The sequence below is a fragment of the Camellia sinensis genome, chromosome 4, assembly GCF_055761805.1.
Source record: "Camellia sinensis isolate YWXY chromosome 4, ASM5576180v1, whole genome shotgun sequence".
NCBI classification, from domain to species: domain Eukaryota; kingdom Viridiplantae; phylum Streptophyta; class Magnoliopsida; order Ericales; family Theaceae; genus Camellia; species Camellia sinensis.
The window spans coordinates 217,411,660-217,555,838 of NC_138964.1; the positions used below are offsets into that span (position 1 = coordinate 217,411,660).

The 144,179-nt window shown below is 37.2% G+C and overlaps 5 protein-coding genes and 2 pseudogenes across 9 annotated transcripts; 2 read left to right on the forward strand and 5 right to left on the reverse strand.

Annotated features, from left to right (window-relative positions):
- Window positions 1–38,196: 38,196 nt before the first annotated feature.
- LOC114293216 (uncharacterized) lies at window positions 38,197–39,946 on the reverse strand (annotated as a pseudogene). Its single transcript, XR_014365968.1, has one exon. The product of XR_014365968.1 is annotated as an uncharacterized LOC114293216 (transcript).
- Window positions 39,947–41,320: 1,374 nt separating this feature from the next.
- On the forward strand, window positions 41,321–53,247 carry CFM2 (CRM family member 2). 4 transcript variants are annotated; one of them, XR_014328430.1, is made up of 14 exons: window positions 41,331–42,192; window positions 43,290–43,818; window positions 43,896–44,026; window positions 44,261–44,548; window positions 44,633–44,789; window positions 44,914–45,206; window positions 45,669–45,728; window positions 45,825–45,881; window positions 45,974–46,093; window positions 46,672–46,917; window positions 47,014–47,248; window positions 48,180–48,310; window positions 51,635–52,341; window positions 52,426–53,247. XR_014328430.1 is itself a non-coding variant. In XM_028237244.2 (13 exons), the coding sequence occupies exons 1-13, from the start codon at window positions 41,482–41,484 to the stop codon at window positions 48,916–48,918; spliced, it is 3,189 nt and encodes a 1,062-aa protein (XP_028093045.2). In that variant the 5' UTR covers window positions 41,321–41,481; the 3' UTR covers window positions 48,919–49,094. The 4 variants fall into 4 exon arrangements, 3 of the variants coding, with proteins under 3 accessions (XP_028093045.2, XP_082723715.1, XP_082723714.1); XM_028237244.2 differs by lacking the exons at window positions 51,635–52,341; window positions 52,426–53,247 and adding an exon at window positions 48,688–49,094 and having other exon boundaries at window positions 41,321–42,192; XM_082867589.1 differs by having other exon boundaries at window positions 51,635–53,247.
- Window positions 53,248–56,199: 2,952 nt separating this feature from the next.
- LOC114309534 (uncharacterized) lies at window positions 56,200–57,030 on the reverse strand. The gene has a single exon (XM_082924113.1). It carries the CDS (start codon window positions 57,028–57,030, stop codon window positions 56,200–56,202), a length of 831 nt encoding a protein of 276 aa, XP_082780239.1.
- Window positions 57,031–57,846: 816 nt separating this feature from the next.
- Window positions 57,847–59,140, reverse strand: LOC145824450 (uncharacterized). The gene is made up of 3 exons (XM_082924114.1): window positions 58,656–59,140; window positions 58,153–58,571; window positions 57,847–57,938 (listed from the first exon to the last, which is right to left on the reverse strand). The coding sequence occupies exons 1-3, from the start codon at window positions 59,138–59,140 to the stop codon at window positions 57,847–57,849; spliced, it is 996 nt and encodes a 331-aa protein (XP_082780240.1).
- An 8,907-nt stretch (window positions 59,141–68,047) lies between these two features.
- LOC114293219 (ferredoxin-thioredoxin reductase catalytic chain, chloroplastic) lies at window positions 68,048–85,639 on the forward strand. The gene is made up of 6 exons (XM_028237250.2): window positions 68,048–70,579; window positions 70,880–70,992; window positions 81,438–81,487; window positions 81,600–81,671; window positions 82,319–82,379; window positions 82,753–85,639. The coding sequence occupies exons 1-6, from the start codon at window positions 70,477–70,479 to the stop codon at window positions 82,795–82,797; spliced, it is 444 nt and encodes a 147-aa protein (XP_028093051.1). The 5' UTR covers window positions 68,048–70,476; the 3' UTR covers window positions 82,798–85,639.
- PMZ (zinc finger (AN1-like) family protein) lies at window positions 85,054–87,164 on the reverse strand. Its single transcript, XM_028237248.2, has 2 exons — window positions 86,867–87,164; window positions 85,054–85,650 (listed from the first exon to the last, which is right to left on the reverse strand). Exons 1-2 carry the CDS (start codon window positions 86,969–86,971, stop codon window positions 85,183–85,185), a joined length of 573 nt encoding a protein of 190 aa, XP_028093049.2. The 5' UTR covers window positions 86,972–87,164; the 3' UTR covers window positions 85,054–85,182.
- A 4,964-nt stretch (window positions 87,165–92,128) lies between these two features.
- On the reverse strand, window positions 92,129–105,604 carry LOC114293215 (tyrosine decarboxylase-like; annotated as a pseudogene).
- Between the last annotated feature and the right edge of the window lie 38,575 nt (window positions 105,605–144,179).

The window sequence follows — 144,179 nt, forward strand, 5'->3', positions numbered from 1 at the left end:
AGGCGGGTTCTGTAGATACTCTTTGATCTGCTCAAAAGCTGCTTGACATCGGCCGTCCCATTGGAATTTCTTTCCTTTCTTCAGGAGGCCAAAAAGTGGTTCACAAGTCAAGGTTAGTTTAGAGATAAACCGCCTTATGAATTGCACTTTACCTAGAAAGCCTCGCACCTCCTTTTCAGTCCTTGGTGGTGGCATTTCTAAGATGGCCTTGATTTTGGAAGGGTCGACCTCGATGCCCCTTTGCGTTATCAGAAACCCTAGCATCTTTCCTGCTGTAACACCAAAAGTACACTTCTGGGGATTCAACCGCAGCCGAAATTCTCTGATCCTTTGAAAAAATTTTTGTAAGGCGGTGTAGTGGCCCTCTCTTTCCTTGGACTTGACAATCATGTCGTCCACATACACCTCGACCTCTTTATGGATCATGTCATGCAATATTGTAGTTGCTGCCCGCTGATAGGTAGCTCCCGCGTTTTTCAACCCAAATGGCATCACTCGATAACAATATGTACCCCACGGGGTAGTGAATGCAGTCTTCTCCCGGTCTTCGGGTGCCATTACTATCTGATTATAGCCTGAGAAACCATCCATGAACGAAAGCAAGGCATGCCCTGCCGTGAAATCTACCAATTCATCAATGTGCGGCAAGGGAAAGTCGTCCTTCGGACTGGCCTTGTTCAAATCCCTGAAGTCTACACAGACCCGAATTCTGCCGTCTTTCTTCGGCACCGGAACAATGTTGGCCAACCAAGTCGGATACTCAGACACCAACAGGAAGCCTGCATCAATCTGCTTGGTGACCTCTTCCTTGATCTTAATGGCCCAATCGGGGCGGATCCTCCTGAGCTTCTGTTTGACAGGTCTGGCCTCGGGATCAAGAGGGATCCGGTGCTGTACAATCTCAGGATCGATTCCAGGCATGTCTTCGTAGGACCACGCGAAAACATCTTTGAAATCTTTTAACAAAGCGACTAAGCGCTCGCGTTCCTTAGAAGACAACGTGGACCCGATCTGGACCAGCCGCGGGTCCTTCCCAGTACCAACATTCACAGTAGTGATTTCATCCATTAAAGGTTTAACAAATCTTTCCTGCTCTTGATCAATTAACCGTTGCAAAACCGGAGGAATTTCTTCCTCGTCGTTTTCATCAAAATTTTGAAAATCCTGATTTAAGCAATAAATCAAAGGCACAGAAAAATACTCCGAAACCACACCCACGTCGTTCTCATTAAATATTTCCGAGCCGTCGGATTCTTCCGTTACAACAGACTCAAAAGAAAATGAAAAAGACGACCTAGACAGGACTGTGGTATCCGGGTTATCACCCCCGGGAATACCGGACTCAGACTCAGTTGAGCTGGAATCTGATTCCGACGTACAAGATTCGGTAGAATCAGATTCCGGCTCACTACCTGACCCGGTGCTGCTTGATAGAAAGCCTTCTTCATATTGCCAAATGAGAGAAGGTGCGATGGATGCATCCAAAATAGCTGATGGTAGGCCCGCAGCCGCTTCATTCCCAATCACACATACCGAGGAGCTATCCCCCAAGCACCTCTGTTCGATCGGAGGATCTGACAGCAGACATGCCAGCGCTGCCCCCATTTCATTTTCAACGTCCTCGGACTGTACCTCCTTACTTTGTTCGGCCTCAGCCGATAGATCTGCCTGCCCTTCGGCGATGTCATCCTCAGGTAACTGTAAATCAAAGAAGATCTCAAATCCCGGCACGCGCTTCTTCTCCGCGTTGAGCCACGGCTCTGGGAAGCCACAGAACGGGAAGTCCTCCCCCTCCCGGACGAAACGTCCGTTCAGGGTCCCCCGAATGGGCTGGTGCATCAAGTCAAAGGGCTTCCCCATCTGTTTCGCCCTGGCCCTTCTGGCCATTTCCTTTCCTTTCCTTATCCAATCCTCTTTGGTGGGCAAGTAGCCCAAACCAAAAGTATGGGGGTTATGTGGCACCTCTGTCGATGCTGCGGCACCTTTCCTACCGCTCTTGCCTAATCCCATCCCGGGGATGTGCTGGAGTTTGTTCATGAGATAAACTGCTTGGGCGCTGACATACACCCCTTCGTTAGCTGCCATGATGTTCTGTACAACCCGAGCCTCGGCCAAGGTAAAACCTGATATGAACACATCTTCTATGCCATGCTCAATTTCTAGAACAGGCGTAGATACCTCTGGTGGTGGATGAATTGATGAATTTCCAAAAACAATGGCTACTCCCTTCCCATAGGGGTATTTCACCACTTGATGTAAGGTAGAGGAGACCGCCTTTACCTGATGCAGCCACGGCCGTCCCAAAAGCAAGTTGAACGTTGCAGGAACCTCCAAAACATGGAAATCTATCTCATGCTGTCCGGGCCCAACCTTTGTTTGAATCTTAACTGTCCCCATTACCTCCCGGCTTGTGTTATCATATGCCCGAATTACCTGGGCCGTTGGTATAAAATCCGCGACTTTCAAACCAATCGCATAAGCTGTCCTTGCCGGGCAGACATTGATAGCGGATCCCGTGTCGACAAGTACTACAGGTATCCATTTATCCCTGCATTCGACAGAGATGTAGAGCGGCTTGTTATGGTTTGCACCCTCGGGTGGCAGCTCTTTGTCAGAAAAATTCAATGCTGGGGAATTCCCTCCTGAAAAGACTAATCCCACCAGCTGCTCGGGCGTGGTGTCTATGGACAGCTTGGCCTTGTCCATGGCTGACAGGACAGCCTGCCTATGTACTCGAGAAGCCATAAGCAGTCCCCAAATGGAGATGTCTGCTTGCATCCTTTTCAGTTGTCTCAACACAGCCTCGTCTTCGAGTTGCCTCTCCTTTTGTTTCTCCGCTTCATTATCTTTCCCAGACGCCTCTGGTTGATCTAGGTGTGGAGGCTTGAAATACCGTCCACTCCTAGTCATGTGATCGACTTCGCCGATATACCAGGTATCATCTGGTTGGTTACCTTTCCAATCCTCGTCCGTGTGGGCAAGACATAGATCGTCGTCTTCCCACCATATACCATCTGCGACTGACAAGCATCTGTCTGGTTCTGGCACAACTGTCTCGATACTCACAGTACCTCTTACCCCTATGTTCACAGCATCCTCCGTTTCCGTACTCGCGGCGGTTTTGACCCCTACATGGCCTTTTGCTTTTCTAATCCTCTCAGAATCCTCGAATCTTTCTTGCTCTGACTGTGTCAATGCAGTAGATTGCTCACTGACCCCTGTACTTAAAATGCTCCATTCCCGAGCGAAACTCTCGACACCGGCGCTCTCCGGCGATATATTCTGCTTTTCGGCACTCCCGGGCGTTGTTGACATTCCTGCCCCTGCCGGGCCTTGTTCTGACTGGAACTCCCCTATTACATCCGGCTGATCGTCTAACCACCCCGTGGCCTCTGCTGATTCTTCATTATCATACCAATTGATGGCTGAGTCTTGGTCATCATGAAATTGGGACTTGACAACATCCTTTTCCATGGCTGTCAAATCATCAATTCCCTGTCCTGAATTGTCCCCTCGGACTACACACAGCTCTCCCCCGACTGAAAATTCGACGTTTGGTCTATTCTGGCCCACAGGTGAAATGTAGTCATTCGGATTGTAAGCATTCCCAACATCATTCTCAGGCTCCACGGACCCTGGTTTGACAACCCCTTTCTTGTTCTCGGTGGTCACCACCACTGGCTTGGGTTGGGTTATGGAGATATCCGTCATGCACAAATCGGTGCAATTAGGGAGGAAAACTTTAGGTTTAGGTAGGTAGGAGGGTGTGATGTAGATACTGGGATCGTAGGATGCGACCCCAGTGTGGATGAAGTTGACTCTTTTGGGCGGTGGAACTTGGTTATGTGCGGGGAGAGGATTTGTGGTAACATTGGGTTTCTCAGGGGGAAGAATCACCCCATTATCAATGAGATCTTGAATCTCATGACGTAAGCGAAAGCATAGGTCAGTGTCATGACCATGCTGCTGATGGAACGCACAATATTTGGCTGGGTTGTGGGTGGCGGGTAGTCTTTCTGGCAAGGGCCGCGGCTCTAGGGGCTTCAGATGCCCTTTTCTGATCAAAACCCCCAGAGCTTTGGATAGGGGCATATAAAGTGGAGCAAAGGTTCTGGTGTTTCTGGGAGGGTATTTGGCTGTTTGTGAGTTGCTTCCGGACGCGCCGGAGAATGGTGTGGCTGCTGTATTTCTTGGGGAAGGGTTAGTGGTGACCATACTCACTTCGGAGGTCCTGGCAGTCGTAGCGCCACTCGGGCCTGTATTAGTACTACGATTGAAGTTTCTGCGGGGTTGGTCCCGATCATTATCAATCCAACCTTGTCTCAAGGCGTCCTCGATCTGCACCCCCATTTCATGTAAATCAGCAAAGGTGGGAAAGGGGACTACGATCATCTTTTGCATTAGTTTCGGCTGAAGATTGCGCACAATCATCCGAATCTGGTCTTTGTCTGTGGGTCTCAAGGTCATCATTGAAGCCTTAGCCCGCCACCTGGTTACAAACTCTGAGAAGCTTTCCTTGGGTTCCTGCCTCGTTGTCTCGAGATCCCGGGTCGTGATCTCGATTTGTGTGTTATACGAGTACTGCAGGATGAAGGCCTCAGCCATCTCGTCCCAGTTTCTCTTGACGTCGTCCCCCAACTTGGCATACCATGCGGACGCCACACCTGACAAGGTCCGGCCGAATAAAGATAGTTTCTGCAATCTGGTGAGGCCCATTGGCCTTAGGACGTCTGAAAACAGTCGCAGGTGTACCATGGGATCCTCAGACCCGTCAAAACGATCAATTTGGGGCATCTTAAATCGATCTGGCAACGTCACGGCTGTGTCGATGTACCCATCTCCAATGTCCGGAATGGACTTCGCACCTTGAGACTTCTTGAACAGCTTTTCAAGCTTGTGCATTTTTAATGTCATGGGGTCTATCTCAGACTCAAAGGGAGAATCCGATACATTAATGGGAGTGGTTGCCTTGGATTGTTGAGGCGGAATCGGGGGTGGAGCCGGCCCCGTTGGGATGTCTGTATCTTCTTGGACATTCCGGGCGTTTGGTGTTTCTTCGGGTGTTGGAACCCTTAATGGAGGAGGGGTTTGCTGCGAAGGTGATGCCCCAGTTTGTTGTTGCAATCTCCCAATTAAATCCGCTTGCTCACTCATAACGGTAGCCTGTTGCCTGGCAAATTCTGCCTGGCGGGCAGCATCTTGCTGCATCATTTTCATGCTTTCCTGAAGTTGGCGCACCATCTCCTCTAAGCTGGCCATACTGTTCTGCTCCGGTTGAATTGCTGGTATGCGTTCCCTCTCAGTGGGTGAAACGGGATCCTGATCCCTACTGTACACAGGTGGGGTAGATGAAGCCCTTTGTACCGACTGCTGAACCGATATCCTCTGCCTAGTTGCCTTCTGTTTAGTAACCGGGGGTAGAGAATGGTACACTGGTTGTCCTTCTATCAGATCCTCAGATCGATGGAGCCGGCGACCTCTGATCCAGAGTGCTTGGGGAATGTCTACCGGGTTAGACGCAATGATGCTAAACTACCTAGCAAAAAGATAAATAAAGCAATAAATAAACCAACAACCGGGCAGCACAACAGCATAAAATAAACAAATAATATACAGTTGGATTTTCAAAACACATAGTCAATAAGCCGAGCACACGGTTCCCCGATACCGACCACTGTTCTCAAAATCTCTATTCCCAATACTGAGCCCTGATTCCCGCAGATAACCGATTCTCTTAAAGCTGATACTGATGCCCTCAGGCCCGATGCCCAGACTTACAAACTGGTGTGTTCTTTTCCCTGCAGAAATACATTCTAACAGCACATAGCAAGTAAAGAGAGCCAATACACCCCTATGTTGGGGTAGGGTTTCCCTGTCCTATTTTGTCAGGAGCTAGGGTTTCACTATGCACACAGCGGTTTCAAACAACCTAACATTGGGTGAGCAACCTGTCCTAGTTTGGAATGGTCACTATGGATCCGAATATGCACTAGGTCGAATGGTCAAAGAGGGTGCCCCGGTAAAACCGGGGTTTGTGTTCCCATACTGTCAGAGCCCATAGCCGGTCAGCCTTATGGACATGCCTTGACAAGACAAGCCTCCGGCAAACCGTTCAGGAATGGCAGATGGCAAACACTGTGTTCCTAGGCGCACCAATGCACATGTAATGCAAAGAAACACATAAATGAGATCAAAACAGGATATCACGAGTTCGAGTCAAACTCTCTAAAAAAAAAATCCCCAGCAGAGTCGCCAGAAACTGTAACAGCGCCCGCGTGGGACCATGCGCTACAGTTCGGACTCTCGATTTGTGTCACGGTTCTTAATCTGAACCAAAGAGTCCAAATCTGGCAAATCGTTTTGAGAAACAGATTTTTGAAAAAGTAGTGCCAAACATGGACTGCTTTGCCAGATACAGAGTCGCCACCTAAATATTTTAAAATGGGGGAATTTAGGAAACCCTGACTCGGTGCCGAAGGCCACATGTCCGTCATCACCGGAGTTGTCTCGGCTCGGGAGCTTGGGTACGATCGGGGAAGGTCAGCTATGAGCACCCCCTTTCGCCCGGTCCGAAGACCGGCCTCTACTAACCGTGATATCTGATTTTGAAAACTTTATGTATTCTTATTCCGGTTATTAGCCTAGAATTACTATGTTATGCGCACAGCAAACAAGTATAGACTAGATTGCCTAATTTGGAAATAAACATTGCATATCCGTTTGGTTTGAAAAATGCTTTGGAATTTGCTACTCGCAAGTAGGCTAAAATACGGATTTCAACGAGTTTTTCCAACTCAAACAATCCGGCCTTCACCCACAGGCATTCAAAACAGTTTAACACATAAGCATCTAGCCACATGTTAAGCATGCTGTTATGGCAACATTCACACTCATGCGATATGCTAAAGCGGAAATACTTACATAGTACTCCGCGCCAAAACAAAGAACTTGTTAGTAATCATGCATGATCCAAGTCCATGTGAAGTGCCTAATGCATCGCATACAAAATGTCGCTAAGATAGGCTCAGCTACCCTAAACATGTCATGTGAAAATGCACAATTATCACGTATTCAGTTTGAAAATTGAAGTATTGATGCAATTAGCGTGATGTACCGAGCCTAATGCATGTAATACAAATGCATGGATGCACACATGCATAGCATAAGGTATGCTAAATTAGACGTGACCTAATACTAACCATCAAAGCAGGTAAGTAAAAGGGAAGAAAGAAGTGGGGATTGGAAGACATTCACACACCCACACACACTTATTACAGATTTGCCCTCGCTCGGAGGGACCGAATAAATGTTACAAATTAACTAACTACGCAAGCTAATTAATATTACAAATTAACTAATTTAATTAAAAAAAAGGAGGCAAAAGAATGAAGAGGGTGGCCACAGCCTCTGCCTCGGGGCGCGCAGATGATGCATGCTCGAATCCGTCCTGCCCGGAAAACCCGTACTATACTCTTATCGCCTCTGTTTGTACTGCCTTGTCTTTCCGAAAATTACCAAAGTGCTGGAGCAAGCTCTCTGCATCTTGCAGAGCACCACCGGCCAGACAGAATTGCCACCGGCACTCCAAAATTCCCGTCGGCACTTTATCAGACCCATCGGCATTCCAGATAGTGCCGGTCGGCACTAAATTCTGCCGGTCGGCAGAAACTTCCTGCAGCAGACAATTTGACAGCAAAACAGAGAACAGACAATGCATGGCATGGGGTTCTTGGACACATGTAAGCATGGTCCTACTTCTTATCAGATTTCGAACTCAAAGAAGCATGACCTTCGATCTTTGAGTCATCTAAGGTGCATGATGACTCAATGGATCAAATTTGCTATTTGATATGAAAATGCATGCAACAAATAACGTGAAAAACCGGGGCCTTATCAAATTGGAGTCAAAGGTCCCGATGACCGGGGATCAAGGCACATAACATCACTTGAAGTATGAATGGTCCTTGACTCCCGCACTTGGTTTGACACCCCAAACCAAGTAAATGCAATGCATGTAATGCTCACAAGCCTCAAGTGTGTCATACCACCAAGATGTAAAACACAACAAGCAATATGCAACTATGATGACAAAATGTATGATACCAAGCACACAAGATACAAACATGATGCAAACATGAAGCAAATTGACCATGGAATTGATGTGCTACAAAGCTTAATGGAACAACTATCCAACAAACATGGAGCAAGCATGCAAGAGGGCTTAAAAAAAACAAAGGGACAGACCCTTACCCTCCTCAAAACAGTGACCAAAGGTGCTTAAAATGGTAGGCAATCAACTCATGTTATCAAGCAAATTCATGGCCCCAAAGTTAAGACACAAAGAGGAGACAACCCACCCCCATTACCATGACCACTCATGGCATGATCAAAACAAGCCCAAAAGGGAATTTATGCATGCAAGATAGGACCCCAAGAAGCTCCTAATATGGCAACTAAGATATCCCCCATGAAGCAAACAAACTAAGGCTCATTCTTAGGCATAAGAGGACACATCTTCAAGGCATGAAAGAGGCCATGCATGCACACATGCAAGCATGATTCTTGGACTAAAATATGACCCTAGATGATGCCAAATCAAAAGGGTAAACACAACCATGCATGCTAGAGGTCAAAATGCTCAAGGCTTCCAAGCCAAAATACAAAGCAACTCTAACAAACATGCTAAACATGACCAAGTTGATAACCAACAGATTTTAAACATGGAAAAATAATGCCAAATACTCCATGGAACCAAGCCAACACACACAAAAATCATGGCCTAATCATGGGGTATACTTTTAAGCAAAATGGAGCAATACAAAGCAAATATCACAAGCATGCAAGAGGGTCCAAATCCGACCAAAAACAGAGATTATGTAAGACCTAAGATGCCTAAAAAAGTACTGAAATGAAGCCAAGAAACAACAAGTACACATGCTATCCTTTTGAGCCCAAAAAGCAAGTGAACAAAACCATAAAGGGAGAGGGGTGTCCCTCCCCTATGCAAGACTTCAAACCAACTTTTTTGACACTAAAATACACTGATTTTTGGTGATCAAAAGATCAAAATGCTGAAGTGAACAAAACCTTATCAAAAGGGTACCAAAATAGGCCAAACAAGGCCTATGAGGGTGAGTTTGCGATCTAACCACAAAGAGACCTCAATGAAAGTGTTAGAGCAGGAGAATATGAACCTTTTTTATGTTATACACAAGAGCCAAAACAATAAACAAAATAGGTAGAAAACCAATGCAAGTTTGGGGAATAAAAGGGAAGATGCTCACCCTTGAAGAACCCTTGAAGAACAAATGGTCTAACCTCCTTCTTTGGATCAAAACCAGTCCAAAACTCAAGAAACAAATCCCCCAAGTCCCTCAATCTCGGACTAAGGTGTGATAGTGTGTGTAATGGTGCAAAAGTAAGGTAAAACACACCTTTTGGGCCAAGAAACACACACAAAGGAAGGGGAAGAGGGAGATATAGAGATAGAGTGTATCTATATTGTTAAGGGCTGGTTTTTGCTTCTAAGAGTCTAACCTAGAACCAAGAGGGAGGACCCTCTCTTATAAGGATCCCTCTTGCAAAGCTTATACAACAAGCTTGGCTAGGGGGAAATCCCTCCATACACGTGTATGGAGGGGAAAGGAGTTGGTGCCAGCTATCACAGCTGGCACAAAATATCTCCATAAAGTGGAGGAACAGTGGTCGGCTGCCCAAAAAAGCTATTCCGGCAAAAAACAGTGCCGACCGGCAACATATTATGCCGACCGGCAATAAAGTGTGCCGACCGGCAAACAAAAGTGCCGATGGAAGAAAAAGACCGGCCGGTGGCCTCCAGCCACTGCCGGTGGTGTATGGGGGTGTCTCACAAGACATTCCCTGCCCTTCTAAGGCAAAACAAAAGTGTTTGGTGTAAAACCGGACACCACACGGTCAAGTTCGGAGATCCTGAGGTAGGGCGCGCGAGCCGAGACCTCCGGGAACTCCAAACGAACACAATCATGGATAATCACCGAGTGTTCAAACGGTGACGTCCAAGTCTTGAGGAGGGTCAAAAATGGGGTGTCTACAGAAGCATGTGTACTGATTACTTTTGCTTACATTTGCATTGTCAACAGCTTCCTTCCCTCAGAAATTGAACAACATGTCCTTTATTTCCGCATTATTGTGAAGCACTTGCTTCATGGTTTCCTTCAGTTCACCAATGTCGGACTCAACCTTGCTCAAACGAACTTCATCAATCCGTGGTTTCTGTTTGTTATTGGCATGGTGTGTGTTGATTGCGTCATCAATGTCGTTGCTTTACGCTATTGTGGGATGAAACTCCACCTAACATAGTTGTCAAATCGAGATTCAAATCATGAATGCAAATGGTAATGTACTGAATCGTTAATCGATCTCAACTGTGAATCGTAAAGTTTCAGTCAGCTTTCTTAAGTTGCACACAACGTATGTGTACACACCTCACATATTAAATATATCTAATAAGAATTAATCACTCCATTTGTCTAAAATGAACAAAATATTTGTTATAAATGATGCTCATCTGGTGTGGATAAAAACTTCACAGTTAATCCCATGTTTACCACTTTACCTTTTCCCATTTACATAAACAAAGATAAACTTTCAATTACAAACTAACTAACAATAACTGAACGATAATGTTTTGACATTTGTACAAGGTTAAAAAACTAAAATCTTCAAGCTTTTCCAAAAATCTGACTTCAGGGCTTAACCAAAATTCTTTTCGTAACGGAAGTAGTACATAAAATTGAATTTGTAAGGCTACAATATTGTCCACATGGAAACTTCATGTTTTCCTCCCAAAAGTTTGAGTATTTGAGAGTAAATAGAGAGGGACAAACTGAAAATATTACATACGCCAAGGAATGGGTCACTGTTTGTCATTGCTTGTCACCTAGTCATAGGAACACAAATTTAGTCTGTCACTATTTCCATAGCACAGGTGCGGCAATGCTGTCAAATGTGCACGAATGGGTTGATTACCTCATGTTGCTCCAACATTTGCTTCCTTCCCATACGTCGCCACGTCTCCCGTATTTCGGCATCACCCCAATCATTTAGCCGAGTGATAGAGCGTGTAGTAACCGACGTACTCTTACAGGGAGGGGCAAAATGATCCAAGTAAAATAGCTGCATTATAAGAGGGAAAAGATATTTAGTATACAGTTTCGAGCAAAATAATCCGTATTCGTTAACAATGCATACAACTTACAACACAATCATATCTATGTGTTTATGTGTCTCGATGGCATAATCCCTATGCAGCTTTCCGGTTAAACAGATAAGCTCTTTGTGGTTACAGAAAATGTGGCCCGTACAAGTATATTTGTCATGCTGTTCAATAACAGGTAAGTTTGTATTTCGCAACGACTTCCATTTTATTGAACCATATGCACAACAATGGATGAAATATGTAATCGGCATGGAAAAAACAAACAACGGTCGATTGCGTTACCATTAGAAGGAAAACACATCCAGTTGTCTCGCACTGACCTTTCATCTTATACTTCCGAACACCTTTGACAAGGAATTGAAGTGTCAACTTTGCCCAATTACATGCCCGCATACCGGTCACATCCTTCACGGCATGAACAAACGACAGGCTCAAGGCGGTCATTGTGGTAGGACACAACATGGCCCCCAACACGTACAGCGCAAACTTCTGCCGAAACTCGTCATCCGCACCATTACTCTCAGCCAGATAAACTCTCAACTGGTTCAAAGGAATGATTCCCTTAACAGCTCCAACCTCTTCGTAGATATTGGGATATGTGTCTATTGAACCAGTGAACTGCACGTCATTGCCTTCTGACCATATACCCAATAAGACATGCACTTCCTCACAGGTGAGCCTTAGGTGATGGCCATGAACACTCAACGAACACGTGTCGGGATCGAAGTTCGGTACCAACCATTGGCATAAGTTGTTATCTATATGGGTACACTTTAACCCGAGGAGGCCACCGAACCCAATATTAATGACTGTCTGCTTTTGTGCTTCGTTACACCAGTTCACGAAATCAATAATTGCCTTCAATGATATGCGGACTTGCATTTTACTCTGTAATGTTATTAACGTGAACATTAATACAAAAATTTAACCAGCATTGTATCGATAGCAGGTCCTCCCCAAATGCAGTTACGAAGACATTAAGCACGTAAGTACCTTTGCAGCTTTCTTTGCAACTTCTTCGCCCAGTTCCTTGGCACTTGCCTTAGCCATGTCCTGAAACCTCTTCTTCTCATCACAGGGGAGTTCCTTCCACCTTTCCCCAATATCCTTTCGGCTCTGTAAGTGTTACACCAACGTGACGCACATACAGGACAAATAAGAACTGTAAGTCCAAAATAATTGTCACCACAAGTTGTATCACTCACAATGTGTGCACATTTTGTGGTATTTACATATGATTGCACATACAAATTACTATTTCGCACACATTTGAAATAAAAACGAACATGGAATTTTACAAATAATCGGAGTTTATGAGAACATGCAATATGGCGTCTATGACTACTGGAAATCGCTGAATGCGACACAATAGAAGCACATGACTGGTGTGCGCATGGAATAGAAGTCCATACTTTGCTATGACAGCAGTCACGTGTTTTCATCACTATACTCTACTTACTACATGTCTGCACACTAACCATATTCGGTCCGGGGTTGTCTGCTTCTCGTCTTTCCTTGAATTGTTGCTGGCTGCAACCATTGTCAATTTCGGCGTAAGTATATGTTAGATATGGATGGATATATATACATTTATGCACACAAATCGCAACCATTGACATTTACGGACCAATTTGTGACACAAACAAATTTGGTCCCAACTACATAATAATGCATCTGTAATGTCCAATTTTCGTTACTAAAATTATAATAACCACATGATTTCTGCAACAACAATTATAAATGGTCCAAATTATTTTGGCCCTTACTTTTGATCTCTAAAATCCTAATTTCTTGCGAGTATAAAGTGAAATTTGCAGAGGGGCAAACTATGAGTTGAAGATATGTAATTCACAATTGTGCAAAAATACTGTCAGACGTTTATGACGAGAGTGTTTGTACTGTGAGCCGCTTTGAAGGACACGGATCAAACCTGTAAAAAATAAATAGTTCAAGTGGCCGCTTTCGACGAGGGGGCTCAGTAATGTCAACCGTTTTGATTCGTGAACCTTTGTCACTTGGGTTCAATGTTTTCCTTTTCCTCTAACAAATATCAGTGTAAATAAAATTTTATTGAAGGCCAAATTACATCGGAGGTATGTACGTTTTGTGCATTCTATCATCTTCGTTGGTTAACTTTAAAGGCAGTCAATCTTGCCTTGTCATTTCCAAAGTTGTGCCATTTTCGTGAAATTAGTAATGTCGTTTTCCGTTGTCACCGAAAATTATTAACTGAAGTGGTTTAGTATTACTCAGTCAATTAGGGATTTCACAAATTCTCTCCGCAGAATACGCGACATGTGCCGTATGTACACATATTCTGCTAAGAAATGAACAGTTTTAATCCATTACACGAAATTCATGGTGCAATTTGAGGCTATCGCAAATGTGTGAAACACAAATCGCACAACCTCTTGATGACAGTACATACCGCTACAATATGTCATATACGAACAGACCGTGGAATTCAGTACGTACACGAAACATATCCTTGCAAAACTAACTGTATCAAATAGTGAACGACATAAACTCACTGTTGCTTCGCATCGTCTGACATGTCGCCCATATCCAATTACGATAATTCCTTCAAAGAATTTCATGCAAGATTGATAAGGATGCAGAAAGAACGTTACTCCGAAATTGTAACAAAACGAAATTGACTGTTAATAACTTGCAATGAACGGAACATTCAGTTGTACGTACATTATACGAGTGGTACTTTTCGTTTATTGTTCAAGTACGATATGTTGTCGTTAATTTATGCATGTATGGCATGCCACTGTTTTACGAAAATTAATTGCCCATATTTTGTACTCGTTTTATAGTATTCACGACTTCAAGCCAGAAACAATAACCAATACGCACACTTCAAATAGGGTCACATCGGACATTCAACCCAGGAGAACACATACGCAACTTACAATCATGCTGAGAAATAAAAAACTGGCTACACTGCTCAACCAAGACCGTTTGTCACTGTGGAACTCCTCAATGGCAATATCAGTTTGCCACCCGTGTACTTTGTATACCTAATCGTACGTATGGTTTCAATGACCTAAGGAGGAACAGTTTAATAGTTGAGAAATGGTAATGTCGTGCGAGAGGAACGCAGTAGGGCATAATAATAATGTGCTTAATCAAGAAAAAATAGACAGACTCACACATGCCCGATAAAATGACCAGTGTTACCGTCGGCGAGCTGGCGCAGTCGAAATGGAGAGACAGAGAGAGAGTGTGTTACTGGAGGTGGATAACAAAACCGAAATGGAGAGAGAATGAGGGATAGCGAAGTTGCCGAAATTGTATGTGGGAAATGGAAATGAGTTGGTGAGATTAGAAAGGCTACGCCATGTGGGTCATCATGAAAAGTACTGCATCTGTGGGATTTCATGGGTGTTGTCTGCCGACTTTGGCTTTTGTTCCAAATTTGGGAGGGAAACGAAAACGTACGTGACACTACATATTAAGGCCAAGTTTGGCAAGTTGGAAAAAATTAAAACGTCAAAAAGTTACTCAGAAACTTAAAAAGTTGTCACTATTCACCAAAAGTCAAAAATTACAGCTGCACAATTCCGAATTCTAATTTTTCCTTACACAAACTTTTTAATACAACTTTTTAGTATACATTTTCCCATAAACAATCAAAAAGTTAACCTAATCATCCATATATTTGTACTAAATTTTGTAGTCTAAAAAGAAAAAAATTGCACTTTTTTAGTCCAATTGTTTTTCCTCAATTTTTTAATATAAATAAATGTACTTTTTGACTTTTTGTGAAATATGGGTTCCGTTTGGGTTGTGAAATATGACTTTTTAATATACAAATGTGTACAATTAATTTCAGTTTCAAAAAAATTGGAGGCGGTAAAAATTTGCAAACAAGTACAAAAAACCCCAACATTATAAAAACATAAAGTTTAGCGACCGATACAGATATTGTCATAGTAGACGTCCGGTGTGACTCTCGGTCGGATGTCTGGGAGGGCTTTCTCCCAATATTTCTCTGCCTCTCCTCCCACGGTAAAAACGATAGCTACTGTTAACAGGCAATCTAACATTGCACAATAATTATGGTCAGTAACGTTGCCCTTACCGTTGCACAGAATCAACAAACAAGAAACTTTGTTAGGAAAAATTTAACAGCTGACAGTAACAAATAAAGTAACACATCTATTGTGGATGTAACTAGAATGTTAGTGATAGAATTATAACAAACTACTTATTCACAGTAGTAAGTAGTGGATTACTAATAGTTAATTTTGTTTTCAAAGTTAGGAGTTACAATTAGGGTTGTTGCAGTTTGGTAGTGCTTGTTGGCTTCTAAAGGTAAAACTGTTACATGCAAAACGAGGCGTAAATTATTTTCATTCAGGACTGGACATATCGAACACATAAGTACAAACAAATGGAGACAGCAACTTAATTACTAAGACCATCTCCAACGCTTCACCAAACCTAGCATCAAATTTGAAATTTGGTGAAAAAAGCACTGTTTGGAGCTCCAACGGTTTCACCAAATTGATATCAAATTGAGAATTCACCAAACGTTTCACCAAATCGAGGACAGGCTCCGCATTTAACCAAAACACTGTGCATGACTGTTGGGGGAGACCAACCGGTCGACTACCAAATAGTTCAAACAGTTCCCAAAAAAGGGTTCAAACAGTAAAAAAAAAAATAAAAAAAAATAAAAAAAAAATTTAACTTACCGGGTGGTCGTCCGGCCGGTCAACCAACCGGTCGACTACTAAAAGGTTCAAACTGTTCAAAAAAATAGGTTCAAACAGTTCAAAAAAAAAGAAAAAATTTCACTTACCGGTCGACCAACCGGTTGTCCCCGGAGTAGATTTGATAAAAAGGTGAAGCGTTGGAGCCAGTGGTATCAAATTGAGGAAATCATCCTTTTTTCGTCAAATTTGACGAAAAATGAAATTCACCGTTGGAGATGCTCTATGGAAGCACAATAAGTACATTACATAGGATAACAGGGGCCAAACCAGCAAATCTACGTATATATCAAGGATATCATAATCCCAACGTATCCTGAATACACAAATATTTGGCATTGCATTGGACAGTGCTGGTCGGCCCGTGAGGCCCATCAGGAGACCCATTTTGATAATCTGAATCATTATATGTGTACAGTTCGTCGAGTACTACATGCCTATGGAAAATCACGTTGATCGAATATCGATAGGTTTCTGATCGGTGTAGTTTTCTTTCAATTGTTAACTATAACACCATCCCATATTTTTATACAAAACTTATTTGATCATATAGTTAGCGATATCAGTTAATTATAACACCATCACATTGAATGGTTCAGATTGTGAAAACGGGACCTGTGATAAGCTCCCATGGACCGAACAACATTGTCCTGTGTAATTTTGTTGTGCACCCATCTGCAATTTGTACCGGGACAGACCAATCACTGTGTCTTCCATTATTACTTGTAATTTGCATCAAGCAATTTATGTTTTTAAATTTTTTAATTTGTGTGTAGCGGTAACTTTTTAGCTTGTTCAGTAAGTTTTTTTACTTTTTGTCTTCTTGAAGACATGCCAAACCAGCACTAAACCATGACAATATTACTTGTAGTCCCATCATTGTCAGTCCCCTGACTACTAATTCCCTCAGTAACAATCCGACCCGTTATAGTTACCAGTACTATTATTGCCATCTCACAACTACATTTGTTGTCGGTTCAATGTTCTCTCGCTGCCTGCATCATGACTAAAGTAGAGATTGGCCTCGTTTGGGAATAGCCTGATTCTTGCAATGTTTGGCTATTTGGGTAACATATGAGCTAGAAAAAACTAGTGGGTTGTTTGGTTTGTTTTTGGGAGAGTTCTTTTTGAAAAAATTTTTGGGGACAGAGTTTACAAATGTTTTTGGTTAGTTTGGTTGTATATTTTGAGTGACAAATTTTTTTGGGGAGTTTGAGATGATTTGATATTTTAGGAGAATTGAGTAGATGCGTGTGAGAGAAAAAGTGATTGAGAAGAACAGAGGAGAGAGAAAAAGTGCTTGATTGATGTGTAACAGAGAAATTGATTTTTGAAATTTTTTGAGGAAAATGTCAAACCAAACAATTTGTGAATTTTTTTTTCCCTAAAACTCATCTGTAAAATTCAAACCAAACATACCCAGTATGTCTAAGACGGATTTTTAGTTTTTACAAAAAGATGTGCAAAAAGTAGAGACAAAATCTTTATTTTTTAATTTTTCGATGTGTTGTTGCCTTTTTCATTTTTTTAGTGAATTTTTGGCTTTTTCACTAAAAATTAAAATAAAGAAATAAGATTTTTCGTTTTCCCGCTCTGCTATACAGGTTATACAGAGTATACACCTCAATCTCACTCTCACTTCCCCTCACTCTCACACTCACTCCTCCTCCACCGAACCCAGCCTGACCGGCGACCACTCCTGATGGCGACCCACTCGTAAACCCAACCCACTGCTGTAGACCTCATTTTCTCTGCTTCGCGAACCATAGCTCCACCGCGACCACCATCGACTGTAGCGAAGGAATTTTTGGACGAGAACGTGGGCTTTCAGGCCATAGATGAACCAAGTTCGTCCTCCAAACACTGAAATCAAAAAGTTAGGGTTGTACTTGACAAAGTAGATTTGAAATTTGGAAGTTAGGGCTTCTGAAATTAGGGCTTTGAATATTACGGCTTTGAAAAGTAGGGCTTTGAAAATTACTATTATGCAGATCGATAAATGGTATGATTGAAAAATGTGGCACATATTGTTCGGAACATATATGCATTTACCTTGTAGAGTTAAAGTATAAATTTTGCAGAACATAGTATGATTATGCATAAAGTGATCGAACATAAAATGAAAGGATCACATCTTTGCAGAACATAGTATGATTATGCAGATTGATAATTAGTTGAACAAATGCATATAATTGTGTAATTTTCAATGTGTGATTGATAATGTGGTTTTGGTGTATTTGTTGTCAATCACGCATGATTTGTTGTAATGAACTACTATCAACTAATATGTTAGCTGCGTGAATTGAATTAACTATTATGAACATTGATAACTATTATCAAACTGAACTTAAATGTTCATAACTATTACTGATTTGTTCATAAGTATTTTAGTGTGCTTTGTTGAAATTCACATGTGTGATTTGTTGATAACTATTTCAATTTGATAACTACTGAATCACAGTCTCCAACAATCTGCCCATAATCATTTCACTTCAGTATGATTTATTGATAATAGTTGTTTAACATGTGTGATTGATAATTGAATTGACATTGAACTCATATGAATGGAACAGTATGATTTCATTATATTTTCTATCATTTTGTACTTGATCATGTAACTTGTGTACTTTATTGTATTTTGGGAAATTGAATGGAACAGTTTTGGTTGTATTGTACTTCATGATGTAACTAATGTTTATGGAATGAATTTTATTATGATGTAACTTATGTAACTTACTTAATAGCTTTGTGGAATGAATTTTAGTATGGAATGAATGTACGGAATGAATTTTATAAGTTATTATGATGTAACTTGTAATTTTATTATGTAATGAATTTTGGGAAACGTTGGTGTCAATGTAAGAGCTTTGTGGATGCTATTTGGCAGATATGTGGACGAATTTTGTGGATGCTATGTCGATTCATTTTTGTGGATGCTATGTGGATGAATTTTGGATGCTTTGTGGATGACTGAATTTTGTGTATGCTTTGTGGATGACTGAATTTTGTAGGTGCTTTGTCACTTATCTGTGACCTGTTATCTGTTGCAGGTTCTGTTTCTGGGTGCATGAATTTTGATTGTAATGACAACTTCTGTTATCTGTTGCAGGTTTGTTTGTAATGAACAGATTTGGCAGATCTATTATTTGTCAACTAATATCTGCTTGTCACTTATCTGTCGTCTCAACTATTATCTGTTAGCAAGTTGAAAGCAGATATAGAATGCGTGGTACATTTCTTCACCATCGTGCTGACTTCTTCATTAATGAATATCAATACTCTGTTTCTGAATGGTCTATTGTATATTTTGTTATTTCAAGGGGAGTTGATTAGTTCATAACAATGCGCAATGGGAGACAAATTGCTAATGCACAGGTTGACCCCACGGCATATGCTTCCACATAACCGTTGTGTTTGAAAAAACAAAACATTTGTGCCCATATTGATGTTAGAGTGTATGAGACCGTTGGCCGGTCGTGCACAATTTTTTTTTTTTTTGCAATTACAGCTTGTGATTCCATTGAATGATTCTGACACTTAAACCTTATTGTCCATATTCAACGATTGACAAAACATGAAGTAATCAACAAAACATAGGTTAATGATAGTTTTTGATATCGGTCATTGACATTACAGAAAAATGACCTTGTCATTGTACTTTGATTCTAAATCATAAGACAGCTTTCAGTCGATGACGGTGACCCAAAAAAATACCTTCAACAAAGTTGAAATGATGAAGACATTAACACATGCACCGTTGAAATGGTTAGCAGAGTATGATGGTTTGTTAGTTTCTAAGTCATATTTTTTCGCACCACGATGGCATCTTACAACACTACGCTTACTATGTCATGCACATGTCTAGGTCTCCTAATCCTCGCTCAAATCAACAACCTCGGAGTCTGAGTAATCTGAAAGGTCAGGGTCCGACACCAGTGCAGGATCCTCCATTATAACCTTGATCGCAGATGCCGGGTTCGATCTATGTATCTTCGACTCTGCCTTTGCGTCCTCTATGCGTGAGTGCCTAATGAGTCGACGAGTCATTTGATCAATCTCACTTTGCAAATGACGTCTAACTTGGGACTCGCTGACATGAGGGAATTGCCGCTGCATTTCAACAGATCGGGCTTTAGTAACCTTGACAAAAACATATCGACAGTGGTGTTCACACTGAACTCGTTTGGCAAACGGTGAAACTGGAATTCCAAAATACTTCCCCAGGCTTGCATCTTGTATTGGGGTGCAATTGTAATCCCGTAGAGGTTGAAAACTCCACAGTGGGAACCCTGTTTCAAAGAAACGTCGATCACCGAAGGAATCGATATACCCACCTGCATAATCCAATTATGGTGACTTCAGTCGAGAACTGTCAGCCCTTGCAACTGATTGTCCACGACCGCGATTACCATGGTATGCATCCATAGGTGTGAAGGTTCTTGATTGAGCCCAACTTTATTTTTGCAAGTTCACGAACAATATATGGACGCAAAAACAAACCAAAATGCAAAGGAAACAACACTGGTTGCAAACTTTTTTGTGGTTGTTTGTAAATGTTAAATTACCTTAAACTAAGTAGGGTTAAAGATGTGAACACACTTATTGTTGTGAACACACTTATTGTTATTTGGTGGCAACACCTACCCAAACTGAGTAAAAGGAAATTAATGACTAAGGGTATTTCATTTAATAGGTTCGGTACAGTTGGAAAGGCATATGTATCTGATAAGAGGAATTTTGCTAAGCTTTATGGATGAGTAGACATGTAATTGGGTTGGGACACAAATACAAATGACGGATGTGAATGTATGCTAAACTGTGGGTGTGGAAATCAATGACAGTGGGATAGTACTCATGGAAGGTACAACGCATGTGTGTTGGAAATGCCAAATAATGGACGATCAGGGGTACTTAACGGATGACTTGGTGCATGCAAGAAGGAACGAATTTTTGCAAGATGAATTCGGCTAGATTGAGATATTAATACAATGTATGTCACAATGCATGAGGTCTTCTGAAAACATATAAGTCATGTACCATATCTTACAAATACTTACAGCATAGTGTTGTGTAATATTATGAATCTGTACATTCCTTTTAAAAAGTAGTCAGTAAAATAAATCATACACATATTCCTACAAAATGTCTGATTTGAACAAGATTGAAGCTATTGTTGAAGCTCTTGTTGCTCCTATATTGCAGCAGTTGCAAGATATCTATGAAAGGCTGAATGAAGTGGACACACGGTTGTCAAGTTTAGAGCGGCAAGTCGGCGCTATGAAGCAGAACGTTGATTGGCTGACCGATGACAAATTGGCGGCGGACGAAGTGAAGTCTAATAAGACAATGGATGAGGACAGTCAATCAGATAATACGGACAACTCCTCAGAAGACGCTGCTGATGATGCAGCAGATATGTAGATTTGTTTTTTTTTTTAAACCTTCCCTTTAAGCCATGAAAGTTTTGTTTTGGCTGGAGTCATATGTGCTAATGGGCTAATATATAACTTACCTACAAAGAGTATTGAGTTTTCATTCAGAATGTGGTTGGTTTCATTTCTGAAAATTAATTTTTCCTTTTTTGTAATTAAATTATAAATTCATTTTGGTAACAAACAAAAAATACAACTACGACAGTAGCCAGTAAAAATAATTTCATTATAAATTCGTTTTGTAATTATATTAGTTTTTATTTATTTTTAAAAAGTTCAAATTATTTTTTTATTACAGTTGCGACATCGAAGTGATGTTGACAAATTGGGCAGCAAGTACATTCCAAATATGAGTAAAAAAAGCAGCCATAAATTATATTTGTTTCAGTCGCATTCATCCAAACAAGAAACATGCGTAAACAAAATCCGAACTAAGACAGCAGCCACATCGACATGTTCGATCCATGTTTACATTTGACTTGCACTTTGCAGTTAATCCATCTTTACATCGTCCACCAAAAACAATACTAGGGAGCCATAATTAACATCTATATTGAAATCAAAGAATAAACAATTGGTGAAGTCCTGTTGGCACCCAAATTACTGGCGTACTAGCAGCCCATTCCCATCATTGGCCTAGCTTATGGCATTGCTCATATGAAGGCACTCCCGGTACTCTGCGATCTTTGCATTATTGACATCCATAACGATGTCAACCAACAACTTATGACGTACAGAGGGAGCAAACTTTGTACAGAAAGATCATAAGACAAATTAGTTAAAATTGCAGGACATACAAGGAAGGATTTGATTGACAAATGGAAATGAAGCGGTAGAATGTACCTTGTATGGACCGGGGCTTAAATCAGGTTGCTGCATGAATTTGATGACGAACATTCCACAGTCAAACGTGCTACAAAAATAATTTCACATTAAAGTTGTTGTCAATGCCAGTAGGTTCATTAAATCAGTCATGCAGCATACACATTAATGTGAGGGAGGGATTGTGGATTACTCGCCCAATTGTTGTATTGGCCTCTCATCTAACATGCAGAGGCGGAAGCTACGCACGTCTGTAACATAATCATTTCGAAAGTGTAGTTGCAGCAAGTCGTGCATAGTTTGATCCTGTTCCACAAGGTTGAAGTTGGTTTATGTAAAGGATATTCAAGTTTGTTGTAGTGTTCAAAAATGCACCAGAAGGACATACCAAAATTTTAGCCGCATTTAGCTTCCTTTTGTTCGGTCGGTTGGATGGGACCGAGTCAAATAGGTAGGCTACACGGTCCACCATATCAATTTTAACGCACAACCAATGCACTCCTCTGTAATTAAAAGGCATGTAAATCTACACGTAAACACAAGGGCAGACCTTGTTTAGAGGCCATGTAAACATGTAATGGCTTACATATTTTCGTTTTAATATAACGAGATGAACATTGATATTACCCTCTGGCATGCATCAATCGCACCAGTGTATCTGTCATGTCCGAAAAATGATGTGACGGTATGTTCATGGTGCAGAGGTTGCGTATCTTTATTTAGAATCAAAGTCTACATGTGTAATGCATAAAGGTCATTGACGGAAACATTTGTCAAAATATGTCATACACAAAACACAACATAGCTTTAAACACTTACTTACCGACAGATATACGGGAAAGAACCAATCAGTGTGCCTCCCGTCATTGTGTAAATCCCTCTGTCGATTAGTCAATTGCACCACCACCAAGTTGATTGGCTGGAACATTGTATGTAAGACACAAGGCAAGTTGATTAGAAAGGTTTCTGAGTTCATGGGTACTGAAAAATGCAGCTTCATATTTGCGCAGCCAACACTTACAGTGTCGGATAGCCACGACCACGGTTTGAGCGTGCGCATGTCACGCCGAGTACCAACTTCACATGCCCGTCCATGAAGATTCATGGAAACAACAATGTCCCTACAAGCAAAAATGATCCTTAGAACGATAGTTATTTCACAGTGGACTGTCACTTAAAATTTGCAAGTAGTAAACGAAACAATATATTTCATTTTTGCTATCGTCAAATACATAGTCAAGAAGTTTTTGTTCTTCCGCCGATAACAACCCTTCGCTGTCCAACATCCTGAACGAGTCCTACAAAAATAAACAGCCAACTAACACTACACATTTCATTAAAAAAATTTAAGCTTACATTACAAGGTCGGTAGTCATAAAAAAGAACGTGAAATGATGTACAAACTGTGAGCCTCAGAGTTTTCCAAACTTGTGATGTTTGGTGCAGAGTTTGTTAGAAATGTGTACAAACATATGCCAGCAGTCATAACTGCAAACATGCAATTGTTTGACGAGTAGTACAATACAACACAGATGATTATAAAATTACTGATTTACATTATTGATGTGGCCATGAATTGGGTATTCAGAACTTGTGGGGCATTAAAGGCAGTATTTGTACCTTGTTCACCTTATCCACACCATCAACATCCACAGGTGAACTGATGTCGTCAACTCCACTATTTGTTTTGCTATCGATGCACCGAACCATATCCCCGACCTCAGTGGCTTGAACTCCACTTCCGCGCATTTTCCCTTTTCTTTTTCCTTTTCCTCTTCCCTTTGCACTTCCTCTAACGATTCCAGTTGCTCCCAATGGTTTGCCAACCTTAGTAGGAGAAGTATGCACATCGCACGACATGTTCTTCACAGTCACTGACTGAAGGTCAGGAGTGTATGTATCTTCAGTTTCGTATGTTTTCCCTGACTGAAGGCCTCCCTTCTTCTGGTTGTCCCCATCTTCTTCGATGTTCAGCTTGTGCCCATCATGGAAATGACTTTTGTCCCTTGCCAAGGTTCCCTTCAAATTCTGTTATTGGTGATCCATCCCTTGTACATCTGAAATATTACACTCCATTGGGTTAACTTCGTCAGATGGTTTGATCACGCCATCGTCATGCGCCTCGACTCCAACAGCAGGGTCCACACCCTGTTTGTCCACACCTGCCGGTTGTGGTGTAGAGAATATACCTTTGATGAGGTGGTGTAGCATTTGCTTCAGTTCACTTAAATTGGTTTGTTTAGTGAACGGTTCGTTGCAGCCCAAACTGAAACGTTGAAGCAGTTGATTTAGCATTTCCTTCAGTTCGGCAACATTGGAGGAGAGGTTAATGATACACACATCATTGCCTTCCACCTAATCATACATACACATTCGTGAACTTAGTCTTATAAATCATCGGTAAAATGATGCGGCTCAATTGTGCCAAAATTGTGTAATGCTTGGATAGATTACCTTGTTATTGTCAACAACTTGCTTGCCTTGAAAATGTTGCAACATCTCCATTAAATCAGTTTGGTTGTGGATAACTTGCATCATCATTTCCTTCACTTCGCGAATATCAGACTCCAAATTGCTCATACGGACTTCATTGTATTGTCCTTTTTGTTGGTTCTCGACATGGCATGCATCCATGTCAGCATCATCGGCGTCGCTTTCGTTGTTACTGTAATCAAACTCCACCTAATCATAGAAACGCATAAATGAAGTCTGACATTGTATGTTGAAGGCAAGTGGGTCGATGGTGTGAAATGTGCACAGTGGTTGGAGTGCTTACCGCAATTGTTGGGAAATTTTGCTTCCTTCTGATACGTCGCAGCGTCTCCCGTATTTGGGTATCACCCCAATCATATAGCCGAGGTGTGGACCGCGTCGTAGTTGAGCTCAGACAAACACAATCAAAGTACAATAGCTGTGGACATTATGGGGCACACCATAATTAAGTTATTCTTCCCACAAAAATAAACTATATTCAGTAACAATGACATTCATTCTTCTCAATTTTGCAGCGGAATGTGCATAGAATACCGCTTTTGTTTAGGATGCTGTCAACTTTATAGTTACATATCATGCAATGTTTTTTGGGAAAAAAAATGTACAACACACCAAGGACTTTATTGAGGAAACCAAGAAAATTTGTTATGTACATGTTTGTATATATGAATGGCTGCAACCCAAAAGACTTTTCCCAGAATCAATACGTTTGGTTTGGTAATGGTCGTATCAAGGTTTCTTCTGTATATTATTCTTTAACTCTGCGTACAAATGTATATAATATTTCTTGTGTCATGAATTCTGTGTCTGATTGATTATTCCAAACCGATAAAGATCAATCAATTATGTTCCCCTCTTCGCAACGTAGTTTTAATTGGTTCCTCCATTGAGGTCCGGCATACTTTTTGCCCTGTACTCTTTGTTCTTAAATTCATGACGATAGTCGCAGAAAATATATTTCTGCGACTACCATACTTGGTCAGGAAGAGTGTTGTTTGTTGTACTCACAAAGCAGGTAACATTGTATGTCCCAATCAAGGCCAATTCGTTGAACCATGACAGAACAATGCATGAAACATATAAACGGGGGAATGGAAACAAAAGATCTAGTTATTGGTATACCATTAGCAGGAAAACACATCCAGTTGCACCGCGATGACCTTTATACTTGCGAACACCGTTGTGAAGGAATTACAGTGTCAACTTTGCCCAATTACAAGCTCGCATACGATTTACGTCCTTCACGGCATGAACGAACGATGGCTTCAAGTCGATCATTGTGGTAGGACACAACATGGCCCCTAACACGTACAACGTAAATTTCCTCCGAAACTCGTCCTCCGCACCATCAGTCTCGGTCAGATAAAGTCTCAACTTGTTCAAAGGAATGACTCTGTTAACAACTCCAACCTCATCGTAGATATTGGGATATGCTTCTAATGACCCAGCCAACTGCACGTCATCCCCTTCACACCGTATTCCCAATAAAACATTAACTGCCTTACAGGTGAGCTTGACTTGACAACCATGAACATTCAATGAACTACTGTCAAGATCGAAGTTCTGTACCAACCATGCGCAGAAGTTGTGATCTATACGTGTACACTTCATCCCCAGGAGGCCAGCAAACCCAATGTCTATGACTGCCTGCTTTTGTGTTTCATTGAACCGGTTAACTAGCTCAACAATTGACTTAATGATATGCGGAGTTGCCTTTTACCCTGCACAATTTTTACCCTTAAATTAATACAAAAAAAACAACCAACAATGTCAGCAAAACAGGACCTAGCCAAATGCATTTACGAAAACATGAAGTACGTAATGACCTTTTCAGACTTGGGTGCACATGGTACTACTTTGGCGTGTTCCTCGGCTCTCGCCTTAGCCATTTCCGCAAACCTCTTTTTCTCATCAGAGGGGAGTGCCTTCTACCTTTCCCCATTCTCCTTTCTACCCTTTAACCAAGAAAGTGATAGACGTACAAGACAAGTAAAAAGTATGAGTCCAAAATAACTGTAACTACAACTTTATGCCAAACGCAATCCGCGTGCATTGTTGGTAATTAAATAAGATCACAAATACAAATAATAGTTGCAGGAAAAAGTCAGCGACAAAACGTAGCTGGACTTTTACAATGAATTGAAATTTACAAAAACAGTAGGAAAGTGACATTATTACATGCTACAATCTTACAAACGTGAAACAATCACAAGCCCACTACGACCATTCAATACAACGTGTGGATAGAAACCTAGCGATGTGTTTCCATCATAGGGTATTATAGAGAATACAGATTTCGACACTCACCATTTTTCGTCGAGTGTTGCCTGGCCCTTGCATTTCCTTGAATTGTTGCTGGTTGCATGCAAGCATGGTGAAGCTTATCATCACTAAATCTTAAATATGAATACATATATATATGCAAGTTTTTATGTCAAGCTGGCCCCGAAATCGGCATAAGACACCTTTCGTACATCTGGGACTGAATCGACACCAATTTAAACATTTTCAGACATGCGGAACGAAACCAATTTCAAACATCACAAACTGAACTTCGACAAGGCGCGTAATTTCAGTACGAAAAATGTAATTCGAGATTGTCAACATGAACAACTAGTACCTATAACAAATGAATGGTGCAACTGGCCGCTTTCGACAAGAGCCACCAATAGTGTCAGACATTTGGATATGTTGTTCGGCAATTGTCTTCAATCTTTTCCTTCCCCTTCATGAAAGAGCAAATCATAAAAATTAGATTGAAGGGAAAATTACAGGGGTGGTGTACACATTTTGTCCATTGTCTAATTTGGATCGATGCACTTTAAACTCCCTTAATTCTGACAGTCCATTTTAAATTTCCTGGACATTTTTGGTGAAATTGCTAATGCCGTTTGTGATTTTAAAACAAATATTGTAATGTCAATTGATTGAGATTATGTAAGTTCAGTAAAGTTATAAGTTGACTACTACAAAAAGTATAGTTGCCACGTATATGCATATTGTCTGATACAAAATAGTTAAGAGTTGTAATCAAATGGACGTAATTGAAACAAAAGTTCACAATTGATGATGCAAAGCAAGGCCATTCAAAATTTGTGCAAAACAAATAACATAAACACAAAAGTACATAGGCTGCTGTAAGAATTGATCCCGAAAAAAAAATCAGCGTATTCCTTGGTGATGGATTTCGTTTGTTTACAAACATATGTACGAAACCAACTGGTAGCAAGTCTTGAAGGAGAAAACTAACATTGTTGGTGCGAGGTGACCAATATCCATCAGATGCAATGATGACAATTCCTGCAAAGTATTCCAATCAATATTTACAAGAACACAAACAAACGGCTACAACATGTGGCTGTTAACTGGAAAATTTTGCGTAAACACAAACAACAACACACATAAATATTACTAACGTACCCATCCATTCTCATTCTGGACGAAGGTCATACTTCCACAAATGAAAGTACGCATTTCATGAACTCGCTCAATAAAGTCCAGACAGTCTGCAACTCATGAATGGCAGCTACCTTCCTCTTGAAATGTAACTGCTATTCAATAGTAGCATGATAACTTGAAGAGAAAGGTTACCGCCATTCAAGAGTTGCGTGCAATGACAGGCAAAGCTGTCCATTTCTGCGCATGAGATTTTCTTTGTGAATTGCATGGGCTTGTTGACTTTTCTGAATTTCTTCACGACAGCCCTATGACAGTTCGTGAAGTTCAAGAACTAAACAACTTAGTTAAGAAGTTGAACATCACCTGGGATGGGAGCACACTCTATGTGCACGCATAGTTGAGATCCTTCCTAAAGAGTTCACCTACAGACACGTCAACCACAGAAACAGAGGGCATTGACGATGCCCGGATGGACCACATCTTAGAAAAGTTGGATATTAGAGAAGGATTGAAGGCAAACTTCTTCCTTAATCTGTTAGGCTTGTCCGAATCAGGTGGGGAGAAGGTATTGGTTTTCAGCCATCGTGTTCACCCGCTTAAGTTGTTGGAAAGGCTAGCCATGAAAGTGAAGGCTTCAACTCTGGATTCAGAATTGGGTGTGGGGAACGAATAGCTCTCTACAAAATTTGGAAATCGTCATCCTTGTTTCAGCTCTTTCAATTGGCTTTCCTATGTTTTAAGTTGAATACCATCAACTATGCATGAACTTCAGCACTGAAACAAACAGTTGTTTCCTGTGTTGCACGGACTCGGGTACGGGTGCCGGGTGCGGGTATGTATGTACAGGTCCGACTCATTAAATCTTAACCCTACATTCAATGGTACGCAATCTGGGGAAAAAATATCATATTTTTAATCTAATATGTGACATAAAATGGTACTATATGTAACTTATAGTGTCAAAATGACATTTATAGTAATTTGACAATAATTTGCACATATAATAATTGTGTTATATACAATTATATAAGAAGTGTCCGTTTTTCAAGTATCCGACACATATCCCATACCCTTGTTCGACTCTCAGGTGTCCAATACGGGTATTTGATCTATTTTGAAGACTTTGTGTAACACAGATTGTTTCTAAACATAAGTTCCGGCAATATAAAAGCACCGAGTACTACAAAATTGAAAGCAGAATTCAACCGAGTGTGCCAGCCGTTGTGGGATCAAGAATAGTCATCGTTTGTTTATCGAGTTTCTTATTTTTGCTTTCTTGGCTACTCTTAAAAAAAAATTATTTTTCCCGTGCCAACATTACACAAATTTTTTTTAAAGTCTCTTTCGTTATATATAACCTAACCTAACAAGTTTGCCATGTAAATGCAGAACACCTTTTATGCTTGTTGTTAACTACTATGATACCTATGTTCAACTTGCAGCACTGATAGCAGAGGGAAGATTCCTATTCGAAAGAGAGAAAATACAAAAATCGAGTACAGAACAGTTCCTATTGGGTCGATTTCGGTTAGCAAAGGGAAAAGTTCCTATTCGAATAGCACAAAATACGGAAATGGAGTACACAACTGTTCCTATTGGGTAGATTTCGGGCTGGGTGTGAAGGTATATGCGAATGAAAGAAGACAAACAAGGAGACAGAGAATGTACCAGCACGAAATAAAGGAAATACCAACCGGTGCAGACAAACCGACGGTGGTGCTCGATTAACCCTTGCGGTTGTGCTCTACCGACAAAAATCAATTTCAAAAAAGAATTTATGCATCCACTTCCCTGGCTAGCCTTCCCAATAACTTAAGCTTTGTTCTTTTAATATGATTTTTGCCCTTAAATATTTTTCTCTGTAAAACCCTACAGCTACGGGGAAATGGAACAACGGAGAAACGAGGAGAGAGAAAGACAAACAAAGAGAGAGGTCCGAGATGGAAGAGAGACGGACGGGTCGAGGGAACTTACTCCTCTTCTGAACACTTCGGCATCTTTGAAAATTTTATACTTTATCTGACAACTTACACGTTTTTATGAAAAGTGACATCATTTATAAATTAATTTTCTTCATAAAAGTTACACCTTGGAGCTTATATCTTTTTGTAAAAACGAAACATTCAGCTTGATTAGTCTTCTTTGGGAACTTATATCTTTTGTAAAAACGAAACATTCAGCTTTTGGTCTTATTTGGGAACTTATATCTTTTGTAAAAATGAAACATTCAGCTTCGATGATTGGTCTTCTTTGGGAACTTATACATTTTGTAAAAACTCACAAAGTTTACACCAATTCCTAAATTTTACACCTTTTCAAAAAATTTACACCTTTTCTCGGAAATATTTACAACTTTTTAAAAAAATTACACATTTTTGTGAAAAAACCTCTTTCATAAAATTTACACTTATTATTTGAAGTTACACCTTTAGTGAAAAACAAAACTTACATCTTTTGTAAGGTCATTTACACCTTCATTGGAAAAACATACACAATATTTGAAAATGATATACATTTTGTCAAATAATTTCTTTTAATAAACTTTATCAAAAGCATATTTGCCATAAAACGTGTAAATTTTCAAAAAAGGTCTAATTGACTTCACCAAAGATGTAACTCCTATTTACAAGGGGTAAATTTTTTTAAACATTTTGTTTCACAAAAGGAGTACCTTTTTAGAAGCGGTGTAAGTTTTTAAAATAATGAGTAAAATTTTTAAAAATGTGTAAGTTTTGCTGGCAAAAAAGATGTAATATCCCATAAAAAGTGTAAATTATATGGAAAGGTTATTCACAAAAGCAGTAACCATTCAGAAACGGTGTAAGTATTTCCAGAAAAAGGTGTAATCATTCAGAAAAGGTTAATGTTTTTAACAAAAGGGATAAATTTTATGCAAATATTCCTTCCATGAAAGGTGTATATTTTCAAAAACATATATGTGGTTTTCACAAAAGATGGAAGTTATGTTACAAATAGTGTAACTTCCCATTAAAGGTGTAAATTTTATGGAAAATATAATTCAGATTTCCATAAAAGGTGTAAACATGTTCCGAAAAGATGTAACTTATTTCACAAAAGGTGTAAGTTCTAATGAAAGGTGTCTATTTTGTTCCTAAAAATGTTTCACAAACAGAGTAACTTCTCATAAAATGTTTAATTATTTCCACTAAAATGTGTAAACTTTCAAAAAAAATTAAGCTTCTAACAAAAGGTTTTAACCTATATGAAAACATATTTTCCTTACGTATAAATTTTTTCACATAAGAAGTCCGTTTCAGAGAAGACGAGTTTGGGAGGGCTTGGAATAGCGACTCTAACTCCAAATCCAACTAAGTATGTCAATGTAAAAGAGAACCGTTTGTAATATAGAGCAACGGCAGACAGACAGAGAGAGAGATAGACTGAGATCAACAAACACAGAGACCTAGATGGACAGTGATCGATAGAGACAACCAGACCGAGATCGACAGAGAGGGACCGAAATCGACAGAGATCGACAGAGAAGAGACCTACATGGACACAGACAGACCAAGATCGCTGGAGACAGACCGAGATAGACAGAGAGAGACCGACATTGACGGAGAATAGGCCGACATCGACAGAGAGAGGCCAAGATTGATAGCCAGAGACAAAAAAAAACCTTTGATTTAAGGCGGTGGTGGCCGTGGAACTGGCGATGTCAGACGGCAGTGAGCACCGGAGGCCACCGACGCTTGGGTGGTTAGCGGGGGTCACGAACCCTTTGATTTGTTCAGTGGTTGTCCCAATTTGTTTATGAACACTTTGAAGTGTTACTCCTTTTGTGTTTATGAATACTTTGAAATGTTACTCCTTTTCCGGTTATGAACACTTTGAAATGTTACTCCTTTTGTGGTTATGAACACTTTGAAATGTTACTCTTTTTGTGAAATAATTTTTTCCATACAATTTATACTTTTTGTTGAAATTTACACCTTTTTTGAAAGCCCAACTTAAACCTTTTTCAAAAGTCACTTACATCTTTTGTGAAAAAAAAAAATTCATCAAATTTATATCTTTTGCTAAAATTTACACCATTTCGTGGAAGTGCTTATATCTTTTCTAAAAAGTTACTCATTTTGTGAAACTATTTATCTCGTCAGATTTATACTCATACACCTTTTGTGAAAGCCAAACTTAAGCCTTTTTCTAAAGTCAGTTATATCTTTTGTGAAAAAAAAAAATTCATCAAATTTACAAATTTTGCCTAAACTTACACTTTGTCGTGAAAAAACTTATACCGTTGCTGAAAAGTTACTCCTTTTGCGAAAGAATTTTTGGAATAAGATTTATATCTTTTATGAAACTTACACATTTTCTGAAAGCCCAACTTAAACCTTTTTCTGAAGTCACTTACATCTTTTGTGAAAAAAAAAACATTCATATAATTTATATTTTTGCTAAAATTCACACATTTTCGTGGAAGTGCTTATATCTTTTCTGAAAAGTTACTCATTTTCTGAGATAACTTTGAAATTATTGTAAGTTCAAAAGGCGTAAGTATTATGTACAAGTTGTCAAAAAGTTCAAAAGGCGTAATTATTATGTGTAAGTTTTAAAAATTTTATGAAATAAAATTTTTCACATATGGTGTAACTTTCAGAAAAGTTATAACTTGTTTTACAAAAGATGTAAGTATTATGTGTAAGTTCTCATTTACGTATGGTGTAACTTTCAGAAAAATATAGCTTGTTTTACAAAAGATGTAACTATTATGTGTAAGTGACAAAATTTTATGAAATAAAAATTTTCACATATGGTTTAACTTTCAGAAAAGGTATAACTTGTTTTACAAAAGATATCAGTATCATGTGTAAGTTGTCATTCACCTATGGTGTAACTTTCAGAAAAGGTATAACTTATTTTACAAAAGATGTAAATTTTTTTACAACTTACACATAATACTTATACCTTTTGAACTTACAATAATTTCAAAATCATTTCACAAAATGAGTAATTTTTCAGAAAAGATATAAGCACTTCCACGAAAAAGTGTAAATTTTGGCAAAAGATATAAATTTTACGAATTTTTTTTCCCACAAAAGATGTAAGTTACTTCAGAAAAAGGTTTAAGTTTGGCTTTCAGAAAAGGTGTAAGTTTCATAAAAGGTATAAATCTTATTACCAAAATTCTTTCACAAAAGGATAACTTTTCAGCAGCGGTGTAAGTTTTTTCACAAAAACTGTAAGTTTAGGCAAAATGTGTGAATTTCATCAATCATTTTTTTTTTCCCACAAAAGATACTTCTCACAGGAGGTTTAAGTATTTCAACGAAAAGGTGTAAATTTGAAAAAATAAATTATTTCACAAATGTTTAACCTTCCACAAATAGTGTAAGTGTTTTCACGTGAGATGTAAGTAACTTCGCAAAACCTGTAAGTTCCTAAGTCCAATCAACTATATTTGTTTTCTTCAAATAATGGCAATGTAAGAGAGAAGGGCGTTTCAGAGGGCTTGCTCTTTCTCTCAGTAGAAGTCCGTTTCAGAGAAGACGAGTTTGGGAGGGCTTAGAATAACGACTCCAAGTCCAAATCCAACGAAGAATGTCAATGTAAAAGAGAACCGTTTTAAATATAGAGCAACGGATAGACAGACAGAGATAGACTGAGATCAACAGATAGAGATCTAGATGGGCAGTGATCGACAAAGACAACTAGACCAAGATCGACAGAGAGGGACCGAATCGACAGAGACAGCCAGACCGAGATCAACAGAGAGGGACCGAATCGACAGAGATCGACAGAGAAGAGACCACATGGACACAGACAGACCAAGATTGCCGGAGACAGATCGAGAGAAACCGACATCGACAGAGAGAGACCAAGATCGATAGCCAGAGAGAAAAAAAACCTTCGATTTGCGGCGGCGGTGGCGGTGGCGGTGGAGGTGGCGACGATAGTGAGCACCGGAGGCCACCGACGCTCGGGTGGTCAGCGGGGGTCACGAACCCTTTGATTTGTTTAGTGGTTGTCCCATTTTGTTTATGAACACTTTGAAGTGTTACTCCTTTTGTGGTTATGAACACTTTGAAATGTTACTCCTTTTGTGTTTATGAATACTTTGAAATGTTACTCTTTTTGTGAAATTACTTTTTCCATAAAATTTATACTTTTTATTTAAATTACACCTTTTGTGAAAGCCAAACTTAAACATTTTTCTGAAGTCACTTACATATTTTGTGAAAAAAAATTCATCAAATTTACACATTTCGCTAAAATTTACACCTTTTTGTGAAAACACTTACACTGCTACGGCAAAGTTATCCTTTTGTAAAAGAATTTTTGTCATCAGATTTATACATTTTCTTGAAACTTACACTTTTTGTGAAGGCCAAACTTAAACATTTTTCTGAAGTCACTTATATATTTTGTGGGAAAAAAAATCATCAAATTTATATACATTTTGCAAAAAACTTATACCTTTTTGTGAAAACACTTACACCGCTGCAGCAAAGTTACTCTTTTTGTGAAAGAATTTTTGTCATAAGATTTATACCTTTTCTTGAAATTTACACTTTTTGTGAAGGCCAAACTTAAACATTTTTCTGAAGTCACTTATATATTTTGTGGAAAAAAAAATCATCAAATTTATATACATTTTGCAAAAACTTACACCTTTTTGTGAAAACACTTACACCGCTGCGGTAAAGTTACTCCTTTTGTGAAAGAATTTTTGTCATAAGATTTATACCTTTTCTTGAAACTTACACCTTTTATGAAAGCCAAACTTAAACATTTTTCTCAAGTCACTTATATATTTTGTGAAAATATTTTTTTTATCAAATTTACACATTTTGCTAAAACTTACACCTTTTCGTGAAAATGCTTACACCGTGCCGAAAAGTTACTCATTTTGTGAAAGAATTTTTGTCATAAGATTTATACTTTTTCTTGAAACTTACACCTTTTGTGAAATCCAAACTTAAACATTTTTCTCAAGTCACTTATATATTTTGTGAAAAAAAAAATTCATCAAATTTACACATTTTCTAAAACTTACACTTTTTCGTGAAAATACTTACATCGTGGCGGAAAAGTTACTCATTTTGTGAAAGAATTTTTGTCATAAGATTTATACCTTTTCTTGAAACATACACCTTTTGTGAAAGCCCAACTTAAACTTTTTTCTGAAGTCACTTATATCTTTCGTGAAAAAAAAAATTCGTAAAATTTATATCTTTTGCTAAAATTTATATGGTGTAACTTTCAGAAAAGGTATAACTTGTTTTACAAAAGATATAAGTATTATGTGTAAGTTGTCATTCACATATGGTGTAACTTTCAGAAAAGGTATAACTTGTCTTAAAAAACATGTAAATATTATGTGTAAGTTGTCATTCACGTATGGTATAACTTTTAGAAAAGTATAACTTGTTTTACAAAAGATGTAAGTATTATGTGTAAGTTGTCAAAAATTTTTGAAATAAAATTTTTCACATATGGTGTAACTTTCAAAAAAGGTATAACTTGTTTTACAAAAAATGTAAGTGTTATGTGTAAGTTGTCAAAATTTGTTTAAATAAAATGTTTCACATATGGTGTAACTTTGACAAAATGTATAACTTGTTTTACAAAAGATGTAAGTATTATGTGTAAGTTGTCAAAAGTTACGCCTTTGGTGAGCAATTTTACAAAAGTTGTAAGTTGTCAGAAAAGTGTAAGAACTTTCACAAAAAAGTGTAAGTTCTCACAAAAGGTGTAATTTTTCAGAAAAGCATTAAGTTTTCACAAACGGTGTAAATTCTCACAAAAGGTGTAATTTTTCAGAAAAGCAATAAGTTTTCACAAGCAGTAAGTTTTCACAAACGGTGTAAATTTTCAAAAATCCCTTACGCCTTTTTCTGAAATTACTTAGGCCTTTTGTTAAAATTTACGCCTTCTGTGAAGATTTACACATTTTGTGAAATTATTTACACATTTTCTGACAAAATTACACTTTTACTCATATAATGTGTTAATTTTCAAATATTTGGGTATAACTCAATACCCAAAAAGGTGTAAAGGTAACATAGAAAGGTGTAAGTGCCTTGCATACCATATGCAAGGCACACTTAAGAAAAGTCCTAAATAAAATGGAAGTTTTGAGATTTTTGAGATTGTGAAACCAAATTGTTAACATGGTGATTTTCAAGTTTGGGCATGAAATGAAATTTACTTAAAAGAGCATGGCATGGTATGGATATTTGCATTTTCATTAAGAGTTGCATGACTGTATATACTTTGTGAGAATTCTCTACTGGGATTTATGCTCACCCCTATGGGATTTTGGTGCAGGTAAAGATGTGGTGATCCTGCCAAATTGAGGGTGTGGATATGTTCTTGTGAAGAGTAGATTACTCTTTATTTTGTTGTGAGATTTTGTGTAAAGCCAATGGCTATTTTGTATGGGTCCGAGAGACCACTTTTGTGTAACTGGGCTTAAGCCTTGGAAGTTGTAGCTCGTAAGGGCATTCTATTTATTTTGAGACTAGATGCTTCACATGTTATAGATTCGTGTATCAATATATCCTTGAATGTATAAATCGTATGTGAGACTTTTGTATGAACATTTGGAATTCATGATGTAATGGTTGGGGAATTGCTGAGACTATTTAATAAATGTCAAACGATGGATTATATCTATGTTGAGGTTATGCCATTTTTTTTATGCGGTCAATGTTAGTTGATGTAGTTGGATTATGTTGAAATATTTCGGGGCGTTACAATAAATATACAACAAAAGAGAGATTCACTACATCTATTTAAAATTTTAATTAGGAGTGCTTCCAGTTTGACAGTTCGGTTGTGGCCAAAAGAACTTTAAATCCGTCATCCATCCAAAACTAGACGGATTAGAAAAAACAATCCGTAACCATCCACTCGTCATCATGCATCCGTTCAAAATGCGGCGAATCGATTTAGTTTGGTTAGTTTGGGCGGATTAGAATATCTGCTGAGCCCCCTAATTTTAATATCCAAATTGTGAAGGAAAAAAAATGCACAAGGTATACTCGAGAAGAGGAACCTTTCCATCTAGTTAATTATAGGATTTAGAATAACACTAAATGAACCTGGTTCCCCTAATTGTATTGCCCTAAATTGAGGGGAGTAGATTGGTGGAGGAAGCCTTTTAGGGAGTATGATGGGCACTAAGCTGGCGTTGAACCACCGGAGTTGGGCCGAGGGAGAGCTGAGGTGGCATTAGGGGAGAGGGAGAGGGAGAGGGAGAGAAGAGGTGCCACTATATACAAAGCCAAGAAGCCAGCCAGCTCGCCCTAAGCGTGCGGAGAGTATGTGCCCAAGTGGGTACAAGGGACAGGCGGCTACCTCCAATTACCTTGACATTCATTAGTAGAGTGAACTTGACAACTAATGGTGCCCATATCGTCCAAGGCACTAAGAGATCCAAGATGTTAGTGGGGTGTGCTCCTAGTTTCAGAAGGGTACAGTGCAAGTTTCTTTTTGTCATGGTCTAAATATGTCTTCTTATAGAGATTCCCTCTCTCTTTCTAAAGCCGATCAAGGTGCAAGTCCCCTCAAGGGAGGATGGGATGAGCACCTTAACAAACACTCAACATTAGTCACCAAGCCACATGACCCCAGAGATCCTACACAATGGTCATGAGGTCACTCAAGCACTCCATGACTGGAGACCAACCCTGGGTAGTTCCTGGAACTCGCTTCTAGTCTAGACCAGCATGAGACCATTAAGGTGCTATTGGAGAACCAATTGTAGAGCAATACACTCAGATGAAGAACATCTTATAATGAAGTAGAGCAATCCCATTTACCCACATAAATGAAACATTTTCTTCAATTCTTATCATGAAGCAGCAACTAATTTTAAAGTTTCAAACTACCAAGATCGATTATCATCTACCAACAGTAAGCCAATCTATATATATATATATATATATTTATCCCGTCGGGACACGGGTGAAAAAATGAAGCCTCTGGAGTTCCAAAAGATTCACACCAATATCTCATATTGGAGTTCCACAACCTTGTGAAAATTACCGAAGATGGGAAGCTTGACAAAGACCCCAAGCAGAATGCACGGCAAGTCGAGATTACATTTTGCCACCTCAAAAAATTCAGAACATCTTTGTTTTGAGAAAACAATAGGCACAACTGTGGTTTTTTTATTCAGTTTGGAACACCTAGCAGGCTAGCACCATTTAGACATATTCCTTCTGCAATACTTGCTGCATATAGAGTATTTGTTCAAATATGGAGGTAACTACGAAACTATAATAATGCTCAGATGTATCCAAAAAATTGTCTTCAAGAGACCTAAGAAAGAAAAAGAATTTACACGTAAAATGCGATTGGATACACTAAAAATACTTATAAATCATTTGAACTAGTCTGCAACACTTAATAATACAAATCACAATGCCATTATTGAATGGGTTTAACCTAATTGGCTTCTCTCTGTATAAGTGAAGGCGCAGGTGATGCAATAGTTTCATCCATACCTCCTGTATGAGATTCCTCCTCCTCCAAAGGAAGATGCCCATCTGGAATTGTAGAGTTAGCTTTTGTAATCTGTGATGGAGCAGAGATGTTGCCAAGTGGAGAACTTGGGCCAGACCTATACTCTGAATCTCCATCTTCACGAGGCAAAGGTGAAATTTGCAATTGGCCACATCCATCCACTTGCTTTGTGCAAAATTTTTGTTCTACAATATCATATGAATTCGCAGTCCGCACTTCATCAGCAAGAGAACACCAACAGCAGAAAAGCCAGAGTGTAAAATCAGCAACATCTGCTTTACCGTAACAGAAATTATATGGTGTTGAATCTCTTTCTCATCTGAATCCTCCAAAATCCACCATAAAGTAAACCAAACACACAAAGAAAGATCCCCGTAACCCCCAATGCCTCCCTGACGCTCTCATTATTGATATTAACGGCAGCCAAATTGAAAATCCAGAAAGGGGCCATGCAAAACAGAAGAAAAGTTGCAATATGAACATACATGTTTCCGAACTCAAGTCTCTCCATATTCCACCCAAAAACACAAAAACTACAAAATAGTGAGAGATATGCTAAAGAAATATCATCCCAAAAATCAAGCACCCCACCACTCTACATGGGTCTGGTGCTCTCGACAATCCTCTCATCTCTTGAAGCAAATGAAAATCTCTTCACTAATGATTTGGATCTTAACTGGCTTGGCTGGCATACTTCAGCAGTGGTAATATGAGCTTGTGATTCCTCATCCGTTTCAGAATGATAATCCTTCCCGAGTGGGCTAACAATGCAGTAAACACCAGCGATTGCAGGTGCAGCAATTGCAACGGAGATACATATCCCAACTCCTATAGCTGGTCGTACTGATCTCTTGTATCCTAAGTTAAGACTACACAAGGCATATTGCGCAAAGCAGTTAATATGTAATAGAGCAACAACAACCATCATGTGTGCCCATACATGAGGCTTATAAGTCCCATTCTTGCAGTAAATCATTCTAAGTTTGGAAATGTCATCAGGTCTCCATCTTAACAGAAGTACGAGGTGGTAGATACGCTTCGGGTGTTGATAAAGACACATTAGAGTAAATAATGCATTGAGGATTTGACAATAAACTTCAAACCAAGCATCTCTTTTCGCTCTTTTTCCGCAGGGCACTGTTCAACATTCCGGTCATGACAAGGAACAGAAGTGCACCAGATACACCAACACCAACAATCCGAACAAAAAGGGCCATGTTCATAGGGTCCTTAATCCATTCTTTGCCCATTTTACAAATACAGCCCCAATTCATTTTCCGGGAAAAGACCTTATTGAGTTGCTCTCGAATAACATGACCACTTGACGAACGCACAGCCCGGGACATCTGATCTCTCCTCGAAGCAATAAGCTGGAATTTGAGAAATCGTGTTCATTGGGGCTGAGCAGCTAAATTAGCATCAAGCCTATGTTGAGGGTTTTCATCGGTGATAAATCCCTTTCGAGACATAGAAATATGAATAGGAATCTGAGTATTGACACTAGTAGAACCATTACATTTCTCAATTCCCTCATCATTTCCTCCATTATCAGTCGAAACCATTCTCGCTGCAAAAAGTCCAAATCTTCACCAGGGGACCAAGTGTTGAAGATGTAAAAAACAGTGGTAACAGAATCTAGGCAGTTTTGGGTTCTAGAATTTAATATATATATTTTTTTCTTTTCAAAATTTCTTTTTTTATTTCGCTCCAGGGCACAATAACAATCACAAAAGGCAGTTAATAAGCAAAACTCTTTTCTTTCTTTTTTTTTCTTTTTTGGTGTTCTCTTTCAAAACCTAAATAACACACTATGAATACATCTCAGCCACAACAAATGAAAGTTATTGTAATTGAAAAATAAGCACATCAACAGAAAAACAGTACAAAATAATTGAAACCCACAAAAACTAAAACTCAAAAAAATCAGTAATTGGAAGTAATTGCTATACATTCATGAGTTTATACATATCTAAATAAAAATACATATATAGATTTATGTATGTAAGTAGAAATAAAAAAAAATAAAAAGAGAAAATATAAAATAACTTAGAAAACATACCTATGGATTGAAATTATCTGATGTCTTAGGAACGACGTCGTTTCATGGTTGTTAGGCCATGTCTTTTATTTATTTTATTTTATTTATATTGAGGAGGCTTTATGTACAAAATTGGACTGCATTCGCTTTTTTGTTTTCTAAGCTTTTTCAAAATAAAATAAAAAATAAAATTGGAAGAAGGGTGCGGATAATGGTAAACTAATCGTTAACAAACCAACATTCACAGGAGTGTTTGGTGCAGTTTTTTTAAGCCAATTTATGATTTTTGGCTTTTAAAAAATTATTTTGGATTGTTTGGTTAAACTTATTTCAAACAGCTTCTGATTCTAACAACTTATTTTAAGTCAAAAAAGCTGATTCTGAGAAGCTGCTCACCCCTTGCTTCTGATTATCAGCTTCTGCTGTGGACATATTAATTCACGGTTATACTCTTAGATTTTTTTATTTTTTATTTTTTTAAAAATAGAAAAAGACTCAAATGGACTATTAAATATTATTATTATTTTTTATGAAAAATATAGACAAATAGTGAATAATAAAAAATAAAAATTAATTGAAAAAGCTACTTCACAGCTTATTTAACAAACACTACTCAGCAACTTAAATCTATAATCCAACAGCTATACCAAACAGATTAACCGCTTCTGATTAAAGTCATAATCCATAATCTGTTAACTATAATCTGTTTTAACAGCTACACCAAACCCCACCACAGTAGTGACTGTGAACTCCCTAGTCCAAACTCCATCCTCAACTGAGCCATTGTATCCTCCCTCGAGGACGACGATGAAGATGAAGCTTGCATGAGAGAGAGACAGCCCTCCAAAATGATTCATTAGAAGAACTGAGATTCCTCACCAAATGTTGCTTCCTCTATCCAACCACCACCAAACCTCTCTTCCCTTCAATTCCCTCCCAAACCCCTTCTTCACCCCCTTCCCTTTCCCCAAAACCCTTCTCTTCCGAAACCCTAGAATTCCCCCCAATTCCTCCCTCCTCCGCCCCTACGCCTCCGCCTCCTCCGCCGCCACCCGAACTCTCCCTCAATCCGCCATCAAAAGAATCGCCGACAAGCTCCGCAGCCTTGGCTACGTAGAAGAAGAACAAGACTCAAAACAAACCCTAAATTCCCATTCCAGCAATGACTTGCCTGGCGAGATTTTCATTCCTCTGCCCAATCGCCTGCCCAAGTACCGGGTCGGGCACACAATTGATACGAGTTGGAGCTCGCCGGAGAATCCGGTTCCAGAGCCCGGGTTGGGGACTGCTATACAGAGGTTTCATGGATTCAGAAGAAAGGTTATAATGGAGAAGGTGAAGGAGAAGGAGATGAAGAAGGGGGAGGCAAGGGATGCGCCGACGGTGGCGGAATTGACGATGAATAAGGGGGAGCTGAGGAGGCTGAGGACAATTGGGATTGGGTTGAAGAAGAAGTTGAAGGTTGGGAAGGCCGGGATTACGGAGGGGATTGTGAATGGGATTCATGAAAGGTGGAGGAATTCGGAGCTCGTGAAGATTGTGTGTGAGGATATTTGTAGGTTGAACATGAAGAGGACTCATGGATTATTGGAGGTTAGAGTTTTATTCCTTTAGCTTATCATAATTCTGTATTTTTGAGATACATTACATTTTTTTTTTTGAATAAATACTTTGAGATACAATTCATAGTACATTATGATTCATACATACAATACAATGTTCCGCTTGTTATGTCAGCTGGAATTTGGGATACAATACAATCTTCTTCTTCTGCAAAATTTGGCAAGATCTATCATTACCCGATAAAACATGATTTTCATTTGGAATACAATACAATGTTCTTCTTGGTCTGCAAAATTTGGCAAGGTCTATCATTACCCAATAAAACATGATTTTCATTTGGTGGTTGGACGGCTAAAGATTGACGTGATGCCAAAGTTATATATGTTAAGAGTTATGCTCTAGTTGACCGATCAATTTTCTCTTTCTTTTATTTTGGGGTTCATTTCAGTTTTTTTTATTATTAATTTGATTTTCTGTTTTAGTTTCAGAACATGATGATGCCAATAATTTAAAATAATATCACATGCCTCCTTAAAAAATAGGACGGAATTACACTAAGATACACACACACCTAAAAAAAGAAAAGAAAGAAGGTTAGAAAGAGGTGGAGAAAGAAATGAGAGAAGCGAGGGGAAATAATATGAAGTTATAATAAAAGATTTAACAAAACTAAAGCAGCAAATTGCATGAATTTTGTTGAAAAGAAAAAGAAAATAATTTTGTTGAAAAGAAAAAGAAAATAAAAGAGGATGTATAAAAATTTGATAAAAAAATACCAAACCTTCTTTTAGAACTTTATCAAAGTTCGAATGGACCGTTAATTTCATACCTATCAAGAAAAATACACCACTTTTTTGTGACATGCCATCACTGTTCAGCCTCTATTTCTTGACATTATGTGGACAGGAAAATCCAATTTCATGACAGTTAAGATTTATATATATATATATATTATACTGTAAAAAATTTCCAGGCTGCATTTGCTAGCTCAATGTGTATATATTACTTGATATAGAATGCTTATCATCTTGTATGAAATTATCAGAGTAGAAGGTTTTGGCATGAGCTTTGCCTTTTTGAACCCAAAGCGTATTGTTTAACTTGAATCTTTGTTTTGACATTCTCAGAAGAAAACTGGAGGTTTAGTTATTTGGAGGTCTGGGAGTAATATAATACTTTACAGAGGGGCTAATTATAAGTATCCTTACTTCTTGTCTGATAATAATTCAACAAATGACACTTCTGCCGGTACTTCACGGAGTTCAAGCATGGATTCTGGAGTACATGTTAGAGAGGAAAGCTGCTCATCTGGCACAGATTACTTAAATTCCGCAGGACGACATTCTTCCAACAAAATGGCTCAACCACCCTTGATACAAGGTGTTGGTTCTCCAAATAGGGTACGATTTCAACTGCCTGGTGAGGCACAACTTGTAGAAGAAGCTGACAGTCTACTGGATGGACTAGGTCCACGATTCACTGATTGGTGGGGATATGATCCTCTACCTGTTGATGCTGATCTTCTAGCAGCAATTGTTCCTGGATACAGGAAACCTTTCCGCCTTCTTCCGTACGGGGTGAAGCCTAAACTAACAAATGATGAAATGACAATATTAAAGAGACTTGGTCGGCCTTTACCATGCCATTTTGTGTTAGGTGAGTGACTTCCCATTTCATGGATGTTATTTTTCTCCTTGTCGTTCATATTTTACTTGCATTTATCTTTTAATCAGGCAGAAACAGAAAACTTCAAGGATTGGCTGCTTCCATTGTCAAGCTCTGGGAAAAATGTGAAATTGCAAAAATTGCAGTTAAGAGAGGAGTCCAGAACACTAACAGTGAACTGATGGCTGGAGAGTTAAAGGTTAATAATTATAAATTCACTTTTATTTCATACCACGCTGAATTATTTATGGTGCAAGTGACCTATTTGGCTCTCCCAATATTAATTTATGCTATATATTTTGTATGACAATAACATGTCAACTTTCTGGTAGGAAAAGCCTTTTAAGGTATTGGCAACACACACCTTTTGTTGTTACTCATTTTCTCTATAATTCTTCAGAGACATTTATTTATTAGAAATAAACTATTGCAGTGGCTGACTGGAGGAACTCTTCTTTCACGGGATAAGGAAATTATTGTCTTATATAGAGGAAAGGATTTCCTGCCTGCTGCAGTTTCTTCAGCAATAGAAGAGCGGAGAAAATGTGGAATACCTATGGAGAAACACAGGACAGATTTTAGTTCATCAGTTATGACTATTCAGGAGTGTCAAGATGAATGTGATGGGATAAGCGATCAGAAAAGGAAACTTGTCTCAGAACAAAGGAATCTAAGATCCACTGAAGCAGCTGTTAAGAAAACTAGCACAAAGTTGCAAATGGTATGCATTCATGAAGATGTTAATGTTAGCAACCTTCTTGTTCAAGTCTTAATTGAATTCTGAATGGCATGTTTCCCAGAACAGGCATTAGAGAAGAAAGCCAAAGCAGAGAAGCTTCTAGCAGAGCTGGACAAGGAAGAGACCCCCCAAGAAGCTGAAATAGATAAAGAGGGTATAACCGAAGAAGAAAGATATATGTTGAGGAAGGTCGGTTTGAAAATGAAGCCGTTCCTCCTGTTGGGTGAGTTTGTTGTCTAACGACTCTTTTCTTCTTCCCTCGAATGAAAAGATTCTAAGAAGCTTTCAATACATTTAGCTCTGGCTTACAGAAGTGGTCTTGAATCATTATTTATTTCCATGCTCAGGTAGACGGGGGGTTTTTGATGGAACAGTTGAAAACATGCATCTCCACTGGAAGTATAGAGAACTTGTTAAGGTAATATGTGGTGGGAGAAGCATTGAAGCTGTTCATGGAATAGCACGGGCATTAGAGGCAGAAAGCAATGGAATATTGGTGGCTGTGGAGAGAGTTAGCAAGGGCTATGCCATTATAGTGTATCGTGGGAAGAACTACCAACGACCTGACTGCTTGAGGCCTCAAACACTCCTAAACAAAAGAGAGGCAATGAAACGCTCTATAGAGGCGCAGCGGCGTGAGGTAAAATTGGCATCTCTCTTTTTGTATTTCAGCACATGATGAACCATGTATCCCCCCACCCACCCACCCACCAACAACCAGTGCCAAAAAAAACTCCCCAAAAAGTGGAAGGGATTACAATTTAAAATTGATAATTGAAATCAAGTTGTCTATTCATTTCTTTAATTTGTGAAAAGGCAGGCTCAAATGACAAGTGAAAATACAATGAAGTGGTTATTAGGGTTGTTTGGTTGAGTTCATTGCTTGCTTGCAAGGTCTGCAGTGGGTTGATATTAAGTTGAGTCATTCAGTTGCGTTGGCCAGTAACTGATTTTCTAATGCATGTACCTTGTTTAACTGTGTGACAAAATGTTGAATTTACCTTTCTGATCTTATTTTTTGAATTTTTGTTAAATTTTAAGTTTTAACCCAAAGTGGTATCTACTTCTCTGCCTTATCCATTCTCTTCCTTATACAATGCAGTCCTTGAAACTTCATGTTTTGAAGCTTGGCAGAAATATAGATGAATTGAAGCTTCAGCTGGTGAGTTATTATGTCTTCACTAATTGTATTCCATAATTAGCCAGTTAATTTATGAATCTATTTTCAAAGTAAATTACATATTTTTTCTTGAATTAGTCCAAAGGAAAGGAGACAAACAACATGCAGTCAGATAAAGAATCAAACTTTCAGTTGGTGAGTTACATCATGCTCTGTTTATCATAACCCTCACCCAAGTGATATCTTAGTAATTTTGGGCTAAGTTATGTAGTTCTGTCATGTTCCAGGTGAAAGAGCAGGAGGCGGAGAAAAAACGATTAGCTGAATATACAAGATCTGACACAGACCTTTTCACTAATGACTGCTCTACTTCAGTAACTCCTAATTGTACTGAAGTGAATGTAGAGGTGAGGAGCATACTATCCACATGCAGTTCCCAGATATACAATTGTTGTTTTTCTAGTGCTTGTAGTAGCAATTGCAGTAGGCCAGACCATTATATTGTTCTCAACGTTATTATAGGTTTTGGTGCTGATTTTTAGGCCGTAAAACTAAAATCCAACACCTCAGCTGCAAGAAATTATAGAGAGTAAGCCTCATCCAATGGAGGCACACATTTACATGAACCTTTTTCAATGTTTCACTGATATTCACCTTTACTTAGAAGTGTGGGTATTGCAAGACATTGTTCAAGTCATAATAAAAGATCTGATATGATAAAACAAAATTTATAAAAAGTGTCGGGCAACTTGTTTATAACAAAATATGTAACTTTACTGAAGCAAAGCTCATAACATTTAAAAGAAAAAAAAAAAGAAGTTCCGTAGGTATCATGTGCTGAAATCATGTTGGGGCATTGAAATATACCCTTTTCGTATGTGGTCCTCCATTATTTTAGTCAATTAATTAATTGTTCATTAACTACATTTTGTAACTTGTCTACGGCTTTCTTTTCAATGGACTTATGCATTTCATATCATTGAAGGCTAGAGACAGATGTGGAGCCAATTCAAGTTCCTTTGACCCAAATGATGATATTGATGCTTTAAGCAGCAGTCCAGAAACCAGTCAGCGGGACATTTTGATATTTTCCAAGGAGGACAAGGATGAGTTTAAAATAACTGAATCAGAACCTTTAGCTGATGCGGTATGTAAAGAATCCAATGTCATTATGGGCATCAATGGTCAAGGTGGAGATGTCGAATCTGCAACTTGTCCTGATGATTCTATGGTATTATTTAATAATATTTTTTTATTAGTTTTATTGTTTTTCAATTTTTTGTACTTGTAATTATTGTTGAACTGATATATGCTGTGTTGATTTTAGTCACAAGATCAAACAAGCTCTTTACCAGTTGTTAATGTTGAACCTCATGTTCGTGACAAAGCCGTGATTCCATTTGTTGAATCACCAAAAAGTGGACCAGAGCCATCAGTTCACAGCACTATAGAGAATGTCTCTAGTAGGGTGCCTTTTAGAGCTGTACGGCTTTCCAACAGAGAGAGACTTTTTTTGCGAAAGCAGGCCCTCCGGATGAAAAAGCGCCCTGTGCTTGCTGTAGGTAATGTTTTTGCACCTTCTAGCCATTCCAAAGTTTTGCTTCTTGTTGCTTTTGTTTTTATTATTTTCATTGTTTGTTGTAATTTACATCTGTTGGGATGGCTTAGAGTAAGGCTCCTATCTGAAGTAACTTCACAAGGTTAAACGGCTGTGTTAAGTGTAGCCTTTTGTTTTCTGGAATTGCTAGATTTTCTTTATTCTTTTTTAAAAAAAAATTAAAAAAAAAAAACCATACCCAGTTTAGTCCCCATTTTGATGGGGGCTTGGGAGGGGTAGATTGGGTACAGACCTAACCTTTGCATAAGTTGCACAAAGTGGCTGCCCTCGGGCTTGAATCCACAATCTCAAGGTTATTAGACCCCTGATAATTGCTGGATTTTCTCCGTAGTTTATTTTTAATTATTAACTTAAGATTGATTCAGCCTAATTGAAATCTGCTGATCTTTAAGTTCTATTTTTTTATTTTTTTTATTTTAGCTTAAAGTTAACGAAGAAAGGAAGTAAACTGAGGTCTTATCTTTTTCTGTTGTTTGGATCTGTTGAATGTGAATTAGTTATGAAATTCAAAAACTTGTCTAAACTCTGTTAATACTGAATTTAATTACACACAGAACAAAGCATAAGATTTAAAATGTTTCCTGCAACTTTTCATCCGACTTTGACTCTTTTAGCAACCTAACGAAACATAATTACCAGATAATGGAAAAGAATAATGCTATATGCACTAATTAGTATACTAACTAATGTATCAATTGATGATGTGTCATAATTTAAGAGGTTTTTAGTATTTGTAATGTAATTAATGAGTGTGGTCAATAATAATATCATAATTAGTGTTAGTACATTAGTTAGTATACTAATTAGTGCATGTAGCACCACCGAATGGAAAATGATCACACTTTGGCATTTCTTTTACTGCTTTTATTTCTCAGGGAGGAGCAATATCGTCACTGGAGTTGCAAAAACAATTAAGACACACTTTCAGAAGTACCCCCTTGCTATAGTGAATGTCAAAGGCAGAGCCAAAGGGACTTCAGTCCAGGAGGTGGTTTTCAAGCTTGAGGTTTGCACATAGAAATGCCTCTTTATTGCTTTCATTTATGCTCCATATGTTTCAGCGGAAAACATTTTCTAACATAATTGGTTACGACCTTGAAATTAATATGCTAATAGTTGTATGACTGGTGGTGGTGGAGGTGGAGGTGGAGGTGATGGTGAGAAGTGGCAGCGGCGGCAGAGCTGGTAGCATTGGTTAGATTTTAGTTCGGAAAATGTTTTTTACCTTTCAAAAGTGAAATATTTTTAGCCCAAATAAGCTTGTTTTTTGCTGACCACCAAATACTAGATAATGCGGAAAATGTTTGTTGCTGAAACAAATGGAGCGTTTAGCTCTAGGCAATGTAGCTGAAATCGTGTCTTTTCCTTTTGTTTTGCCCACAGCAAGCCACAGATGGAGTGCTAGTCTCACAGGAACCTAGCAAAATCATACTTTATAGGGGTTGGGGAGCAGGGGAGAAACCTGGCCAAACTGTTGTGAAGAATACAAAAGATGTGTGGAAAACATCAGCAGGCAGAGAGGGTGAGATTCGGCCAGTTATTTCGCCTGAGCTCGTGTCTGCTATTAGACTTGAATGTGAGTTGCAGAGGAACCAAGAGGTAGAGGAGGCTTAGTAGGCTGGAACCAGAGCTTATTTAAAACAGTATATTTGCACTGCTTATGCAACATTTTGTCTTTGGCCATCGGAATTTTTGCTTTGTTGTGGCTCTTGTGAGAAGAATTGCTTTCTAAGACTAATTAAGTGACTACAAGATGAGTAGCAATATGGTCAAGCGAAATTTAACTATAATTATTTATTTATTTATGTACGGGGGGGAAAATATCCTCTGCTTTTCGTACTCCTTGGACTCCAAGCTTCACGTGACGGCGTCTAACCTGGCAACATAGAGAACGGTGAGCTACCCGGCGGTGGTGTGTCGGATAGGCCCTCCGACGATCAAGTCAGATCACTTAAGGAAGAAGAAGGCTGTTAGAGAGAGAGAGAGTGCGTTTCAGATGGCGCAAGTTGCTTATCTCTAACGTTCATCTTCCCTTTCTTTTTCTAGGCTAGCCATGCAGCCTCAAGATTGTGCGCGCACTACCTCTGCTGTCCTTTCCTGGACAGGTGGCAATGCTCGCCTCCCACCACCTTACGCGTGTAAAGGCCAAATCCTCTATCCAGTACATGCAAAACTGCCAAACGGTACTAACGCATGCCTGGAGCATATTTCTTCGCCCTCACGCCATTGGCCTAAGTGGTGCACCTGACCGGCATACCAAAATCGGCCTATTCCTTGGAGAAAATCACAACCACAGAGAACATGACCGAGCTTCCGAGCTATCCAGTCGGGCGCACACCGACCACCCTCCTGGTCCAAACTCTTCGGGTTAACTGAAAGTGTAGACTCATTTCGGATTGTCATTTGCTCGGTTATGCTGTGCTAACGCGCGCCCATCGCTGAACGTCTAGCAGTCACAGCTCGGCCAGGCTTTAGACCATGCCTGGTCGGCCAACCTACCTTGGCCGTGTACGACAGGCCGGAGGGCCGCGCCAATTGAGAAGATAGCTCGGCACCGTGAGGTTTGCCCCACCCCCGTTACCGTAGCTCGGTCGTACTATCCGGCGCAAATCTCCCCTCTCAATTGTCCCTTAATCTCATCCGAGCTAATTGTGATTGGGGTTACCACCATGACTAAGCTAACAGTCCCTTAGTCGCGCCAGTACCATGCTGAGCGTGATTGGGGTTGAAGCAATTACCGAGCTATTCCATTTGGTCGGTCTTCGTATCCTGCCCGTAGTCCTATCAAGGGTCGTACAACTGTACTGACAGCTGTCCTTTTGATGCCACGTGGCTTCATCCCTTTGGCCCCGTGCAGCCCCAAAGCTGTCTTTTCAGGCGCGAAATTCAAACGGCGCAACCGTTTGGTTTTCCCTCCTTTTTATGCACAAACGAAGGGTCATTTGCACCCACACTATTCATCTCCTCCTTCAAGCCAAAACCCTAGCCCTCAACACTCCAAACTTCCACCATTACTGTCGTTGCTCCCCTTCGCTCCCCAACGTCCATTTCTGTTCCTTCTGAAGCTGCAAACAAGCTTGTGGGGTCGACTTTGCTAGGCATCTGACATTGGTAAGTCCCTTTATCCATATTTCGTACTTTCAGTCTTTACTCTTCAAGTTTTTCAACTGTGTTCTTCGTGTTCCTGCTTGGGGATGTTGGAATCACAACAGTCCCCCTCCCTTTTAGACTAATAATGATACACCCTAGAAAAAACTGGAATTGGGGGAGCATTTGGGGTTTTCGTGCCCCTTGATTCCCTAAGCCTCAAAGCACAAACTCTGCACTTGGGATGAACAATTTGAATCTAGGTAGAACCGAGCTAAGTAGGCAACTTAGATCGATAAATAAAACTTCAGCCGAGCAAAAACTAGTTTGTGACTTCTCGTTGAGGCCGCGACCGTGCTGGATATAGGGAGTCAGAACCGAACTAGGAAGGCCAAATCGGCCGGATAGTCGAGCCGAGATAGGGGCTAGACCAGCCACATATAACGGGGGATTTCGACCGAGCTAGGAGTTCCAATAGGAGCCGTGCAATTTATGCCGTGCTAACCCTTGGGCTTATCTTTTAACAATGCAGAACAAACTAGGACCGACCAGGCCCCTTCAGTATTACCACTGGTGGAGCTCTAAGTCTGAGCAAATACACCAGAATTTTCCACCGAGATACAAATTAAACCACCAAATAAGTGAACCGAGATAGATAGGGAAGTACCGGTTCATGGTGAGCTCGCCCGGTGCACTAGCCGAGTTTCGTAGAGAGTACAACATTCCAGACGATGTCCATTTAGAGCTGGCCAAGAAGGGAGATACCCCATGGGGTGACCTAGATCGGTGCCCATTCACGGTCGTATCCATCGTGGAAGGAGGGCTTCGCTTCCCGGTCCAACCCTTGATCTGCGAATTTTTGAGGCAGACAAGGCTTTGTCCGACCCAAGTCTCAAACAACACGTACAAGATAATAAACGGCGTGGCCGAGCTAAATCGGAGGCTCGGTCTCGCTGAGATATTACATCAATATAGCCTTAGCAAAAATAAGGGTGGGTTTTGCTGGTACCTGAAGGTCAAGAAGGGCCGAGCAAAATTCATTGAGGGTAACCCTAATAAGGAAACAAACGACGATGACTTCTTGTGGGTGTCCGGTTGTTATGAGGACACCGAGGCACCCATACTTGGCTGGTACATTAGGAAAGATTTTGGCAGCGCTGGTGAGTAGCTCGGCAAACCGCGTTACTTTCTTTTTGCATTGATTTTTTTCTTGCCGATCTAACACTTGTCCTCTTTTTTGCAGATTACAAGCTCTTGGCCGAGAACTACTCCCGAGCTAATCAAGAGGCCATCAGAGTTCTGCTGCGTCATCCGACCGAGGAAAGGGAATCACCGAAGCTGCTCGGCTTTGAACCGACCTACCATTACACAGCGCCGCGCAAAAACAGGGTGACCGACTTTCTTTGTGCGCCCTCCCCAAAACCAGATCCAAATCTTCCACCGATCAAACTTGTTCCTCTTACTGCCGAGCAAGAAATGGCCAAAATCCGGGCAATCAAATTGATGATTACTGGTGAGCCCAGCGACTCCCAGTCACCAGAGGCATCTGGGGGGACTTCCTCCACTCCGGTTGCACAAGAGGAGGGGGCTGTGCTGGCTCTTGCCAGCGAACAAGCATCTGGCCGGTCGAAGAAGCGGCCGAGGAAAGATCTGGCCGGACAACATCTGGTGGACGAAGACTCCACTGAGCAGGCTTCGACCGACCTGGGGGACCAGACCGAACAACCAATCGGCGGGCCATCCAAGAGCCCAAATGCCCCCCCGATTTGGTCGCCCGAATTCAAGTACAAAGGCCGGGCTGTCTCTGCGGCGGATTCTGTTTACGCGGACAAGGATTACTCCCTCGGTTTCAACATGACCAAGGGGCTGATCTTTCCCGCCGATATGAAGAAGCACGACGAGCTGTCCGACCTGAAGGTGCTTCGCTCGGCGGCTAAATCGATCGTTTTGGTAAGTTCTCCACTCATTTCGTCAAGTTATTGCCCGATTTTTGCTCGATTTTCTAAATTCTTACAATCTTTCATTTGTTTTCAGGCCGCGCAAAAGAACTATTTAGCACACGATCGGATGGTCACAGTGCGGTAGAGCCTGCGGGATGCCATTGCTGAAAGCAAGGCCAAAACGGTCGAAATAGCCAAGTTGAAGGCTGCGCAAGAGGCGACTGAGGCCGAGCGCGATACGCTAAGCCAGAAGTTGGACCGGGCTGAAGCAGACAAACAACGGGCCGTGAAGACGACGAAGGCTCGGTACCTCGCCGAGCTGCGCAAACTGCGCAATGCCCACAAGGAAGAGAAAGACAAGGCGGTTAATGATGCCGAGGACCGGGGATACGTGCAGGGCGAGAAGACCTATGAGCGGCAAGTTCAGGCTACCAAGGACATCTTTTTCTAATGCGGTTGGAAAGCTGCCGTGGAAAAAGTTGGCCTTGGTCAAGACGCTGATATGTTCCTGAATCCCCCTGCAGGCTATATCCCGGTCTACATGCAGGCGTATGCTAATACCGCTCAAAATCGGCTCATCGAAGAGGCAAAGAAAACGGCCGAGGAAAAAGCCGCCGCCGCGCAACAAACCGAGCAAACTTCTCCCGAAGCATCTCAAGATGTCGAAGGTCAAGTGGCTGATCGGGAGGTTGTCGTAGTGGAAGGCGCTGACAACGAGGCCGCGGATGGGTTGCCCGAGCAAACGGTTGAGGTCGCCGAGCAGACGGTTGACCTCGAGCTAGATTGATGTATATTTTCTTTGCTTTGTTTTTGTTTCTTTTCTTTCTTTTTTGAATGTAACCGGGCTAGGCCCCACCTTTGTAATGTAATTTCCTTAATCAATGAGAATTTGAGCCTTTTGCTCGTTGATCTTCTATTTCTGTTCGGTTGCAAAGTTCACTATTTCTTTATTCGAATGTTCTGGGATTACAACTGGTAGGTCGGCTATGCCGCGCAATATGCCAAGCTAAAATTAGACTTCCCTCAACTTAAATGTTCACAAATCGCAACTGGTAGCCCGGCTCCTGGATGTTGCAAACAAACCCAGACATTTTCGTACGGCCGAGTAAAATCAGCTCGGCCATAAGTTGGGCAAATCATGAACATTTAGAGTTGGGCGAGCAAAAATCAGTTCGGTCCTTGGAAATGCGACAACAGGCTACCATTTCGATGTGACCGAGCTAAACCGTCTCGGCCTTTATAGGTTAGGAAAAACATCCAATATTTCATTTTGGCCGAGCAAAAATCACCTCGGCCCCTCTCAGTTTGATAAAACGCCAAGCATCATGGCCCTTTCGCTGAGCGAAAATCATCTCGGCCTTCTTAGATTGGCGGAACACCAATATGTCCATGTGGCCGAGCAAAATCAGCTCGACCTGTTTGTGTTGCGTAAAACGCCAACATTTCATTTGTCGGAGCAAAGTCAGCTTGGCTCTTGTAAGTTGGACAAGACACCAACATTTTGTTGGGCCGAGCAAAGTCAGCTCGGCTCTTTTCAGGTGGACAAAACACCAACATTTCGATTTGGCCGAGCAAAATCAGCTCGGCCTTTGGATTGGTCAGAACACCAATATTTCATTTAAGTTGGTCATGACGCCAACATCCCAATTGGGCGAGCAAAAATCAGCTCGGGCCTTATGCAAATTGGACAATACACCAATTGTTTCACTGGACAATACACCAATTGTTTGTGTGGTCTGTTTCTATACTGGTGAGAGGAGATCAGTTCGGTCCCTTTCAGGTTGGTCTCCCTGCCCCTGGCATCCTCAGAGGCCCAATATCCTTGCAAATCACATAGTATAAACAAAAAGTAGAGACATTTTTCATTACAAAGAGTAGTGTTATCCTTACATTGAACGCCAGAAGGCTAAAGGTCTAGAAAGCTAAGCAACAAAAGTGATTATATTTCAAAAGTAAAAGATCTTAAGGTTGGCTGCATTCCATGGTCTGGGGACAACTTTGCCATCTAAATCTTCCAGATGATACGCCCATTTGCCAGCGAGGCCAGTCACCTTGTATGGTCTTTCCCAATTTGCACTGAGCTTTCCTTCGCCAGGGACCACCGTGTTGCCCAGCACATTTCTTAAGACCCAGTCCCCGATCTTGAATAACCTGGGGTGCACCGCCTTGTTGTATTTCTTGGAGAGTTCCTGTTGATAAGCCGCTATATGGATCAGTGCCCGCTCCCTCTTTTCCTTGGCAAGGTCTAGCTCCAATGCGACAGCTTCGTTGTTCAGATCTGGCTGGAAACTCTCAGACTGGATGGTTGGCATGCCAATTTCCAGCGGGATGACGGCCTCCATGCCATAGGCCAAAGCGAACGGTGTTTCTCCGGTCGAACGCCTTAGCGTAGTACAGTACGCCCAGAGTACATTAGGGAGTTCTTCGGTCCACTTCCCCTTGGCCTTCTCAAGCCGCTTCTTCAGCCCGTCCAAGATGGTCCTGTTTGAGGCCTCTGCTTGACCATTTGACTGAGGATAGGCCGGCGTTGAATTGTAGAACTCGATCTTCAACTCTTCGCAAAATCCGCGAAAGAGTTTCCCATCGAATTGAGTGCCGTTATTCGAGATGAGGGCCTTGGGTATACCGAAGCGAGTGATAACATTTTGCCAGACAAACTTCTTCACATCCTTTTCCTTTATGGTCGCCAATGGCTCGGCCTCAACCCACTTTGTTAAGTAGTCAGTGGCGGCGATGAAGAATTTGCGATTGCCCAGGGCTGCTGGGAGTGGCCCCACTATATCCAATCCCAAAGTGCGAACGACCAAAGACTTGTAAGGAGGAGCAATTCTCTCGCTGGCTGGTGGATCTGGTGAGTAAATTTCTGACACTTTTCATATCGGCGAACGTATTTCTGCGTGTCTGCTTACATGCACGGCCACCAATAACCTTGGAAAATTGCTCGGTAAGCCAAAGACCTGTCCCTAGTATGGCTGCCACAGATGCCTTCATGGATCTCATAGAGGAAGGCTTTCATCTTGGCGGGGTGGACACACTTCAGATACGGCCCGGTAAAAGACTTCTTATACAAGGCTCTGGATGGGGAGAGCCAAAACCGCTCTGACTTGGCTCGAATCTTGTTAGCCGTCTTCTTGTCTTCTGGTAGGACTCTATCTTTTAGGAAGACGATGATGGGGTCCATCCAGGAAGGACCCAAGTCTGTACAGAGTACCTCGGTCACTTCTGGTTCCTCAATGCTTGGCTGAGGTAAAAATTCTATCATCAAGGGGTTAGGAAAAGCTGTCTGAGTAGAAGTAAGTCCGGCCAATTCATCAGCCGCGTTGTTTTCTTCGCGATTGATTTGTTCCATCCTTATTGCGGCGAACTTCTTGATCTCTGCGCGTACCAGCGCCTGATACTTGGCCATTCTTTCGTCCCTTGCCTCATACTTCCCTAAGACCTGATTGACCACTAGCTTGGAATCGCTAAATACCATAAGGGCTGACGCCTTCATTCTCAATACGCTTCTTAGTCCGGCAAGGAGGGCTTCATACTCCGCTTCGTTGTTGGATGTTGGGAAGCCGAACGTAATTGCCTGCTCGATAATCAGCCCATCCGGTGAAGTCAGTACGATACCCAGCCCGGCCCCATGTCTGTTGGATGCCCCATCGACGAAAAGCTTCTATATCTCGCCAATAAACAGCTTCCAGCAATCAGCGGGGTTCTGGGAGCTCCTCAATTCCAAGTCTCTGATCGGTTCATTCTGGTCTCTTTCCTTGCCTTGGTTGAGTCCGTCTTCCAAGAAGTCACCCGGCTCCTCTAGTTCGGTCGCTCTTCGCCCTTCTCCCACTTGTGAGCCAACACTTGTCTCTATTGCCAGAACCATGGGCTACGTTAAATCCGCACCAGCCAAATCAGCCGAGCAAACTGGATGCGTTCCAGGAGCAAATTCCGTCACAAAGTCTGCAAAAGCTTGAGCCTTGATTGCGGTGCGCGGGCGGAACTTGATATCATACTGCCTCAATTCCACGGCCCATTTCAAAATTCTCCCGGTGAAGTCTGTCTTTTCAAAAAGCACCTTAAGTGAAAACTCGGTTAACACAACTATTGTATGGGCATGAAAATAGTGCGCCAGCTTTCTTGATTCCATCATCAGGGCCAGCGCTAATTTTTCCAGTGGAAGATATCTCGTCTCGGCCGGGAGCATAGTCTTGCTTACATAGAAGATGGGCAAGTGCTGGATGCCTTCAGCGCGGACTAGGATGGCACTCACAGCATGTTGAGAGACTGCCAAGTAGAGATACAACTCTTCGCCCGGTCGAGGTGTGAGTAAGATAAGGGCTGAGGAAAGGTGTATTTTTAAGTCTGCCAATGCACGGTCACATTCGTCATCCCAGAAGAACTTGGCCTTCAAAGTTTTAAAGAAGGGCCTGCAACGATCTGAAGACCGACTGATAAATCTATTCAGCGCGGCTGCCATCTCGGCAAGATGTTGCACGTCCTTTATGGAGTTTGGGCGCTCCAGCTCTTGTATAGCCTTGATCTGTGATGGGTCGGCTTCAATCCCTCGGTTTGTGACCAGAAAACCCAGAAACTTCCCGGTGCCGACTCCGAAGGCGCACTTGGAGGCATTCAAACGAAGTTTGTGGTGCTTAAGTATGGCAAACATTTCTGCTAGGTCGGCGAGGTGTTGAGACTTTTCTTTACTCTTTACCACCATATCATCGATGTAGGCCTCCATTGTTCGGCCCAAAAGAGGAGCGAACATCTTTGTCACCATCCTCTGAAAAGTTGCCCTGGCGTTCTTCAGTCCGAACGGCGTGACTTTATAACAATACAGGCCTCTAGGAGTAGTGAACGACGTGATCTCTCGGTCCGGTTTATACATGGCTATCTAGTGGTAGCCGCGATACGCATCCAGGAAGCTAAACCTCTGATGGCTAGCGGTCAAGTCCACCAGCTGGTCAATTCGAGGGAGGGGAAAGCTATCCTTTGGACATGCACGGTTGACCGTCTTGTAGTCAACGCAGACTCGCCATTTGCCATTCTTTTTCGGGACCACCACCGTGTTGGATATCTATCAAGGGTATTGCACTTCTTCTATCGCTCCTGCTTCCAACAAATTTTTGACCTCCTTTGCCACTACCTCGGCATGGTGCAGAGCCAAGCGGCAAGTCCTCTGAATGACCAGCCGCGCATTAGGGAGGACATTCAATTGGTGGCAAATAAAGCTAGGGTCGACGCCAGGCATGTCATAAGGCGTCCACGCAAAAGCCTCCAAATTGGAGACCAAGAAGTTGACATAATCTAACCGCTTGGCGCTAGACAAAGATAATCCCAAGAGGAAGAACTTAGTTGGGTCGTTCTCGTCGATGCGCATTTCCACCAAATCCTCGATCGATTTTTCCTCGGCCTTTCTTCCTACGTCTTCAAGGACCTCCTTTCCCTCGGGTCCCTCAATCATTTGGACAAACCCTTTGGCTGTTCGGCTGCCATTTACCGCAACGAAGCATTGTTTTGCCATCACCTGGTCTCCTTAAACCTCTTCGATCTGCCCGGTGGGCACTAGAAAAGCGCATAACTTGATAGAAGGTTGACGCAACTGCTTGCATGGCGTGTAACCAGCCCCTGCCCAAAATTAAGTTGTAAGTGGATGGAACCTTGAGCACTCAGAATTCCACTTGCTTTACGACCAAACCCGCTTCGACCGGCAAAATGATCTTTCCGATCGGCCATTCTGCCTGAGAGTTGAAGCCAACCAAAGGGGACGTCGCAGGGGCCAAGTCCTTGTCCTCCAACTTCATTTGTTTGAACGCATCATAATACATAATTTCGACCGAACTCCCCTGGTCGATCAAGATTCTCTTGATGTCAAAGTCTTTGATGCGAAGAGTTACTACTAGGGCATCATTGTGGGGCATCTGGATCCTTTCCAAATCCTTGCTTGAGAAAGCAAGGATGTCTTTCTCCTCGGTCTTTCCCTTTTTCACAGCGGGCTGGACGGAGAGCACTTCCCTCATGTGCTCGGCTTTCTTAATCATCCCTTTAAGCTCGTAGACCCTTGCTGGTTCAATGATGCCATGGATGACGTTGATTACACCTTGCGGCATCGCGTCCAGGGCGGCTAGGCCGTTTGGTTGGGTTTGTCCCTGCGGGGCGGCTTTCATATCCCCATCTATGTATTGGTCAAGATGCCCGCCGCCACTAGCTCCTCCAGATGTTGTTTGAGCGGCAAGCAGTCCTCTATTCGGTGCCCCTGTTCTTCATGGAAGGTGCAGCGATATTTTGAATTGAAGCCTCTCTGTGCACTTCCCAACTTGGCCGGCCAGCGGACAAAAGGCTCACCTCTCGCTCAAAATGCGGTAGATAGGGATTTTAAAGACCGTGGTGATTCCAGTCCGCGCCTTCAATTTTCTCTTGGCATCCTCCGCTGCATCACGGGGAGCGTCAACTCGGTCGTTTCTGCGGCCTTTGTTTCTGTCATCGCGGTTTGGGCCACGACGTTGATCTTTTGACCGGTCGCTTGGGCGGTTATCCTCCTGCCCGACCGAGTGAACTTTCCCTGCCACCCTTCTGTCCGTCGCGACCGGATTAGCCTTCTCGGTCGCGGAGGCAGCATCATCCTCCACACGAATGTGCTCATTGATTCGTTGCATCAAGGACTCCATGGTTGTGGGTTGGTGCATCGTGAGCGAATCTCGTAACCTATGTCCGACAGGGAGACACCGTTTGTACTGAGTGATACCCAGATTGGTAGGGCAGTCGAGGATCTCGTTGTAAGTTTCCCAGTACTTCGCGTTGTATGCCTTCAATGATCCTCCTAACTCCATCTTGACGCCCAGAAGATGATCGACCTCCTTCGGCGTTCGAGTGTTGGTTTTGAATCTGGTGACGAAGGCTTCCGCTAGTTGCTGCCACCCCTCGATACTCCCCTCCGGAAGCCTTTCGAACCACTTCAAGCCCAGTTTTCCCAAGCTTGCTGGGAATATGAGGCACATCAAGGCATCATTGCGTCGGTGGCCAGCCATTACTTGCCGGTAATGACTCACGTGCATGTACGGATCTGTCTTGCTGTCGTACAAGGTGAACTTAGGCTAGTGGAATCCGGCAGGGAGTGGTGTACTCTCGATTTCCGGAGACAAAGGCGTGGTTGTAAGTCTCGCCAGCTCTTTGTCCACTGGCGCATGGGCCATCACTCTGGGCACTAGCATCGCCACTTCTTCGCTACAATGAACTGGGGCGCTCAATCTCTGCAACGCCGGCACTCTCTGAGCCTCTCGACGGCGCGCCCTCTCTTCCAATACATCCCTCAGGTCTCTGGAACGGGTGGAGAAAGAGTATCGCGACGTCGGCGACGGGCGTGAGGGGCGGTATGTGCTGTCTCGAGCAAGGGATCTGCCCTCTCTTTGGTCGGAATCTCCAACTCCATAGTTCCTGGTGATGGCGAGAGAGTGAGTCTTCTCCTGGCTGCGACTGCTAGAACGGGGGGACGGGGTGCGCTCACTGAGGTTGCCCTCTCTAGCAACACCCTTCCCCTTAATCTGACGTTTCAGCATCTCCATCTTCGCCGCCATCTTGCGAATGAGGGCATCTTGGTCTTTGAGTTTGTGCCCCAGGCGCTGCGCACGGGACTCCTCCCGCCGCCGACGGCCCTCTGGACTCTTCGAGCGATCAGTGCTCCTTCCGCGTTTGTCTCGCGCACCTCGCGAAGAAGTTTCTAGGCCCGCCATGGCTGGAACATTCGGAGGGCCTTCTCTCCGTCGGACAGACTCTGGTGTGACGCCATCGACGACGGACAGTGGAGTTTCGTCGTTGTTGGCCATGGAGATGGTCGAAGAAGCTTGAAAAACAAGGTTTGAGTATCAAAGAGCTTCCCACAGACGGCGCCAATTGTACGGGGGAGAAAATATCCTCTGCTTTCCGTACTCCTTGGACTCCAAGCTTCACGTGACGGCGTCTAACCTGGCAACACAAAGAACGGTGAGCTGCCCGGCGGTGGTGTGCCGGATAGGCCCTCCGACGATCAAGTCTGATCACTTGAGAAAGAAGAAGGCTGTTAGAGAGAGAGAGAGTGCGTTTCAGATGGCGCAAGTTGCTTACTTCTAACGTTCATCTTCCCTTCCTTTTTCTAGGCTGGCCATGCAGCCTCAAAATTGTGCGCGCACTACCTCTGCTGTCCTTCCCTGGACAGGTGGCAGTGCTCGCCTCCCACCACCTTACGCGTGTAAAGGCCAAATCCTCCATCCAATACATGCAAAACTGCCAAACGGTACAACGCGTGCCTGGAGCATATTTCTTCTCCCTCACGCCATTGGCCCAAGTGGCACACCTGACCGGCATACCAAAACCGACCTATTCCTTGGAGAAAATCACAACCACAGAGAACATGACCGAGCTTCCGAGCTATCCGGTCGGGCGCACGCCGACCACCCTCCTGGTCCAAACTCTTCGGGTTAACTGAAGGTGAAGCGTGCTGGTCCTCTTCTCAGCCTAGACTCATTCCGGATTGTCATTTGCTCGGTTGTGCTGTGCTAACGCGCACCCATCGCCGAACGTCTAGTAGTCACAGCTCGGCTAGGCTTTAGACCATGCCTGGTCGGCCAACATACCTCGGCCGTGTACGACAGGCCGGAGGGCTGCGCCAATTGAGAAGATAGCTCGGCACCGTGAGGTTTGCCCCACCCGCGTTACCGTAGCTCGGCCGTACTGTCCGGCGCAAATCTCCCCTCTCAATTTACTTATTTTTTGGGTAATACCTAAATGGGGCAATATGCACAAAATTGGATGTGGGTATGGGTTCAGGTTAGGTTGAGCTGGTCTCTAGACTACCCGATTAGGCTAAAGTATCAACCTTGTTTATATTTGTAGGTTTTGATTATTTATTGTAATATAAAGTTGTTAATCAAATCAATATGATACCGATGTATTTCAATTGGATGTGTCATGTGTGAAGTGAAGTCTCGCCAAAAAAAAAAAAAAAAAAAAAAATGCCAGTAGTCCGCCGGTAGCCAGTAGAGGATGAAGAAGGTGAAAATAGCATTGCAAAAGTTTTTTTGTTTTTTTTGGTACCCTTTATTTTGTTTTTGTTTTTGTTTCTTTTAGTCCTAAATGATGTCGCTTGATTGTGCCTTTTAAAAAACATTTTCACCTTTTGTAATAGTTCTGTTTTACAGATATTCGCACGAGTGTAAAATTTTCTCCAATCTAGTGAAAGAAAGACGAAAAGACATGACATTACTTGCATATGGGCGACTCATTTGTTGTCCATATATATGCAATGTTTAAGAAAATTACAATAAAATGAAATCATACATGCACAAGTAACAGTAAAAAAAAAAAAAGAAAAGAAAAGAAAAATGAATAATATCCCTGATCTTGCCATGTTTGGGCGAACTCAAATCTACTACATCATAGATTTCATTGGAATATAACTAGTTGAACTATGTGCCTACATCCCATCTTAAAAAAAAAAAAAAAAAAAAAACCTATATGCTTACATAACCTATTTAATTGCACCATCAAAATGTGGTTCTTAATTAAATTTCTTTTTTCCTTCAAATAATTCGTCAATTGGCTAGTAGTTACGGTGATATCATGCTATCATTGACAGATGGTATTATCATCTAATAAATATATTATATTCCATTATACATATGTGATAATTATTTAATTAGCATTTATATTTAAATTATAAAGTTTATCATCTCAAGTATTATATTAGCTGATAATATGATACATCAATGATAATGTGATAAGATCATAAAATTAAATTTTTACTTCATACTTAGATCAATATATATATACAAAAATTATAGCAGGGTACCACTTCACACTCCATCCTCGTCCCTCTAAAATATAAATCTTATATGATATTCTTATCTTGTACGAAGAATCAATAAATATGTATTGATGACAAAACTAGAATGAGGGAACTTATAAATCAAAAAGGAAAATATTTGACTCTTAAAAAGTATTCATAATTATACATATAATAATGTCATGAAATATGTGTCAATTTTTAATTCAGTCCCGTTTTGTAGCTCGAATTTTATTTGGCTCGAGTGGCTCGATTGCCCAAAACGACGTCGTTTTGGGCATTTTTTTTTTTTCCTTTTCTCTCTGCAGATGAAGAAGAAGAAAAAGAAGAAGAAGGAGGAGGAGGAGGAGGAGGAGGAGCTGAGAGCATATCAACATCATCATTAATAACATATCATTATCATCAACAACAACAACAAGCAGAACAGAGAGAGAGATATAGATCTATACACATCATCATCAACAGAGAGAGAGAGAGAGAGATAGATCTATACACACACAGAACACAAAGAGAGAGAGATCTATACACAGAGAGAGAGAGAGAGAGAGAGAGAGAGAGAGAGATCTATACATACGCACACACACAGAAAGACATACACAGATCTATGTATCTGTGTATACACAGATCTGTTGATGATGGCGCGGTGATGGCCCCGGTGATGGTTCCTCTCTCTCACCTCTTATCTCTTCCTCTTCTTTTCTTCTCCTTATCTCTTCCTCTTTTCTCCTTCTCTCTCTCTCTCTTCTGTCTCTCTGTATTCGAAAAGCAAGAAAAAGAAGAAAAAAAGAAAAAGAAAAAGAAAAAAAATCCAAAATGACGTCGTTTTGAGTTTTGAGCCACCAAATTTCGAGCTACCAAAGATTATTCTTTTTAATTTGTTGTACATTTAATGATGGGGCCTAACTTTTATACCATATTATTTAAATATAAATGTGTGTATCTTTAATATTATTCAATTTAAAAGAAAGACATTTGAGGTTAGGCCTCCAATTCAAATTCAAACCCCATACATGTGTGGGAATAATTAAGTCTCTTTTGGAAAATAAAAAAAATATATGTATTAAGCCTTATTCTGTGGGCAACGTATCAACCCAAATGGTTAATCTCCCTGTTTATATGGGCTTTTATACCTTCTTCGTTTTATTTATTTATTGTTTTGGTAATTTGGGAAAAAAAAATAAAAAGCTAAAAAAAAAAAAATTATTGAAAAAGATGTGAGAGGATGGTTTTTAACTTCTAGTTTGGATTTACCTTTAAGAGGATGATTTTCTTTGGTCTATAATTAGAATTGAATAGTGTTGTTTGAGTTTGTGAGAGTTTATCATAGGTGTTGTTTTAATAATTTGAATATTTCATTATATTGAGTATTTTGTGTATTTTATTCATATAAAAAATTAAATTAATTTAGTAATTATAACTTATTCAATTTATCACGTTTGTTATTAAAAAAAAAAATAACTATTGTGTTTTAAAAAAATAAATTATATATTTTTTGACAAATATAATAAATTAAATATATTATTATCAAATTGATTTAATTATTTTTATAAATAAAATACATAAAATATTTAATAAAATAAACATTCAAATTATTAAAACGGAACTAAGTAGATTTTATTAGCCCAAACAAGGAGTTTTTTTTTTTTTAATATTCTAAAAAACAAAACAATTTAGAGAATTGATTCACTTTTTAAGCTATTTAGGAAGTTAACCTGTTTTTTGAAATTGCATTTTGAAAATACGATTTTAAAATTGAAATTGCATTTTTAACATGCAATTTCATCTTGAAATCTCATGTTGAAAATGTAATTTTAAAAAGTGAAGTCCATGTCATCATAAATTGTATTTTTAACATGTGATTTCAAAGTAAAATTATATGTTGAAAATACAATTTCAATTTAAAATTGTATTTTTAAAATGTGATTTTAAAAAATAAGTTAGTTTCCCAAACAGTTTAAAAAATGAATTAATTCTCTAAATTATTTTTTAAAATAAAATATTTAAAAAAAAAACTCCCCAAACAAGGGTATCTACCTTATTATTTTTAATAGTAAAATAATTTTTTAATCAACCGCGTTGCATACCCCCAGTGGGGGTCGCGCCCCCAATGACGTGGCGCGTCCCTTACAAAAAAAAAAAAAAACAACAATAATTTTTTTTTTTGGACTAATACGGGGCCGACACCTCGCTGGGGTCGACCCCTAGTGGGGTAGGAAGCATTAATCTTTTTTAATATATACTTCCTATTTGACACGCGCTACAAGGAGGGTGGAGTTAGCACTTTTGTCCACACACCACAAACAATTTTCAATTGTGAAAAAGATTGAACTCTATGGTCCATGGATGCCAAATAATTCTCTGAATCTGAAAAGAAAGAAAGGAAAATAAGAAGAGACAGGCACGAAAAACATTGAGTACTTACATCTCTTTCTTTTCTCCCTTTCAACGCCACCGCCAAACAGCAATCATCATGTCCTCTCTTTCACCACGATCATCACCACCGCCACCATCGCCATCTTACCTTCTTCTTCAGACCCATCATTGTTTCCACAACCCTAAAGCACTCTCATCATCATTACCACCACCTACTAATCCAAAAAACAAAAAAAAACTAGATAAAGATCATCGTCTTCAGAAATATTATGGACATGGACCTGTGTTTGGTGTTGCAGAAGAAACAAGAGAAGAAGAAGAGAGTACTCATCATCATCATCATTATCATCAACCTTTCAAGTGAAAAAGGCCTTCTTTTTCATTAAACTGACTTGGGTTTTTGGGGAATCAAGCTTCCTGGTCCGATCGTTTTGCTAGATCAAGCAAAATTTAATTACTTTTGGTTTGCCTATCTGGTTTTTTCCCTTTATTTTCCATGGCTTTGCTGTTAGGTCATCAACCAAGACAAACAAGTTCATATTATGGTATGTTAATTTGTATTGTACTCTGACCCTTCTCTCTCTCTCTCTCTCTCTCTCTCTCTCTCTCTCTCTGTTGCTTTGTACTTCTTGTTGGTGCTTGTGTTGTATTGGTGCAAACTAAAATGGATCTTTGTTTCTGTGTAGTTTTACTGCATGATCAACAGATCTATCATGATTCATGAACTTTGTTATGTTCTTGGTTTGTAGGGTTTGCCTTTTTCTAAGCTGTTATTATATTCTAGATCTCTCCTTGTTTAATTCTTGATGATAAAGGAGTTTCAATTTATTGATTTTGAATGTGAATCTAAGCTTATTGGACATGCTTACGTGAAGCGAAATCTTACATCGATTATATAAAAGTAAGCCTATGATTTTTTTTTTTTTTGATCAGCAAGTAAGCCTATGATTTTAATAACTAGTTTCGAAGTTGAGTTTTACCAAAGATTTTGGTTGAATAGAATAGGATGAAGATGATTGTCAAGAGCAGTCACCAGGACATAATTACATGTAAACATCATGTCTGTATTGATATGTCCCCCGACACTGCTATCATATATATCATATCTGTAGTTGTAGTTGTGCAGGCATAAACATTAGTATTGCATGAATAAGCACAAGAACACAAACTGATTGATGAAATATCCACATGCGTACTTCTACGTTCACTACTTAATCAGTATTTGCATACTTGTAAATGTAAATTGTAAACATATGTGTGAAAATTTATTTTATATGCTAAAATTTGTGACTACACACAGTGTTTGATGATTTTGCCATAGAGAGAGAGAGAGAGAGAGAGAGAGAGTGAGCTTGAGAGAAAGAGATGCGTTCTCTTCTTGTGTTCATTTTCTTATTTTTCAAAAAAATATGTGAATATAGAGCTGAGTTTGCAGCTTATAATTTCTCTCTGAGTGTGTTTTGGACTACCATAAGTAGTTTTAAGAGTCTCCTCCCTGGTATTTACTTGTTAATGATTTTAAATGATGATTAAATTTATTTTTCCTTTTAAGTTCAAAACTCACTTCATGGCAAAGGAACAATGATGAAAAGTTAAATGAATTTCAATTTTCTTAACAAAATAGAGAGAACAAAAGAAAAAATTGAGGAAAATGCAAATATGGATCATTGGAAAGCTGTGCCTTTTGATTTTACCGCAGTCGGATTCCAAGATTCATCCTTTGGGTTTACGAGTGTTTTTCTTGATTCCTACTTTCAGTTATTTATTTTATTTTTGTGATTTCTAGAGTTTTTATTCTATCTTGAATTTGGAAAGTTGCATGGTTTGCATTCCTCAATTTAAATACATTTTGGTACAACTTTTATTACCTAGGTGATGGTCCCTTCTCAAATCGTAAGTGTTTCATTTAAAGTCAATATTTACGAACCCAACATTAAATCCAACAGAAATATTAAATAGTACTCAAGTACCAGATGACATAATTTATCTATACTTTTGATCAATGAAAATTATTGAGCGAGACATCCGTAATCTTTCAATTACTTGATAAAAATGAGTCTATCAGTAAATTTTTTATTACACCACTGATTTGAAGCATCATATAAGTAATATCACTAAATAATTACCCAAAACGAACATTCTTGTATTGTTAAGATAGCCTTTTGAAACCTATACTATTTGCATTATATAGTTTGAATTGTACCTAAAGTTTATTCTTTCTTCATTTGTGTGATTTTGAGATAGGAAGAGAAGTCTAGTAGATATTTGGAGAGATGGGTTTGACTCTCCTCCGATTATTATTTTTTCTAGAATTTCGGATGGGTTTGGATTGTTACATTTGTCTCGGGTCGTCTCTAATCCTTCAAACTTAGTTGATATATTTTAGAGGTCCTTCCACTTTTAGTTAATTGGTTGTGAGTCTACTGAGGCTGCATGCGTTAGAAGTGTTAGACTTGTCCCATATTGTCAAGTTTAACATATTTAAAACAATTTTAAGCCATTTAAAATTTATTAAACAGTTATAATTGTTCAATCACTTTGATTTTGTTGTCATTCTTCTTCCTTATCTTTTTTTTTTTTTATTTTTTTTTATGCATGTGCAAATTCACATTATCAAGAAATTTTATTAAGTTCTTCATCTTGATTTTCTCATTGACACAAATATGTTAAGAAATTCATAGAATTACCTATATCCGTTTTTCAAGTTCATCTGTATCCTTTGATTAAGGAAGTGTTTATCTTTATCCTTTAATTAAGGACCTCACTAAAAGGTCCTCAAATTTGTTTGTTTTCCAACAAACGGAAATTGCTTCTGTCATTTCAAGAAGTATAAGACAAACTTCTCCATTACAAAACATTGTTCATCAAGTAGACAATTGAAAACTAGAGAGTTTGTGGGCACCATAAATCTTCTTAATTGGATATGCTCCGTGTACTACCCAAACCACATGTCATCTCACCTATTTTGGTTGGGAGATTTGGGAGGGATTTGGAAAGAGAAAGAGAAAAGGTATGTGAAACTGGGTGAAATATAGGTATATTTTATTCACATTTCATCTAACAGTTTCCTTTCCCTTTCTAAATTCCTCCCCACGTACTCCAACCAAATACAAAATTAATGATTTTTTGAATGCAAACAGAATCCCCCGCATTATTATTTTTTTTTTCGCGCTTGGTTTTTTGGATGCCTCTAGCCATCTCAGCAAGGCTTTTTATAAAACCTGGGTATTGGGCATCCAAGGGAACTCTATATGAAACCATTTTTGCATGCCTCGCACATTTAGTCGAATGTCTTCGTTTCAATTTTACTACGAGTCATCATTCATAATATTTGGAGCCATACCTCATTTATCATGGTTGATGAGGTGGATCAAATAATTGCTCAATCCACGAGTCTTCTTAAATTGAAATGTAATAAAGATAAGATATTCATAATTTTATCGATGAGGCTACTCTTGTGATTCAAATTCACACATCACTAAAAATGCTACCAACAAAATTTATTATTATTAGGTCAAATCACCCATTAAATGAGTCTTGTTGATGCAACTTAACTAGTCCAAGTTGGATAAGATTGAAATGAGAAACTAATAAGTTAAGTTAAAAAAAATTAAAAAAAAAAAAAAAAAAAACCCATTAAAGAACAATAAAAAAAACAAAAAAAGAAAAGAAAAATAAGTCATTTAATATATATATATAGAGATAGAGAGAGAGTAATGCTAGGAACACATAAATCAAATATAGATTTTTGATACACAAAAGTTAGTGGTTAATTGTTAGATTAGCATTTTGGAGGAATTGAAACTTACACTCATACACTTTGCAAGAAAATCTTATCTTACCATTCCATTCCTAAGAGTGAAACTCAAGACCTCCCCGTGAAAGACAAATTTGGCAGCCAAAAAGCTAGCCAACTATGCTAGAGACCAAACACAAATGTCTCATAAATAGTGAGTCTCACATCAGGTGGGTCCCTCCCCTTGTGAAACATCTATTACATTCTATGTTTGATTTATATTCACATAAACTTATTAATATATATTGAGTAAATTTACATGTACATGTGATTTTTATGTAAGAAAAATGTTTGAAATCTCTCGCCCAAAAAAAAAAAGGACTTAAATAGACCCACATCATATAGCATAATATGTGTCCATTTTTATTTCTCAAACATTCAATCATATAAAATTTACAATTATCGTGGATTGATTTGAAAGTTCAAATTGTGGATATCTAAGGTTTCTCTTTACCTAATAAGACACATAAGCATGTTAGAAATGTAAAATTTACTATTTATCTCAATATTTGTAAGGAAAAAAAAATGTGATTATAAAACAACTTTTATATATATATATATATATATATATATTTGAAGAAGAAATCATTAAAAAAGTGAGGAATAATACTAATGGAGTTGGAGGTGGGTTGCAGCCACTAGTCGTACATACTGATCCATCGCCCCATCCGGTACACAACACATATTGCCCACGGATCACGACACAGATTGGTAACAATTTTTTTATGGAAAAAAAAAAAAAAAATATTGACGAGAATTAATCGTACAAAGATTATAAAAACAAATATCAATAAGTAGATGCGAAGTGCATAAAACTAAATGATCCCCATTAAATTAGTACCGTAAAATAAATCCAATCACCTACTAGCAGACCGCCACGATTTTATTACCAATCTAAAGGAGAGTACTAGTAGTTAGAACTAATAGTCTCACTCTTTCTCGTGAGGCTGAAAGACTCACTGATGTGTGCTGAAGTGTATAAGTAGTAGTTTCAAATTGATGACGATATAACCAGCACCAAATGCTATGATGGAAACAAGACAATGCTATATATTGCCATAAACAGCCCAAATTAATGCTATGATTTTCCCATGTTTTTGCATTTAAAACCAAGCAGAGTAGGGTGGTTTTGAAGTTAATTTTGTTCCAACGGTGCAACCTTTGAAAACGAAAGACATTTTCAGAGTTTGGTGGACTAATTGAGAGGCACGAGAAATGTAATTTGGTTTATCTCACCTCCTCATTATTCTATTTATTTTCTAAATTTCTATTTGATCTACGTGATCTTTAAAGTTTCTAATTATTCAAAAATTGAAATAATTAGGCCATGAAACAAAAGATTGTCCTACACCTAGACCAAGGTATTGACGGGTCTGAAATATCATAAAATAGAATGTGATACGATAAGATAGAATACAATAAAAACAAAGATAGAAAATGTTTAATGGTTATAAATTTTAACAACAATCTGAAAGTAATGCTACAAACCCATATATTTGACTCATAAATTCAAAAGAATTGAGCCCTCAATCATTGGTTGTATAACCAATTAAAAGTTGACACCTATCTTAATATATCATTGTGAGTAGAAGTGTGAAAGTTTTTTAAAGGTCTCAAATATTTTTCAAAAATAAAATACCCATGCCCAAAAAGAAAAAAGACAAAAAAAAGAGTAAGAGAAAACATAACTTGGACCCAATATTTTAAGGGGATTTACGGGTCAATCTTATAGATCAAACTTATGTACTTACAAATCTTATTTTTTTTTCATTAACCAATATCTTCAAAAAAGAATTGAGAACTTACTTATACATTAAAAAAGTATATAAGATTTATAGATGTTTAAGTTTATCACGTAGAATTGACCCGTAATTTATTCATATTTTGGGCCTAGGTTCTAGATTTGAAACAAACTCATAGAATCAAGCCCAGTCCAGTTAAGTGAGTGTGGCTCTGTATTTTCTTCCCCTCAACATCGCCGATTTTCTAAAACGAGTGGCGGGCACACACACACAGCCTTACAAAATTTTTGTTAATTTCTCCACAAAAAAATTAAAATAAAATTACATCAACGATAAATAACAGAAATAACTCAGACACACACACAGACACATATAGATAAATATTTCATTTTCAATTTTATTTTCAGTGTTCGATTCGTATTCTCTGGAGTCGCAAGCATGACAGCACTTCAGGCCTCAACCTCCTATGGCGTCGGCATTTCGACCTTCGTTACCTCTCCTCGTCTTCGTCTCCATCACCGCCATGTAATCACTGCCCAAGGTATTTCAAAAAAACCTCTGAATCGCTCAATATCTGCATTCTTAACCCTAATTTTCACGATTCATACACGAATTTAGATGTTAATTTTGGTAATTAGTAATCGAATTGGGCGTTAGGTGAACCTTATCTTATAAATATGTGGAAGAATCTAGTTCATCCGGCAGAGTTCTGTAAAAAAAATTATTTTTATATATGTACCAACAGAAAGGATTATATCATATGATAAAATTGTTACATCAATGTAAGCATTGATTGATTGATTTTTATTTTTATTTTTTTCATTCTAATTTTGGTTTACAGTGGAACCATCGGACAAGTCTGTTGAAATCATGAGGAAGTTCTCGGAGCAGTATGCTCGTAAGTCGGGAACATACTTCTGTGTCGACAAAGGAGTTACTTCTGTTGTTATCAAGGTATTTTTCATTTATTTTCTTTGGATTGATTACTTTGTTTTCTTTTCCTTAATCTCATTGAAGTTTGTGTTGTCTAAATTGTGAATTTAAATAAATAGATTCACGAATAAATGAAAATTATATACTAAGAACAAATGCTGAGAATTACAATAGAAATACACAATACAATAAAATGGTAAAGAAATCAAACTGAACCCTGCACAGTAGCAGTTTTGTTAAAATAGATTTTCACTGTCTCACGGGTTGAGTGCTTGAGGAATTCCAGCGTCTATCTCCCAGAATACGACGGTTAAAAATCACTTACGGCAGAAGCACTCTCTGTCTAGCTTAGCAAACAAACCGTAGCAGTATTCTCTCACTGTAGGAACTTTTTGGCAAACTGACTTGTAAAATGGAAGCAAAAATTTCTGTGTTTGGACTAGACAGGAGGGTCTCAATTTATACATGTATAGGGGAGAGAGGAGGAGCCTCCAACCTTTATGGTTGGTCACTAATGCACCATTAACTTGCCTTTATGGCTCGTCACTAATGCACTATTAACCTCTGCAATAATACAGGAGTTACAAACATATTATACACCCTAATCCTACTACCCCTTTCATGAAGCTAACTTCATGAGGTAATTTTTCAATCAATTCTCAATAATTTTTGGCCATTCTTTTTATTGTGTAAAGATCTCATTGCAAAAGTATCTAGACTCACTTAGACCCAACACAATAGATGGTTGGGACCCACTTTCATATTTAATTAAAGTCACCAAAAACTCATTTTTTTCAAACAATTCCTCACATGAATAAAAATTGACTGAATGACTCAACAAACGGACACCGTTCAACAATAATGACTCGAAGAGAGAGTACAATGGACTAACCCCGACATTAGAGAATGTAGCTTTTGGTTTTGAACCTCTCCCAGTGAAAACCTATCGAGTTTACTGGCTGATCAGTGAATATGACATCTTGAATTGCTTTGCCGTTTATGTAAACTGAGACAATAGATCTCACATAGAAATTACTCCTACCACCATTCTGTTCTCACTGGTGTGCCCTGTATGGCCCTGAGCTCTGTGATCAGAATCTTACGATTCGCGATTCGATTCACGATTTGATTCGTAATTTTTGCAAAATCGATACGAATCTATAGGTGAATCTATTTTGGAAGTGAATCTCTAGTGAATCGCACGATTCACGATTCGATTCACTTTTTACGAGTCATGCAATTTTAGAAATTATTGCGTCCGACATATTTTCGACTTTTTTTTTCTCCATCTTTTTAGTAAAAATGACATAATATAACTTCTAATAGCATTTAATACCAAGATAACCAACATATATACATGATTTATTGTTATTTTAGTGATCATGGAGTTTTTAATAAAATTCAATCAGATTCAGTCAAATCCAACATATTTTTAACCTTTCTTCTCATTTTTCCATGCCTAAAAAATGTAATATATCTTCTAAAGATATTTAAGATTAAAAGTACACTATGAATTACCTATTGCTATTTTATTAAATTGAATATAATTGAATGTTACATGTGTGAGGTCAGTTATACCTTTTAAAATGTTTTAGGCTTTAAAATAAAATATTCTAAATAATTCTTTCTTATTACTTACTATTACTTAGAAAAGTATGTATGCTTATTATCTAAATATCAATATCATTGTTAATTATTGTTACCTTGAAAATTGATAATTTGTCAATTTGGTTATTATCTTTATTAAGAATGGTTGATAAGAAACATCTATAAAAGAAAAAAGGTAAGATAGTGATCTTACATAGGAACCTTTATTAACTTCTTACTTATTAAACTACGTGATTATCATTCAAAATAACATTTTCATTGATTTAAATATAATTATTTCATATTCATAAGATATATTTATCATCTAAATGTGTAGATATATGTTTTAAAGTAATTTTAAAGAAGTGACCGAATCTTTACGATTCACGATTCGATTCGATTCGATTCGATTCGCGATTCGAGACAAGGTTATTTCGATTCACGATACGAATCCCGATTTGACAACTATGGCTCTAAGCACTGGCCTAGTTCAGGGAGTGGTGTCAAAGAATTTTTACCTTCTCAATTCTTCTAGAAGTGGGCCCACTTCACACTCACATAGGTGACTCTTCAAAGTATCCTGCTATACCCTGTTTGAATCCTCAACACATAGAGTCATTGAAAGCTTTGTTTAAACTTTACCCCCGCAGGTATCACTGCTTAAAGGAATGGCTGGAGGGTTTTACCCCCACAGTGACATACCATTGTTACATGCAATTAGGTTGTCCCATTGAACCTAAATCTTGGGATCTCCAGTCAACTAGGTTGGGTTTTCATTCCGGTAACTTCCAAAGGGCTTAGCCCCATTCCTTTTGACGACGTCTCAACTAATACTCAATTTAACCCTTTGGTTAGCTGATTCGCAATGTTGTCCTTAGACTTTACATAGTCTATAGAAACAACTCCATTCGAAAGTAGTTGTCGTATAGAATTATATCTACGACGGATATGCCTAGACTTTTCATTATAAATATTACTCTGTGCCCTACCAATTGCAGATTGACTATCACAATGAATATAAATAACTGGCAGAGGTTTAGACCAACGTGGGATATCTTCAATGAAATGGCGAAGCCATTCAGCTTCTTTCGTTGCTTTATCTAAAGTAATAAACTCTAATTCCATCGTTTGATCTAGATATACATGTTTGCTTGGAAGATTTCCAAGACACGGTTGCCCCACCAATAGTGAACACATATCCACTAATGGACTTTGAGTCCTTTATATCTGATATCCAATTCTCGTCATTATAGCTTTCTAGCACTGCTGGATATCGAATATAATGCAGCCCATAATTTCGAGTGTAGCATAAATACCTTAACATCCGCACAATGCCCTTCCAATGAGTAGTATCGGGATTACTCGTGTATCTACTAAGCCTGCTAACCGAGTAGGCTATATCCGGCCTTGTACAACTCATCAGATACATCAAACTTTCAATAACCCGAGAATATTTTAGTTTAGAAACACTCTCACCATTATTCTTGGTCAAATGTAGACTTACGTCTACTGGTGTCCTAGACACACTTGTATCTAATTTACCAAATTTCTCAAGTATCTTCTCAACATAGTGAGACTGAGAAAGTACAATACCACTAGATGTTCTGGTAATCTTAATACCCAGAATAACATCTGCAAGGCCCATACCTTTCATGTCAATCTTAGAGTTTAACAATCTCTTGGTAGTTCTAATCATTTCATCATTACTACCAACAATGAGTATGCCATCAACGTATGGACACGAAATGACATAACCTCTGTCAGTGTCTTTAACATATACGCACTTGTCACACTCATTGATTCTAAATCCATTTGACAACGTAGCGTTGTCAAACTTTTCATGCTATTGCTTAGGAGCTTGCTTCAAACCATACAATGATTGATAAGCTTATAGACTTTCTTATTTTGTCCTGGAGCTAAAAACCCCTCGGGTTGCTCCATGTAGATTTCTCCATTCAAATTTTCATTTAAGAAAGCTATCTTTACATCCATCTGATTTATCTCCAGACCGCGTAAAGCTGTTACTGCAATCACCATGCGGATGGATGTAATCCTTGTCACAGGTGAATACATATCAAAGTAATTCAGGCCTTCTCACTACCTATATCCTTTGATAACTAGCCTAGCCTTATACTTATCAATTGATCCATCTGCTTTCATCTTTCTTCTAAAGATCTACTTGCTCTCCAAGGCCTTACTACCTGGGGGTAGATTAACCAACTCTCAAGTATGATTCTGTAAGATGGAATCAATCACACTCTTAATTGCTTCTTTCCACAAAGGATTTTCAGATGAAGTTACAGCTTTATGGAAAGTTCGAGGTTCTCCTTCTAACATGTAAGTCAAGAAGTTCAAACCAAAGGACTTTGCGGCTCTAGCCCTTTTACTCCTTCTTGGCTTATCTACTTCCTCAACTTGATCATCGACTTGATCATCTATGTGATCATCTGTTTGATCAGCTATGTAATCATTGTCACCTTCAATCTCTTTCATGGAACTTTGAATCCCTTCTTGGAGACGACAAGGAAATACATTTTGAAATAAAGATGCATTTCTTAATTCCATGATAGTATTCTTGTGTATATCTGAAATAATTGATCTATACATAAGAAATCGATATGCACTGCTATTATGTGCATAAATGTTGAATACAAAGTCAACGAATTTTTAGGCTTATCTTAACCCTCTTGGGTTTAGATATTATCACCTTTTGCATTACACCCCCACATTTGTAGAATTTATATAAAGGCTTTTGGCCTTTTCCAGAAATTCATACAGGGTTTTTAAACAATTTCTTGTGTCACAATGATTATGAAACTCTCAAAATCATATCACAGTAAATACATTCCTAGAATGTCATCAACCGATTTAGGCACCCAAACATATTTGGTCCAACCTATCACTTTGAAGCCAAATCTAGTGTTCAACAGTATACTATTCGGAGTTTCATAACACGGCCAGTAGTCTTATCACTTTCAGCATGTGGTCAGTAGACTTTCTACTATTAGAAATCACAATCTCTTAACCTGTGATCAGTAGTCACTTTACTACTAGGAATCACAACGTCCTGACATAGAATCAATAGACTTTTTCATTACTTAGAATCATCATGTCTTGACATATGATCAGTAGCCTCTCCACTACTAGGAACCATCAAGACATGTGATCAATAATCTGTTCACTACTAGGAACCACAATCTCATAATTGTGTAGCCAGTGGTTTAACACCTCCTAGGAACCACCAATTTTCTATCTCTGTGATTATTGATCTTGTACTCACTAAGAGCCACCAATTTAAGAATATATTTGGAATTTAAAAATTCAAAAATATATTCACACACCCTAACGGGTTTTCTCATCTTTACTTTTAAGCAAAGTCACATAGCAATCATTTATACTATAATTGACACAAGGATAACATACTAATTGCCTCTAGTTAATTCAGAGATATTATCATGCAATCTTTATGATTTCTTTCAATCACATCTCTCTGGATGTTCTTTTAAGAATCTCGCAAGGCTTAAGGTTGTCAGGTAGAACAACATTTCTGTTGTCACCTCTTGAAGCCATTTCTGAAAAATCACAACAGAATTTCACTATTTTGTTTTTCAATAAATTGAACTTAACACTAAAAAATCTCATAGTTGGAAATTTAATTCAAAACTTGTCTCACCAATTAACCTAGAATCGAACATGGTCAAGAATGTTTCCAAGAAGACTGGAGGGGTCACATCGGTCCTACTTAAAACCCAACTAATCTTTTGAGAAAACTTTCAAGAGCATGCCGACTCGTACTACGTGAGAAACAATTTTTTAGAATTAAGTTTTCCAAGAAATGAACTAGGTTAAAACAAACCAATTCCCAAGCAAATAAAATTTGCTACCAAAATTACACCACTCATAAAAGTTAATCGGTACTCCCGGAATTGAGCCCATTATTTCTGAATAAAAAAAAAAATATTTTAGCTATGCTAAAATTGGTTTTTTTTCTCAAAACCAAAACACTTTGGAAATAATCAGATTATAACCTAAGACTTTCTCCAAACTTGGTTTTCCAACACTTTGGGAATAAAATGATTAAACTTAAAGACTTCCTCAAACCCCAAAGGTTTGAAACCAAATCTGTCTTAGTTGTTATTTCTGAACAAATCAGATCTATTATTTAGCCAATGCTAAACACTTTGGTTTCTATTACAGAAAACCAAACCAAGTTCCAAACTTTACAAGCAATTTAAAAATTGCTAACAAAAATTTTAAGCAATGTAAAAAATTGCTACAACAATACAAGCAAATAAATTTTTTTTACACAATTAGTAAAAACCAACTAAACCCAAGCCAAAAAAAATAAATAAATAAATAAATAAAAAATAAATAAATAAATTGCTTTACTAAACAAATGTAAACTAATCCAAATAGGATTATTTTTTTTCTCTAAACTCCTTTCCTCGCTTAGTTATTCCTGTTCATCATGAAGGTTAGTCGTCCATAATTTTGTTTATACATCCCAAAGACTATTCATTTGGTTTTGTATTTGTTTTCCCAATCCCTTTCGCATATGCATTCCTGTAAAAAAAAGTAAGCGGAAAAAGATAAGAAAATACAAACCAAACAATCTAAAGAAATTTGAAACCATCTAGTAAACTATTTAATAATAAAAATTAACTAATTAAAATGCTAGGTGAGTTTCAACAATAAACCTTAAGTGTTACAAAATAAACCTATAACTCTAAGAATTAAATTAAAAATTTAATAGTCCTGAGTTATGAATGAAATTAACAAGAAACATTCAAACTTATAACTCCAAATAAATAAATTACATTAATAGGCAAGAGTTACATGAAATATAATTTACAATAAACATGTTAATAACTCTAGCAACTATCTTTTAAATAAATATAAACAAGTTACAAAAATTTTATAACTCCAAAATTATATTCAAAGTAAATGTCATGTGTTATAAATGAATTCAATTCACAATAAACATGAAAATAATTCTAGCAATTAAACATGTAGCCTACACCAAAAACTAGAAAATAAAGAACATGCAAATTATCTTAAAATTCTAGAAAATAATAAATATGTGAATTAAACTAGTATGTAAAAAATTATTGAACATGTTAATTATACTAGAATTGTAGAAACTAATTAGCATGTCAATGGTAACTAAACTAAATTGAAACTCTTATATACATGCAAATTATATTATAAAATAGAAAATAAAAAAGCATACAAATCATGGTAGGAAATTTGAAAATCATGCTCATAAAATAAAATTCTACTAGAATAATCAAAGTGCAACCTTTAATAAAGATCTGGAAAGAAATGTATTCAAATTAAATAGGAATAAAAATAAAAATAAAAAAACCCAAAACCAGGCCCTTAATTAGCAAGCATGCAACAGTGGCCTTACTATGCTCCAAAATTCCTAATCATGCACTAATATACAAGAAATAGTATGGGTTTGGAATATAAATGAATAGGCTAATCATTGATGCCTCATACAAACAATAGTTGTACATGTAAAGTCAATGGATTACCTCAGTAAGACTAGCATGTACATTATCTCGGTAAGACTAACATGTAAATCAAATAAACAACTAAGCAACAATTATTTATTTATTTGAATAAATCTAACACAACAAAGTTTCCAGGGAACAAAACAATAGCAGCCATATATATATGTATATATATACATATATCTAAATTACTAGATGAATCTATTTGTTCAATTTCATGGGAAACACATAAAATCTGTTTTAAGATTGTTGTCCAAATTGTGAATTTAAATAAATAGATTCACGAATAAATCAAAATTATATACCAAAAATACATGCTGGGAATTACAACTAAATTATAATAGAAATACACAATACAATAAAATGGTAAAAAAAGCAAACCAAAGCCTGCACAGTAACAGTTTCTTGAAACAGATTTTCGCCGCCTCATGGGTCGAGTGCTTGAGAAATTCCGGCGTCTGTCTCCTAGGATACGATACGACTGTCAAAAATAAGCTACGGCAGGAGCACTATCTGTCAAGCTTAGCGAACAAAAACTGTGGCAGTACTGTCTCATTGTAAGAACTTTCTGGCAAACTGACTTGTAAAATAGAAGCAAAAATTTATGTGTTGAGACTAGACAGGAGGGTCTCAATTTATACAAGTATAGGGGAGAGAGGAGGATCCTTCAGCCTTTATGGCTGGTCACTAATGCACTATTAACCTGCCTTTATGGTTGATCACTAATGCACCATTAACCTCTACAATATTGCAGGAGTTACAAACATATTATACACACTAATCCCACTATCTCTTTCATGAAGCTAACTTCATGAGGCAATTTCTCATTCAATTCTCAATGGTGTTTGGCCATTCTTTTTGTGGTCTAAAGATCTCATTGCAAAGTATCTAAATTCACTTGGACCGAATGGTTGGGACCCACTTTAATATTTAATTAAAGTCACCAAAAACCTATTTTTTCCAACAGTTTGGATGTTTCAATTTTTAATATGCACCTCCTTTGAATTTCAGATCATAGGTTAATGTCATATCTTTTACAATTGGGTAATAATTGGTTTGTGAAGATAGTTTAGGTAGATGCGGTAGCAATTGATCAGTTAGCAAAAACAAGCTCTATGAAACCTAAATCTACGGGGGCTTGGTTCCATTCCATTTAGTAAGTTGCTTTGGTTTGAGAAAAACGGTCCATGGTTGCTTAAGGACATTAGCACATTAGCAAGAATAGTTCAAGTCATGTTGTGATATTGTAGTGAACCACTAGAGCTTTATCGTGGCACACCATTGTAGTGGGCTTCTTTTTTTATTTATTTATTATTTTTTTTCCTCACCATAGCAGGAAGTTATTTACTGTAGCATGTTAACAAAAACAGTATGTAAATTCTACTTTGCATGTATTGCTTTGTTTGGTCAGACTCTGGAAATACTTCTATTGACATATGTATATATTCTAATATTTGGCAATTAGAGGAAGTTGATGATGCTAGATAGATATTCAGATCCGCTATGTTTATCCAAGCCAGCTTGAGGCCTCTCATTTGTCATTTCTGGCTTCAGAAACCTAGTTCATGCATTTCTTTGTTTTATCATAGTTTCATGCTTTTTGAATTTTACGGAAGGCAACTTTCTGTGTTCCATGTTTAGATAATTTGAGTGCATTGGTTCCATAATCAACCATACGTTTATTGTTTTTGACAATCAAGCAGGATGATACTCGTTGCTTGCTTAATACTTGGAGACTGTCCTTTACCGATATAAAATAGTTTTTGGTGACACTTTTGGTGGCAACCTCTCTAGCAGATCTCTTTGGCTACAGTTTTAAGATTGTGGCATGTTCTTTTTATGGGTTTCACATGATAGCCATTAACCACTTAAATTCAATATGTTCAAACTGCTTAAAATTTAATGTTGTTATATTGATAACTTTTCCACATAATGATGTTTGTTGTATACCTCTTCTAAGCTAAACACCATAATTAGAAGTATGAAGGTTCATAAGCAAAAGAATATAAGTTCAATAGGTCTGAAACATAATATAATAATGAATCTTACTAAAGAGAAACCATTTATTTTATCTTGTGAGATCATTTGGAGGAAGAGCTTAAGGAGGAAACTGATCAGGCTTTGGGCACATGTTTATGGACGCTTATGGGTGATGGGGGGATGACTTATATTCTGCTTGGGATTGTGTAGGAAGTGCCCACAAGATAATATATAGGTACATGCACCCTGTATGACAGGGGATGCAAGACAAGTACGAGTTTGTGTTTATGTGTAATTCATCTAATATTCCAGAACATTTGGACACGGTTAAATATTATTCTTGTCTATAATATTCTTCTATTATTTCCTTCCTAGGGAAAATGGTATTTTTATACCATGTAGAGCTAATCATGGGTGTTTCACATTTTGAAGCAGCCATGTCAGAAAAGTAATATAATAGTCATTTTTATGTACAATTATAAGATAGTAATTCAATTGCCTGTTGTTCTTGGTACAGACGTCTAATTAGACATGTTGGACTCATATCCATACCATTACTCACGTTTAACGATTCTACACATGCACTTCACATCCAGGTTACATAACTGCACATTCATTACCACGAAGGTTCAATGTGATATATATTTTTAGTAGCGTCATTAAAATGCTGATAAATTTGTGTAAGATGCCTTTCTAGAATGGAAAGGTTCTTTCATTGAAGAATTATTAATTTTTTTAATAAAGATTTCATGGAGCCTGGAGGCTCTTTCTTTTCATAGATTACATGATGGAAACTCAAGTGCCAATTATAACAGAACGAATCAGGATTAGCAAGATATAAAGGATAAGAGCATCAGTTTTGGGGGTTTTGAACCATTCAGATCTATGGTTACTCATTATAAAGCTGGAGCAGTTAATAGTCAGAGCTTTTCATGTATTTCTGGTTTCTATGAAATTGTCATGATGGAGTGATAGGTTATATATTTATCAATTAATCAGTAGCTTACATGAACAACAATGTTGCTAATTTAATATAGTTGTTCTAGGTATTTTAATTAACACCTGCATAAGTTGAAATAATTGACTCCTTGAATAATTTGATTGATCTTGAGTTACTTTCGATTCAATGGGCAGTTTATCCTGCTAGATAGTGAAAAGAAAACTCATGGAAATTGTTATTTTTATTTGATAAAAACACATGCTGGAACATAGCATATGTTTAAAGCAATTATTCTTGTGTAGACTGATTGTTATAATACTGAAACTTGTTTTTTTTTTTTTCCTCCTTTGAAGTTCTCTTTAAAAAAATTAATCATATATTGATTTGTTAAATGCAAATCCATTAGTAGTTATTTGACAGAAACTCATATTGGAATCATACAGGGGCTGGCTGACCATAAAGATTCATTGGGTGCACCACTTTGCCCTTGTAGGTAAAACATTCAGTCTTTTATCATCTTCTCGAGAAGAATTTCTTGAAAATGTCAAATGTAGTTGTCTTCATCTCATATTATAATATCCTATAATGGTGTGGTTTTGTTTCAGGCACTATGACGACAAAGCTGCTGAGGCAGGGCAAGGGTTTTGGAACTGTCCATGTGTTCCCATGAGAGAAAGGTAAACATAGTTAGACTTAAATGACTCAACTTCAGATTGCATTCAGTTGTTTCTTACATGGTGGGCATAGGAGTTTCCTTTCTCACTTTTTGGGGATAACAATTGAATATCATGGAGTTATTTACCAGGCAGAGTTTTTTGTTGTCAAATATATCTCATACTGTACTTAATAATTCACTTCTATCGTGCTTTAATCTGTGCTTGTTATTTGAAATATCATAAACTACTATATATATTTAATTTAGTTGTAGCAGTATTTTATTCAACATTGCTGATTGTGAAAGTTGCATAAAATAGAGAAGGCAATCATCGACAGTTTTAAGTACCCATTTGAAGTTAGGAGCATAGCATTACCTGACCAAATCCAGGATATTGGTTGCCTTTTTCAATATTTTTTTGGTGTGGAAATTGAAATGTCAAGGATGATTCTTGTTTCAAGTAAATTATGACAGATATTTTTGTGGGGTAGAAGATGAAACTTTGGTCGGCTTCAATACCGTTCTCATAATTTTGATGAAGCTATTCTATCCATTTGCATGTGAAATTTTGCGTTTCAGCTTATGGTTTCTTTTCTTGAGTTTCATAATTTAATCATTCTAATTCTTTAGCTAGTCATCTGTATTCTAAATGTGATATTGCCTTGGCAGGAAGGAGTGTCACTGCATGCTCTTTCTCACCTCTGATAACGATTTTGCTGGCACAGAACAGGTTAAACCATATCCTATTCTTTGATTTCATTTTTTTGCATTTTTTTTTTTTTGTTTTTCTTTCTAATGGTAACTAAATTTAAAAATTAAACAAGTTTTACAATTGCTTTGAATAGCTCTTGTTATAACCTAAGATGTGATGATGCCTAGAACAACCTTACTTTTACATGCCTCTCTTTAATAAGGCTGGTAACTCAGGGAAGAGGATTTGTTCAGTGTATGTTGTCAAGTCCTAGAATCGATGCATTCCAGTTACACTTGGATGGATCATTAGTTTCAAACCTTATTCTTGTGGTTTTGCCCATGTAATGTATATTCTGTGCAAGTTATTTTCCTAGTTTTTATTTTGCTCATCACTTTTTCGTGGTATGCAGACCATTTCATTGGAAGAAATCAAAGAAGCTACAGCAAATATGTAGTGCTCGAATCTAGTGTATTGAATTCACTGGTTTGAATGCTCTTGTATGTAAATTTGTATTGTGATAAGAATCATCTCTAGTTATGTTCCAATGTTTTGTGCATTAGCAATGGTCTTGAAGAATCTTTGAGAAATCAGAATATACATTAAAGATCTGTAAGAAGCATGTCAGCATTGACTAGATATCTGTTTCATGATTTGCTGTGTATATTCAATTAACATGGCACATATTCTTGAAGATCATGTCATATGGTTTGTTTGAAAATTTTGCAACTGTAGCAGAGCATGATATACTTCAATTCTCTGATATTCTGTTTTTTTTAAGAGTTGGATGTTAGTGGCTGGTTGAGTGACATGGAGGGAAGTAATGTATGGATAATGCAACCGTGAATGCATGCTGTATTTTGATATCGTTTGGTCGTTTCTGAAAAATGCTCAAGACTCCTAAAATGCTTATGTAAAATGTTAGGCTGTTTAATGTTTTACGTTTTTGTTATTGTTTAAAATTAAACAAATAGGGCATGTTTGATTGATAGGATTAAAGTATGAGATTGAGATTATTAGCTTAATAATTCTATGTTTGTTTTAAAATTTTGTTTTAGGATTATTAATCTAATGAATAAGTAATCCAATAAATTTGTAAGATTATTAGTAATGGAGTAGGGGTGTGATTATATATCTAGAGCTAAGAAATAAAATAAAAAGACTCTTTTATCCTTGACTAAAAATTAAAACACTTGTTATTTTTATATAATTTTATATTTTAGAAGGCTAAAAATAATTTTTTAAAAATTGAAAATATTTTTTGATATTTATTTTATAAAATTAGTTTATATTTAAAAAACCAAATATGACCTTTGTATTTTTATTTTGCTTGTATTTATTTAGTTATAATTTTTTTTAAAACCACGTTTATGAAGAAATTTTGATAAAGTAAAAATTGTGAAGAAACGTTAATAAAATGTAAGATTAGAAAAGAAAATCAATATAGTTGTAATCTTACATTTATTTGTATTCTTATCCAATTCAAACAATAGATAAGGGGATAATTTATTCTACTAATCCAATTAGATAGTGAATATCACACTAATTTGATGAAATTATTAATACTTTCACTATTAGTCTTATAAATCAAAATGGCCATAGTGTACACATTTCTTGGAAAGCATTGTTGTTAACATGTTTGTATTTGTAAGTAGGGGCATTCGCGGTTCGGTTTTAGACGGTTTGTAAATCGGTTTGGACTTACTCGCATGTATGCGGTTTGAGAAAAATTCAACCCGCAACCATCCGCAATGTGGGTTATGGTTTGTGCGGATATGATTTGTGGATTGGACTTTTTTCAATTTTTAGATTCAATTTCAATTTCCAGATTCACTATAATATATTGATTTCAATTTAAAAAGTAATTAACATATTCAATTTCTCCTCTATGAAGAAGTAGATTCAATTTCCTTCAATGTTCACAGAGCAAACAAAAACAAAGTAAAACAAAAACATTCAAAAACAATGTTGTGTACAACATTTCTTTTTGTATCGTGAAATTAGAGTTTGGTGTGTTTGGCCAAAAACATCTAGAATAGGATGAATGAAATCAACAGTGTAAATTTATTTATTTATTTATTTTTAAATTCTAAGTGCAAGCGGATCCTTGTGGGTGCGGGTTAAACTCACAATCCGTCTGTAACCCGCAATTATGTCATTTTTCAAACCGCATCTGTCCGCAATTATGTCATTTTTCAAACCGCATCTGTCCGCATTGTGTTTCGTGAATCGATTCGGATTGGGCGATTCAAATAACCCTAGCCTTACTTATAAGTAAATGTTAGATTGTGTTTTAAGTAAAAAGTGATTTGTCTTCGCACTTTTTTTTTTTTTGAAAGAAAAAGTATTAAAACACTCTAAATGTCAAGCAGGAGCAATTATTCAATCTTTCCGCAATATCACATTGGCAATGTATATCTAGTAGGAAGCGAGGATGCACTTACATGTTCCTAAAAAATAAGAGAATAATTTGGAACAGAAAAAATATTTTCTTACAAAAGACAATATATATGAAAAATATTTTCTAGATAACTTACTTTTATGTTTAGTTGAGACATGCTGGTGGTAGTGTGGATTGATAAAATGTTAGATTGATAAAAAAATGCTCTTTCATTTTTGTATTTTTGTCATATCAAACATTAAAAAATGTAGAAAATATATTCTGTCAAAATAAAATGGGATTTTAAATCTTACAAATTTCATCAACGTACAATTCAGATAAGAGATTTTGTTTGTCATTATAATAAACAATAGAAGAACACACAATCCATGACAAGTTAGAAAATAATGGTTCAACAAACACACTACATGAAATCATCAATAACAAAGTGTCAAACACTTTTTAACAGGCTTTGACAGAGGGAGTCCTCCTGGGTGAAGAATTCGAACCACCACGACTTTCCTTTGCACAATCACTAGCACTGCCATTAACATTCCTCGAAGCCAAAGCAATCAAAAATTTAGCCCTAGCAGGAATCACAGAGGAGCTCTGTCTCTGTTTGCAATCATGATCGGCTGGGAATCGATGCTTGAGGCAAACCTTAACATCACAAGTCTTACAAGTGCTAGTGTTGGAGAATGTCAAAACCTCTTTGCACCGCCTTACGGGACAAATTGGCTTCTTCTTCTTATTGGGGTCACAGTCCCCGGACTTGTCGTGCCTCTCCAACATTGCCTTTTCGTCGTCTCCATCATGGCCGGTTGTTTCGATTGATGATGAACAGGTTTCACAAACTACCACCTTCCTGCTGTTGTGATCTGCTTTTGGGCAGTTATGGGATTTGAATGATCTGTGTTCCAAGCAGAATGCCTGTGGATTCCCATTCAAATCGAATCATCAATTGAATTGAAATATGGAACAAAATTTCATCTTTTTTATATCGAATCAAAAAACGAAACAATAGTGAAATATCAAATTTTCAATACTTCCACTAATGTTTCCACAAAAACATAACAAACTGCGAGAAAACTTTACTTATTTATTTATAAGTAATTCGGTATCCAGTGATCAATCCCATGGCAGCATCCAATTAAAACCGGAATAAAGTTACCTATAAATTGGTCTAAAAGGAGTACAAACCCTAAAAAATTTATGAATTTTTTTTTATCAAAGGTCACCCACATGGAGTCCCACGCCCATATAAAATATTTAGTAAAAATTTTAATAAATCTTTTGCATTCTCTAACATTTTCCTTCCAAAAAATGAATTGCACTAGGTTCCCCTTGGGTTAATGAGAAAACATTAACACACACTGGAATAATGAGTTGTTAACTTACAAGTATTTAACAATTATCATTCCTATTTACATCTTTTATTCAAATGAAAAAATTGCGAGAAATGAGCATAAAGAAAAAAAATTTCTTAAATTTATGAGATAATTACACCATCTTGTAATTATGGGTCATTTTCAATTTATCCCTTAATTAAAAATAAAATTTATTATATTTTGTCCCATAACGTACTAATGTATTTTAATCTCAATCTTATAGCCTTTTCTATTAAGAAATATATGAGAAAAAATATTTTATCTACGCTCACGACGTCACTTTTCTAATCAATGAAAATTTGAGATTAAAAAGAATTAAAAAATTAACTTTTCAAAACAGAAATTTAAAAATAAAACAAATCAAAAGAATCATGGGGATTTAAAGGAGATGCAATAATTTCATGTTGGGTCCTTCAACCTTTTTATAGAAAAAAAATCGACATCAAAAAATTTTACCCAATACAAAAAAAATTCAAATTTTCTCTAATATGATTAGAGAGAAATTTCACTGAGAAATCATGGTTAATAAAAGAAAATAGATTGGACCTTTCTTACTATCTAAATTAGAGAGATGATTCACTAATTTTTTATAAAACATAACAATTTTTAGTTGGGGGAAGATAACAAGTAATAGTTCATGGATAAATTGTAATTTGTCCTAAATTTATCAAAGAAAACTGAAAAACAAGAAAGAAGAAACAAAAAGAAAAGAAAAGAAGGAGAAGATAAGAAAAAACAAGCCAGAATTAGGAATTTACCTTGCGACATGAATCGCATTTAAAAGGGAGGAAATCGAGTTGATTGCATTCAGGGTGTTGACAGTGGATTCCCAAATCCGGAAAAGCTTCCGTTCCTCCTCCCATCTCTCTCTCTCTCTAGAATTTTGAATCTCTCTGGTTTATTTTTCTCTCTCTAAAAATCAATTGCTGCTGATTAAAGAAGATGATATGATTCCCAAACTCCTCCGATGGTGTTTATATATATACACTATGAAGAGATTTCGTGGGCGCTCTCGTCTTGGCTTGAGGCCCAAGACAAGTCTCCCACCTCTTTCCGAATTCCAGAGATTTTTTATTAAAAATAAATAAATAAATGATACGAGATGTGTCTTAGCTCACGCGGTTGTTTCGTTACAGAGAAGGAGACACACGTGTGCCATTTCATCAGCAAAAGCTTTATGCGTTTTTGAAAATTAAATTTTTTATTTGGATAAATTATAATAATAGTTCTTATAGTCTGGCACTTATGTCATTTTGGTCTTTGACTTTTCAATTATGATGCATTTAATTCTGAATTTTGAATCTTATTCTAAATAAGGACAATTGAATATATCATTAGATTTTTTAAGGGTAAAATCGTCAATTTGATAAAATATAAACTAATTTGATAAAAATAAATGTCAAAAAAATATTTTTGAATTTTTAAAAATTATTTCTACCCTTTAAAAATAACCTTATGTAAAATTGATAAATCTTTTAGACATTTATTTATTTTTTTACCAAATTAATTTTTATTACGTGTTTAGATGATGATCATGTAAAATTAATTTTTAAAAATTAATCATGTAATTTTTATTAATTTTTATCAATTTTACATAATTTTATTATTGGTGGATAAAAATAATTTTTAAGAAATTAAAAATATTTTGTTGATATTTATTTTTGTCAAATTAGTTTATATTTTATTAAATTGACGATTTTGCCCTTGAAATTAAACAATGGTATCTTCAATTGTCCTTATTTGGAACAAGATTCAAAATTCAAGGTCAAATGTTTCAAAATTGAAAAGTCAGGGACCAAAGTGACACGAGTCCCAAATTATAAGGACTGTTAGTGTAATTTGTCCTTTTTATTTTTTCAGTTTAGTAGCTATATTTTAAATTTTAACTAATTTTTTTTAAATATATCTTACTTAGATGTATCTAAATAATAAAATATTTGTAAAAAATATTTTACAAAATTAATAAATATACAAAAAATGAAAAAAAATATACTGAATTTTTTTATTTTTTGGTATTTAGTGTATTTTTTAAAGATTTTTTTTACAAATATTATATATTTTTTTTAAGTGTATTTATGTTAGGTGTATCTAAAAATTTTAAAAAATTACTTAAAATATTCAAAAAATTAATTGAAAACATTACAATACGGAAAATAAAAAAATAAAATTTTTTGAAAATTATTTTTTGAAAATCAGAACCAAACAAATTGTATTTTTTGATATTTTATAAAAAAAAGTGTGTAAAAATAGACATGTGATTTGATCTAAATAGACGCACTTATTTGATTTACAAAAATATTTGGGACCCTTGAAGGGAGGGACTCTCATGACCCCAAAATCATGTAGACCAATCATATGTGTTTTTTTTTTTTCTTTTTTTCTTTCTGGGCCAATCACAGATAAGTGAGATCGTAGAATTGTATTTTTTCGAGATATGTATCACGATTGATTAATTTATGTCAAATAATATCTTTCGAGTGGGTCCCACATCAAATACCCACGGCAAAATTATTTTCGGCCCACATGCACTCAACGGGTTGAATCGGGTCGGGATTCAGGGAACGGGCTTGGGTTGGGCCATAGGCCTCGAGGCCTACATAACACATAAAATGCGACATAAACATTTTTTTTTCCGTGTTTTGAAGGCATGATCTACAATTCTCAACTCTTGAGAATTGACTTTTATTTTTTATTTTTTTTATTTTTAATATATAGAAAATTACAAAGAATGATGTGATAATTTAAAATAATTTTATGATTTTTTTATTATCTTGGCCCCTCTCCGGATGGATAAATCATCAAAAATCAAAGGGAAATTTTAATATTCACACCCTTAAAAATGATGCACCATATGCACCTCTGATTATTTTCTTATTTAGTTATGACAAATTTTTTTCTTTAGTTATGAAATTATTTTAGTTATGACTCTTGAAATCTTTAATTATGCCTCATATAGTATTTAGTTATGATTTAAAAAATATAAAATTATATTATTTTTTCTTTTAGTTATAAAATATATATGATACACATTTTTTGAGGAATGTGTACCATATTGTTTTCCCAAATCAAATCTAACGACCACCAACAGTCTTCTTATTAAATTACTATTTATAAAAATCAAAATATAATTAATAAAAAAAATAATTAATATTAAAAAGTAATAAGAATAATAATAAATCTCAATTATTGTTCATGAAACCTTATTAGTACAATCAAAAATGATAGAGAGTTCTAGAGTTGGGACTCTAAACCCAACTTTAGTGACGTGAAAATTCAAAAAAAAAAAAACAAAAACAAAAAACTAATACCAAAACATCACATTACATTGGTTCACCACAAATTAAAGCTCTCTAAAGCTCATAAATTAGAGTTCCCAATTTTTTTTTTAAAGCATAACAGCCTTCATCGATTATCTTGTTCATCAGTGACAACATAATAAAGATGAAAAATGCTTCAGAGCTCGAATTCTCCGTGGCTCAAGTGGCCCAAATCCAAAATGATGTCGTTTTGGATTTTTTTTTCCCCCCTTCCCTCTTTTATATCTAAAACAGATGGAGGAAGGAAGGAAGAGAAAGAGAGAAGGAAGGGGAAATAGAGAATGAAGGGGGAAGAGGGAGGGGAGACCATCACTAGCGCCCGCCATCCTTTGTGTGTATACACAGATAGATCTGTCGACAGATCTATATCTCTCTCTTTCTCTTTGTGTATCTCTCTCTTTCGTTTTGTTGATGATGATGATGATGTGGTGTTGATGATGATGATGATGTGTTGGTTGTTGATGATCTGCTCTTCTCTTCATTCTTTATTCTTCTTCTTCTTCTTCTTCTTCTTCTTCTGTTTTCTTCTTTCTTCTTCTTCTATGAGTTATGGAAAGGATGAAGAAAAGGAAAAAAAAAAAAAAAATCCCAAAACGACGTCGTTTTGAGATTTCAGGCCACTCGAGCCACGGAAAATTCGAGCTACGTAGTGGGATTGAATAAAGATAACTGAGTACAATAGGACATTTGTAGGCTTTATTTATTGTCTGCATCATTCATTCACAATATTAAAAAAAATGTTAAATGAGGTTTTGATTTTTTTTTTTTTTTTTTTAGAGGAAATACCGCAAGGCTACAAACGAGCATCAAAACTCAACAAAGCTAAAAGATGTGGAGGGAGATTCCTAACCCAATCCAAAGAAAGTAAGCCTTTAAGGCCATGTTTGTTTGGGCGAACCACATTAAGCTAGATTAACATTCCCATGATTAATAGTCCTAAGATTACGAATCCCTTTGGATTGTGTATACTATCTTATGTTTGGATTGAGTTAGGATTATAAAGAGGGATTAACAAAATATTATCCAATCTGATATTTGTTTAAGGGGATTGGAATAGATAGGACATGACAGGACATGGGACATCCAATATATTGACCATAATACTTCTATTATAGTCATTTGATAAGTTAATTCAGATTTTAACTTAGTCTCCCAATTTATATTTCATCTCCTATGTGGGATTGAATAGTCCATCATATGTAGGATACCATATACGAATGGATTGTTAGTCCGTACTTCAATTTTTTAACCAAATATCGAATTAATAATTTTATTGAACTATTAGTCCAATTCCAAACACATATCCGCCCAAACAAATATAGCCTAAGATTACTAGAAGCTAACCAATGAGTTACTCGATTTGCATTTCGAGAGGCTCATGAAAAGGAGAAATGGTTAGATGATCGGCAATGACTAATATCTTGGAGGATTGGAAGGCAATTCCAAGGTGGTACAAGCTCAAAGACTCTCAACTCGATCACTGCCTTGTTGTCTCTTTCAATCTCAACATGATTAAGCCCACGAGATTACAAGAAAGTGCAGGCCAGACGCACCGCTCGGGCTTCCCCTTATTTCATCGATGAGAAGTAAGAGAGGTTGACCAAGCCCTCAACCATCGTTCCCTTGTCATCTCGGAGAACGACCGCTAAGGAAGTCTTCTTTCTTGCTATCTTTAGAGAAACCAACATCACAATTCACCTTAAGCTGGCCATAGAGAGGTCTAATCCAAGATAGGATATTTTGGGCTAGGACTGAAACATCAATAGACGTATAAAAAAACTCTAGCTTAAATCGAAACAGTTCACCGAAAAATTATTAATTGGCTTGGTGCACCACGTGCCTGTGTCTCCGGCCAAACATAAATTATTATGTCTTCTATATTCTTCAATTACTCAATATAAAATTTTAAATTCTATCATTTTCATCAATCACAATACACATGAAATATCACATGGCGCTATTTCTACACCAACCAATAACTTCTCCAGTTCACCACCTGTGACACCGAAGAAAGTAAGTATTATAGCGTAATTATTCAGTAATTCCAAAATATAGATACGTGGTATTTTATAACATTGTGATTGGTGGAGAAGGTAGGTAGGTGAGGTATTGTGTTAGGTGATTGGAGAACATGAGGAACATATTGAATGATAATTGATTAAGGAGTACAAACACATAGTATTCTAAGAATAGTCTATAATTTTCTGTATTCTAGAGAGGAAAAATGAAAAATGATAAAGTAGTTCTACTTTTTTGCATATATATATTTTATAAAAAGTTTATTTTTTCATATATTATATTAATTTTCATAATCTCATATTTTAATTAAAAAAATTATAAAAAGACTACTTTTCAAACAGGTAAAGAATCTTCCATTGAATAGCTAAATTTGAGTGTTAAATAAAATATATTAATTATATATGACACAAAATGAAAAAAATGGTCTATTTAATTGATTGAAATACAATATCTTTATATGTTTATTTTTCTAGCATTGAAAATAAATGATTAATGATGATTGTTGTAAAGATTAAGAAGGAAGACATTTGGAATTTTCACCTTTTTTTTTTCTTCATTAATAAAACCACTTCATTTATTTCCAACGTGGAATTCTAGATGCTTTATTAAACCACTTAAAACCTCCTAGTGAATCCCTTTTACACTGACCAAATCAAACTGAAACTAACCGAACCAAACTGTCGTCTAGGACGAAGTCAGCAGCATGGCATGTGCATGGTCCTGCACCACCTTCCAAGCCATGTTCACATGTTGATAGTTAGTAAGACTTGCACCCACAGCAAATCTAATCACATACACTCCTCCCACCACAACATGAGTCATGTATATGCGTCCTGATGAATTGATGGACTCCAGCAACTTACAGTTGAATTTGTTCACACAATTTTCATCAGATGGCTCACGATGATCACGAAGGGCCGATGGTGAAACCCTAAAACAAACCATAGCAAAGTTTCTAGGGACAACAAGCTCAAACCTATGGTCCATTGCAACAAGCTCTTCAAAATGCTTCGCCATATTGACATGTCCTCTAATGAAATTTCTCAAGTTCACCACACCGTAGGTTCGGAGCACGAGCCATAGCTTCATTGCTCGAAATCGTCGGCTGAGAGCAATTTGCTAGTCTTTATAGTCCACAACTTGGTTTGATTCACTAGCCTTGTTTTTCAAGTACTCAGGTGTGCTTGTTGATAGAGCTTTAATGAGGGCATTTGGGTCTTTTACCCAAAGACAGCAACAATTCAAGTTAGTGAAGAACCACTTGTGTGCATTGAGACTAAACGAGTTTGCACCCTCAATACCATCAATGAAATATCGGAATTCTTGGCATATGCATGCACTTCCTACATATGCAGCATCCACGTGGACCCACATATTGTACCGTTTAGCAACGTCACATAGTGGTCCGAGAGCATCAATAGCAGTTGACGAGGTTGTCTTGATAGTTGTTGGAACAATCTTCTGTGTACAATAAATAAATTGAAACAAAATTAATAAATAAAATAAATAGCTTACAGAATTTATTTTATCGAACCGAATAAAAAATAAAAGACTAAGTCGAGTGTGTGACACTCTGTCCTTAAGACAAATTCGCCCTGCTACGGTGCTTACGGTTATGTGGCGTCTATTTCCCAAGATACAATGATCTTCACAAATCTGTAGTAGCAATCCAAATAAATTTATCCGTCGAACTAGAACCTTGTGTTCTATACTCTCTATAAAAATTCCTAAAACTAATATGAAGAATGTATGCAATAGTGCAGAAAATAGGACAGCAAAAAATGGATTTTCAGACTATTTTTGGATACCCTAGACTGTTGGAAATGGATCTATATTTATAGGCCACTTGGTGACCATTCAACTTGCTCGAACATGTAGAATTTGAAATGAACAGATGCAAGATTCAAACTGGATAGATCTGGTAACTGTACAGTTATATAACTGTTCATAAACCACTGAAACCTGCCTGGCCAGTTTTGAATTTGAATCTGTCTGAAAATGAATCTGTCCAGGTGCAGCAGATCTGAAATTGTTTTGAACAGATAAGCAAACTGTTTGGCAATTGTTTCACACTATTAAAATAGTTTGAAACTGTTAGGAATATTTTGGACTGAAGGAAGAAAAAATGGACAGAAAATTAATTCAATTTTTAAATTAAATTAAATTTTCCTGCAATAATTTTTGAAAAAATTCAAAAGAATTTTGTCCAAAAAATTAATACAAGAACCGACCCATACCCGGACGGACGGCGACCTGCGTGCGGTGGTTTGGGCTAAGATTCATTTTGTCCATAACTCTTCCCTTCTACAAACTTGGGGTGCCCCTTGGGGCCCAACCCAAGGTTGTACACCTAGAACTTATATAGACACATAAGTTCTCTTCAAGTTTCAATGTAGGACAAGCCTCACAAGGAAACCCACATTTAAAACTTAAATGTCCAATTCCACGAATCAAAAAACGATGTCAATTTCCCATTCACTCATAAATAATTTTGATGAACTGTCTTCACCGTGTGACTTGCCATACGACAAGGAACACGTCACCTTTTCGGACCCACCCCAAAAGACCTTTGGGGCCCACTCAATTTTGGACTCAAAGTTGGCTCAAAATAAGCCTATAGAAAACCATTTTTCCAATAATCCCCCACATGAATGGAATTTGACGGAGAGAAAATACAACAACATGATCTAAATACAGAGAGTACATAAATTTGAAATATTCTGCAAAGGATAGGTAGCTTTTGGCTTTGAACCTTCCCTTGTGAAACACTATTGGATTTACTAGCTAACCAGTGAACATGATGTCTTGAACTGTTCAGCCGTTTGTGTAAACTAAGACAATAGAACTCACACAGTATATACCCAGACACAGTTTAGTTCTCACTATTGTATTCATTTTGGCCTTGAACAACCTAGTCTTTCATGAGTGCTCTAGAGAATTGTAGCCCTTCACAAATCTTATAGAACTGGCCCAGTTCATACTCACATAGGTAATTTTTATGAAGAGTATCCTGCTATACTCCACTAGGTTTACCTAGATATAAGAATCATTAAAATTTTACTTAACCTAAAACGCTGCAGACATCACTATTTCATCCTAGAAATGGGTAGGAGTTGGACTCCCCAGTGATCCTTCTGAGTCATTCACAACTCGATTGTCCCTTTGAACCTAGATCTTGGGATCTCTAGTCAACTAGGTTGGGTTGTCGTTGTGGTAACTCTTATTTAATAGGCTTAAGTCTCATTCCGCTCGATGAATTCTCAACTAACTCTTTTGCTAACCCTTTAGTTAATGGATCCGCTATGTTGTCTTTAAACTTCACATATTCAATGGAAATGATTCCATTAGAGAGTAGTTGTCTCACAGTGTTATGTCAACGACGAATGTATCATGACTTACCGTTATACATATGAGTCTGTGCTCTACCTTTTGCTGATTGACTATCACAATGTATGCATATAACAGGCACCGATTTTGGCCATATTTGAATATCTTCAAGGAAGTGGTGAAGCCAATCTGCCTCTTCCCCTGCTTTGTCTAAAGCTATGAATTCTGATTCCATAGTAGACCTAGCAATGTAAGTCTATTTGGAAGATTTCCAAGATACAGCCGCCCCACCAAGAGTAAAGACATACCCACAAGTGGACTTTGAGTCTCTAGTATCCGATATCCAGTTTGCATCACAGTATCCTTCAAGTACTGCTGGATATCTAGTATAATTCAGCCCAATGTTATGAGTAAATCGGGAATATCTTAGAACCTTTATAATTGCTTTCCAGTGTTCTACTCCCGGATTACTCGTATATCTACTTAATTTATTTACTGCATAAGCTATATCTGGGCGAGTGCAATTCATCAAGTACATTAAGCTTCAAATAATTTAGGTATACTCTAATTGAGAATACTTTCCTGTACATTCTTAGATAAAAACAAATTAACATCCACAGGTGTTCTAGCAAGATAATCATCATCTTTGCTCAATTTGTTAAATATTTTCTCAATGTAATGAGATTGTGACAAAGCATATCCTTCTGATGTTTTGGTAATTTTCATACCAAGAATTACATCAGCAATACCCATGTCCTTCATGTCGAAATGTTTATTCAACATTTTTTTGGTAGTTTTAATCATGTCATTATTACTACCTATGATGAGCATATCATCCACATAAAGACATATAATGACATAACATTTGTCTGTGTTTTTAATATAAATATATTTGTCACACTCATTAATTTTAAATCCATTTGACAACATTGCCTTGTCAAATTTCTCATGCTATTTGCTTTGGTGCTTGTTTTAAATCATATAATGATTTAACCAATTTACACACTTTCTTTTCTTTTCCTGGAACAGAAAAACCTTCTGGTTATTCCATGTAAATTTCTACATCTAACTCACCATTTAAGAAAGTAGTTTTCACATCCATTTGATGAATTTCTAGATTATATAGAGATGCAATGGCAATTAGCATTCTAATGGATGTTATTCTAGTAACTGGTAAGTATGTGTCAAAGTAATCAAGACCTTCTTTTTGTCTAAAAGCTTTGACCACAAGTCTAGCCTTGTATTTGTCAATTAATCCATCCGTTTTCATTTTTCTTTTGAAAATCCACTTGTACCCAAGAGGTTTGCAACCTGGTGGCAAATCCAGCAATTCTTAAGTGTGATTTTACAAGATGGATTCAACTTCACTGTTGACAACTTCCTTCCATAAAGGAGCTTCAGGACTGGACATAACTTCTTTAAAAGTTAAAGGCTCATTCTCTAACAAAAATGTTAAAAAATCTGGACTAAAAGATTTTGAGGTTCTAGCACGTTTACTACGCCGAGGTTCCTTTTCATCAACTTGATCTATCTCTTGCTCTTGCTCTTGATCTTGATCTTGATCATGTTCTTGATCCTGGCTAGTAATAGCATCATGAGATCTTTTATTGTTACTAGTCTATTGGCCAGTCTTATTTGGAAATACATATTCAAAGAAAGATGCATTCTGAGATTCAATAATAATACTTAAGTGCATTTCGGAATGTTCTGATTTATGAATAAAAAACCGATATGCATTACTATTCTTGGCATAATCAATGAAAATGCAATCAATGGTTTTAGGACCTATCTTAGTCTTTTTAGGACTAGAAATATCCACTTTAGCCAAACACCCCTACACTTTTAAGTATTTGTAGGATAGTACTCTCCCATGCCATATTTCATAAGGTGTTTGATTCACTTTCTTTCGGGATACTTTATTTAAAATATAATTAGTAGAAAGTATTGCTTCCCCCCACAAGTTCTGAGGTAATCCAGAACTTATTAACATGGTATTCATCATTTCTTTTGAAGTCCTATTTTTCCTTTCAGCAATTCCATTTTGCTGAGGTGAGTAAGAAGCGGTGGTTTGATGAATTATTCTATGTTCTTTACAAAACTCACCAAAAGGTGATTCATATTCATCACCTCTATTATTTCTCAATTTTTTGATTTTCTTACCAAGTTGATTTTTAACTTCATTCTTATATTGAATGAAAGTTTCCAAAACTTCATCCTTGGTTTGAATTAAACAAACAGAACTATATCTAGTATAGTCATCTATAAAAGTGATAAAATATTTTTTCCCACCTCTAGTTTGAATTGATTTAAAATCACAAATGTCACTATGAATTAATTCCAGTGGTTCCGTATTTCTTTCAATTGAATGGAAAGGAGTTTTGGATAGTTTTGCCTCAATGCAAATTTCACATTTATGATTTGAATCAATGTCAAATTTAGGCAAACATTCCATATTAATTAATCTACGCGAATATCCATAATTAACATGTCCAAGTCTACCGTGCCATAAATTTGAAGACTTAAGCAAGTAAGAAGAAGATATATTTTTATTAATAACTGAGGGTACAACGTTCATTACATTCATCTTGAAAAGGCCATCAGACATGTAACATTTGCCTACATACATCCCATTCTTAGTTAGTACAAATTTATCACTCTCAAACATTAGCCTAAACCCAATCTTACTCAACAAAGATCCGGAAACAAGATTCTTGCGAATGTCCGGTACATGCAGCACATTGTTGAGAGTGAGTTCCTTTCCAGATGTCATCTTCGGAACAATCTTCCCTTGTCCTTCAACTTTGGAAGTTGAGGAGTTGCCCATAAAAAGTTGTTCACCATTGTCCACTGTAGAATAAGATGCGAACATCTTTTTGTCGGCACAAATATGGCGAGTAGCACCAATGTCTATCTACCATTCTTTAAGATTTCCGATAAAGTTTGCCTCGAAAACAACTGCAGAAAGATTTATGTCTTCTACACCATTGGAAATATTGTCCACTTCGATCATATGGGCTTGAGCAGGCTTCTTGCTTGTTCTTCTTTTGCTTTTGCTATTGCTTTTGCCTTTGCTATGGTAATCTTTAGCCTGATGTCCCTCTTTGTCACAGACGTAACACTTGCATTGAACTTGTACTTTTTAATTTCCCTTCCTTTAGAACTTTGTGATGAACTTTCTTCATAAAATTTTCGTTTCTTTGCTTTTGGAGCATGTTCCACCACATTTGCCTTAGACTCCATAGGATGCTTACCAACCTGCTTTTCAGAATTGCAGTTGTCCTCCTCAATCCTCAAACGCGCAATTAATTCTTCCAAAGACATTTCTTTGCGCTTGTGTTTGAGGTTGTTCTTGAATTCCTTCGAGCCATGTGGTAATTTCTCAATTAAGGTTGCAACTTTGAAGGATTTACTGAGAGACATGCCTTCTACGTGAATGTCATGCAGAATGGGTTGGAGATCTTGAACTTGGCTTATCACAGTTTTAGAATCAACCATTACAAAGTCCAGGAATTTGCCAACTACAAATTTCTTTGAGCCGACATCTTCCATTTTGTATTTTTTCTCCAAAACTCCCAAGGTTCCTTTGCTGTCTTGATAGGATTATTCCGGCAAAGGAAATTAGCATGTTTTCAGGCATCGACCGTAGCAACTACTTGCCGGTCGGTTTCATCATCTTTCAAAATAGGAGCATCCTTACGGAGAAAATGAGCTAGGTTGAGAGTAGTAAGATAGAACAACATTTTCCGTTGCCATCTTTTAAAATCAATTCCAGAGAACTTCTCTGGCTTCTCACCGTGATTTACCAGTACTGTCACAATAAGAGAGGGTGTTGGCGCAATTGCAACCACCACACTAGTACTCGTTTGGGCATTAGTTTCAGTAGGCATGAATTCTAAATTATAAAACAAAATAATAATTAGAATTATACTACACAGAAAATTAATCCAAATTCACATAATTAAATTTTGTAAAAATAAAAGAAACAAGAATGTAACTTTTATTTTTCAATTAATTTGGAAATAAAATAATATTTTATTTAACCAAATTAATTCCACACAGAAAATTAAATTTCTGTAACACTTCAATAATTAAAAAAAACTAAAACATAATTTTTTAATTAATGAACATTCAGAAATAAATTAAGAAAATCAAAATTAATTTCTGACAAAATTTCACAAATAAATATTCTGAATTGTTAATGACACCAATAGATTACTACTAGTTGCCAAAGAAAATAGATAGTACTACTATTTGTTTTCCAACCAGAATATTATTTTGTAAAATCACAGAAAATAATTTTTGTAAGAAGAAGAAAGAAGAAAGGAAATAAACGAAAAATTATGCAAATAGAATAATTCGAGTCTGTCTTAAGATTGTTGGAACAATCTTCTGTGTACAATAAATAAACTGAAACAAAATTAAATAAATAACTTACAAAATTTATTTTATCGAACCGAATGAAAAATAAAAGACTAAGTCGAGTGTGTGACACTCTGTCCTTAAGACAGATTCGTCCTGCTACGGTGCTTACGTTATGTGGCGTCTATCTCCTAGGATACAATGATCTTCACAAATTTGTAGTAGCACTCCAAACAAATTTGTTCTTCGAATTAGAACATTGTGTTCTATACTCTCTATAAAAATTCCTAAAACTAATATAAAGAATGTATGCAATAGTGCAGAAAATAGGACAACAAAAAATAGATTTTCAGACTGTTTTTGGATGCCTTGGATTGCTGGAAATAGATCTATATTTATAGGCCACTTGGTGACCATTTAACTTGCCCGAATAGGTAGAATTTGAAATGAACAGATGCAAGATTCAAACTGGACAGATTTGGTAACTGTACAGTTATATAACTGTTCATAAACTGCTGAAAATGAAAATTAATCTGTCTGAAAATGAATCTGTCCAGGTGCAACAGATCTGAAACTGTTTTGAACAGATATGCAAACTGTTTGTTAGTTTTTTCACACTATTAAAACAGTTTGAAACTGTTAGGAATATTTTGGGCTGAAGGAAGAAAAAAATGTCTGCAATAATTTTTGAAAAAATTCAAAAGAATTTTGTCCAAAAAATTAATACAAAAACCGACCCACACTCAGATGGACGGCGGCCTACGTGTGGTGGTTTGGGCTAAGGTTTATTTTGTCCATAACTCCTCCTTTCTACAAACTTGGGGTGCCCCTTGGGGCCCAACCCAAGGCTGTACACCTAGAACTTATATACACACATAAGTTCTCTTCAAGTTTCAATGTGGGATAAGTCTCACAAGGAAACCCACATTTAAAACTTAAATGTCCAATTCCACGAACCCGAAAACGACGTCAACTTCCCATTCACTCATAAATGATTTTGACGAATCGTCTTCACTGTGTGACTTGCCATACGGTAAGGAACACGTCACCTTTTCGGACCCACCCCAAAAGACCTTTGAGGCCCTGTAGACCGCCCGAACTCCGCTCTTCGCGCGAGGGCGCGAATTGTGGTTCTAGCTACTACAGTTTGGACTCCTGTCACGGTTCTGAATCTAATCTCACAAAGTGCAATGTAAGACTGATAAATCACCAAAGAGTCCAAATCTGGAAAATTGTTTTGGAAAATCGATTTTAATCAAGAAGTGCCAAACATGGACTGCTTTGCCAGATTTCAGAGTCGCCACCTAAATATTTTATTTTGAGAAATTTAGGAAACCCTAACTCGTGCCTAAGGCCATGTGTCCGTCATCACCAAAGTTGCCTCGGCTCAGGAATTTGGGTAGAGAGGAAGGTCATGAAATGAGCACCCCTACTCGCCCGATCGAAGGATGGGCCTCTACTAAACATGATACATTATTTTGAAAACACATGTGTTCTTTTTCCGATTTATTAGCTAGCTTAGTATGTGATGCGCACAACATACAAGTATAGACTAAATCGCTTGGTTTAGAACAAAGCATCTCATATTTTTTTTTAAAAAATGGTTTGAAGTTGCTACTCACAAGTAGGCTAAGACGCAGATTTGCCACCCTCAAGTGGGCTTAAAACATGATGATTTGCCACTCAAGTGGGCTTAAAATGCACATTTGATGAATTGTCCCAATTCAAGCAATAAAGCCTTCATCCACAGGCATTCATGCAGTTAGTCATTTAAGCAGTTGGCCTCATGGCAAGCACGTTATCATGGCAGTCACTTACACACATGCAAGGATGCTAAAGCATAAACACTCACAGTGTACTTTGAGCCAAAAAAGAAGCTAGTTAGAAATCAATGCATGATCCTAGCTATGTTAAGATGCCTAATGCAAAACATGAAAAAATGCGGCTAAATGGGCTCGGCTATCTAAGATGGCATATGAATGCAACGCTTGATAACATGTATTCAAATGGCTATTGAAATACAATGCAGTTTGTATGATGCGCCGAGCCTGGGGCATGCAAGACAAATGAATGATGCACGCATGCAAAGCATAAGTATGCTAATCAAAACATGCCCTAAACTAACAATCGAAAGTGGTTAAGTAAAAAGGAGAAAGAAATGGGGGTTGGAAGACATACACACATGCACGCACCCTTATTACAACAATACGCCCTCTCGCAGGAGGGTCTGAATGAAATGAAAGCTAACTAGCTACGCTAATTAAGCTAACTATTACAAATTACTACATAGATCTATTAGCTAAGCACGTTAACTAATTAAGTACAGAACCAATGAATTAACTAGCTAAGAAAAGCCGTTAAAAGGCCTCGAGGGCGAGGGATGCATGTATGCTCGATCGCGTCCTCCCGAAAATCCACCGCCTTGCCTCAAGATGCCTCTTTTTGCACACCTTTAGACTTCTGAAAATTGTGCCAACTTTCAGGTTGATTCTGACCCATCTCAGGAACATGCTGAGGGATGATTGGCTAGAGATGGTAGTTATCGGCCAATAATGATGGCCGGTCAGCTGCTTTGGTGGCTGGTCGGCCACTTCTTCCTGTAATTTCTCATTTTGCTGCAACAAAGCACAAACAGAGGCATGGCAGTGTATTTGCAAGGAAATGTGTGTACCACCACACTCCTTATCATATCTCAAGCTCAAAGGAGTGTGGTACTCAACTCTCGGACCACCAACCAAGCATCATAATGCACAATGGCCGAGAAGCCAAGTTTGTACAAGTCAATGAATGCACAAATAGACTCGATGAGCCTCCACCCTATCATGCACGATCAAGGGTGTCAGCGACTAAGAAATGAGACACGTTTCATTACTTTGAGTATGAAACGTCTCTCGTTTCTTATGTTTGGATTAACGTCCGATCCAAACACATGCAATGCAACACAAACATGTTATCTTGGCATGTTTTACTTCAATTCAATTTGTATACTCATTTTAGATTACCAATTAATCCTTTAATCGGTTAAGTCCAAAAGTGAGAAGTCCTCCAAATGGAAAGATGGACTAAGCCACAAGTATCTTGAGCATGAAAGAAGCATCATGCCGTTGGCTAGTAGAAACTCTCAAGAGAAGGCTAAAACCATTAGGCATGAACGCTTCGATTTCATGCTCAAACCAACAAAAGGCTTAAGACCTCTTTCAAAAGTGACAAAACAAATGAAAGATGGGATGCAATGGCACATATTCCAGCACTGAAATAGAATGCTAAATGACATCAAAGCATGAAAATGATGCATGCAAGACATGCTTGGAGTTGAAAGCATTGAAACCAGCAAAGAGCATAACACTATAGGCATGCACCAAAATGCTCAAAAGACTAAACCAGCCCTAAATAGACCCAAGGCAGGTCAAAACAGTGGCCAAAATATGCCGAGATGACAGCATGAAAGGCAAGAAATGCATGCTCATGCGTTGGCTCATCAATAAGGCATAAGGGCACAACTCTTAAACACGATTAAAGAGTGATTTAAGTCGAAGTATGGCAAAGATATAGGCTCTGAAATTACATACCAAATGATTCCATATCATGCACACATCACAAATATAGCATGCTAAGTGCCTCAAAACTCAAGACTAGTGAAGGCACTTGCACTATAGCTATACAAAGCATGGCTCATATGACCAAGACCACTTAAAACAGTCCTAAAGCATGTCAAAAAATTATAAAAAATGTGCTAGAATGGAGCCAATACATGCTAAAATAATAGGCTACAACATCAAGCATGTTAAGTTAGTAAGCACGATTTGCACTACAAGTACAAAATGCAAGCAAGAAGTGACCAAACTAGCCAAAATCAGAGTTAAAGCATGCCCAAAAAGTCACAAATACGTTCTCAAACTAAGCCTCAAGAAGGGAGAAATACATGCTCATTTGATAGGCCAACAACACATGTTAACAAGTCAAGAGGAGGGGGAACCACCCCCTCCTATTTTAAGCCTCAAAACAAGTTTTCTACCATTGAAATTCCTCTGGAATTCAGCGGTTTTAAGGCAAAAAAAAAAATTGTTTGAAAAGCTTGAAAGATAGCTCAAAAGACCTTATAAGCCAAGAAGCAAAAGAGAGGAAACACCCCCGAGCCAAACAAGGCTCAAACCAACACTTTTAGGACTGAAAAATGGAGGAAAAACAGAGATATTTGTAGTTCAACGCCATCCCAAAAACAGCCCCAAAGTAGTTGAAAATTATGGCAAAGCTAGTATGCAAAACAAGCTAAAAGGGGGGTGAATGACTACCTTTGAAACATAGCAGCAAAACGGCCACTTTGTTGGCTCAAATGACCTTCCAGCAGCCCAAAAATAAGTTCCAAGGGACCTCAGCCCATAGATATGCAACTTTGATGACGGATACCTAGGCAAACTAGTTGTGTTTCTCTACTTCTATGCACAAAAGGGCAAGAGAGAGAGGCTCTAGAGAGAGAGGCAGAGATTTTGCTTTGAAAATTTTGTAGAGAGAGAGGGAGTTAAGTGAGAGAAGCTCTCAAACTTGTTAAAATGATCTAACCTTTGAATATATGAGATATAGCTTCATATATAGCAAAAAGAGAGCATTTGGTCGAAAATATCTGAGTTAGGATAACTGGCACAAGTTGGAAATAGCTGGAGGAGAACTATCTTCAAAAATTCTGAGTTTGGGTCACTCTTGGCCAACCGGCCATCTTTTTGGCCGACCTGCTACTTGTGATGGCCGGCCGGCCATCTCCGTGGCCGACTGTGCATATTTGTGGCCGACTGCAAATTCTGCTCTCCAGGTCCGACTTCAAATGGGCATAACTCCTTCATATAGACTCCTTTGCAGATCATTCTTGTGTCCAAATTGAAGCCCTGAAAGTAAGATTTCCAATGGTGGCATCCTTGCATCAAAATTCCAAGTGTACTAAGAGATATCCCTATTTTAGTGAAGACTGCTTATTTCCAGCTCAATCGGATTGATGCCTAACTTCAACCAACCATATCTCCCCCATCCGGACTCGGATTTAGGAGATTCTCTAGTGTAAAATGAAGCCCCGAAATTCTTCTTTCCAATGGTGGTAGCCTCATAGCTGAAATCCAAGTATACAAGTGGATAGGCCCAATTTAGCGAGGACTGCTCGTCTCTCTCTTAACGATTCATGCCCAACTTCTTCTCCAACTTGGTTTCTTCTCTCCTCTCCTATTTTCTTCAAATTCAAACCCATAAATAAGGTGTTTTGAAAGATTTTTCAGAGAGTTCATCTCTCTTTTATTCATTTCTACTTTGTCCTTGCTCGGTTTACCGAAAAATGCGACATTTAATAAAATGCGAGCATCAGAACATCGTAGGAACTTTTTCAAACATATTTTGAAAGAGAGGATTTTAAGGTCTCAAAATTATTCAAAATAGTTTGGTCCAAAAAAGGGTTGTGAGGTTGGGATTTGACTCTCCTCTTGCCAAAGAAATCAAGCCTTTGCACTGCACAACTTTCACCACCAAGTAAACTATCAGCGGTGCCCAAGTCTTAAGGACGGTCAAAAATGGGATGTCTACAGGCCCACTCAATTTTGGGCTCAAATTTGGCCAAAATAAGCCTATAAAAAACCATTTTTCCAACAATAGTGACACATAAAAACAATGGTATTAAACCGGCTTTCACGTCAAACACAATTGCTTATTCAAGTGAGTTCGGAGATAACCTGAATGCAGTAGCTTTTGTGGTTGTGATGCCTCAGAAATTATCCGGGTTGATTCCAGCGATCCGGGCTGCCTTTTGGACTGCAAAATGGGTTTGATCCGACCGGTAAACCACTACCTTCCTAATCCAATCTCTCACAATTCTATCTAAACTCTGATCTCTCGTCGCGGCTAGAGTACATAAAATGGCCTCACAGGTGGTTCCCCGTAACACACCACTACCACCACCCAAGAAAAGAAAAGGGTTGGGAAGTTAAAGCATTTTCCCAAGCCAATCCATGACAATGCTTTCTAGTTCAATCGCCGCAGGCGATGACATCCAATTAAAATCGACCACATTAAAGTCGGTGCTAAACATTTCTCCAAGGAACCCAGCAATGCTTCCACTTGATGGGAAAAAAGCAAAGTGGTTAGGACTTTGCCAATGTGTGATACCAGGGATAATATGCCTCTCCACATCATAGAGAATTTTCTCTATTGGTTCTGGGTCATACGGAGCAGACCCGGGAAGACATTTTGAGAGATAACCCGGCTCGACTTGGCTTTGAACCGGGTATTTTTCAATGTTTTGGTAGTAATCGGCTAGAAAATCTACCATCATATGGGCTTGCCTCCTGAATTCATTAGGGTCTAGTGGGTTAAAGTTCAACATTGAGGTTGAACCATTTTCGAGTTCAGGGTCAGCTTTGAGACTACCCATTCGGATTAAGATTGGTTGATAAGGTGGGTTGGTTTCTTTTCTTGGTGAAGTATGGTGGTTTGTGGAGCACCAAGACTTGCTGTATCAAGAGAGAAATAAATGAAGGTTGATGTGTAATGTTATTGATATGTATCCACACATATATAGAGCTGCAGAGGTGTGATGTATCATAACATGAATTTCACCCATTTTTTTCACATTCATATAACAAAACTTGTGTGTATTTAGGAAGGTTAATCATTGAGTAATCCCGAATATAGATACGCGTTACTTTATAATATTAAGATTGGTGGAGAAAGTAGATAGGTCGGATATTGTGTTAGGTGATTGAGGGACACGAGGGGCATAACAAATAATGATTAGTTAGGAGTACAAATACGTGGTACTCCGAAAATATTCTATAATTTCCTATTTAGGAAGGTGCCATATGTCACCAAATTTTAACAGTACACATAAGTGACATGTATCATATTTTTAAAAGTAAAATTATAAATTTGATAAATCAGTGATTTAACCAATTGAGTTATCACTTTCTGTTAAAAATCTTAACAATGTTATCAATTAGATTAAATTGACATAAATTAAATGTCAAAATTAAGTTAATTGAAACTTTAGAGATCAAAATGACACAAATGACATCTTTCGGGAAGTGGGTTGGTAGCCAAAAGTTAACTTTTAATCCATTTTGGATCATATAATCTCTTACATTTTTTACACTTCTTTTAGAAAAAATGAAAAAAAAAAAATTAAAAAGTCAATTTTTAACTATCTTTTCAAAATAAGCCAAAATATAAGGTCTAACCATGTAATTTGTCCTAAAATAATGAGGATCCTATTCATATGTCAGACAAAAAATTTATATGATGTTTGACTTTTGATTAATGCTTGAGATTTCAAAATGAGTGACCTCATGACCCCTAATTGATGGGTGACCATTCATTATGTAACTTCTCTCTCTCTCTCTCTCTCTCTCTCTCTCTCTCTCTCTCACATTGGTGCGTAAGGGTCGTGGGGTTGGGTTTTATAAGGGTTTGTATCAAAACCCTTTTCTTTTTTTTCTTTTCTCTTTTTTTTGCATTTTAAAATTATCAATTTTTAGTTTATAACAAGCTGCACCAAATAAGACAAAATATTTACATAAACAACAATATTAGGAATAAAAAATTAAAAAAAAAAAGTGCTCAAAAAATTATTTAAAGAACTACATCTATAGACCATAATTATTTTAAATGTGACCCATATCTCATTTTCAAAATAAAATTGAGCATTTTTGTTGGCTACATATTTTGTAAAAGACCAATTACAGTTCGACGCGTGGCAGAGTAAGGGTAATATAGGAAGACTGTTCAAGTCTTCGATCCTGATCGTACACATGACAGTTGATATTGTCTATTGCGTGGTCTGAGTAACATTGGATCAGCAAAGAGATGCAAGGTGACGTGGCTTCAGCAGTTACTCACATTCAAATTCAAATATAGAAGGGAAGCTTAACTGCAAGTGATGGCGTAGTGGAACTACTTGTAAGGCAGCATGATCAGTGATCATGGAAGAGCAGTTCGACAGTTTGAAGTGCAGTTCGATGGTCATTTTTGAGGAGTATAAATAGCAGGGAAGACCCCAGAAAAAAGCTCCCAGACTCCGATCCAAGAAACTAGTCTTACTTTACATATTTTGTTCCAATTTTATATTTCCTGTTCTTTACATTCCTGTATTTTAAATTCCTGCACTGCACTTCATTCATAGGAGTAGTTTCAAGTAGATTGTCGCCGTAAACCTCTACGAGGCTGAGTTTGGATCATTGTAAGTTTTTCATACTAATGAAATGCTTTAATTATTCTTTATTTAACTGTTTTTGTGCTTAAATTCTCCTAAATCAAGCCACCAGTAAAAGTCCTCTTCATTGAGGCTGAAAGAACTACAACACAATCGTCTGATAATTGGTTGGCAATCAAAATTCTGTAAGGACTGATTGATCCTTGCTGGCACGCTCATAATTACAAAAATAACCTTCGAAAGCCAAAAGGCCAACATATATTTTTGGCACGCCCAGTGGGACCCATTTAAAATGGCTAAACGTAAGAGACAATGAGAAAATGAACGCTTGGAAGAAGGCGTGGAAGGAGAGGTAGAGATACCTAATCCAGAGGATAATGTGATAACACATCCTGTGGAAACTTCTATTTTATCGGAACCTATGGTCGAACAGACCAATACTTCAGAACAAATACCATCTGTTCGTAATATTGGACGAGACTAAGGAATTGGACCATCCACTGTCCCATCTACTCAACTAGTGTATCCATGGGGTGGCCTAGTAGATACCATGGGACGACAATTAATAAACACAATGGAAAGGTGGGCAATATCCTTTTTGGATCGAATGAATAACCACCAACCAACAAATGCAAGACACATGGAGGAAGTAAATGTCCCTCAGCAAAGATTGGCTAGAGATAAACAGCCTATGCAAGTTAATGGACATTCTAATGGTCAAACTAGTAATCAGAGTCATGAAAGACCACAACCTCAGTCTTGGTACGAACCCATTTCGAGGCCTATAGCAGGCCAAAATGCCTCAATGTTTAACAGTGAAGCCATGTAAGTTGGTGGATCTGGCCCAGTACAAGAAAATGGCATAAGAATGGTTCCAAATCCCACGTTTGAAGCCATACCTGGCACTAGGGGGTACAATAATCCCTTATTCGAATTTATACTCGGGGGGTTGGAAGGTTTTCCCACAAATGGAAGGGATACGACACCTGTTCTAGCACCTTTCGTAGGTCCCTTCGCAGGACAGGCTCAAAGAGGTTACCCACACCCCCAACAGCAACCTATACCACAGGGACAACCAGTCCCGAATGTACCACTCTATGGACCAAGAGGACCACAAGCACAAGTTTGTCCACCAAATCTTGTGTTTGTTCCCCCAGTAGTGGTTCAGCAGGCACAAAATATGGTCCCTAGGGACCAAATTGCTGATATAGTTAGGGAGATATATGGACTAATGGCTCAAGGGGTCCAGACTCCTGTGTACAGAAAACTATACCCAGAATGGGTCGACAGGGTACATGAATACCCAAGGGGTTTCAGGATACCAGATTTTGTCCTTTTTTATGGGAACGGAAACTAATCAACAGTAGAACATATTGCTAGGTTTGCTGCTCAATGTGGTGAATTTACCAATCATGACTATATGAAGTTGAGACTATTCCCAAACTCTCTAACTGGAGAAGCATTTGTATGGTACATTAACCTTCCACTTGGCTCTATCCAGACTTGGCAACAAATGGAAGAGGCATTTCATGCCCAATTCTTCCAATCAGAGCCAGAAGTTTCCATGGCAGACTTGGCAAGATTGAGTCAAAGGCCTGAAGAGAAGGCTACTCAGTTTATTGCCAGATTTAAAAAGGCTCGAAATAAATGTAGAATAATCCTGCCAGAGCCAGAATTCGTAAGATTGGCCCAAAATGGCCTAGAGTTCAGGCTTCGAAAGAAGTTTGACTCAACAGAGTTCAGAGACTTAGTGGAACTGACTTACAAAGTATCTAGATATGAAGCATTACTAGAAGAGGAGCAAGATCAAAATAATGCATCATATAAGACATACTACAAAGATCCTAACTATGAGATTGATGCAGCAGAGATTGTAGGGAAAGAGCCTATGATCTGTGAAGCATTAATTCATAAGGATACGACAATTGACGACCAACAGTTTAAAAAGAAAGATCTCCACAGGAAGTATTCTTTCGATTTAACTAAGGCAGATGACATTTTTGATCATTTGCTTGCGGCCAACTTCCTTAAGTTACCAAAAGGGTTTAAAATTACATCTCTTGATGAACTTAAAGGAAAAGTATATTGTAAATGACATAATTCTTGGTCTTACTCGACTAAAAACTGTGTTGTTTTTCGAGACAGGATCCAAGAACAAATTCGGAAATGAAGTTTGAAATTCCCAGCCAAAGCTGAAAAGGCTATGGGGATTGACAGTAATCCATTTCCAGAAATTGGAGAGGTGGCAGCCAATGTCATTATGCCAGATTTTCAAAACCTGTCTTTGAAAGAATTGGAAGAAGTCAATGTACAGATGCATGTGGTCAACCAGACAGCAATCAAGAAAGACATTAGGAATCTACCAGCTATTGGACAAGATTTCTCACACCAGAGGGAAGACTCTGATGAAGAAGCACTGGATGATGACTCCCTAGAGGCAACCGTAATGCAGAGGATGTGTCCTAGGTGCAGACTGAGTTATAAGTGGTTGAAAGGCCTTCCAGTCGATGGGAAGCAATATTACAGGGATATGCAGAGGCATCCCAAACCAACCAATGCTTATAATAAAATGCCATATCCGGCTAAAGTTAGGCAGCAGCCATTAGTGGTTGAGCCTGCAGTTGATAGAATGCATGCTAAAGGCAAGAGGCCCTTATGTGAGTCCAGGACACCTAACTATTACAGAATGGAGAGTAGTCATTCTGAAAGAAGACTGGAGAAGAGTTCAGGTTTTAGGATCAAAGCCAGCGATTGGCCCCCTAGACCAGGCTCACGGAGGATAAAAAATGATCACCTTCATCGAAGGCCTGAATCAGGTTCAAAGCTTGGGTCCAGGGCCAAGCAATTGCCTTCACAGCAAGCTTCGAAGGTGGCCTCGAAGGAAGAAAAGGGCAGCACAACATCTGGGTCAGTAAGTTCGTGGGTACCTGAAGTTCCAGATTGGTTTGTGATGCAAAACAAACTTAGGGAAGTGCTTACCCAAAGGAATGTTGGAAATCAAGGTAGGATGGTTAAGCCTCCTTTGGTGGCCCCCAACAATTGGGTATTACTGAAACACCCAAGAACGAAGGAACCTGATATGGTCCTTGTAATTTCCAGATCACAAAGGAGGAAAATTCAGCGTAGGTACACCCAGTACCAGCAAGACCTGAAAGAAAGTAGAGAGAGTTCTTCATTGATCCAGACCGAAGGAGAGAAGAATCTGAAGTCAGACCATACTCCAAAGCCAACTCTACAAAGCAAGGTGGGTTGCAGCAGAGAACAGTTGGCTAAGGTTCATTCTGAACTAAGAATCACAGAGAAGGCTAGCTTAGCAGGATTGGAGAAAGCTCTGATGGAGAGTGGTAGTGAGACAAAAGAAGAAATTGGCATGAGCCAAAAGAAAGAAATGGTGGAAGAAGAAATGTTCAAAGCCTTCATGGCCGAGTAAACATTTTTGGTTGAAAAACCAGTCAAGGAAAACCATTCGAAGGAACCTGTTAGCAATGAAGTGCCAGAATGCAGCATGCAGGATGCTTCTGAGATAACTGACCAAGGTAGCTAAGAGGGGAAACAGGTACAGCCAGCTATCCAGTTTGGCTCGTTTCCTCTAGTATCAGTAAACATGGTACACATACTACCGCATGAATTCCAAGCTGGAGATGAGAATCAAGAGGGGCAAGAAATTGACCCAATTCCAATCTCTAGTGAAGACTCACAAGAGAGTATGGTACAAGATAATTTCGGAATGGTTACCCCAATGGAAACTAAGTATGAGAGTGAAGAAGTGGTAAGTATTAACCTCTCGTATCCTTTTGAATATCCCTCGAATTCTATGGCACAGCATGTCAAGCCTTTGTATATTAAGGCCTTCTTCGATGGGATACAGTTAAACCGAGTCTTAGTGGATAATGGGGCAGCGGTGAACTTACTACCGAAATCTTCTTTGAAGAAAATAGGGAAAAAGAATCTCAGGTTGATCCCAACCAGTACAACCATTACTGGTTTTGCTAGAGACAAACAGATGGCCCAGGGAATTCTACCCATCAACCTAAGTGTGGGAACCAGGGACTGCATGACGGCGTTTTTCGTCATCAACAGCAATACAAAGTACAATGCTTTACTTGGTAGAGATTGGATCCACACTAACAAATGTGTGCCTTCCTCTTTACATTAGAAAATGATAATGGCTCTAGGCAATGGGGAGACGGAGGAAATTGATGCAGATCCTCAACCTTTCATAGCCTGTGCAGACTTCGCAGAAGCCAAATTATATATTGAGGGAGTGACACCGCTCAGTATACTAATGAAATTTGATGGCTCAGCCGAAGTAACGGCTGATGAGGAAGTGACACACCTGAAGCACTTTATCTAGGAAAGTGCTGATGAAGAGGTGGTCATTAAAGATGAAAATGATGCCTGGTTATAGGAAGCAAGATGAAGCATCAGAAGCCAGGTCTTTGGCTTTAATTAAGTTTTCAATATTGGATGTAAAGTCAATAGTCCAAAAAGTACGGGAGCAAGAGAAAGAAGTCATGATAATTGGCTACAAGCAGGAATAGCAACAAGCCAGAGTTTTGACCCTTGATAAATACTGTGCATTGGACATAGAAACAAAAATCCAAGAAATACAAGAAGAAGAAGCCTTGTGGACAGACTTTGTCTATGAGGAGGAGGGTAAAGAGGTTGAATCAAAGAACCTGGGAATAGAACGCAGCAAGGAGATTGCATCGAAGCCAGAGGTAATCAAAGAAGGAGTTCCAGTAAGTACTCAAATACAAGACCCCTTAGAAGAAATAAATTTATGGGAAGGATCTGTACAACAACCCATTTATATAAGTGCTTGGTTGAATACTCTTGACAGGAACCAGTTGTTGGTTATTCTGAGGAGATATAAAGATTGTTTGGCATGGTCTTATAATGAACTACCAGGTTTGGATAGGTCATTAGTGGAACATAGGCTTCCTATGAAGCCTAACTTCAAGCCATACAAACAAAAACCAAGAAAAATGGGTGCAAAAGTGGTACAGAAGGTTAAGGAAGAAATTCTTAGACTACTCAAAGCAGGCTTTATCAGGACAGCCAGGTATGTTGAATGGCTATCTAATATTGTGCCTGTAGTTAAGAAGAATAGCAAAATGAGAGTATGCATCGATTTTAGAAACCTAAATCTAGTGACTCCAAAAGATGAATATCCCATGCCTATAGTAGATTTGTTAGTGGACAGTTCAGCAAGGCATCGAATTTTATCAATGATGGATGGGCATTCTGGTTACAACCAAATCTGCATTTGTGGAGGAGGATGTTCACAAGACAACATTCAAATGTCCTGGGAATATTGGGACCTTCGAATGGGTTAAAATGCCATTTGGCCTAAAGAATGCTGGGGCCACATATCAGAGGGTATGAACACTATCTTTCATGATCTTATTGGAGGATATTTAGAGTGTTATATTGATGACATTGTAGTTAAATCCCAATCCATGGAGGAGCATCTGTTTCACCTAGAAGCAGCCTTTGAAAGAATGAGAAAGTTCAAATTGAAGCTTAATCCTCTTAAGTGTGCTTTTGGCGTATCATCTGGAAACATCTTGGATTATGTAGTACACAAGAAAGGAATACAGATTGACCAGAATAAGGCCAAAGCCATCATTGAAGCCAGACCTCCATTAAATAAGAAAGAATTACAAAAGTTCCTTGGACAGGTTAATTTTTTTCAAAGATTCATTTCTAACACTGCAGGAAAAACTAAAGTATTTTCTTCCTTATTAAGGCTGAAAGATGAAGAGGAATTTGCGTGGACGCGGAGCATCAAATTGCTTTCGAATGTATCAAAGCCTACTTGGCCAACCCTCCAGTGCTGATGCCATCAAAGGGTGATAAGCCCCTGAAGTTGTACATAGTTGCAGCAGATGATTCATTGGGAGCCTTTTTGGCCCAAGACAATGAAGAAGGCAATGAGCAAGCTGTTTATTACCTTAGTAGGTTTCTAAATTCTTATGAATGTAAATATTCAGCTGTTGAAAAGCTGTGTCTTGCTTTGTATTTTGCTGCAATGAAATTAAGATATTATCTTTTACCTACAACCGTCTTGGTAATTGCAACCATAGATTTGGTTAAGTACATGTTATCTAGACCCATGTCGAGGGGAAAAATTGGCAAGTGGATCCTAGCCTTATCAGAGTTTCACTTAGAATATGTTCCCCAAAAGGCAGTAAAAGGCCAAGTTTTAGCCAATTTTTTGGCAGACCATCCATCTCAAACAGAAAGCCAAGAGATAATGGAAATCGGAACAGTTAGTGTTGAGCCATGGTAAATGTGGTTCGATGGATCAAAAGCCAATGGTTTAACTGGAATTGGTATTGTGATTAGGTCACCACAAGGGGTAGAAACCACACATGGTTTCAGAGTGGATGAAGCTAGCTGTTCCAATAACCAAGCTGAGTATCAAGCCTTAATAGTGGGACTAGAAATTCTTATTGGATTACAAGTTCATGCAGTCGACATATTTGGAGACTCTCAATTGGTGGTTAATCAAGTGAAAGGGATTTTCAAGTGTCAAAGCATAAGCATTTTACCATACTATGTTGTTGAAATATATTTGCTTTCTCAATTTCAAATAGCAAATGTAACTCATGTCCCAAGGTTCTTGAATAATAGAGTTAATGATGTGGCTCAGAAAGCTTCAAATTTCAAGAGAAGGGATAATGCCCAAAGGGACATAAGCCAAACAACATACCAGAAGTTAATACTGCCTTTGAATAAAAGGAATGTAGTCTTGGAAGTCAATACTAATGACTTACAAGAACAAGATTGGAGGTATCCAATAATGCATTACTTGGCTGGTCCATTTTCGAAGGCCAATAGGAAAATTAAATTGCAGTCTATGCAATATATGATATATGGTAATGCCCTCTACAAGAGAGGAGGAGATGGCTTATTGCTGGAATGTTTAGGCCCAAAAGAAGCATTAACAGCTATGGCTGAGGTTCATGAAGGCATCTGTGGTGCACATCAGCCTGGTGTGAAAATGAGATGGCTGCTTCGAAGATATTCCTACTATTGGCCAACTATCCTTAAAGACTGCATAGAATATGCAAAAGGTTGCTAGGCATGTCAAAAGCATGGCACAATAAGGCATGTGCCCATAACTGACCTGCATGCAGTAGTAAAGCCTTGGCCATTTAGAGGATGGGCCATAGATATTATGGGAAAAATACACCCACCCTCTTCAAAGCACCATTGTTTCATGCTAGTGGCTACCGATTATTTCACTAAGTGGGTCGAAGCTACGCCATACAGAGCTGTAGACCAGACAGAGGTTATTGGGTTCATTAAAGATTTGATTCATAGATTTGGCATCCCACAAACTATAACGGTTGATAATGGGACTGTTTTTGATAGGAAAATGGTGAAGTCTTTTGTGGCCGAGTTTGGAATTAGTCTTGTTAACTCCACCCCATATTATGCACAAGCCAATGGACAAACTGAATCATCCAATAAGTCCTTGAAGAAAGGAATACAAAAGGTTGTGGAAGATAATCCTAGGGATTGGCATAACTTATTGTTGGATGTATTGTGGGCTTACAGAACTTCCCCAAGGTCAAGCACAGGAGTCACTCCTTATGCTTTAGTTTATGGGCATGATGCAGTATTACCTGTGGAGATCAATGTTAAGTCCCTGAGGGTAAGATGCCAAGACCAATTGAATCCTGAGTAGTACCATCAGAGTATGTGCTTGGAGTTAGAAAGCATAGATGAAGCTAGAATTCTGGCATTAAATAGCATTCTCTTGCAAAAGAAGAAAGCAGCCAAAAATTATAATAAGAAAGTCAAATACATTGGCTTTGATGAAGGTGATTTGGTGTAGAAGACAATACTTCCAATAGGAATTAAAAGCCATAAGTTTGGCAAATGGTCACCTAACTGAGAAGGACCATATCAAATTCATAGAGTTCTGCCTTTTGGAGCATACCATTTGAGAAATTTGAATGGTTATGTGCATCCCAAAAAGATTAATGGCAGATATTTGAAGCCTTATTTTTCAACTATTTGAGAAACACAAGGAATAAAATAAACACTAAGTACAAGAACACAAGATTACTCAGATGATAAACAAGAATTTGTTTTTTCATAAAGAGTCAAGTATATCGTGCCACAAATTGGCCCAAAAATCATTACAATGTTTTAATTGTTTTTGTACAACAGATTTCCTATTGGTAAATGATGAAAATAGTTGAATAGCTGCAGCCATGTCTCCCTTTTGATCGGCCAGTCCTTGGTTGGTGATTTGCAGTTTGATGTCAGTTCGGACTAAGGCTTGGTTCACTGCAGAAAGCTCATCTTCAAGTTGAGCTTTCCTCTCCAGTAGCTGAATTGGAAAGTGAGAGGCAGAGGAGTGTTGTTCTTTAAGCTTTGACACTTCAGCATGCACTTGGGAGATAAAACTCTGGTCTCTAACCAATTTCTCATCCGCAGCCTTGGCAGCATGACAAATGCTGATGTAGAAGTCGATAGTAGCTGCTGCCTGGGATAGGTGACTTGAGACATTCATGCCGGACTGCTCAGCAATTTTGCAGCACTGAAGAAACTCATTTCTGATTATAGGCCTTTGTAGAGCCTCACAGTTCCAGACAGGTGTCTAAGTCTATCAAAGGTACAGAAGGCTTGCTGCTGGAGGAAGAGAAGCTCTCAAAGATTTCCAGCAAAGAGTCAGCCAAAACTAATGGCTCAGCTTCCTCATCGAATGCTGGAGAAGTAGAGGGGATGTCGAAGAGACTAGCTAGTCTTGCTTCGAAGACATCAACCTCATCATTAGACATAAAGGGCGCAGAAAGAGTTGTGGTGGAAGACACAGAAGACTGCATAGGGATAGGAGAAATGGGTGAGGCATCTTTAGCAGTCTCCATGGTCCTAGCCACCAATGAATCAAGTGAAGAAGGGCTGGAGCTAGGTAAAGGTGATAAATCACGGGTTGGAGAGTTGCCAGCACCCTCAATAGAGGAATCAACTACCATCAGAGATGGGGTAACAGTTGGAATTTTCTTGGAAGGAGGAGGAGCAAGGCTTGATAGAGAAGTAAATTGAGAAAAGTTGAGGGTCAAGTGGGAAAGATGTGGAGTCAAACTGAGAGAAAGAAGTGAAGGGATGCTTGGCCTCAGGAAAAATGCAGGAAGTGTAGACCTTAGAAGTGGAAGTATGATCTGAATAGCCCTCACATCCTGCATTTGATCAAACCCAAGTGATACTGAGGGAGGCCTCATTGGAAATATGAACTCAGTAGTTGCTACTGCAAGAAGAAGAAATGTAAAGCAATGTTAAACTTCAATACCAAAGGCTGACAAGGGAAAAACAACAGAAGTATGAAAGAAATTACCCGCTCCAGAAGTGTCGGCAATGATGGGAGAACTGCGAAGGGAGTAATGTCTGGCAGTTTGTTGCCTTCTTGCAGTTTTCCTTTGTAGTGCATTATCAGCAGTAGCTTCATCTCTCAGAAATTATTGCTGCCGTCTCTTCTCAGCTCTCTCGAAGACAATCATGGCCTTAAAATGTTCTTGTTCTACTGCCTTGACAACTGCTTCATGGATGGTATCTTTAACCAAATTGATAGCATAAGCAGTAACTTTGTTTCTCTTTTCCATTGCTTTGGCAATTGTCTCAGAATTGGAGTCTTCGACTATATCAGAAGGAGAGACAGTCACCTTTCTTTTCTTTTTTCTCTGTATTGGCGTGGTCTGTTCCTTCTCGATTTCCTTCTAAACTTCTTCAATCTGAGATCTGGAATTCGAAGAAATGAGCTCCTCTTCTATTTCTCTGCCAGTTGTCTCATTTCCAACCAAATCAGAGGAAGAGATGATTACTCTTTTCTTTCTTTTCAAGGGCGACTCTTGCTCTTGATCTGCTTCTTCTTCTTCTTCTTATTCTTCTTCTTCTTCTTCTTCTTCTTCTTCTTCTTCTGCTTGAATATCGGGTGTTTCCTTTTCAAGCTCAATGAGTCTCTTTTTCTTTTGTTCTTGGCCACCTCCACAAAAGAAGAACTAAAGATAAGGCTAAATGCATTATGAATACATTATGAAGAAAACAAAAGGAGAAGAGATAAGGGTATATACCTTTCTTCGAGGCAGCCCGAGTAACTCTAGGAGGAGTTGAAGCAGCAGGAGTAGATTGGGTTGTAGCATGTACTGTAACAGAAACAATGGAAGAGGTGACAATTCCGGTTCCTTTGGGCTTGGCCACGTCTAACACCATTAGTAGGTCTTGAGGTGAAATGGCCAAGTAGATTTCCATGTTGGCCACCCACCAGTGTTGGTATCTCTTCAGTAGGGTACCTTGAGGAATAAAAGAGGTATACTCTATGAACTTAAAAGTTGTTTCTTCTAGCCTGGACTTCCGCACTTTCAGATCCCTTCTAGTAAGACTGAGATTTGTGTTACTGCAGAGAGGTATTGGGACCCCTTGTGTGAAGCCAAATTGTCTAGCAAATTGAGCAGGACAGTAGGGCTCAGCGATGCATTTGTAGGCCTTGGGGTTCAAAGTCCCAATAAATAACTCTCTGAGGATCAGAATGGAGGCCCATATCTCTTTGTGAATAGGTGAAGCACAGGACCTGTCACTTAGAAAATTCTTCAACCAAGATGGACCAATGGTGGGTTCGAAGGGTTGGAAACAGTAAGAAGGAAGGGAAGCTAGAAGTTGGTGGAAGAAAGAGAAGTAAAAGGCAAAGGTAGGAGGATAAATTGAAGCATTGGCCAGCCTTATGCCATGAGTAAGAGGGTTTGGCTCAGAAAATTTAAGGCATTTGGATTGTAACTCAGTGAAATAGGCAAAAAGCCAAAACGGAAGGATCTAGAACGGCCCCCCTTGATTAGCATCTAAGGGTTTCTCACAGAAAAGGGAGCATACTCTATATACGTGACCTAGAACATGTGGGGCTAAGGCCACCTTTTTCTGTAAAACAAAGGCTTTGGCAAGATGGGCAAATTCATGCATGATTCTCTGAGAGGAGGTGCAGAAGAGGAATTTGTAAAGCCAATACAATAAGAAAGAAAAGAATTTCCTATCAGTCACAAGGCCCTCTCTTTTATTCTCAGTCTTAGCGAAATCACTATAGGATGAGTTAAGAGAGGGGAGAGAGAAAGGGACTGCTGAGTCAGGGTAATCTGGTCCAAATGGGGTACCAATGGGGGATAATCCTAGTAGATAGCAAATGTCAAGAATAGTAGGGGCCATCATCCCGCATCTAAATTGAAAGAAATTAAAAATAGAACTCCAAAAACACAAGGCAGCAGGAATAAGGAAAGGGTCCTCTGAGATAGTTACCCTGGATAGTCAGAGAGCATCGAGAAGGTAGAGTTCTTGAAGGTCCAGAGTTCTAGCAGGAACAACACGGTCATACCATTCTTGCCACTCCGGTCTCACCGTGGGCCAACATCGGTGGGGGCGATTTATCCTCCAGTTCCTCCAGTTAAGATCACCTTCATAAATGAGACATTAGTTTTCCAGACGAGGATATAGGGCTGGGAGTTCAGTAAGGATCTCTTTGAATATGGGCCCAAGCACGTAGTCTTGCTGCATGTGGTGACGAGGGACGAAGATGCGTCCATCGATAGCGCTTTTCTCCCCAGCTTTGTACTTCTCACATTCTGCATCATTGATTCTCTTCAGGGTTACAGATGGGCTCGCACGCTCTACGACTGGCACTGAAGAAGCAGCCATTGATAGTATGCTTTTCCAGAAAGTGAAGCTAAGAAAGGAAGTAGAGAGAAGCAGAAGATCGGTAGAAAGAAGGGTTTGTGCGTTAAAAGAGCAAGTGATTTCAGAGCACGAAACAAAAGGGTTTTTAAAGCTTTTTGTTTCTGGAAAATACATTGCGTAAGTCGTTAAGTACTGGAAGTACGAATACGAAGAGCTTCTTTCAATATTGATACTTTTGGAGGGAAAACATAGCCCAGATGTTGAGGCTAGCTTCGAAGTAAGATATTTGGTTTCGAAGCCAAGCTTTAACGCCAAAAACCAAAAAAACAACGGCTTTGAAATAGAGAAGTCGGCTTCGAAGCACATTTCCATACCTAAAATATAAAAATACTCGAGTGTTTGTGTAGACACCCCATTTTTGACCGCCCTTAAGACTTGGGCACCACTGATGTTTTGCTTGGCGGAGAAAGGTGTGCAGGGAAAATGTTCAGTTTCTTCGGCAAGGAGAGAGGCAAATCCTTCAAAACACTTTGTTCAAGGGTTTGGAGTTAAAGAAGAGAGGAAAGGAGAGGAGAAAACTAGTTTGGGAAGAGTTCGGCATGAATCCGGGTAGAAGCGAGTCGAGCAGCCCTCGCTGAATCGGGCTTATCTATCTGTACACTTGGAGTTTAGCTATGGCACCACCACCTTCGGAAAGCTTACTTCCGGGGCTTCATTTTGCACTCAAGAATCTCTTAAAGCCAAGTCCGGGTGGGGGAGATTTGATTGGTTGAAGTTGGGTATCATCCCGGTTGGATCGAATCTGCGCGGCTTCATGAAAAAGGGCATAACTTTTTGCACAGAAGGAATTTTAATGCAAGGTTTGTGCCATTGGAAAGCTAACTTCCGGGGCTTCAGTTTGGACACCAACCAGCCATTTATTCAGTGCCGATAGCTTTATCTCCAGCCGATGGATATTGTACGCGGTCGGTGGCCATTCCTCCCAGCCGATGATGTTCTGCAATGCTCATAGAAGGTTCTCTGGGACTTTGACAAGTTTTCAGAGAAGAAAAGGCAGTGAAAACAGAGGCAGTAGTGCTATGGCAACGAGTTTCCGGGCAAGTTGGATCGAACGTGCATTATTCACGCATCCCGAGGTGGGGGCTGCGGCCATCTTCCTTTGGCACCTTTTTTTGATTAGACTAGAAGTTTTGTAATAATTATTCGGGCTGTATTATTATTTTGGTCCCTTCGAGTGAGGGCGTGTCTGTAATAAGTGTGTGTGCGTGGTGTGCATGTCTTCCAATCTCCACTTCTTTCTTCCCTTTTATTTACCTGCTTATGATGGTAGATTAGGGCACATTTATTTTAGCATACCTTATGCTATGCATGCGTGCATTCATGCATTTGTTGACATGCACCGGGCTCGGTACATCATACAAACTACATTGTACTTTTCAATTCCAAATTGAATACATGTTACTTGTAGCATTTCATATGCCATTTTAGGGTTAGCCGAGCCTGTTTAGATTGCATCTTTGCATGTGTTGCATTAGCCATTTTTAACATGAACTAGGATCATGCATATGATTACTGACTAGTTTCTGTTTTGGCTCGGAGTACTAGGTAAGCTTTTATGCTTTAGCATATCGCATGCGTGTGAGTGTTGCCATGACAGTATGATTACCATGAGGCTAGCTGCTTATGTGATATAACTGCTTGAATGCCTGTGGATGGAGGTTGAATTACCTAAATTGGAATAATGCATTAAAACTGTGAGTTTTAAGCCCACTAGATAGTGGCAAAATCATCTTTTCTAAAAGCCCACTTGAGGGTGGCAAAATCTGCATTTTAGCCTACTTGCGAGTAGCAAACCATTTTCAAAACAAACATGAAATGTTTTGTTTCAATTTGGGAGATTTGGTCTATGCTTGTTTGCTGCGTGCATAACATAGTAATTCTAGGCTAACAATTGGTTTAAGAATACATAAAGTTTTCAAAAACGGATATCACGGTTAGTAGAGGCCGGTCTTCGGACCGGGCGAAAGGGGGTGCTCATAGTTGACCTTCCCCGATCGTACCCAAGCTCCCGAGCCGAGACAACTCCGGTGATGACGGACATGTGGCCTTCGGCACCGAGTCAGGGTTTCCTAAATTCTCCCATAAAAAATATTTAGGTGGCGACTCTGTATCTGGCAAAGCAGTCCATGTTTGGCACTACTTTTTCAAAAATCTGTTTCTCAAAATGATTTGCCAGATTTGGACTCTTTGGTTCAGATTAAGAACCGTGACACAAATCGAGTCCGAACTATAGCAAGGGTCCCTCGCGGACTTGTTACAGTTTGTTTTACTCCAAAGAGTTTAAAGACCTGTTTTAGGGTTTCTTAACAAAAGTAATGTCCTTCTAGGTAAAACTTGAGATTCTTTAAGGATGGGATTTGGTGTTCGAAACATCAAAACTAATGGTTGGTTTATATAGAGAAAAAAATGGGGGGCTGTCTGTTGAACTAAAACAGCATGAACTGTTGTTCGAAGCAAAAGTTGGTCAATTTAAAACTAATTGATCATAATAACCATGATCAGGTGTTGGTTATGGTTGAAACAAACTTTAAGTATAAGATTGCTAGATCCGAAGTGCTGGTTCTAATTGAAAATCAGCCAAAACTGTCAACTTTATTCCATAAATTGGAAAAGTTCATAATCGGTTCTTTTAGTGTTTCATTTAAAACAATTGAGTCTAGATTCGAAGGATGAGATTGTTCAGTTCGAAGCTCTGAATTGGCTTTTAAAGACAAATGGAAGCAGGGTCAAACAATGCCAAACGAAAAAGAATTTTGTTTATATTAAAGCCAAAGTAATTACATCGGATGACCCTATCTTGGTATAAACTCAAGCTCATAAAAATAAGGAATGGAATAAATAACAAGATCATGAAATTTAGTCCAACAATGATCAATGAATTTTTGTTCTTTCTTTATTCTATCTTCAATGTCTTCTAACATTGGCTGCATGAGTTGATGTGCTCTCACTTCGTAGTAGAGCTCTTCGGCCTTTATTTCGAAAGCCGCCTCTCTCAATCCTTGTTCCAATTCGTCTATGTCCAAGTCATCCCAATACGCAGAATCTTTATTCTTGAAATCACCGAATTCTTCAATGAAGTTCTCTGCTTCGTATTGGGCATGAACTCGAAGAGACGAAAGTTGGTCTAAAGATTGTGTAGTGGCCATAGAATTTCGATGCCAGTAGAGGAGCAATGGAAGTTGGTCCAGGAACATATGAAGTTCTGCTTGAGCAAGAGGATTAAGGACATGGCCCCTAGTCAGAATATCACAAGCCTATCAAAGGTTCTTGAGAGGGACTTCGTCCTCGAGAACGTTGAAGGGTAAGTGAGAGAAAGCTGCAAGCAGAAGTTGAGCTTGTTTCCGCTCAGCTGGAGTAGGGGAAGGTGGAGGTTTGTAAGGTGGAAAGACGTTATCCATGGAAAGGGCAAGCTTCAGTCTCTCTGTCCAGCAAAGAGTTGATAGAGGAGAAGGTGTGAATACTTCAATTTCATGAGATGGAGAAGAAGGTGTGGATGCTTCTATTATGGGAGATAGTGTGGGAGCAGAAGGAACAAAGGCATTAATATAATCAAGCCAGTCAGAGGAACAAATCTTCGCCTTCTAGGCTAAGAATGATGGGTTGTACCCTTGTGCTTCTTCTAAGCGTCGGGCAGCGTGCACTATCTTTGTAGGCATGGAGGATGTGTACCATGCTACAAGCAAATTCTCCTCCAGACTACGTCGATGGTCAATAGGCACGTAGGGGTAGACCACTGAACTTCGAGCATAGGAAGGAAACTCTAAAGGGTCAGTGAACTCAACAAAATGATAGTTAAATCGCTCCCTCAAATCACAAGTCTAAGGTGTTGACCAGCTTGTCCAGTCAGAACCCCCGGAAAAGGAAGACGTTGCCGCCTTATCCCATACGGAGGTTTGTGAAGAAGAGCTTCCCAAGTCCATATTTGCAACTTTCTGAATCAAAGGTTTGAGAGCAGTTTGTTCGAACTGTAAGGGTGAGTTAGAGGGAGAACTTCTTGTGTCTATATCTGCAACTTTCTGAATCGAAGGATTAAGGACAATATGTTCATAATCCAAAGGCTGGTAATTTGCAAAGGCTTCCATAACTTGAATATAGAAGGGTGGATAAAGGTGGCTAATGAATACGTGGAGGTTCTTTCGAGGGGAAGCAGCATTATTCAATGACTCTTCATGTGCCCGATCAATAGAGAGGAAAGTTGATTCGGCCATAGAAGAAGTATCAGCCTGTACGAGTGCTAAGGTATTGGGGAATTCAAAAGATTGAAAGAGAATTAATGCAAATGATCATCAATAAGTGACGGTTGTGTTTCCAGAATTTAGACCCCATGCACGTTCTAAGAAGCGCGGGAGAAAGGCTTTGATCCACTAATATCACCAAGTATTGGGTATATTAGTGCGGGAGGTAATGTTGGCTACATATTTTGTAAAAGACCAATTAAAGTTCGACGCGTGGCAGAGTAAGGGTAATATTGGAAGACTGTTCAAGTCTTCGATCCTGATCGTACACGTGACAGTTGATATTGTCTATTGCGTGGTCTGAGTAACATTGGATCAGCAAAGAGATGCAAGGTGATGTGGCTTCAGCAGTTACTCACATTCAAATTCAAATATAGGAGGGAAGCTTAACTGCAAGTGATGGCGTAGTGAAACTACAAGTGACGTGGAACTACTTGTAAGGTGACGTGGCTTCAGCAAAGAGATGTAAGGTGACGTGGCTTCAGCAGTTACTCACATTCAAATTCAAATATAGGAGGGAAGCTTAACTGCAAGTGATGGCGTAGTGAAACTACAAGTGATGGCGTAGTGGAACTACTTGTAAGGCAGCATGATCAGTGATCACAGAAGAGCAGTTCAATAGTTTGAAGTGCAGTTCGATGGTCATCTTTGAGGAGTATAAATAGCAGGGAAGACCCCAGAAAAAAAAACCCCAGACTCAGATCCAAGAAACCAGTCTTACTTTACATATTTCGTTCCAGTTTTTATATTTCCTATTCTTTACATTCCTGTATTTTAAATTCTTGCACTGCACTTCATTCATAGGAGTAGTTTCAAGTAGATTGTTGCTGTAAATCTCTACGAGGCTGAGTTTGGATCATTGTAAGTTTTTCATACTAATGAAATGCTTCAATTGTTATTTATTTAACTGTTCTTGTGCTTAAATTCTCCTAAATCAAGCCACCAGTAAAAATCCTCTTCATTGAGGCTGAAAGAACTACAATTGGTTGGCAATCAAAATTCTGTAAGGACTGATTGATCCTTGCTAGCACGCTCATAATTACAAAAATAACTTTCGAAAGCCAAAAGGCCAACAATTGTATTTTCTTAACCTAACTAGTTTGGGGAGCCTATAAGTTATTATATTATTCTTTCTATTTTTTTATACATATTTTTATAAAAAAGAAAAATCCAACCTACGTTGGAATTAAAAAAATTTAAAAAAAAAAGAGAAGAAAAGAAAGCAACCTACGTGTATATTACTCATTTATCACTTAGGCCATATTTGTTTACTAGCGTGGGAAATTGGATTGGATTGGTATGGATGTGGGTCTTATTCACAATTTGTTTGGTGATGATTTGGTAGAGGAGGTTAACCGTGCGAGGGATTTAGTATATGTGGATTAGCTTGGTTGGAATTTTGATGAGATTAGAAAAATAGTGAGTGGATTGAATCTATTTTATATAAAAATATATATATATATATATCATTTTTTATCAAGTGCATCTGTTTGTTTTAATTTTTGTTTTAGTTTTTTTTAATATAGAAATAATTTTTTTATTTATTTTATATAAAAATAATTTATCAATCCTATCACTAATTATTTCCCACATTATCGTTAAAATAAATACACTTTTACTTAATCTCCTCACTAACAATCCTAATATTAACAATCTCTTTAGTAACCATTCTCTCACTAACTGTAACACACCAAATAATACCTATTATGAAAATCATACGATGATCTGTTTTTGAAATATCTGTATGTGCTAAAATGTAATGTAATTTAATTTAATTAGGAGTCATTGTGTTTTACCAAATAATGTAATTATAATAATTTTTGGGTCATAGTTGAATTGAGGGAAAATTTATTTCCTTTGTTTCTAGAGAAGTCTCCTGAATTGCATGGGTTTTCTCATTTATAAATAGGTAAGTTGCATAGTAATGAAATTACAACAATTATAAACGAGGGAAATTTGAGAAAGTCAGCCGGAATCAGAAATGAAAATAAATGATCAGGTTTGAGATGAGTTGTATTATAATTTGAGCTATCATAAATTATTTTATACAAATTATGTTTTGAAAATCATATTAGTTTTTAAAAGTATATTATTTGTTAAATGAATCTTATTTTCTTAAAAAAGAAAACTCATAGATATAACTGTTTATTAAATGTGTTTTAAACAAGAGTGAATTACACTAATGATCTCTATAGTTTGGGGGCTGTGTCATTTTGGTCCCTGGCTTTTTAATTGTGACACATTTGACCCTGAATTTTGAATCTTGTTCCAAATAAGGATAATTGTAGATACTATTAGATTTTTCAAGGGCAAAATCATCAATTTGATAAAATATAAATTAATTTGATAAAAATAAATGTCAAAAAAATATTTTTGAATTTTTTAAAATTATTTCTAGCTACTAAAGACAAAATTATATAAAATTGATAAGTCTTTTAGATATTTATTTTTTTTTTACCAAATTAATTTTTATTATGTATTTAGATGTTGATCATGTAAAATTAATTTTTAAAAATTAATCATGTAATTTTTATTAATTTTTATCAATTTTATATAGTTTTATTTTTGGTAGGTAGAAATAATTTTTAAAAAATTTTAAAATATTTTTTTGACATTTATTTTTGTCAAATTAGTTTATATTTTATCAAATTGACGATTTTGTCCTTGAAATTAAGCAACGATATGTTCAATTGTCCTTATTTGAAATAAGATTCAAAATTCAGGATTAAATGTGTTACAATTGAAAAGTCAGGGACTAAAGTGACACAAGTCTCAAACTATAGGGACTATTAGTATAATTTGCCCTTTAAACAATTATTTTATAAGTATCAGCACGGAGGTCCTATATCTTAGAAACTTAAATAACCATTGATCCTCTGAATTGTCACTTTAAGTGACCCTCTGTTGTTATGGATCCACTGACCCTCTGATTTCTGGTGTAGAGCAAAATGTTGTGCGGAGTTAAGTGTTACACTATTGTGGGAGTCACCTCTAGAATTCGTACGAGCCATCTTTTGAGTCCATTCACTTGTTCTGTTATGTTCTTTAGTATGGAGTAAAGTGTTGTGTGAAGCTAAGTACTACACTATTGTAGGAGCCATCTCTAGAATTCGTATGAGCCACTGCTTGAGTCCATACATCTATTATGTTCTGTTATGTATCGTGGTTATGATTATTTTGTGTAGATGATTTCTGTATTTTATGTCTATTATTTCAAATAATTTCCGTATTATATATTCTGTATTATAATATCAAATTAAGTTCTGTTTAGCCCAAATAAGTATCTATGATGATTTTTGTACCCTTTATACTCTCAATATAATATTTCTTACTCCGCCATGTGCTTAAAGTTGTTAACCACTTTCAAGTGACGTGTCAGGACTAGCGCGTGGGGTAGGCACAAAGCACTTTGTAGCCATAATTCAGTTCTGACAATGTAAATGAAGCTCCAATGTATATATTTTTGTTGTACTTAAATTAAGATTTGGGTATCCTTTGTTTACTCCACTGCACTATTAATTTGTTATGATTTCAATTATTATCTTGTTGCGACGTTGAACCTCTGGGTATCGAGTTTGGGTCGTGACACTAACCATCTCATCCATTCTAATCTGCTAAATAAATGTTGGCTTAGGCCTCCTTTGGGAAGAACATAAAAAGCCAAAAATCAACTTTTAATATATTTTGGGTCATATCATTTTCTTTATTTTTTTACATATTTTTTTAAAAGAAGTCAAAAAAAAATTAAAAATTTATTTTTTAACCAACTTCTCAAAATAATCCTAGTGTATAGCGCCATGTGTGGTGTGGGATTCTCTTTAACCATTTTTCAATTGTTAATCTCAGCCGCTTAATTGTACAAAAGGATTCAATTTTCTCCAATTGAGATATTCTTAGGGTTCAATTCGGCTTACAATGAGATCCTTGATGATTAAAATTATTCATTTTAAAAGGTCTTTTGAAAAAATTATGTATACAAAAAATTAAATTGATCAAATATTGAAAGTTACTCAATCAAATCACATTTATTTAAAATAATTAACTAATAGTATAATTTTGAAAATAAATAATTTAAATTATTAAGATGTTCGGCATAGACTTGTATTAAGCCAGACTAGACTATCTAATTAAATAACTCAATTGGACAATAATAGGGGAGCCACTTGCCTTATTTTTCTTCTTCTAATTATAACTATTATTAATGTGTCACATTGCAAACGATGCTATATTTCATTAGTTTTTTTTTAATAGTGGAAGAACAAAAATGAAAGAAAATAATTGAGGGAGTGTTTTTGAAGAAATGCAGTGCTGATTCCAAAACTCGGCGTAAACGTGTTGATTGAATTTCTTCATAAAGTGGACTGGTTTCTGGTGGAGTCATTGCATAAACTGGCAAAATTTGTAAAAATCTGTAAAACTCTTACCTTTTTTTGGGTAGGTAAAAGAAAACTGTCTTTTGGGAGTTCGCCTGCTCTAAAAAGAAAAACATGTTTTCTTGAGTCTTTTTGTAAGAGAGAGAGAGAGACACGGAGAACTTGGCGTAAACGAGTTGATTAAATTTCTTCATAAACATGTTTTTAAAGTCTTTTTGTAAGAGAGAGAGAAGGGGATTGGCCATAATAGTGAACGTCGTACATGTATTTAGTTTTATATTTTAAATTACACTTGCTATATATTGTCTTAAAAGTAAATGTGATTTAATAAAAATATTATTGATATTCGATCAATCAAAATGTTTATATATATATATATATATATATATTTTATTTTATATATTTAGGATTGGTTTAGGAATAGATTATTTTAATAATTTTTTTAAAATTTTTGATTAAAATATGAAGTGAAAAAATAGTATATTTGAGATATTTTTTTGACCTTTTACAAAAAAGTACAAAAAATAAAGAGAAAAATGAAACAGAGTACACAACGACCAACTCCAATACTAGGCTTCATTTGGCATTGGTTTTTTGGGCTAAATTAGTCACAAAAAGACAAAATAGACTAAAAAGTCAATAAAATAAAATGTCACATCCAAACCATAATTATTTCATTTGTTTTCTTATAAAAGTCAAAGAAATTTTAAAAATCAATCCAAATAAGCTTTTTAGCCGGAACTAAAATAATCAAAAAAATAACTAAAAAAATGACATGCCAAACCGCAGCTAAGGCTGCCAATGTGTTAGTTCTTGTGGGTTGGGTTTGCAGCATTTTTCATTGATTTTGGATCGTTGACTTTTATACAGCATTAGAGCATCTCCAATGGAGTTGCTAAAGGAGCTGCCAAAGCTCTAGTTTGGTAAGAGTGGAGAAGAATGAGTCTCCAATGGCATGCTATTCGTCCTGCAAAATATAACAGATGTCATGACCCAAACCCGCCCCTATGGGTTTAGTATCGTAACTGGCTAGTAATCTTAAGATTACCAAAGGCCTCCGAACAAATTAAACAAAATATAGAGGCTAGCAGAAGTAAATACAAACATATAACGTTCATAGAACTGTGCAGACATACATGAGATACAAAATTTAAAACTTAATTTATATATTGACGTCATCCTACGTCACCATCTATATATATATATATATATAGATAGATAACGAAAGACATGTTCAAACTTAACAAAAGAAAATACAAAAGATCATTAACATGGTTCACAAAAAACTTGACCACTTCTCAAAAGGAACCTCCTCAGGAGGCACAATGGCTAGCTGGTCGACAGACAGGACTCCAGGCGATCAACTTTAAGCCTAGTCACCTATATACATAAATAATACAGTGAGCTGGAGCCCAGTAAATAATAACAGAGTAAAGGGTTTTAATGAATGATGTCCATCAAAGAGTCTGAAATCAGAATTTATATCAGAACAGATTCTTATCAGAAACAGAGTCTTATGCTTATTCTAATTTCAATAAAAAATAGATTCATATACATATTTATATTCATATTCATATTTAGATTTTGCATAAGATCACATGTGGTACATTCATTAACGCTAACAAATCCGATGACCTATATTTGGGATACCCATAAAGGCATTTTGATGACCCATAAAGGAACAGCCATAAAAGCATTCCGATGACTCATGTGCACATAGACGTTTCCGATGACCCATAAAGGGACGGCTGTGAACGCATTCTGATAACCCATAAAGGGACGGCCATAAAGGCATTCCGATGACACATAAAGGGGCACATATCATATGATGCTAAGGATGCCATGAATACATTTCAGAAATTTGAACAATCATTCATTCATATAAAACATAGCATTTTAGAAAATTGATCATTTTATATTATCAGAAAATAATTAAAGTCAAACATAACTTTACAGAGTTATTACTCACAGATAGCTCTGATAGCAAAACAGATAAAATTGAAGGATTGGATAGTCTATGGCGCGTGACTTACACAAACGCATAGCAGATACATATTGAAACACAAATTCGAAAAACACTGAACTTAATTCTTCTCTATCCTAGTGTGTTTCTAACTCTTATCCTCATTATTATGTTTTAATTAACGCTTATGAGTGCTTAGGATGCAATGATGATACCAAAATGCACTTCAAAACACTTAGTCAAGTTTCTTAAAATAGGGTCTTCGCTCGAGCGCACCTTTGGTCGCTCGAGTGGACTACAAAATTCAGTAAAACTTCTGGGATCTCTCATTTTACGCTCGAGCGCAACTTTGGTCGCTCGAGCCAAGGTTCAAAAAATGGTGAGATCGAGCGGAGGCTCATGTTTGCAAATGTACTGGGAGCTCAAATTTTATGCTCGAGCCAACTTTTGTTTGTTCAAATGGAAGTGAAAAATCAAGAGTGGCCGCTCGAGCGCAGAATCTGTCGCTCAAGCAGTGATGCAGAATTCTGGAATTTCTAGATTGATGCTTAAGATGCAAAACTCAATTCCAAAGCTTTAAAACACATCCTTTGGGCTCAAAACTTGAGAAAACATGTCTAAACTTGTAAAACATCAGGAATTAAGGATCATTTCGCAAAATTAAGGCCCAAAAGTTGCCAATTATACCAAAACGAAACTTGACACTTTGAAAGCATGACATACATGAGTTGATATGAACTTTAATCTTCCAAAACATGATCAAATAAGGTAAGATGATGGAAAAGATGATGAATTTTCAAAACTAAGTTCAAATTGTTGCATGCATGAAAGAATTTCTTAGAAAACATGTTCAAAGTGTAATGAAATGTACATGCATGCATGAATTGATTATCAATTCCATTCTTTAGCTCCATTCTCATGTTAATTCACCTCTTTCACTTGATTCCATGCATTAACCAACTAAGTTACAAAACTAGAGGCTAGGATTCTTACCTAAAGTTCTCAATTCTTTAAAATTTAGAGATAATTTTGAGCAATGCTCCAAGTCCTAGCAAATTATTTCCAAACCTCAATCTTGATCTCAATTCTCTTAGTCTCTCATTCTCTCTCACATTTTGTAGGCTCGAAATAATGAAGATACGATGACTCTAAAGTGGTGTATAAGCCTTATATAGGCTTGATTATGGAGCTTAATTAACTAGGCTTACCACTAATCAAATGGGCAATATTTTATTCTAATTAATTCGTTCTAAATCAAATTTCAATTGAACCTATTATAAATTTTCAAAAATTTGAAATAACACATAAACCAAGTCAATTTTCAGATAAGATGCCGATAAGGCCTTTAATTTGCATAATGGAATAGAAACACGAACAGATATTCCTACAGCAGACAGATATAAATTCAAATAATGTAACACACATGTAATTAATTTAGAATTTCTTCTTAATTATTGATTAGGCACTCTTAATCATGGATTATAGGCTAATCACAGGTCAGGGTTGTTACAACAGATGTCATTTCTGTTGTCAAATTTTGTAGGAGGTTTGACATTTACCAAACATGCCACATTATCAAAGATTAACAGAATTTTGGCTCTAAATCAGTTGATCCTCTCCCAGAAAACCTTCCAAAATCTTTGAAGTGTTTTTTTTTCTTTTTCTGCAAAGTTCACCATTTTTTTAAAAAAAAAAACAAAGTTTGTTCTTCATCTGATTTCAAAAATTCACAAATTTCACAAATTTCTAGAAGTGCCCTTTCACAAATTCACAAATTTCTGGGAAGAACAAATGACAAATTTCACAAATTTCATAAATTTCATCAGAATGATCAATCAATCCAAATCTCACAAATTTATATAAATTTCTAAAGCAATCTAAAAGGAATTTAGAAGATAAATACCTAGATTCTAGCTTGATTGATGAACCTGTTTTTCATCTCAGCCAAAATTGACCTCTAAGGCTTGTTCTTCATCGACTTCTAGAGCTTCTTTCCAAGCCAATTAAGCTCCACTATAGTCCAAACACTTGTGTTCCATCGAACTCGGTGATCAATGATCAAAATCAGAGGGATATAGAGACAGAGAGAGAGGGGGACGACTAGTTTGAAGACGATCAGCGCTGGTAAAAAAGAAGAGATGGATGATCAAAATAAAGAAGATAATGATGAAGATGGAGAGAGAGAGAGAGAGAGAGAGAGAGAGAGAGAGAGAGATGCTTAGCTCAAAGGGCGAAATCAGACACAGAGAGAGGGGGGGTCGACTAGTTTGAAGACGATTGACGCTGGTAAGAAGAAAAGAGTGATGATCAAAATGAAGAAGAAATGGATGAAGATGGAGAGAGGAATGAAATGGGGAGACAGAGAAAGAGAAACAGATTAGGAGAGAGAGAGAGAGAGAGATGCTCAACCTATGGAGGCGAAATAAGAGAGAGAGATGATTAAAATGAAGAAGTATGGAGATGCTTAGCCTTGAAAATTCTAGCGGTTGAATGTCAGCCGAGGATTATGACACCATCCAACGGTTTGGATAGTTTCTTGGAATGCAAAATGATCTCAATAGCTCTCTTCGTTCCTGTTTTACAATAATAATAATAATAATAATAATAATAATAATAATTTTTTTTTTTAAAAAAAAGGTCATAAAAGACAAAAAATTCACTAAAAAATCTATATCTAAATAACATCTACAAACTTAAAGAGAAATTTAATTGAGATTTGTCAAAATAATATGTGACAATTAGAGCACTATTACTATAATTTGATAATTTACTATTGTTCATTGCCGAATTATAATTTTGACAAATACTATTATAGCATTTGCCATTGAAGATGGTGTTAGAGGCTCTGTTTATAATCCTACGAGTAATTTTAGGGATCATGAAAATAACCATGAAAATTTTTTCACCCTTAGATTACATGTAATAAAACAACACACACTAATCAAAGGATAAAAAATTTTCATGAAGCATTTCATAAAATATTTTTTATAATTCCTAATATTATTCTAGTCCTATTCTATTTGGGCTTCGAAGAAAAGATCCATTTTCTGACCTTCATCTGTCTATTTGCTCGACAGTACTCCCTAATTGTCACTTGAAAACTTTAGACAAAAAATATTAAAAATTCACTAACAATAAAAAAGTAAATAACTAAAAAAAATAAGTGTAGCCAAACTGAATTTAAGAAATGATTTTGATAAGTTAACACATCAGGAACGACTTTGATACTTAACACCATAAATATTTAAGAAATATTTGAGACTCGATAAAAAATCAAAATGAGATATGAACAATGTAAGCAATACTATAAACTTTAAATCTCCTCCTCTCTCTCTCTCTTTCTAATTTTATTCTATTTCAAGAGTGAACTAACTTAAGCAAGTGCCAAGGCTCACTCTCTTTCTCTCCTTCTATGGCAGGTTATAGGATCAAAATCAAGCTAGATGGTTTCGGCTGCATCAATCATAAGAAAACCTAAATTGGGAGACCGAATCTCAGCTCACCCTCTCTCTCCTTATATGGCAAGTTATTGGGTCAAGATTGAGCTGAATGAATTTCAACTTCATCAATCACAATGAAACCCAAACTAAGTGACAAAAATCATAATAAATATACCAAGAATAAATATTTGAAATGAATTAAATAAGTAATTGTTGACCAATTAAAAAAATAAAATGAAATGATGAAATGATGACCAATTAAACTAAATTCATAAATAAGTAATATACCAAAAATTCATAAATAAAAAAATTCGAATCACGATACTTCTAATAAAATGAAATGATGACCAATTAAACTATTCTTGTTTATGAAGTAATTGTTGCCAAAATCAGCAAAGCTGGTCTGGCTCCAATTTTTGTTGATACAACAATAAGCAAATGGTTCAATGATTGAGAGAGACACATCTTTAGACACTTGCACGTTGTTTGGTTTCATTTGTTTCTTATTTTTATCCAACGAAGCAAAATCCATGAACCTGATTTTAAGACGACGTCGTAGGCATTAGATGCTCCGAACGTTCGTACCCCCAAAAAAAATTTATTTATTCAAAAAATTTACCTAAAATCTTATTTAGAAAGGTAATTTGTGGTGAAAATTTAACTCAAGTACCATAAGATCAATATTTGAAATGAATTACAATCACATATTTAATTTTTTTAAAATAAATTTCTTCCTTATATAGCATTGCTCAAAAGTAAAACAAACAAAGGATAAGGGTGTTACTTTAACTCAAAATTTAGATCATTTTTCAAAATGCAATAGTCTATTAGAATATTTGATTTTTTTTTATATATCTCTTTTAATTATCAATTAATCATAATTTTTACACCTTACTAAATTTATAAAATAAATCTAAAAAAATAAACTTCTATATCATTTTGGAGTGATTATTCAATATTTCTAGAGTATGGACTATAATATTCTATAAGATTTTAATTGATAAAGAATGATAAGAACTCACAATTTATATTGAGAATAAAAAAACAATATAAAAATTAAATAATTAATAATTAATTTAAGATATAACTACATAATATTTCGAAATTATTCTATAATTTCCCATCACTTTGTCAAAACGTGAGCTGAGAAGGCATCCAAAGCATGTGCTAATGCCTGACAGTGCCGTATTGGATGCCCTCACTCATCATTTCCATCTAAAATTTTGACAAAGAGTCTACAGGCCAAGGGACAAAATTCAAGTGTCACCACCACTATTTCATTCCGCAAAAAAAAAAAAAAAAAAAAAAAAAAAAAAAAATTGTCACCAATATCATCATCGATTACAACCAAAAAAAAAAAAAAAATTCCTTTCTGTTTTTTTTTTTTTTTTTTTTAAATTTAAGCCTCGTTTGAGAACATGATATTTTAATAATTTTTTAATTTTTTAGTTAAAATATGAGGTAAAAAAAAACTCGTATGTTTAGAGTGACTTTTTAACTTTTTATAAAAAGATGTGCAAAAAGTAGAGAAAAAAAAGAATCTTTTATTTTTTGGTATATGTTATAGGCTTTTTGAATTTTTTTGATAAATTTTTGACTTTTAAATTAAAACAACTACTTGTCAAACGAGACCTTAAGTTCATAAAATTGACAAGATTTCATAAATTTTATCGATAAAATCTAAATTAAAAAACCGAATTATTTATATACATTCTATATCCAGTTTATTTATGGGATCTCTTTAGGTATTTTTAAGGAAGAATCACACTTCAGTGGTAATTTTAAAAAATAATTACTGATTAATGAAAAACCTATGACTGTATACTTTAATATCGTTATAGATATAAAGTTTATTATTAATTTAAATTTATTTTTATTTTTCTACATTGATTTGATATTGCCCTTATTTTTAAACTCAATAAATAAAAAAATAAAACTTAAAATCCTTGCATGCCTATTTTTGTTTTTTTCACGTGGTACACCTGGATAGGGATTAGTTTGTTAGTTGTTAATAAAGGAAGGGACAACACAAAAGATATTCAACACCTGTTTACAAAATTTAAACCTTCAACCTTACCCTAAATAGAGCTGTTTGATGTAGCTTATATCTTGCTTATATATGGTTGGAAAAATGATTTTATATAAGCATATTTTTTAGCCTAAAATTGAGTGGGTCCCGAACATCTTTTGGGAAGGGTTCGAAGAGGTGAAGTGTTCCTTGCCACGTGGTAAGTCACACGGTGAAGACGGTACGTCAAAATCATTTATGAGTGAATGGGAAGTTAACGTCGTTTTCGGGTCTAACATTAATTTTTTAAATAAAATTCATTTGAATTTTTTCAATAAAAATTATTGTGGGAATTTAATTTAATTCTAAATTCAAATTTTGAATTCCTAAGTGATTTCCTAAAGTTTGTAATTGTGAAAATTTAATTTAATTTTAAATTCAAATTTTAAGTTCCTAAGTGATTTCTTAAAATTTGTACATCTTCCTTTATTTATTAAACTATTCGAATAGTTTAATGTATATATATATATTCAAATAGTTTAATATATATATATTCCTAATAGTTTAAATAATAAAGTTTAAATTGTTCCATGTGCAACGGCTACTTTTCAAATTGTTTGGAAAGAAAACTATTCCATGTGCAACAGCGGAATGTGTTTGAAACAAATTGCATCTGTTCAAATTCAATTCACATCTGTTCACTTCCTCAAATTACCTTTTCGGGTCAGATTTCTTGCCTATATATACCTACTATTCCAGCAGTGTTCAAATCTGAAAATATTGAGTCTGAAATTTCTTTCCATTTGCTGTCCAAACTATTTTTGTTTGCATTTCTCTACATTCTAGTTTTAGAATTGAAAAATAAAGAGAGTATAAGAACACAAGGTTTTAGTTTGCCGTACAAATTTGTGTGGAGTGCTACTACAAGTTTGTGAAGATCATTGTATCCTGGGAGATAGACGCCACTCAACCGTAAGAACCGTAGCGGGGCGAATCTGTCTTAAGGACAAAGTGTCACACATTCGACTTGGTCTTTGAATTATTTATTCAGTTCTACAAAATAAATACTGTAAGTTTTATTTTATTTTGTTTGATTTGTTTCATATTATTTTATTTACACAGAAGATTGTTTCAACAATCTTAAGACAAATCTGAATTTATTCTGTTTACAGAATTTTTTCGTTTGTTTCATTTTCTCTTTCTTCTTTTTAGAAAATTATTTTTTGTGGATTAACAAAATAATATTCTGATTGGAAAAACAAATAGTGATTATATGCTATTTGACAGATAGTAGTAATATACTGCCTATTTTCTTTGACAACTAGTAGTACGATACTGGTGTCATTAACAATTCAGAATATATTCTTGTAAAAAAATTTCAGAAATTAATTTTGGGTTTTAGAAATTATTTTCTGAGTTTTCATTACTTAAAATTCTGTTTTAGTATTTTAATTATTGAAGTGTTACAAAAATTAATTTTCTGTGTGGAATTAATTTGGCTAAATATAATTTTATTTTATTTCCAAATTAATTGAAAAATGAAAGTTATTTTCTTATTTCTTTTACTTTTACAGAATTTAATTTCCTGTGTGGAATTAATTTGGTTGAATAAAATTTTATTTTATTTTCAAATTAATTGAAAAATAAAAGTTATTTCTTGTTTCTTTTATTTTACAGAATTTAATTTCCTGTGTGAAATTAATTTGGTTGAATAAAATTTTATTTTATTTCCAAATTAATTGGAAAATAAAAGTTACATTCTTGTTTCTTTTATTTTTACAGAATTTAATTCTGTGAATTTGGTTTAATTTTCTGTGTAGTGTAAATTCTAATTATAATTTTGTTTTATAAATTAGAATTGATGGCTACTGAAACTAATGCCCAAACAAGTACTACTGTGGTGGCTGCAATGACGCCAACCCCCTCTCTTGTTGTAACAATACCGGTAAATCACGGTGAAAAGCCAAAGAAGTTCTCAGGAACTGACTTTAAAAGATGGCAACAGAAAATGTTGTTCTATCTTACAACTCTGAACCTGGCTCGTTTCCTCCGTGAAGATGCTCCTATCCTGAAAGAGGATGAAACCGACCGGCTAGTGGTTGTTGCGGTTGATGCTTGGAAACATGCCGATTTCCTTTGCCGGAATTACATCTTGAATGGACTTGATAACACATTATACAACGTCTATATTCCTATCATGATAGCAAAGGAACTTTGAGAGTTTTTGGAGAAAAAGTACAAAACGGAAGATACCGGCTCAAAGAAATTTGTGGTTGGCAGATTTCTGAATTTTGTAATGGTTGATTCAAAAACTGTGATCAACCAAGCTCAAGATTTCCAACTCATTCTGCATGACATTCACGCAGAAGGCATGTCTCTCAGTGAATCCTGCCAAGTTGCAGCCTTAATTGAAAAATTACCAAAAGGCTAGAAGGAATTCAAGAACTACCTCGAACACAAGCGCAAAGAAATTTTTATGGACGAATTAATTGTGCGTTTGAGGATTGAGGAGGACAACCGCAATTCTGAAAAACGGGCTGGTAAGCATCCTATGGAGTCTAAGGCAAATGTGGTGGAACATGCTTTAAAAACCAAGAAACGAAAGTCTTCTGGAAAAAGTTCATCACAAGGCTCTAATGGGGGGATAATAAAAGGTACAAATTTAATGGCAAATGTTACATCTGTGACCAAGAGTGATATCGGCCCAAAGATTGCTGTAGCAAAGGTAAAAGCAAAAGAAGAACAAGCAAGAAGCCTGCTCAAGCTCATATGACCGAAGTGGACAATATTTCCAATGGTGTCGAAGACATCAATTTTTCTGCAGTTGTTTCCGAGGCAAATCTTGTCGGAAATCCTAAAGAATGGTGGTTGGACACTGGTGCTACTCGCCATATTTGTGCCGACAAAAAGATGTTCACATTTTATTCTACAGTGGACAATGGTGAACAACTTTTTATGGGCAACTCCTCAACTTCCAAAGTTGAAGGACAAAGAAAGATTGTACTTAAAATGACATCTGGAAAGGAACTTACTCTCAACAATGTGTTGCATGTACCGGACATTCACAAGAATCTTGTTTCCGGATCTTTGTTGAGTAAGAATGAGTTTAGACTAGTTTTTGAAAGTGACAAGTTTGTACTTAGCAAAAACGGGATGTCTGTAGGAAAAGGTTACATGTCTGATGGCCTTTTCAAGATGAATGTAATGACTGTTGTACCCTCTGGTATTAATAAAAACACATCTTCTTCTTACTTGCTTGAGTCTTCAAATTTATGGCATGGTAGACTGAGACATGTTATAATTATGGATCTTTGCGTAGATTAATTAATATGGAATGTTTACCTAAATTTGACATTGATTCAAATCATAAATGTGAAATTTGCGTTGAGGCAAAATTATCTAAAACTCCTTTTCATTCAATTGAAAGAAGTACGGAACCACTTGAACTAATTCATAGTGACATTTGTGATTTTAAATCAATTCAAACTAGAGGTGGGAAAAAGTATTTTATCACTTTTATAGATGACTATACTAGATATAGTTATGTTTATTTAATTCGAACCAAGGATGAAGCTTTAGAAACTTTCATTCAATATAAGAATGAAGTTGAAAATCAACTTGGTAAGAAAATCAAAAAATTGAGAAGTGATAGAGGTGGTGAATATGAATCACCTTTTGGTGAATTTTGTAAAGAACATGGAATAATTCATCAAACCACCGCTCCTTACTCATCTCAGCAAAATGGAATTGCTGAAAGGAAAAATAGGAATTTAAAAGAAATGATGAATGCCATGTTAATTAGTTCTGGATTACCTCAGAACCTGTGGGGAGAAGCAATACTTTCTGCTAATTATATTTTAAATAAAGTACCCCGAAAGAAAATAAATCAAGCACCTTATGAATTGTGGCATGGAAGAATACCATCCTACAAATACTTAAAAGTGTGGGGGTGTTTGGCTAAAGTCGCTATTCCTAGTCCTAAAAAGACTAAGATAGGTCCTAAGACCATTGATTGTATTTTCATTGGTTATGCTAAGAATATTAGTGCATATCGGTTTTTGATTCATAAATTAGAACATATCGAAATACATGTAAATACTATTATTGAGTCAAGGAATGCATTATTCTTTGAACATGTATTTCCAAACAAGACTAGACAGGAAACTAGTAGCAATAAAAGATCTCATGATGCTATTACTAGTCAGGATCAAGAAAATGATCAAGAACAAGAGTTAGATCAAAATGAGAAAGAGGAACTTAGGCGTAGTAAACGTGCTAGAACCTCAAAATCTTTTGGTCCAGATTTCCTAACATTTTTGTTAGAAAATAAGCCTTTAACTTTTAAAGAGGCTATGTCCAGTCCTGAAGCTCATTTATGGAAAGAAGCTGCCAACAGTGAAGTTGAATCCATCTTGCAAAATCACACTTGGAAATTGATGGATTTGCCACCAGGTTATAAACCTCTTGGGTACAAGTAGATTTTCAAAAGAAAATTGAAAGCGGATGGATCAATTGACAAATACAAAGCAAGACTTGTGGTCAAAGGATTTAGACAAAAAGAAGGTCTTGATTACTTTGACACATACTCACCAGTTACTAGAATAACATTTATTAGAATGCTAATTGCCATTGAATCTCTATACAATCTAGAAATTCATCAAATGGATGTGAAAACCGCTTTCTTAAATGGTGAGTTAAATGAAGAAATTTAAATGGAACAACCAGAAGGTTTTTCTGTTCCAGGAAAAGAAAAGAAAGTGTGTAAATTGGTTAAATCATTATATGGTTTAAAACAAACGCCAAAGCAATGGCATGAGAAATTTGACAAGGCAATGATGTCAAATGGATTTAAAATTAATGAGTGTGACAAATGTGTTTATATTAAAAACACTGACAAAGATTATGTCATTATATGTCTTTATGTAGATGATATGCTCATCATAGGTAGTAATAATGACATGATTAAAACTACCAAGAAAATGTTGAATAAACATTTTGACATGAAGGACATGGGCATTGCTGATGTAATTCTTGGTATGAAAATTACCAAAACATCAGAAGGATATGCTTTGTCACAATCTCATTACATTGAGAAAATACTTGACAAATTCAGCAAAGATGATGATCATCTTGCTAGAACACCTGTAGATGTTAATTTGTATCTTTCTAAGAATGTACAGGAAAATATTTCTCAATTAGAGTATGCCCAAATTATTGGAAGCTTAATGTACTTGATGAACTGCACTCGCCCAGATATAGCTTATGCAGTAAGTAAATTAAGTAGATATACAAGTAATCTAGGAGTAGAACACTGGAAACAATTATAAGGGTTCTAAGGTATCTCCAATTTACTCGTAATATTGGGCTAAATTATACTAGATATCCAACAGTACTTGAAGGATACTGTGATGTAAATTGGATATCAGATACTAGAGACTCGAAGTCCACCAGTGGGTATGTCTTTATTCTTGGTGGGGCGACTGTATCTTGGAAATCTTCCAAACAGACTTGCATTGCTAGGTCTACTATGGAATCAGAATTCATAGCTTTAGACAAAGCAGGAGAAGAGGCAGAATGGCTTCGCCATTTCCTTGAAGATATTCCAATTTGGCCAAAACCGGTGCCTGCTATATGCATACATTGTGATAGTCAATCAGCAATTGGTAGAGCACAGAGTCATATGTATAACGGTAAGTCTAAAGACAACATAGCGGATCCACTAACCAAAGGGTTAGCAAGAGAGTTAGTTGAGAATTCATCGAGGGGAATGGACTTAAGCCTATTAAATAAGAGTTATCACAACGGCAACCCAACCTAGTTGACTGGAAATCCCAAGATCTAGGTTCAAAGGGACAACCGAGTTGTGATTGACTTAAAAGGATCACTGGGGAGTCAAACTCCTACCCATTTCTATGATGAAATAGTGATGACTGCAGCGTTTGAGGTTAAGTAAAATTTTAATGATTCTTATATCTAGGTAAACCTAGTGGAGTATGGCAGGATACTCTTCATAAGCATCACCTATGTGAGTGTGAACTGGGTCGGTTCTGTGAGATTTGTGAAGGGCTACAATTCTCTAGAGCACTCATGAAGATCAGGTTGTTCAGGGCCAAAATAAACACAATAGTGAGAACTAAACTGTGTTTGGGAATATACTGTGTGAGTTCTATTGTCTTGGTTTACACAAACGGCTGAACAGTTCAAGACATCACGTTCACTAGTTAGCTAGTAAATCCGATAGTGTCTCACAAGAGAAGATTCAAAGCCAAAAGCTACCTATCCTTTACAGAATATTTCCAATTTCTGTATTCTCTGTATTTAGATCATGTTGTTGTATTTTCTCTCCGTCAAATTCCATTCATGTGGGGGATTGTTGGAAAAATGGTTTAATATAGGCATATTTTTTAGCTCAAAATTGAGTGGGCCCCGAACATCTTTTGGGGCTGGTCCAAAGAGGTGAAGTGTTCCTTGCCACGTGGCAAGTTACACGGTGAAGACGGTACCTCAAAACCATTTATGAGTGAATGAGAAGTTAACGTCGTTTTCGGGTCTAACATTAATTTTTTAGATAAAATTCATTTGAATTTTTTCAATAAAAATTATTGTGGGAATTTAATTTAATTCTAAATTCAAATTTTGGGTTCCTAAGTGGTTTCCTAAAGTTTGTAATTGTGGAAATTTAATTTAATTCTAAATTCTAATTTTAGGTTCCTAAGTGATTTTCTAAAATTTGTACCTCTTCCTTTATTTATTAAACTATTCGAATAGTTTAATATATATATATATATATTCCTAATAGTTTAAATAATAAAGTTCAAACTATTCCATGTGCAACGGTTACTTTTCAAATTGTTTGGAAAGAAAATTATTCCATGTGCAACGGCAAAATGTGTTTGAAATAGATTGCATCTGTTCAAATTCAATTCACACCAGTTCACTTCCTCAAAGTACCTTTTCGGGTCAGATTTCTTGCCTATATATGCCTACTATTCCAGCAGTGTTCAAATTCGAAAATATTAAGTTTGAAATTTCTTTCTATTTGCTGTCCAAACTATTTTTGTTTACATTTCTCTACATTCTAGTTTTATAATTGAAAAATAAAGAGAGTCTAAGAACACAAGGTTTTAGTTCGCCGTACAAATTTGTGTGGAGTGCTACTACAAGTTTGTGAAGATCATTGTATCTTGGGAGATAGACGCCACTCAACCGTAAGCACTATAGCAGGGCGAATCTGTCTTAAGGACAGAGTGTCACACATTCGACTTAGTCTTTGAATTATTTATTCAGTTCTACAAAATAAATACTGTAAGTTTTATTTTATTTTGTTTGATTTGTTTCATATTATTTTATTTACACAGAAGTTTGTTCCAACATATATATACTAGTGTATGCTCGTGCCTAAAGACACGATGTAAGTACTGTTAGGATCAAAATACATTTATGATTTATATGTATCATGTTAAAATTTTTGAAGTGTGTAACATTTTTTAATAAAAATATTTAAAAAATATAAATAAATGTTATTTTTGTTATGGGTTAAAATGTAATTTATCTAATTTGTTACCAAAAACAAAATAAAATAAAATAAAATAAAATTGAGGTCAAAATATAAATAGATGGTCTGTTTGGTTTGAATTTTCAAATGAATTTTACAATTAGAGTTTGACTATATATTTTAAAAATAATTTTTACAACTTTGAAATTCAAAACTTATTAGTTTTAGAGTTTTCAAAAATAATTTTTAAAATTTTCAATTTGTTTATAGTAAACTGTTTAAATATTAATAAACATTTTCTACTTTTTAGATCTTTTCAATTTGAATAAACTTAAAAATTATAAAATTTAGAGTAATATTACAAATTTTGCACTTAAATTTTTAATTGTGATGGTGTGGACCCCAAAATTTTGTAAATCCTAGTAAGACCTTTACTTTTGAGTTATTATAATAAAGCCCTTAGTTCCCTGTTTATTTGCAAAATTAACCCTAGAACTGAAAACGTATTACGGATGAACCTGTACAAACCCTAATTGATCTCATTAACTTAAAAATCATTTCTAACACTCTAGCATTAATTATTTTAACTCTCAAATTTTAGATTAGTAGCTTAAAATCTTAATTTTTGATTTTTATCATTTTCATTCGATTGTGTGTCCTTTAATTCAAAGCAAGATCATTCGAACCAAATTATTCAAACCAAATTATTTTTCCTAACATTATTTTAATCAATACTACACTTGAAATATATGTGCTAATCAATTCCAAACCCACACATTTATTTTAATTACATCTTGAGCCCCTTTTTTTTTTTTTTTAAATATCTACAATATGTATATATATAAATAAATGAGAAAAGACCCTCAAATCTATATCACACGGCCAACCACCCTAGCATATACACTTGTAGTGTACTTTTGGAAACAACATTGCATGATTCATGGAGGAAAATTTGACCTTGGTACCATAATTCAAAGAAAGTTGTCTTGTACTTGTAACTATCTTGGTTCTACTTAAGCCTAACCCTAACTAGATCATACCTTAATACATGATTAGGCTCCTTAATGATCCCTCATTCCATTACATTTCAATTAAATACATCTCAATTCCATTCCATTCCAATCAATGGGCATTTTAGACCTTTTATACCAATTTTATTATAAAAACACCACCACTCTCTACATGTTACACATCTCATACACTCACATACCTACACATTCAGTTGAGAGAAAGAAAGAAGAGGAAGAGAGTGAACTTTGGTAGTGGAGGAGAGGAAAAGAGGAGAAAATTGTGCAAACATTTCACTAAGCAATCAAGTAAGCCACAACGCAACTCTCTCTTATTTTTCCTTTCAAATACATGCTCTTAGAAGTTATAAACATTCATTTCAGATTTGTTTTGATGGTACTTTTGTGTTACAAATGAAAGGAGTTAAGGTTTGATTCTACCATTCTTGTAATTCTCTTAATCGGTATAAGACTACCTTTTTTTATATCAATCTCTCAAAATTTTCAAAGGCACACATGCACCTTAAATTTCTGAGTTTAATACATATTATTTATCATATTTTCATCACAAGAGAAGTGAAAAATTTTCCCTAGTTGACCTCTTTTCTCACCAACT

Excerpts from the sequence above, each read along its gene's own strand:
- CFM2 (XM_082867588.1), top strand. The coding sequence starts at position 41,482 with ATGTTGCTTCCTCTATCCAACCACCACCAAACCTCTCTTCCCTTCAAT. Across the intron at positions 45,207-45,668 it reads TAGAGGCGCAGCGGCGTGAG|TCCTTGAAACTTCATGTTTT; the intron begins GTAAAATTGGCA and ends TATACAATGCAG. Across the intron at positions 45,882-45,973 it reads AAGAATCAAACTTTCAGTTG|GTGAAAGAGCAGGAGGCGGA; the intron begins GTGAGTTACATC and ends GTCATGTTCCAG.
- LOC114309534 (XM_082924113.1), bottom strand. The coding sequence starts at position 57,030 with ATGGTGGTAAAGAGTAAAGAAAAGTCTCAACACCTCGCCGACCTAGCA.
- PMZ (XM_028237248.2), bottom strand. The coding sequence starts at position 86,971 with ATGGGAGGAGGAACGGAAGCTTTTCCGGATTTGGGAATCCACTGTCAA. Across the intron at positions 85,651-86,866 it reads AATGCGATTCATGTCGCAAG|GCATTCTGCTTGGAACACAG; the intron begins GTAAATTCCTAA and ends GGGAATCCACAG.
- LOC114293219 (XM_028237250.2), top strand. The coding sequence starts at position 70,477 with ATGACAGCACTTCAGGCCTCAACCTCCTATGGCGTCGGCATTTCGACC. Across the intron at positions 70,580-70,879 it reads CCATGTAATCACTGCCCAAG|TGGAACCATCGGACAAGTCT; the intron begins GTATTTCAAAAA and ends TTTGGTTTACAG. Across the intron at positions 70,993-81,437 it reads TTACTTCTGTTGTTATCAAG|GGGCTGGCTGACCATAAAGA; the intron begins GTATTTTTCATT and ends GGAATCATACAG.
- LOC145824450 (XM_082924114.1), bottom strand. The coding sequence starts at position 59,140 with ATGGAGTTAGGAGGATCATTGAAGGCATACAACGCGAAGTACTGGGAA. Across the intron at positions 58,572-58,655 it reads TACCGCATTTTGAGCGAGAG|AACAGGGGCACCGAATAGAG; the intron begins GTGAGCCTTTTG and ends CCTTCCATGAAG. Across the intron at positions 57,939-58,152 it reads AATCTTGATCGACCAGGGGA|GGGCTGGTTACACGCCATGC; the intron begins GTTCGGTCGAAA and ends AATTTTGGGCAG.